The sequence below is a fragment of the Nicotiana tabacum genome, chromosome 16 (genome assembly GCF_000715075.1).
Source record: "Nicotiana tabacum cultivar K326 chromosome 16, ASM71507v2, whole genome shotgun sequence".
Classification (NCBI taxonomy): domain Eukaryota; kingdom Viridiplantae; phylum Streptophyta; class Magnoliopsida; order Solanales; family Solanaceae; genus Nicotiana; species Nicotiana tabacum.
Genome location: NC_134095.1, coordinates 142,986,685 through 143,130,863, shown reverse-complemented (window position 1 = coordinate 143,130,863; position 144,179 = coordinate 142,986,685). Strand labels below are relative to the sequence as shown.

The window sequence follows — 144,179 nt, the reverse complement described above, 5'->3', positions numbered from 1 at the left end:
TATGAACTTTGAAACTTCAAATTTTCACATCTGATGTCGAAACACGTCAAAACTAGTCTGAATGATCTCAAATTTTGCAGACAAGTCCAAAATGACATAACGAAGCTACAACAACTCTTGGAATTCCATTCCGAGCCTCAGATCAAAATCTTACCTATCAACCGGAATTCGCCAAAATACTAACTTTGCCGATTCAAGCTTAATTCTACACCAGTCATCACAAAAATATTCCGGACACACTCCTAAGTCCCAAATCACCTAATAAATCTATCCGAACCATAAAATTCGCATTTCGAGCGCTCTAACACATAAGTCAATATCCGGTTGACTTTTCCAACTTAAGCTTCCTTAAAATAGACTAAGTGTCTCAAACCTTACCAAAATCATTCAGGAATGACTTCAAATTTTGCACACAAGTCACATTCGACATTACGGACTTGCCCCAACTTTCGGAATCGCATTCCGACTCCGATATCAAAATTTTCACTTCCGGTCGAATTTTCTCAAAAACCTTCAAATTTCTATATTTAGCCAAACGGCTCCAAAATGACCTACGGACCTCCGAATTCACTTCCGATCGCGCTCCCAAATCCAGAATCACCATACGGAGCAACTCCCAGTCTCGGAATTCCAAACGGACATCAATAACACTGAAATGCATTTTAAGCCAAACTGATGCAATTTCTTCTAAAATGCTATCTTCCACAATAGGCGCCAAAACGCTCCCGGGTTATCCAAAACCCGATCCGAGCATACGCCCAAGTACGAAATCATCATACGAACCTGCTGGAACCTTTGGATCCCAATTCCGAGGTCTTTTACTCAAAATTCCAATCCTAGTTCATTTCTTCAATTTTAAGCTTTCAAAATGAGAATTTCCATTTAGATTTGACTCCAAACTTCCTGAATTTTAATTCTGACCATACACTCAAGTCAATATACCTGAGATGAAGCTACTCATGGCCTCAAACTACTGAATGACGCGTCGGAGCTCAAAACGACCGATCGGGTCGTTACAACCCACTAGATGGACCAGAGCATCCTGGAGGGTAGCAATAAACCCCTCTGGGACCTGAGCTGGGCCCACCGAAACTACCGGGGCCGGAACCTCATCATCAAAGTCAACTTGAGGCTCCGCCGCTGGTGCTGCTGCTCTGGGATGAGCTCTGCCCCTACCTCGGCCTTTAGCACGGCCTCGACCTCACCCTCTACCTCTCGTGGGAGCTACTGCTGGGGGATCGGGTTGTTGGTCAGTGGATGAGGAAACGCGTGTTCTCACCATCTGCGAAATAACAGAGTAGATTCAATTAGCATTTAGAAACCAAACCGCACGATAGGAAAGAATAAATGTGAAGTTTTTCCTAACTTTGTAGCCTCTGGGGATAAATACAGACGTCTCCGTACCGATCCCTCAGACTCTACTACGCTTGTCTGTGAACTGTGAGACCCATGTAACCTAGAGCTCGGATACCAACTTGTCACGACCCGGCTTTCCCACCCTCGGGGGTCGTGATGGCGCCTACTAATGTGAGTTAGGCAAGCCGACTGTTTGAACTAATTACCTTTTTACCCATTTTTATTTTCTTTAACAATTATAAAGCAAATACATGTGGACAGCGAAAATTACAATAAGCGGAAGAAATGCAGTAAACTATCTGAAATATGTATCTAATACAACTGTTTGAGCCTTTACCACCCAAAACTGGTATCACAGTTTCACAGATAGTCTAAGAATACGACATACAAAGTCTGAAAGATAAAAGACACACTATTTCTGAACTAAAGAAATGGAACAGAAGTAAAGGGATAGAGGGAGACGCCAGGGCCTGCGGATGCCTGCAAGACTACCTTAGATCTCCGCTTGGACTGAAAGCAGCCTCCCAATCTGCGGTCCAAAAGTTGATGCTCCGGAATCTCCACATACTGCAGAGTGTAGTATCAGCACAACTAAAAAATTTTAAAAATTCATTTCTCGGGCTTGGGACCTCAGAATTCGATTCTGGGCATACGCCCAAGTCCCATATTTTCCTACGGACTCTCCAGGACCGTCAAATCACGGGTCTGAGTCCGTTTACCCAAAATGTTGACCGAAGTCAACATAAATCCATTTTAAAGTCAAAATTCATCATTTTTCACAGATTTTCACATAATGGCTTTCTAACTACACGTCCAGACTGCGCACACAAATCGAAGTGATGCCGAAGGAGGGTTTTAAGGCCTCGAAACATAGAATTTACTTTTAAAACAAGTGATGGCCTTTTGGGTCATCACAGATATATATTCCTCATGCTAGACGGTATATAATAGTTGATGAATTGACATTTATATTGACATGTAAGCTTAAAGATGTACTTTACTCATGTTATTTGATAATAAAATATCTTATATTTTATTGAAAATTTGGGAAAAATCACAGTTTTTGATATATACTCATATTTTGGTGATTTCGGTGAAAGATTTGAGTTTTACTGTTACACCTAAAAAGCATATTTATTTTTCCGTTACTGTGAACTAGCTGAGCATAATATTGTGAGCACGTGATTTTTTTCCTATATGAATTACTCCCATAAATTGAAAACAAAATAACTTCTTTTATTATTTGCAATTATTGTGGATTTCGTGGCATTTTCTGATAATTGTCTGCATTTGTATGTGCATGTTTATTTTATTTAATTCATGAAAATACAAAAATACTCTGCATTTGCATTTAGGATCTAATTTTGCATTAATTAAGTGATTTAGTGCTTTATAAAAGATGGAAAAAATAACAAAATAGTTTATTTTGCACTTTTAATTTTAATTGCGAATTTTGGTGGTTTTTCTTTAATTTGGTATTTAATTAGCCATGGTATTTATTATTTATAGTTAGCTAATTTAATTTGATAGAATAATTTTATTAGGAATTAATTTAGGCTTTATTTTAATTTTAATTTAAAAGAAATTAGAAGAAAATTGAAAAAAATGAAAATGAAAAGGAAAAGAGAATAAAAACAAGCTCAGTTCTGGGCCAAGCTTATACCAGCCCAAGTTGTTCCCCATTAACTCGTTCAAGCTAAGGCCCAATTACGTATCAACCCGGTCCGGTCACCCCTTCATCCAAAACGACGTCGTTTTGTTACCATTTGATCTCGGCCGTCGAGGTTAGTTGATCTGACGGTTCAGAAGTGGGGAGGTCTTAATATATATATGTCCAAACGCTACCCTACCCCCCCCACTCATCTCGCCTCTTTCAACTCCCACCTCACAGACCCCTCCAAAACCCTACCTGCCGCCCCTATTCTCCACCATCATAAACCTGGCGGCGCCACCACCAAACCAGTCTAAACTAACACCTGAAACCCTCATACCCCCCTCTTCCCCAATCTCTATTCTGTTTCCTTCGAATCACCCTAGATTCCGTCGAATCTTGATTCGAAGGGATGAACCCTAAAACCCCAAATCGCTTTACCCTCCATTCTACGGCATGCATCAGCCTACGCTTCCGATTTTCACGTTTCGAAGTTTGATTCAACGCAAATCGATGTTGTTCATTTGTTCTTGACAAAGAACAAGTGATTAGCATCAATTTCGTTAAATTGAAGGTTCCAGTGTTGGCTTCGAGTTTTACTTGGTGAGTCTTCTTTCGTTTTCTGTCCGTTATTGTTCATTTCATCTCTCGTTCTTCTTCTTTCCTTCTACGTCTGTTTGAGTGACCTATCCTCCGTCTGAAATTGATCAAAGAGTTTCGAACCTAGTCTTTCCCTTTAGATTAATTTCGGGTTCATTTTTGTTCCGTTCGATTTTCAGTTTTATTTTTAAATTCTCAATTGTGGTTCTCTGTTTTTTTTATGATATTTTCTTATAATTAGCTTAGGTTAGATTTTTTTAATTTGGTAATTTAGTTCCGGTTTAGTATTTTAGTTTTTCAAAAAAATAAAGAAAAATCAATCGCTAAGTTTAGATTTTGATTTTTGAAGTCATTCAAGTGTTTCCCTTTTCTACTTCTCATCGATTTAGTTGAGTGAATTTTTCTTATTTCGTTTGGGCCTTGGGTACGATTCTGACCTATTCATTTTGGGATTCAAACCATTGGGCCAATTTAACCCGTGTTCTTCCTAGCATATAGAGGGTAATAAACAATAGTGGGAAGGGTAGTATAGGTAATTGGGGTGGGGAATCTTTGTGTAACTGAATGGGAAGCTTCTAGGAAGCTGGGGTCTGAGACTATTCTGAAATTCTGAATTTTACATTAGGGGTAGGTGAGCTAAAACAAAATTGAAAAAGTGGCAAAATGCAAAATCTGATTTTTTGTAAGCTACCCTACTTCCTTGCCTATAAAGGCATGGTTTTCTTGCCTTTCAAGGCAGACCCAAGAGAGAACTTCAGAGATAAAATTTCAGAAACTTAAAACGGCTATTTCCCAAGAAGAAATTCAGAAAATAGCTTGCAATTTTGGAGGTTCTCTAGGCAACTAATGGAAATTTTGTTAGGATTTTGGTTATTCTGAATAGTCCAGTTAAAATCACTGAAGATGTGATAGTTTTTTTTCTGATTCTGGGCTGAAAATGAGTTGAGTTCTGGGTACTTTTAAAGTTGGTTTGGACCTGTTGTTGAGAAATACTGTTTCATTGCCGATCCGAGCTGATTTCACTGTTCCATTGGCTCTACTGGTGCTGATTTTTGCTGCTCTTTGCTGATTCTTCACTTCTTTGTTTCTTTCACTTCCAGGTATCATTCTGCACTTTGATTAATCTGTGAAGTATGAATGCGCAATGGAACATGAACATATAATGGAAGATTCATGTTTTTGGACTTTTGACCCCCTGTTATTTCATTTCATTCAATCGTTGTATTAGTTTAATGCTATGAGAATCTTATTAGTTTTGTATGTAGTGTAAGATGTATCGTTGATTTCCTGTTGGATTATGCTGAATTTCCTGGCTGTTGGATTCCGTAATAGTGGCATGTCAAGTTTTTGTTTGATTGCTTGTATTGAGGTTCTGATTCATGGCTTAAAACCTAGCATACTTGTTTATAATTTGGCATGAGAATTTGAACAGGATAAAAGGCTGAGTAATACTGCCTTGTATTGGAAATGATTTTCTTAGGTGTGTGATTTGATCTTATAGCCCCTTTAAAGCTTATTAGTTCACATGATATTTGTTAGGTATTGTGCACAGTCAATAGGTTCGAACGGTCCCTTCAAGAGTTTTTAAAGTGTTTGAATAAAGGATGTTCTGAATTTTATGCATTATATTAATAATTGCCATGTAATTTTTAAAATTTGGATTCTATGGAGCTTTGTTTAAGACTCAAAGTCCCTGAAGCTTAAGATGGTTTGGCTTCGCAGAGATTCGATCTCTAGCCAGTATGTGCGAGCATCCTTCCCTTTATTAAATTTGGGCTCAATAGGAAGATGGCCCGCTTTTGCAATAGTTGCATTTGTCCTGAACAAGTTCCTCCTATTGATGGCTATTATTGGCCCAAACAAGTGTCAAATAATTGGTCCAGTTCTCATTACTGCAAATCCATTACGCATCGTTTCAGATTCAATTTTCCGTCGTAGGACGATTTGAAACTTCCTTGCGCTCTTAATCAGTTAGTCAATTTTTGAGTTAGTTGAGGCGTGCCGTATTAAGTAAAATATAGTTATGCCCCTCGAAAAACTAAGTTAGAAATGCTCTCAATAGAATAGATGGAGGTGCTCCATGCCTAACAAAAAGTGACAATTTCATGGCCCTTGTTTTAATTAATTTTGTTTTTATCCTTAGAATTCGAGGCGCGCCATTTAGCAAACTTCCATGGTCCTCGCAAAGTTGCAAGTTCGTAATTGCTTTAGGCACGTTAGTTTAACAAATTATCTTCCTAAACTCGGGTGTGCATTTCATGTGACCCAAATCAAATCTTAAAATGTTCAATAAAATATGTTTAGGATTGCGGGTGCATTTCATGTGGCGCGATCCAAAGACGTGTTTTAAACGACGTTCAATCTTCTTAAAAATTGAATAAAATCGGTTAAAGACTAAAATTTGCACATATGTTCATAATTGTTTAAAATCAGATAATTAAGCAGAATATAACAGTTGAGCGACCGTGCTAGAACCACGGAATTCGGGAATGCCTAACACCCTCTCCCGGGTTAACAGAATTCCTTACTCGGATTTCTGGTTCGCGGACTGTTAAATAGAGTCAAGCTTTTCCTCGATTCGGGATTGGAACCAGTGACTTGGGACACCATAAATCTCCCAATTGGCGACTCTGAATCTTTTAATAATAAATCCTATTTCGATTGTCACTTAAATTGGAAAAACTCTCTTATACCCTTACGGGGTATAGGAAAAAGGAGGTGGGACAACTCTGGCGACTCTGCTGGGGATCGAACCCAGAATATCTTGTTCAGGGTTCAAGAATTCGAGCTTAGAATAATTTTTATAGTTTTCTTTATCTATTATCTGATTTTGTTACATGATTTGGGCCTAATGTGCTAATTGATTGCTATTACCGCTTTGATATTCCGTGAACTGTATATAAACTACTATAAAATCCTTCTTCTCTCTGAGTCTTCTAAATCATGGAGAAGTGTGCACTTCGTGTGACTTCTCTTCTATTAGAGTCATATCCCAAATTTAGAACGAGGTTCAAACAAGTTGCAAAGCCGGTGAAGCTTCTATATTCCCGGTACGCTGCCCACCTCGGCTCGAGCTATCCGCTCGGGTAAGCTAGGTCTAGAACAATAAACCCAGGTTTTGGACCTAGAATAACTCAGCCTCATGCCGAATTCCTAAATAGGAACGTTTGTTTGCATAATGTGCATTTGACTTTGGAGACTCAACACAGGGGTTGGGTCTGTCTAGGACAGGTGCACCCGAAATAAAAAGACAATCCTGATGCATCTTACTTGCTACTTGTGCATTTATTTGCTTCGGATTTGCATGCTGATCGGCTTTTGAATAAAAGTAGAGAATTTGGAAATGGAAATAGCAGTGTGAGGTAATTACCTATGGTGAAAACCAATGTCCCTAAAGTACACTGAAACTCTGCCGAAATTTTGAAAAAAGAGGGGAATTTTGTGGATTTTAAAGAAAAATATAAAAAATATCTTTGTGTTTTTGGGAAAAGAAAAAAGAAGTTGGGTTTATTTTGTTTTATTTTCCCGAACTACGCCAGTTTGATTCTCACAGGGTGTGAGATACGTAGGCAACCCCATCGGGTCCAACTTCCTTTTTGCAAAAATAACACAAAAGAACAAAAATTTTACTTTAATTTGAAAATAATTAGGGTGATGTCATTCTTGTCATAAATAGCCGAATGTCCCTAAAAGGGCGTCGGAAAACTGTTTTTGCAAGAACAACCATTTCTAGTCACTTTTAAAGGTTTTGGCTGGTTAGCCGACACAGCCTTAAAATCTTCGTTTTCGAAGTACTGAAAGGCCGTATTGGCAAAGCCGGATATTTGTGTGAAAATTTTGGAAAATAGATGGTCATTTTTCTTGAGTCGAAACGAGTCATAGTTTCCTTTTAAAATCACCTTAATAAATGTGCAGGATGAGCACAATTCAAAATGAACCTTTCTCAGTCCGTGAAGAGATCCCTTTGGAGCTACATATATGGTGGCATGATTTGGGGGAAGATAGTAGAAAGGCTGTGACAAAAGCATTGGGTGGTCTTATCGGGCTCTTGAAGGTTAAGCCAAGAAAAGACGTGATTGAGGCCTTGATACCATTCTGGGACCCAGAAAAGACTTGATACCATTCTGGGACCCAGCGCATAATGTATTTCACTTTGCTGATTTCGAGTTAACTCCTACACTGGAAGAGATAGCAGGGTATGCCGTTTTTGAAGGGAGTCTTAGAAGTCAATACCCGGTAGCGCCGAGAACAGTAACCCCTCATAAATATTTGGACTTGTTAAGCATCAGTCGTGACATCCGAGACGGAAATTTGGCCAAAGGATTTTGTACCTTCTACTTTCTGTATCGACGTTACGGGAATCCTCGTGGCTTCAAAACGCCAGATACCGGTCTTACTCACGCGGGAAACCAAGACAAGTGGAATCTCGGAGAGGATTAGCTTTCATAGAGGCGTTCCTGGGTATTTTGGTTTGCCCTAGAAAAGAGGGAACATAGAGTTGGGACTTGTAGGGATATCCGACTTTATGATGAAAAAGGAAAATGGAACTATAGTGTCGCTGATCTTGGTGGAAATTTACCGAGCTCTGACCCATTGTCGAGAAGGAGGGAAGTTCTTTGAAGGGTGTAATGTGTTGTTACAACTATGGATGGAGGAACACCTTTGCTGCTGTCCCAGATACTTGAATTGTGGTATGACTGGCCTTGAATGCATCGAAAAACATGAAAAGCGAGTAGAGGGTTATGAGTTCCCGGATGGTACAGAAGCATGGCACGCTCATTTGAGATCTCTGACTACAAATAAGATCAAATAGATGATCGGGTGACTCTCGATCAGTGAAGTAATCAATATGTCGGCTGAGGCGTGTTTTTTGCTGTTGATGGGTCTTCGGAGTATCTAGCCTTACACTCTGCATAGAGTCCTACGTCAGTTAGGCCGATACCAGACCATCCCACACGATGAAGATTTGAGTCAGCAGGTCATTGAGTTAGAGCCAAAAGCTGCCTTCCCAGAAGAAAAAGTGCATCAGATTTGGCATCAGTGCAGATTCTTAGGGCCTAATACTCAAGTACGAGATCTATCCAGAGGTGCGGTGGAGCCCAGTTACATTACTTGGTATGGTAAAAGATCTCTAGTTCAACATGAGCCCGAAATGCCCGCAAAGAGACCCCATGTCCAACAGTTCACCGACGGAGCACAGGTGCAATGGGACTGGTTGGCCAAAGAAAACGAGTACAGGGCTACCATAAGCAAATTGGAAAAACAAGTTAGGGACCTTCAGTTTGAAAATAGCTTGCAAGTCGCGGCGGACGAAGGAGAAAATAAAAAGCTAGCCATATAAAATGAGGCCCTTCGAGCCCAGATTCAGAAAATGAAAATAGCGGTAGAAAATCCAGCCTAAAGTGCCAAAGATGAGAAACTCATAGCTAACTTGAGGCAGAAAGTGAGTGACTATAGTTTTGATTTGAACAAGGCAGAAAGTGAACTAGCCAAGGCTCAAAAATAGTTGGCTAAAAATGTAGATAAACGAGCACGCCTGGTTAAGCAGTTGAAAGAAAAGTACGACGATGAGTTCACGGGATTAAAGAAAAGGGTCGTCGCCATGGAAAATAAAATGATCAAACAGGCGAAAGACTTTAAGGTTGAAAAAGAACATTGTTATACATCATTGGCACAATTAGAAATAGATTTGCAACAACTGCAGGAGCAGAATCATGTGGCCGAGCAAACTTTGGAAGCCAGGGCCCCGCAGATCGGGCGGTTGCTACAAGAAAAAGGTGTCATAAGAGAGAGAATTAGAAACATCGCCGATTACATCATTATGAAGTGCCAAGTCTATGAGGATATGACTCGCACTACCTTCTTCACGATAGTGAGGACATTCGTTAACCAAATAATGAGTGACTTGGACCAACTTCAAAGGGATCTTGCATATAGGCCTGCGGCAAGACCGAATGATGTCCCGCGGGCACCAGGAGCATTGATGTATTCATGATTTTTCATTTGAGTCTATATTTCCTTTTTCGTTAGAGTCTGTCAGTTGTGTTGAGTCTGTATTTTCTTTCTGCTAGAGTCTACATTTTCTTCTGTCGGAGTGTGATAGTTTATTTTTTGAGTCTGTATTTCATCTTTTCATCTGCGTCTGTTAGTTTCTATTGGAGTCTGTTAGTGTTGAGTCTTTGTAATCAAAGCATTTGCTTTTTATGAAATTGAAAATCCCAAAAATTGTTTTATTATTTACTTTCGTACTTATCTCCCAGAACTATGCACAGTCTGATTCATGTGGGGTAATGATACGTAGGCAATCTCCATAGGATTCGACCATAACCAAAAGAGAAAACAAAAAGGGAAGAAGAAAAAAAAAGAGAAAATAATAGAAAGAAGCAATGGCAAAACAAGAGGGAAATGAGAGGATAAAAACAAAGAAAAGCAAAGGCCAGAATGGAAAAAAAGAAGAAAGAGAAGGAAGTTGCAAATGGAAAAGCCGAGATGACGCAAGCAGCCGATCAAATGGATAATAGAAACGGTTAACTGCTTAGGTGCATTCATTCCCCAAAATGTGCGGTTACCAATCTGTTTAAATCCTAATCACTAAGAAGGTTGTTGTTGATGTATTGAGTTCAGGCAGGTGGTTAGTTGATTGGCATTCTGGCAACTCACTCATACAACACCCGATCAAAAGACAAGCTGAACATGGCCAACCAAGAATTGGAGACAAGTATTGTTAACCCGTCAAAAGAGGTGGAAGAACTGGATGTTAATGCGATGAAGGAAGAGATGTATAAGTTAAAACAGCAAATGGCTGAAATGTACCAAGCTTGGGCAAAGGGGCATCCACCACCGGTTTATCCCGCCAACCCTGCTTATATCCCACCATCAGCCCAACCTCAGGAGCCTCCCACTGTGAACTCATCTCTAGCATTTCCCCTCTACCAACAATGCTATGGCACCACTTCCCATACTTCTCAAGATCCACCACCCAAACAAGTCCCATACCCTCCTCCACCAATCACTCCTATTTTTGTGGCACCTCCACCCGCTGCATTACATCGATCTTCCAGTGAACCTCTATTCCAGACTTACGACAACCAGTATTATCCCCCTGAACCCCACCTTCAAAGTCCTGAAACCATGTTCTTACACCCCTCATCTTGATCTCCCGGCAGAGACCGAGAAGCCACCCAAAAATCCCGAGCATGAAGAGATGATCAGAAAGGTCAAAAGCTTAGAACAATTGTTCAGAGATATGAGGGGGTTGGGAGGTCAAGTAAGTGTGGCATATAAAGATTTATGTCTGTTTCCAGATGTTCAGTTACTAGCAGGGTTCAAAATGCCCAAGTTTTATCTGTACGACGGGCATTGTGACCCAGTAGCACACTTAAGAGGATTTTGTAGCAAGATGATAGGAGCAAGCGGAAGAGATGAATTGTTGATGGCATATTTCAGCCAAAGTTTGAGTGGATCGACATTAGAATGGTATACCAGACAAGATCACAGTAGGTGGTACACATGGGATGATTTGGCCCAAGCCTTCACCTGCCATTTTCAGTACAATCTTGAAATTATCCCAGACCGTCTGTCATTAACAAAGATTGAGAAAAAGCTCGGTGAGAGTTTCAGAGAGTATGGATTCCGTTAGAGGGAATAAGCAGCGAGGATTGACCCTCCGATGAAAGAAAGTGAGATGGTTGATTATTTCTTGCAGGCTTTGGAACCCACTTATTTTGGTCACTTGGTGTCAGCAGTGGGTATATCCTTTAATGAGGTTGTAAAAATGGGAGGCATGATTGAGGAGGGACTCAAGTCCAACAAGATCATGAGTTATTCAGCAATCAAAGCGACCACCCAGGCCATTCAAAACAGTACTGGAGGTGTACTCGGGAAGAAGAAAAAAGAGGATGGTGCGACAATCGAGTCGGGAGCTTGGGTCGGGTCCAGGGGCCCTTCACGTTACTACAACCAGCCTCGACCATATTATCAAACTTACCCCCACATTCCATATAGCCCACCACAACACTACTACCCACGGACCGATCCCCATTTTTTCGTCCATCACGCACAAACCTATACCCAACCCCCTGCTCACGCACAATGGCGTGCGCCAGCTCCACAAAATCCATACCCAGCTCCCCAAAATACCTATCCACCCCAAAAATCCTACAGAAATCCCCCTAGAACAGGTTTTCAACCCAATCAAGCCTTTAAGAATGAGAGGTTGCAGAAATAGAAGACTTTCACTCCTTTGGGAGAATCATATACTTGCCTATTCCACAGATTGAGACAGTTGGGTATGTTGAATCCGATCGAGGCTAAACTGCCAAATCCCCCTCCCAGAAATCTTGACCGCTCGGTGAGTTGTGAGTATTGTTCAGGAACCCCGGGTCATGACACAGAGAAATGCTGGAAATTGAAAACAGCTACTTAAGAGCTTATTGATACTAATCGAATTGAGGTCCAAGCCCCGGAGGCACCCAAAATCAACCAGAACCCGTTGCTGGCCCAACATGAGACAAATATGATTGAGATAGTGCATAAGATAAGGGAGCCTAAGAATCCTTCACAAACCATCATGATGATTCGAGCTAGTGAAGCCAAGCCATTTTAAAAGTCAACAAGTGAGAAGTCTGTGATCAAGTTGAACGGGGCAAATAATGAACCATCTGTGGAGGTCAAGAAGGGGTCCTCAAGTGATGTTATAGGAAAACATGAAAGAGCAAAAGTGGTTGTGCCAGGAGTGACAAACAAGCCTGTGGTAATTGTGAAGGGCGCTCGCACAGATCCTGTCATTATCAAACCGGTAACTCAATTACCCATAGTCAACAGCAAGGTAGTCCCATGGAATTATGAACGAGTGGGAGTGACTTACAAGGGGAAAGAGGTTAAAGAAGAAGTGTGTGAAACTCATGGTTTGACTCGATCGGAGAGATGTTTTGCCCCCGAAGAGTTGAGAAAAGCTAAGACCTCCAAAGATAACCCAGTGTTGGTGAAGAAAGCTGTGACCGAGGAAGAAGCAGAGGAATTTCTGAGAAAGATGAAAGTGCAGGACTATTCTATTGTGGAGCATTTAAGGAAGACGCCGGCTCAGATCTCGCTCTTATCATTATTGATCCATTCAGATGAGCACCGCCGGGCTTAGATGAAGATCTTGAACGAAGCCCACGTTCCTGACAAAATATCAATAAACCACTTGGAAAAGATAGCTAACAAGATATTTGAGGTAAACAGAGTCACTTTTTCTGATGATGAGTTTCCCGTGGAGGGTACTGAGCACAATAGAGCCCTCTATCTGACGGTGAAATGTGATTTCGTGGTTACTTGGATGCTGGTTGACAATGGTTCCAGTGCAAATATTTGTCCTCTTTTCACTCTGAACAAGTTAAAGGTTGATGATGAAAGAATTCACAAGAACAGTATCTGCATTCGGAGATTCGACGGCGGAGGGAAAGATTCAGTCGGGGACATAGTGCTCGAGCTTACAATAGGGCCAGATGAATTTACTATGGAATTCCAGGTGCTCGATGTGGTTATTTCTTACAATCTGTTGTTAGGTTGACCCTGGATTCATGCTACCAAAGCGGTCCCGTCCACTCTGCATCAAATGGTTAAGTTTGAATGGGATACACATGAAATTGTTGTGCATGGCGAAGATAATTTGTGTGTTCCCAGTGATGCCATTGTTCTGTTCATAGAGTTTGAAGACGGCAAGGGGCCATGGGTTTATCAGGTTTTTGACACAGTACCGGTAGAGAAAATTCCTGAAGGGAAGTGCGTGCCGACTCCAAGGGTAGCTGCTGCATCAGTCATGGTAGCCGTTGAAATGTTGAAAAATAGTTTTGTACCGGGCAAGGGTTTGGGTGCATCTCTGAAAGGTATCGTACAGCCGGTTTCTCTTCCTAAAAACTTGGATACATTTGGTCTGGGGTTCAAGCCCACAGTCGCAGACGTGAGAAGAGCCAGAAAAATTAAACAGAGAGTATGGGCCCTTCCAAAGCCAGTCCCGCATGTTTCCAAATCATTTGTCAGGCCTAGTACCAGAAAGCGCCCAGTGATGACGGTTCCCAGTTCGGTGGTTGATATGGATGGAGATTTGATGGAAAAGTTCGAGAGGATATTTGACGAAGTGAACACGGTGGAAGCTGGAGAGGGTTCTAGCAAGGCGGATGTGCAATTTGTTGGGCCCAGTGCAAAGATTAACAATTGGGAAGCTACTCCTCTCCCCACCAGGAAGGAGTTTTGGTAGTTTTCTTTGATTTTCTTTCAGTTTATCTGGATTATCCCAGGGTTGTAGTTTATATTCTATGTTATGTCCGTTTGGATGTATAAGCCTTGTTATCTCTAATTTCAATGAAATGCAATTTCCCTTTTTCTCCCTTCCTGATAGTTTTATTTTGCTTTTCTTCCTTGTACAGTTCTTTTTATGCTGGCTTCAATGATATGACATGCATACGGAATCTCCGGCCCAGTCTTAAAAGCCAATCTAATTCTGAAATAGTAATTCAAGAAATAGAGTGTAATGTTGAATCGGAATATGATGAGGATGAAGCCTTTGAAGAGATTAGTAAAGAATTAAGCCATTTTGAAGAAAAACCCAAGACTAACCTGAGTGATACAAAAGCAATCAATTTAGGGGACCAAGATAATGTCCGGGAAACTAAAATAAGTGTCCATCTTGAACCACAACTCAGAGAGGAGATAATTAAAATACTGTTCGAGTATAAAGATGTTTTTGCATGGTCCTATGATGACATGCCATGTCTAAGCACTGGCTTGGTGGTTCACAAATTGCCCACTGATCCGGCATTTCCCCCTGTCAAGAAGAAGTTGAGGAAATTTAAAACTGATATGAGTGTGAAAATTAAGGAAGAGGTCACCAAATAGTTTGAGGCCAAAGTCATTCGGGTCACCCGGTATCCCACTTGGTTAGCCAATGTTGTTCATGTGCCGAAGAAGGATGGTAAGACCAGGGTATGTGTTGATTATCGAGATCTCAACAAGGCAAGTCCCAAGGATAACTTCCCATTGCCGAACATCCATCTATTGATCGATAATTTTGCCAAACATGGAATTGGTTTTTTGTGGATTGTTATGCGGGTTACCACCAGATCTTAATGGATGAGGAGGATGCAGAAAAGACAACATTCATCACGCCATGGGGAACGTACTGCTATCGGGTCATGCCATTTGGTTTGAAAAATGTTGGGGCAACCTACATGAGGGAAATGACGACCATATTCCACGACATGATACACAGGGAGATCGAGGTTTATGTGGATGATGTGATTGAAAAGTCTAGAAAGCAGTCTAACCATGTCAGAGATCTGAGAAAGTTCTTCCAAAGGCTTCGCAGGTACAATCTCAAGCTCAATCCTACAAAATGCGTGTTCAGTGTTCCGTCTGGAAAGTTGTTGGGATTCATAGTCAGCTGCCGAGGCATTGAATTAGACCCGTCAAAAATCAAAGCTATCCAGGAATTGCCACCCCCAAAGAATAAGACTGAGGTGATGAGTCTATTGGGGAGATTGAATTACATCAGCCGGTTTATCGCTCATCTTATGACAACTTGTGAGCCTATCTTCAGATTGTTAAGGAAAGATGCTGCAGTCAAGTGGACAGATGAATGTCAGGAAGCCTTTGATAAGATAAAGGGGTACTTGTCAAACCCACCTGTGTTGGTCCCACCAGAACCAGGGAGACCTTTGATTCTGTATTTGACGGTCTTGGACAATTCATTTGGATGTGTGTTGGGATAGCATGACATTACTAGAAGGAAGGAGCAGGCCATATATTATCTCAACAACAAGTTCACATCTTACCAGGTTAAGTACACTCATCTTGAGAGGACGTGTTGCGCCCTAACCTGGGTAGCCCAAAAGTTGAAACATTATTTGTCATCTTATACCACTTATATCATCTCTCGCTTGGATCTGTTGAAGTATATTTTCCAGAAGCCTATGCCTACGGGAAGACTCGCAAAGTGGCAGATTTTGCTCACAGAATTTGACATTGTCTACGTGACTCGGACTGCAATGAAAGCACAAGCATTGGCTGACCATTTGGATGAGAATCCTTTAGATGAAGAATTTGAACCTTTGAAGACGTATTTCCCTGATGAAGAGGTAATGCACATTGATGAGTTGAAACAGGTTGAAAAGCCAGGATGGAAACTTTTCTTTGATGGGGCTGCTAACATGAAAGGCGTTGGGATAGGAGCGGTACTTGTTTCTGAAACAGGGCATCATTACCCTATTACGGCTCAGCTTCGGTTCTACTGTACTAACAATATGGCTAAGTACGAGGCATGCATTCTGGGTTTGAGGATGGTTGTGGATATGGGTGTCCTAGAAGTTTTGATCTTGGGTGACTCAGACCTTCTGGTGCACCAGATCCAGGGAGAATGGGAATCACGGAATTTAAAACTCATACCGTACCGGCAATGTTTGCATGATCTTTGTCAACGGTTTCAATCAATAGAGTTCAAGTATATTCTGAGGATCCACAATGAGGTCGCCGATGCTTTGGCTACTCTAGCGTCAATGTTACATCATTCGAATAAGGCTTATGTTGACCCGCTGCATATTCAAGTCCGCGATCAGCATGCTTATTGTAATGTGGTGGAGGAAGAACTCGATGGTGAACCGTGGTTCTACGATATCAAGGAATACATCAGAATGGGAGTGTATCCGGTACAAGCCACAGGTAATCAAAAGAGAACAATTAGGCGATTGGCAAGCGGTTTTTTCTTAAGCGGAGGGGTTCTGCACAAAAGGACTCCCGACCTTGGACTGCTGAGATGCATAGATTCTAGGCAGGCCATAGCTATTATGACCGAAGTGCATTCTGGAGTTTGTGGACCGCACATGAGTGGGTACATGCTGGCAAAGAAGATTCTCCGAGCAGGTTATTATTGGCTCACTATGGAGCGAGATTGTATCAGTTTCGTGCGTAAATGTCATCAGTGCCAAGTGCATGGAGGTTTGATTCATTCTCCACCATCTGGATTACACACGATGACTGCACCGTGGCCTTTTGTTGCTTGGGGCATAGGTGTCATTGGACCAATTGAGCCATCAGCATCGAATGGGCACAGGTTCATTCTAGTGGCCATAGATTATTTCACCAAGTGGGTAGAGGATAAAACATTCAAGTCTGTAACCAAGAAGGCGGTGGTTGATTTTGTGCACTCAAATATCATTTGCCGATTTGGGATACCAAAGGTGATCATTACAGACAATGGGGCTAATCTCAATAGTCATCAGATGAAAGAGGTATGTCAGCAGTTCAAGATTACACATCACAATTCCACCCCGTACCACCCTAAGGCAAACAGAGCAGTTGAGGCGGCCAACAAGAAATAAGAAGATACTTCAAAAAATGGTGGAGGGTTCTAGGCAATGGCATGAAAAGCTGTCGTTTGCGTTGCTGGGTTATCGCACTACTATCCGAACTTCAGTAGGGGCGACTCCCTATTTGTTGGTGTATGGCACCGAAGTAGTAATACCCGCAGAGATGGAAATTCCATCCCTTCGAATTGTCGCGGAGGCTGAAATTGATGATGATGAGTGGGTCGAAACCTGTTTGGAGCAATTAAGTTTGATCAATGAGAAGAGACTAGCGGCAGTATGTCATGGCCAGTTGTATCAACAGAGAATGGCAAGAGTATACAATAAGAAGGTGCATCCACGAAAGTTTGAAGTGGGTCAGTTAGTATTGAAACGCGTTCTTCCTCATCAAGTTGAAGCAAAAGGAAAGTTCGGCCAAAATTGGCAAGGGCCGTTCGTTGTAACTAAAGTGTTGTCCAATAGTGCATTGTATTTGACAGATGTAGAACGCAAATGTGTAGAAATGTCTATCAATTCTGATGCAGTCAAGAGATACTATGTATGACTTCTTTGTTTGATTGTACTTGTTTGTATTTGGCATGTTTTGAATGTTGAAATGATGAAGGCATTTTGTTCTGCTATATAAACACTTTATCTCTTGTCACCCCTTTTGAGCCTTATTTATTTTCTTCCATACCCCTCTTTCGGAATCAGTAGCGAATATCAGAAACACAAGCGTGAAAGATAAAAAGGGAAGAAAAGAAAAGAGGAAGAAAAGGAAAGAGAAGTAAAAGAATGGAAAAAAAAAAAGAGAAAAGGAAAAAAAAGAAAGAAAAAAAAGAAGAAAAACAACAAAAGAGGAAAAGAAAGCAAAAGAGAAAGAAAAGAAAGAGAAAAGAGAAAATCACAACAACAAAGTAATTTCTATGACATGAACTACGTTCGACTTGATTCCTTTTAAGGATACGTAGGCAGCCTCACAGTTCGGTCCCATCAAAGTAAAAATCCGAAAGTCCCCAAACAAGAAAATGGGGCAGAAGTTGTGGGTGTTATCAGAAATTTGATTCCGAAAGTTGTAATTTTGAACCCATTCGAATTGTTTTGACCTTTTTTATACCCTTTCATTCTAAACCCATTGAAAAGCTGCATTACGGTCCAAAGAAAGACCTTCTGATCAGTCTTCGAGAAATGCCAAGTCAAGCATGTAGAGGTGATTCATATCAGGGGCAACACTTTGGTCCAACTAGGGAAAAGAAATAAAAATGAGAGTCTTATTGGTGAAAACCCTCACGGGCACCATAAGGCGACGGGAGCTTAGAGAAATCAAAAATGAGAGAGTTTTATTGGTGAAAACCCTCACGGGCACCGTAAGGCAAAAGTGAGTAGAGAGATGAACGAATGGGAGAGGTCTGCTGGTGATAACCTTTCAAGGCACCGCAGGATGAACAAGGTCAGGATTTGGGTGAAGAAATCATGTTATGGAAATTTCGGAGCTACAAAGTATGGCTAATGAAAGTAGATTGGTTGGACAGATTGGGCCGATTAATCCGAAATGCATGTCATGATCATTGGTACCAGCTGCTCCACTCAGATAAGTGTCTTTTCTTTTTCATCTTCAGATAGTCTTCCAGTTTTGGATTTTCTTATCCTTAACTCTGAAAGTCATTGCATTTCGTTTCTTTTGGGTTTATTTCTCTAAGATGTTCCCAATGTCAGTTCTGTTTAATAAAATAAGAATGAATTTCAAAGCTCACTACCAGCTTCAAGATTGCAAAGCATAGTGCGGCCAGAGCATACCAAAGATAGCATGATGTAAAGTAGGATGAAGTGCCAGCAAGAGTTCCATCGGCAAAATGACTTGGTAATTTCGTGGGAGATGCAGAGGTTCCGTTAAAGGGGTCAGAGGTGTGAAACAACGGTTCAGGTATAGAACACTCGGGTCATTCAGGGTCATAGGGTTTTGAAAGTTAGTCGGAAAGTCAAGCGGTTCAGGGCCAGTTCGGGGAAGCCAGTCAAAACAAAACAATGCAGCGGAAGACCTTCAGCAAAGAATGCCATCAACTAACCACTACATTTTAAACTGACGAATTTTTCTCTGATTAAACAGGGGCAGGAAATTTCGTTTGTTTCGGAGAAACCCTCCGTGGAGAAAGGCAGCCACCAAACAGGTTTGATTTTTTATTTTCAGGACCCTCTTGGATAATAAGATTTAGCAGAAGTCACACATGTAGAAGATATAACTTAGATTTAAAATTTTCATTTAGTTAAGAGTTGTCAGGACCCCCCCCTGAATAATGGGACCTAGCTTTCAAATTCTCAGGAATACTTGGTAATATGATTTAGTTTTACACTCACATCTGTGCCCAGCCACCAAACTGGGCAGGAAATACATTTTAAGTCAACAGTCAGGAGCCCACCTGGAGAACAAGGGAGTAAAATTCAAATTTTAGCTTTCAAGTTCTTATTGATAGTTGGTAATGTGATTCGTTTTACACTTACATATGTTCCCAGATACCCAAATTGGGGCAGAAAAATTTCCTCTGTTTTGTCATTTTGTTGAAGTCAGGAGCCCGCCTGGAGAGCAGGGAATACATTTCAAGTTAGAAGTCAGGAGCCCGCCTGGAGAGCAGGGAATACATTTCAAGTCAGCAATCAGGAGCCCGCCTGGAGAGCAGGGAATACATTTCAAGTTCAGCAATCAGGAGCCCACCTGGAGAGCAGGGAATACATTCAAGTTCAGCAATCAAGTGTCCACTTGGAGAAAGGAAAAACATCTCAAAGTGTAGTTGGCAGTCAGGCATCCACCTGGAGAAATGGAAAACATCTCAGATTACAATTCAAGGCGGCAACAAAGGGATTCCACCGGGAGAATACAAGTCGACAAGGCAACAAGAACCACAAGATTAAGTTTGAATATATAGATAGCATTTTGTAATGCATAGATTATAACATAGTCTAGCTTATTTTTATTTTATCATGGTGTAATAAGGGGATTCAGTAAGTAGTAGTAGCAGCAACAGCAACAGTGAAATCACAGCTTCATGGCAGTCCCAGCTACCAAACATTCCTGAACTACACTGACCTGATTCCTTTATAGCCGAGGATATGTAGTCAACCCCGGAAGTAGGGTGCAGTCAAATCTTTCAAAAATGCTTCCCACAGAGTATTCAAACGGGCAAAAATTGCTCATATCCTCTCATGTTATCTTTGCACGAAAACTCTTCGTGTTTCCAGGAAAAGAGGGGCAGCTGTGAGCACATGATTTTTGCCCTATATGAATTACTCCCATAAATTCAAAACAAAATAACTTCTTTCATTATTTGCAATTCTTGTGGATTTCGTGGCATTTTCTGATAAATGTCTGCATTTGTATGTGCATGTTATTTTATTTAATTCATGAAAATACAAAAATACTCTGCATTTGCATTTAGGATCTAATTTTGCATTAATTAAGTGATTTAGTGCTTTATAAAAAATGGAAAAAATCACAAAATAGTTTATTTTGCACTTTTAATTTTAATTGCGAATTTTGGTGGTTTTTCTTTAATTTGGTATTTAATTAGCCGTGGTAATTATTATTTATAGTTAGCTAATTTAATTTGATAGAATAATTTTATTAGGAATTAATTTAGGCTTTATTTTAATTTTAATTTAAAAGAAATTAGAAGAAAATTGAAAAAAAATGAAAATGAAAAGGAAAAGGGAATAAAAACAAACTCAGTTCTGGGCCAAGCTTATACCAGCCCAAGTAGTTCCCCATTAACTCGTCCAAGCTAAGGCCCAATTATGTCTCAACCCGGTCCGGTCAACCCTTCATCCGAAACGACGTCATTTTGTTACCCTTTGATCTCAACCGTCGAGGTTAGTTGATCTGATGGTTCAGAAGTGGGGAGGTCTTAATATATATATGTCCAAACGCTACCCTACCCCCCCCCCCCCCTCATCTCTCCTCTTTCAACTCCCACCTCAGAGACCCCTCCAAAACCCTACCCGCCGCCCCTATTCTCCACCATCATAAACCTGGCGGCGCCACCACCAAACCAGTCCAAACTAACACCCTGAAACCCTCACACCCCCTTCTTCCCCAATCTATATTCTGTTTCCTTCGAATCACCCTAGATTCCGTCGAATCTTGATTCGAAGGGATGAACCCTAAAATCCCAAATCGCTTTACCCTCGATTCTGCGGCATGCATCAGCCTATGCTTCCGATTTTCATGTTTCGAAGTTTGATTCAATGCAAATCGAAGCATCAATTTCGTTAAATTGAAGGTTCCAGTGTTGGCTTCGAGTTTTACTTGGTGAGTCTTCTTTCGTTTTCTGTCCGTTATTGGTCATTTCATCTCTCGTTCTTCTTCTTTCCTTCTACGTCTGTTTGAGTGACCTATCCTCCGTCTGAAATTGATCAAAGAGTTTCGAACCTAGTCTTTCCCTTTAGATTAATTTGGGGTTCGTTTTTGTTCCGTTCGATTTGCAGTTTTCTTTTTAAATTCTCAATTGTGGTTCTTTGTTTTTTTTATGATATTTTCTGATAATTAGCTTAGGTTAGATTTTTTTAATTTGGTAATTTAGTTCCGGTTTAGTATTTTAGTTTTAAAAAAAAATCAATCGCTTAGTTTAGATTTTGATTTTTGAAGTCATTCAAGTGTTTCCCTTTTCTACTTCTCATCGATTTAGTTGAGTGAATTTTTCTGATTTTGTTTGGGCCTTGGGTTCGATTCTGACCTATTCATTTTGGGATTCAAACCATTGGGTCAATTTAACCCGGGTTCTTCCTGGCATAAAGAGGGTAATAAACAGTAGTGGGGCGGGTAGTATAGGTAATTGGGGTGGGGAATCTTTGTGTAACTGAATGGGAAGCTTCTAGGAAGCTGGGGTCTGGGACTATTCTGAAATTCTGAATTTTACATTAGGGGTAGGTGAGCTAAAACAAAATTGAAAAAGGGGAGATGCAAAATCTGATTTTTTTGTAAGCTACCCTACTTCCTTGCCTATAAAGGCATGGTTTTCTTGCCTTTCAAGGCAGACCCAAGAGAGAAATTTAGAGATAAAATTTCAGAAACTTAAAACGGTTGTTTCCCAAGAAGAAATTCAGAAAATAGCTTGTAATTTTGGAGGTTCTCTAGGCAACTAATGGAAATTTTGTTAGGATTTTGGTTATTCTGAATAGTTCAGTTAAAATCACTGAAGATGTGATAGTTTTTTTCTGGTTCTGGGCTGAAAATGAGTTGAGTTCTGGGTACTTTTAAAGCTGGTTTGGACCTGTTGTTTAGAAATACTGTTTCATTGCCGATCCGAGCTGATTTCACTATTCCATTGGCTCTACTGGTGCTGATTTTTGTTGCTCTTTGCTGATTCTTCACTTCTTTGTTTCTTTTTTTCACTTCCAGGTATCATTCTGCACTTTGATTAATCTGTGAAGTATGAATGCGCAATGGAACATGGACATATAATGGAAGATTCATGTTATTGGACTTTTGAACCCCTGTTATTTCATTTCATCCAATCGTTGTATTAGTTTAATGCTATGAGAATCTTATTAGTTTTCTATGTATTGTAAGATGTATAGTTGAATTCCTGTTGGATTATGCTGAAGTTCCTGGCTGTTGGATTTCATAATAGTGGCATGTCAAGTTTTTGTTTGATTGCTTGTATTGAGGTTCTGATTCATGACTTAAAACCCAGCATACTTGTTTATAATTTGGCATGGGAATTTGAACAGGATAAAAGGCTGAGTAATATTGCCTTGTATTGGAAATGATTTTCTTAGGCGTGTGATTTGATCTTATAGCCCCTTTAAAGCTTATTAGTTCACATGATATTTGTTAGGTATTGTGCACAGTCAATAGGTTTGAACGGTCCCTTCAAGAGTTTTTAAAGTGTTTGAATAAAGGATGTTCTGAATTTTATGCATTATATTAATAATTGTCATGTAATTTTTAAAATTTGGATTCTATGAAGCTTTGTTAAAGGCTCAAAGTCCCTGAAGCTTAAGATGGTTTGGCTTCGTAGAGATTCGATCTCTGGCCAGTACGTGCGAGCATCCCTTCCTTTATTAAATTTGGGCTCAATAGGAAGATGGCCCGCTTTTGCTATAGTTGCATTTGTCCTGAACAAGTTCCTCCTATTGATGGCCATTATTGGCCCAAACAAGTGTCAAATAATTGGTCCAGTTTTCATTACTGCAAATCAATTACGCATCGTTTCAGATTCAATTTTCTGTCGTAGGACGATTTGAAACTTCCTTGTGCTCTTAATCATTTAGCCAATTTTTAAGTTAGTTGAGGCGTGCCGTATTAAGTAAAATATAGTTATGCCCCTCGAAAAACTAAGTTAGAAATGCTCTCAATAGAATAGATGGAGGTGCGCCATGCCTAACAAAAAATGACAATTGCATGGCCCTTGTTTTAATTAACTTTGTTTTTATCCTTAGAATTTGAGGCGCGCCATTTAGCAAACTTCCATGGCCCTCGCAAAGTTGCAAGTTCGTAATTGCTTTAGGCACGTTAGTTTAACAAATTACCTTCCTAAACTCCGGTGTGCATTTCATGTGACCCAAATCAAATCTTAAAACGTTGAATCAAATATGTTTAGGATTGCGGGTGCATTTCATGTGGCGCGATCCAAAGACGTGTTTTAAATGACGTTCAATCTTCTTTAAAATTGAATAAAATCGGTTAAAGACTAAAATTTGCACATAGGTTCATAATTGTTTAAAATCAGATAATTAAGCTGAATATAACAATCGAGCGACCGTGCTAGAACCACGAAACTCGGGAATGCCTAACACCTTCTCCCGGGTTAACAGAATTCCTTACTCGGATTTCTGGTTCGCGGACTGTTAAACAGAGTCAAGCTTTTCCTCGATTCGGGATTGGAACCGGTGACTTGGGACACCATAAATCTCCCAAGTGGAGACTCTGAATCTTTTAATAATAAATCCCATTTTGATTGTCACTTAAATTGGAAAAACTCTCTAATACCCTTACGGGGTGTAGGAAAAAAGAGGTGTGACAAATATATTTTGAGTTATTACTTATACTACTTTCATTATATTGTTACGAGTTGTTCCTGGCTATTGGTGTTGGACTCTAACCATTTTTTCGAGCTCATCACTGCTTTAAACCTAAAGTTAGGTTTCTTACTTATTGAGTACATGAGATCGGTCGTACTCATACTAATCTTCTGCACCTTGTGTGCAAATATTGGAGTTGACGTTGATGTACATGGTGGAAGATGACATTAAAGATGTACATGTGTTCCAGTTATAGCTGCCTCTTGTTCTTGATAGCTTTAGATTTATAAATTTGTTTATGTATAGCTCGAACAGATGATGTACTTATTTAATACCAACTTTGTATGATCTAAGTCTTAGAAGCTCATGATTTGTATCACCAATCTTTAGAATTTTTGTATCAACGTTCAGTTATTTCATCATTTATTTTCTCAATAAATCTCATTTGAATTGGATTGTTGTTAATTAGCTTACCTAGTGGTTGGGTTAGGTGTTGTTACACCCCATGTTTTCATACGTGAGAGTACGTCGTAATTCAATTGATGTAAGCACAGAAATGAGATTATATTTGAAAGCACATAAAGTAAGTTAATCATGTTACCTTGGAGGTTACAAATATTTATGATCATGAATAAGAAGTACCAAGAGGGTTGGAAGTCTTAGAAGCTAAACGAATCGAAGAAAATAAGTGTCGTCAAAAGTCGACAAGTTGGGAATATTATAACACGTACATTTGGGGTGAGAATAGAGTGCTTAACATGATAAGAAGGTTATGTTATGAGTTACTATATTCATATCAAAGTCGTGTGTTGAGTTTGAATTCAAGCGAGTTGTGAAACAAAAGTCGACGAAAGGTCATCACAAGTTACACTCATAAATGTGCTGAAAATTCGGTCAACCATAGTAGAGCTTTTCTTTCAATATAATAAGATTTACGGGATGATCCACGTATCAAATTGAAGGTATACAAATCTATTTTCCAATGCATTAAACCGTGTATTGATACAACATCGGAGTAGAGAAATATTCACATTTTTTGCGAGAATGCAAAAGTAGCTCACTTGGGACCCACAAATCGGTGGAAAAGTCCAGCTCGTATCTAAGTCAATTATATCTCGTTTTAACTCATTTTTCTCGACCGAAATAGTTCCTAAACCCTCCTAGATGTTCTCCAAGCAGTCTTTATAAATCTAGAATGAAAACCAAAGATAAAAACATGAATCCAACGCTAGAAATCTCGTGGTGCTTGCTAGATCGTAGTTCTTCATCTTGTTGTTGTTTTGGAGGATTCTTCAAAGTGAAATAACCTCAAATTTTGTGTTTTTCTTGTTGATTTAGGTAAGAATCAATCCCTCCTTCATATATATTAGAGTTTCAATGCGTAATATAAGTGTTTACACACCAACTTGAACACAAAAGTTGATTTAAGATGAGAATACAACTCATACAGTGTTGTGGTGTATTTGAGAATTGTTGTGAGCTATACCAGCTGAGGATTTCAAGTTGTATCTAATGCCTTAGTGTAAGTAAATCATGTTCTTAAGAGGTTGTGCTTAAGGTTAATCATGTGTTAGTTGTGTTGGTTGAGTTGTTTGAGTGAAAATCTGCAAGATAGTAATTGACATGGCATAAGGAGTCGTTATCTTTTTTTATGGGATGTGTTGAGGCTATATATAAAGCTTGTTGTGGCTGGAAATTATTATAAATAGTTTGATTATGTTATTATTACTTTTGTTAAGCTTATCTATGTGCTAATTAAGTTGATTGAAGAAGATAACATGAAAAATAGGAGGTTGACGATAAAGGTTAAGGTGCTAGACGTGTGAACTATTTTTAAAGATTATTCTTATGATGTTTTGGGCTAAAAATGATATGGTAAGTATAAGTATGATGTTATATATATTGTAGACAGATTCATAGAATAGGAATTGGATTCAAAACATATTTTATTAATCATAAATCGAGTTTGCCGCTCAAAATGGTTGTTGAAGTAATCACAGAGAGTATTGTGAATTTTTGGTTTTTCGGATGTTTGGTGAATTTTAGTAACTTATGGGATGTAGTACAAAACAGGGGAGATGTTGTCATTTTCTTATAGAGTATTGGTTTCGAAATATGAGAGTTATAACGCATATATGATGACAACGAGGACAGTTTACTCATTATAGACGTAAGAAGATCATATTGAGCTTGGTTGACCATTGGAGAGAAAATTGCAAAGTTATGATAAGGCTGTCCCTTCTTTTCTTTTGGCATGATCCATATGATACAAATGAAACGAGAAAACATGCAACTTTCACAAATGGCTATATTCTTAGAAGTATTAGGGGTGCCTGTGTTCTTGATTCCCCATGTGTCCTATTATTATATCATCTATTCATAGGTCTAAGAAAAAACGTAAGTTAAAGTTTATTTCGTGACATAAATCGAAGGCATATTGATCTTTTACATTCCGATAGATCTTATTGACTTACTTCATTATGCATTGCATTCATTTATACATGTACATTAACCCATGACCATATATATGTATATTGAACCATAACCATATGAAGTTATACACGCGTATATTATATACATATAGGGTATGGGGAAAAGTTATGGCATTATATACGCACCACCACCTGATCAGCTGGCATACATTGATGATTTCGCCCACAGAGGCCGAGATGATATTATGGGATGTCCTCAGAGGCTTGATTATTTTATGTACGCATATACCTATGCATGATATGACATTTATATGCATATAACTTATACTATAAATGTTCCATGATTCATTGAGCTATTCAGACTTACAGGTTGAGTCATTTACTCTATGTTTCTTTTATGTCTTTTATATACTATTTTTCATGCCTTACATGCTTGATACATTATTCGTAATGACATCCCTTTTGCCTGGGGACACTGCGTTTCATGCCCACAGGTCCCGATAGATAGGTTAACGATCCTCTTAGTAGGCTATCAGCTCAGCAGAAGGTGTTGGTGCACTCCACTTGCTCCGGAGTTACATATTCAGTCAATATGCTTTGGACATGTATTGATTGGTATGGCAGGGTCCTGTCCTGGCCTTTATGTCGTTTATGTAATCTTAGAGGCTTGTAGATAGATGTCATATGTATGGATGATTGTATGGCCTTGTCTGCTTGTATTTTGAGTGTACAAATTATCATGTCTGTCTTATAGGCGTGTATGTCACGTGTATAAGTTTATATACCATGTTGGTTTGTCCTAAGTTGAGTATTCCCATATGTTTTATTAGGGATATCTCATGACAGCCTTTTCGGCTCATTCACCCATGATAGTATAATAAGAAATATATATTACGTTGGTACTCGGTTGAGTAACCGGGTACCTGTCATGGCCCATCGGTTTGGATCATGATAGGTGCCATCACGACTAGTTGAATTTTTGGGTCGTGACAAGTTGGTATCAGAGCTCTAGGTTTATAGGTTCTACGAGTCATGAAAAATATCTAGTAGAGTTATCGACCTTTATCATTTGAGATTGTTTCCTTAGACATTATTTGATGTATTTGAGTTGCTTTGGCTAGCTTCGAGTCGTTCGAAGGTTGATACACGTGAGGATGGCATCTCTAGAGTATTGTTTGGCTTGCTCGATATTAGATTTGGATTGTTTGAGGTAAGTAACACTTCTAAACTTGGTACTAAGGGTATAAATCCCTAGAATACGTGTTATATGGTAGGCGTTGGGGTGACGCACTTTCTAGGTGACATGCGTGTAGGCGTGCACCATGGTGATTATGACTCGGTTGATTCTGTGGTAGTATGTAGTTTTCTAGTCTTGTTTCTATCCGTGTAATTCCAATGTGTTAGAGTAATTAAGATGTGATCCATATTAAAAATCATGTTTAGGCTATGTGCTTATTCTGTTGGGATATACTGAGGTCATTTCTGTTGTTGAGTCATTTGCTTAAGTTGCAATTATATACTTAGTCATATTTATTCATTTGCATATCATCTGTCAATCTCTGTTATCATTTACTGTTATATCATGTTATCATTGTTTAGGTTGAGTGCTATGAGATTTTTGAGCCCATGAGACTAGAGATATTGATGACTGAGTTAGGGCCTGAGAGCCCGATTGTGAATGATATTGGGGATGTGGATGCATGCCGCAGCATGCCTTATTGGCTTATTTATTATTATAGGATCAGGCTACACGCTGCAGTAGGCCTTATTGTCTTATTTATTATTATGGGATCGGACTGCACGCCACAGTAGGCCACGTTGGATTTATATTAGCGTTTGGGCAGGATCTCCCCCTCCAGAGTCTGACATACCAGCAGTGAGCACAGGCACAATGATATATATACACGTGCTTTGGTGAGGGGCTTATGAGCCAGGCACCCATACAGTGCTGAGTGATTGTGTGTGTGTTATAAAGTGGGCAAATGAGATATAGAGTTTGAGTATTTTGAGGGTAAGAGTACCTAGGAGTATCACGGTGAAGACATTTATTTGACATGCTTACTTGGCATGTAGGCACGGAGATGCATTTTCCTCATTTATACGGTATTGTGACATTCATGGTTTCACATGTAGGCATTGGGATGTATATTCCTCATGCTAGACGGTATATGATAATTGATGACTTGACATGCATATTGACATGAAAGCTTAGAGATGTATTTTACTCATGATATCCGATAATGAAATATCTTATCTGTTATTGAATGTTTTGGGAAAAATATGTGTGTGTGTGTGTGTGTATATATATATATATATATATATATATATATATATATATATATATATATATATATATATATATATATTGGTGATTTCGGTGAAAGATTTGGGTTCTACTGTTATACCTGAAAAGCATGTCTATTTTTTCGTAATTGTGAACGATCTGAGCATAATATCTTTTGAGTTTTCACATGAACTGCTTTTATTATATTGTTACGAATTGTTTTTGGCTATTGGTGTTGGACTATGACCATTTTTTCGAGCTCGTAATTGCTTTCAACCTAAGTTTAGGTTTGTTACTTATTGAGTATATGGGGTTGATTGTACTCATACTAATCTTCTTCACCTTGCGTGCAAATATAGGAGTTGACGTTGTTGTGCATGGTAGGAGATGGCATTGAAGATGTACCTGTGTTCCAGTTATAGCTACCTCTTATTCTTGGTAGCTTTAGATTTATAAATTTGTTTATGTATAACTCGAACAGATGATTACATAAGCTTTGTAAACTCTAATTTTTAGAAGCTCATGATTTGCACTACCAATCCTTGGGATTTTTGTATAAAAGTTCACTTGTTTTATCATTTATTTTCTCAGTAAATTCATTTTAATTGGATTATTATTAGTTGGCTTACCTAGCGGGTTGGGTTAGGTGCCATCACGACTAGTTAGATTTTTGGGTCGTGACAAATGTGATCTTTCTAGTAAAAGATGTAACGACCCGACCGGTCGTTTCGATAGTTATAGCCCTGTTCCCTCTGTTTCCTGCTTCTTTTGGGTTCTTCAACTATATTATGATATACCGGGTTAGTTGGTTCAGGCCCGGAATGGTTTCGGAGTGAATTGAGACACACAGTCTCTTAATTTAAAGCTTAAGTTGGAAAAGTTGACTGGATGTTGACTTATGTGTAAATAGCCTCAGATTTGAATTTTGATGGTTCTGTTAGCTCCGTTAGGTGATTTTGGACTTAAGTACGCATTCGGAATTTGATTTGGAGGTCTGTAGTAGAATTAGGTTTGAATTGGCGAAAGTTAGAATTTTGACGATTTTGGCCGGTAGTTGAAATTTTGATATCGAGATCGGATTGGATTTTAGGAAGTTGGAGTGGGTTCATGGTGTTATTTATGACTTGTGTGCCAAATTTGAGGTCAATCAGACATGGTTTGGTAGGTTTCGGCGTCGTTTGTGGAATTCGGAAGTTTAGAAGTCCTTTAGGGCTTGAATCCGGGTGTGATTTAGTGTTTTGATGTTGTTTTGAGTGATTCAAAGGTTTGAATAAGTTTGAATGGGGATATATGACTTTTTGGCATGTTTGGTTGAGGTCCCGAGGGCCTTGTGTGAGTTTTGGGTGGTTAACGGATCATTTTTGGCCTTAGTGAGATAGTTGATCTGCTGTTGTATTTTGTTTCTGGTTTCCTCTTACGCGTTCGCGATAGGGGCCTCACATTTGCGAAGAGTGTTTCTGAGATGGTGAATTTTTGTTCTACACATTCACGAAGGAAAGGACGCAAAAGCGAAGGGTAGGGTAGTGTGTGCATCGCGAACGCGTGAGTGATGTCACGTTCGTGAAGAGGAGTAAGGCAGTTAGGGACCCTAGGTCCTTGGTCTACGCATTAGCGAGGTTAGGGACGTGTTCGCGAAGGTTGGAGTTGGTGAAGCATCACGTTTGCGAAGCAGTTGGCGCACTCGTGAAGAGTAAAGCGGAGAGGCAGTCTGAGTTGGTCTAAGCGAATGCGAGAGGACGGTCGCGTTCGCGAAGAAGTAAATCTGGCCAGACAGTGTAAAATTAAAAATCGAGGGTTTGAGCCCATTTTTCTTATTTTGAGCTAGAGATCACAGATTTGGGTGATTCTTGAAGTGATTTTTGCAGAGTTGATTGGAGTAAGTGTTTGTCACTTGGTTTTGGTTAAATCCCATGATTATATCTTTGATTTTATCATCTAATTTGTGATTTGGGGTGGAAAATTGGGGAAGAAGATGAAGTGTTCTTGAGTTAGATTTTTGGGGTTTTGAATGGAATTTTGTTATCGGATTGAAGTAAATTTGGTATGGTTAAACTCGTGAGTGAATGGGCTTTTGTGTTTTGTGACTTTTGTCGGATTTCGAGACGCAGGCCCGGGGGCCGGGTTTGAGTCGATTTCAGATTTTGGCTCTAATTTGGTAGTTTTCTTGTGGAATTGATCCCTTTAGCCTATATTGATTGTATTGTATTACTTGTGGCAAGATTTGGGATGTTTGGAGGACGATTTGAGAGGCAAAGGCATTGCGGAGTAGGATTTTGCTCGGTTTGAGGTAAGTAACGCTTTTAAACTTGGTTCTGAGGGTTCGAAACCCGAAATTATGTGTTATGTGATTGGTATTGAGGAGATGCACATGTCAAGTGGCAAGCGGGCGAGCATGTTGTCACGACCCCAACTACCCGATCATGATGGCGCCTATCATAATACTAGGCAATCCAACCCAATCAAGTATCCACAGGCAATTTCTTTTAAATAAAAACATTTTTCTAATATTTAATTAAGTCTCAATTTTTCATAAGAAATATCTAAATCACTGAAATGTGCGAAAAACAGTAAAACATTAAACCAACACAGCCCAACAATCTGGTGTCACGAGTCTAGAACCTCTAAATACAACAAGTCTGACTGTCTATTACATAACAAGTCTAAAAATGCGGAAAACAAAGATAGGAAGGAGGAAAGCAGGGCTGCGGACGTCGTGCAACTACCTTGCAATCTTTGGTAAGCTCTGATAATGCTGAGGACCCTCACTCTGCCGCTCGGGCACCTGGATCTGCACACAAGGTGCAGGGAGCAACGTGAGTATGCCAACTCAGTAAGTAACTAAAGTAAATAAGGTCTGAGAGTAGTGACGAGCAGTTAAAGTCATATATAAGAGTACACAACAGAGTATCAAATCAAACTCAACGGTTTAAAAGCCAAATTCTCCGTAAAACTTCAGCTTCAGTTTAAATACTTTGAAATCATTTACTTAGCAGTCTTCAATAGAGGCTTATTATAAAAAGGAAGAGTGAAATCATCAAAATGTCATACATGGGCCCCTCGGGCAAGGTATCACTCATATATATAGCCTCTCGGTCACTCATGACTTAGCTCTCGCCACACAATACTCACACTGAACACTCTGGCTCAATAATATCTCATAATAGTAATAATCATAGTAACCGCTGTGGCGTGCAGCCTGATCCATAGTTTATAGTCGACTACACTCACTGGGGGTGTACAGACTCCGGAGGGGCTCCTACAACCCAAGCATCATATCGCTGCGGCGTGCAGCCCAATCCAATACATATATTGTTGCGCGCGTGCAACTCGATCCAATATATATATCGCTGCGGCGTGCAGCCCAATCCATATAAGTATCGCTGCAGCTTGCAGCCCGATCCATAATATATATATATATATATATATATATATATATATATATATATATATATATATAATCCTCACCATTAGGTCCTCAACCTCTCTTAGTCATTAACCTCACAGCCACTCGGGCATAACAGTGGAGATCAGGGAAACTGAGCCCAAACAGTTTTCACATTTTAAGAAGTAAAGTGATAAAAATTAGTTTTAAACAATAAACAGGTAAAACATGACTAAGGATATGCTTTCAAACAAATAGAGTGAGGAAAATAGTAAAAATGTGCCTAAGGGTCTCAACAGGTCGACACAAGGCCCCAAACATGGCATCCAACCCATAATATAGTATAAATCTCTAAAATACGTGATATCATAAGATTTCAAATCAAATACGTGGCTTAATAGTCGCTACGGGACGTACCAAGTCACAATCCATACTGGTGCACGCCCACACGCTCGTCACCTAGCATGTGCGCCACCTTATTTCTCAAAACAATACGAAATACCGGGGTTTTATACCCTCAGTTCCAGATTTACAATGGTTACTTACCTCAAGCCAGATGAAAAACTACTCTGCAACGCCTTTTCCTCTTGCCTCGGCCTCAACTCGTGCCAAATCTACCCAAAATCAGAATTATGACATTAGAATATGCTAAAGGAACGAAGCTTATGCGATAATAATCAAATTATACCAAAAAATCCCGAAATTGGTCCAACCCGACCCCCGGGACCACATCTCAAAATTCGATAAAAATCACATCAACAGAATCCTTATCCTCCCACGAGTTCATACATACCAAGACTACCAAAATCCGACCACAAATGGTCACTCAAATCCCTAGATTAAAGTTTCAAGTTTCCAAGCCCTAACTCCCCAATTTAGGCTTTAAATCCCCCATATTTCATGTTTAATTAGGTAGAAATCACAATAGGATCGGCTATTAAATCCATAATTCTTACTTCCAAGAAGTTCTCTTTGATTCCCTCTTCAATCTCTCTCAAAAAGCTCCAAAACCGAGTCAAAAATGGTGAACTTAGGCCAAAAATCGCGAAAATGGCCTTTTAAACATTCTGCCCAGTGATTTAAAATCCTTCTTCGCGAACATGGTCAAAGCCTCGCGTTCGCGAAGCACAAAAACACTGTTGACCAAAAATCCTCTTAGGCGAACGCGACCATCCCTGGCGAACGCGATGCCTCAGCCACTCGAACCTTCGCAAACGCGATATCCCCATCGCAAATGCGATGAACAATGACCCAGCCCTTCACGAACGCGGGACCCTCATCGCGAACGCGAAGGCCAATGCTCCTGCCTCACACCCCAACCTTTCGCAAACACGAGGATCCACTCGCGAACGCGAGGCACAATTGTCTACAACACTAACAACAGATTTTGTACAGTCTTTTCCAACTTGAAATGATCCGTTCAACCACCCGAAACTCACCCGAGGCCCTCGGGACCTCAACCAAGCCTGCCAACATATCCCATAACTTCCAAAATTCACATCGGATTCAAGCCAAAAATTCCAAAAACATCCAAATTCCGATTTCAATCAAAAAGACTATTAAACCACATACGAATGACCTGAAATTTTGCACACACATCTCAAATGACACAACGGACCTACTGCAACTCCCGAAATTCCATTTCGACCCCTATATCAAAATCTCACCTATCAGCCGGAAAACGTAAAAATTCAAATTTCGCCAATTCAAGACTAAATCTACTCCGGACCTCCAAAACACATTCCGTTCACGCTACTAAGTCCCAAATCATCTCCCGAAGCTATCAGAACCATCGGAATTCACATCTGAGCCCTTATTCATATAAGTCAACATCCGGTTGACTTTTCCAACTTAAGCTTACTCAAAAGAGACTAAGTGTCTCCAGCCTTACCAAAACCTCTCCGAACCCAAACCAATCAACCCGATAACATATAATACAGCTGAACAAAACAATAAGAAGTAGAAATAGGGAAAACGGAGCGGTAATTCATGAAACGACCGGCCGAGTCGTTACATCATCCCCTACTTAAACAAACGTTCGTCCTCGTATGAGTCAAGAAACATACCTGAAGCCTCAAATAGGTGAGGATATCTGCTTTGCATCTCCCGTTCGGTCTCCCAGGTAGCCTCCTCCATGGGCCGACCCCTCCACTTCACTTGCACTGAAGCTATATCCTTTGACCTCAACTTTCGAACCTGACACTCCAAAATAGTCACTGGCTGCACATCATAAGTCAAATCATCATCTAACTGAACCGTGCTAAAATCCAAAACATGAGATGGATCGCCAATATACTTTTGGAGCATAGAAACATGAAATACCGGATGTACACTCGACAGGCTGGGTGGCAAAGCAAGATCATAAGCCACCTCTCCAATCCTCTGAAGCACCTTAAAAGGCCCAATGAACCGAGGACTCAATTTACCCTTCTTCCCAAATCTCACAACACCCTTCATGGGTGTAACCTTCAGTTGAACCTTCTCCCCAAACATGTAGGACACATCTCGAACCTTCCTGTCAGCATAGCTCTTTTGTCTCGACTGTGTTGTACGAAGCCTCTCCTAAATTACCTTTACCTTGTCCAAAGCGTCCTACACCAAGTCTGTACCCAACAGCCTAGCATCACCTGGCTCAAACCAACCAACTAGAGATTTGCACCGCCTCGCATACAAAACCTCATAAGGAGCCATCTGAATACTCGACTGGTAGTTGTTGTTATAAACAAACTCTGCGAGCGGTAGACACTGATCCCATGACCCTCCAAAATCAATGACACAAGCGTGCAACATGTCCTCCAAGATCTGAATAGTGTGCTCGGACTATCTGTCCGTCTGAGGGTGAAAAGTTGTGCTTAACTCAACCTAAGTACCCAACTCTCATTGTACCGACCTCCAAAACTGAGAAGTAAACTGAGTGCCCCTATCTGAAATAATGGAAACTGGGACACCATGCAAACGAACAATCTCCCAGATATAGATCTTTGCCAACCGCTCTGAAAAATAGGTAGTACACACAGGAATGAAGTGCACGGACATAGTCAGCCGATCTACAATCACCCAAATAGCATCGAACTTTTTCAAAGTCAGTGGGAGCCCAACTACAATCCATGGTGACCCGTTCCCACTTCCACTCTAGAATATCCATCCGCTGAAGTAATCTACCCGGTCTCTGATGCTTATATTTCACCTGCTGACAATTGAGACACTTAGCTACAAATCTCACAATGTCTTTCTTCATTCTCCTCCACCAATAATGTTGTCTCAGATCCTGATACATCTTTGCGGCACCCGAATGAATGGAATACTGCGAGCTATGGGCCTCCTCTAGAATCAACTTCTGAAGCCCATCCATGTTGGGTACACATAACCGGCCCTGCATCCTCAATACCCCGTCATTACCAATAGTCACATCTCTGGCATCATCATGTTGAACTCTGTCCTTTAGGACAAGTAAATGAGGATCATCATACTGGCGCTCCCTAATGCAATCAAATAAGGAAGACCGAGAAATCACACAAGCCAATACCTGACTGGGCTCCAAAATATCCAACCTCACGAATCGATTGGCCAAGGCCTGAACATCAACTACAAGAGGTCTCTCTCCAATTGGAATATATGCCAAACTCCCCATACTCACCGTCTTCCTATTCAAGGCATCGACCACCGCATTGGCCTTTCCCTGATGGTACAATATAGTAATATCATAATCCTAAAGCAACTCCAACCATCTCCGCTGCCTCAAATTAAGATCCTTTTATTTGAACAAGTGTTGGAGGCTACGATGATCAGTAAACACCTCACAAGACACACCATACAAGTAATGCCTCCAAATCTTCAATGCGTGAACTATGGCAGCCAACTCTAAATCATGAACAGGGTAGTTCTTCTCATGGGGCTTCAACTGGCGAGAAGCATAAGCGATACCTCTACCCTCCTGCATCAATATACACCCAATAACAACCCTCGAAGCATCATAATACACGGTATAAGAACCTGAAGTTGATGGAACACTAACACTGGAGTTGTGGTCAAGGCAGTCTTGAGCTTCTGAAAGCTCTCCTCGCACTCATCCGACCACCTGAATAAAGCACCCTTCTGAGTCAACCTAGTCAAGGGCGATGCAATAGATGAAAATCCCTAAACAAGCCGGCGGTAATAGCCTACCAAACCAACAAAAGCTCCAATTCTCTATAGTTGAGGACAGTCTGGGCCAACTCTGGACCGCCTCTATCTTCTTTGGATCAACCTGAATACCCTCACTGGACACCACGTGCCCCAAGAATGCCACTGAATTGAGCCAAAACTCACACTTGGAGAACTTTGCATAAAGTTTCTCCTCCCTCAATCTCTGCAACACAACTCTCAAATGCTCTGCGTGCTCCTCCTAACTACGCGAATACACCAGAATATCATCAATGAAAACTATGACAAATGAGTCGAGATAAGGCCGAAACATGTTGTTCATCAAATGCATGAATGCTTTTGGGGCATTGGTCAGCCCAAAAGACATCACCAAGAACTCATAATGACCATATTGGGTCCTGAAAGTTGTCTTAAGAATATCTAAGCCCCTGATCTTCAACTGGTGATAACCTGAATGGAGATCAATCTTGGAGAACACTCTTGCTTCCTAACGTTGGTCAAACAAATCATCAATGCGAGGTAGGGGATACTTTTTCTTAATTGTAACCTTGTTCAACTGCCCGTAATCAATGCACATCCTCATCGTACCATCCTTCTTCTTCACAAATAGGACAGGCGCAGCCCAAGGCGACACGCTAGGCCGAATAAAACCCTTATCAAGGAGTTCCTGAAGCTGCTCCTTCAACTCTTTCAACTCCGCTAGTGCCATACGATACGGTGGAATAGAGATGGGCTGAGTACCCGGCACCAAATCAATACCAAAATCAATATCCCTGTCCGGTGGCATACCTGACAGGTCTGCGGGAAAAACATCGGTAAAATACCTCACTATAGGAACAGAATCAATGTTGGGAGTCTCTGCACCGACATCCCTCACAAAGGCTAAGTAGGACAGACAACCCTTCCGAACCATACTTTGCGCCTTCAAGAATGAAATTACCCTACTAGGAACATAATCGGTCAAACATCTCCACTCAATCCGTGGCACACCCGGCATATCCAAAGTCACTGTCTTAGCATAACAGTCCAAAATAGCACGACACGGAGATAGCCAATTCATGCCTAATATAATATCGAAATCCACCATATATAACAACAAAAAATCCACTCGGGTCTCCAGACCCCCAATAGTTACCACACATAATCGGTACACACGGTCTACAACAATAGTATCGCCCATTGAAGTAGATACACGAACAGATGAAACAAGAGACTCACGAGGTATCCAAATAACGAGTAAAGTATGATGACACATAAGAATAAGTGGAACCGGGATCAAATAATACAGAGGCATCTCTGTGGTAGATTGAGACAATACCTATAATCACAACATTCAAAGCAACAACATCTGGTCTAACTGGGAGTGCATAGAAACGAGCCTGACCACCACCTGATCGACCTCCCCCTCTGGGGCGACCAATAGCTGACTGACCCCCATCCCTAGCTACCTGAGTGGGTGGTGAAGTAACTGGAGCTGAAGTCGAGGGCTGACCCCTCTGCTGAGATGGACCCTCAATAAGACGAGGACATTGCTTCCTCATATGCCCAAACTCTCCACACTCATAACAAATCTCTGGTGCTGGAGATGGGTACTGAAGGGAACCCCTAGCATCGGAATGACCAGTAGAAGGACCTGGCATGGAAGAACCCTAAACTGATGGAGCAGGGGACGAACTCTGGGCTGGACGGGCACTGAGTGATGAATGGCCCTGATGAGAACTATGAGAACTATGACCCGATGATGCCCCACGATAACCTGGGCGAGCTGAATGAGTCTACCTGAATGGACGGCATCTAACATACTGAAACTGACCTCTCGCATGAGCACTACCAAAGCTACCAGATCCCCAAGGCCTCTTGGCATCCCTGTTCTCTCGCTCCTGGCGACGCACTGACTCAATCTCGCAGGCGGTGTCACCAACCTCCTCAAAAGTAGCACCTGACACCCTCTCCCTAGTCATGAGAATCCGAAGTTGATATGTGAGTCCATCAACGAACCTCCTGATCCTCTCTCGATCTATGGGAACCAACTAGACCGCATGACGAGCTAACTCAAAAAACCGCATCTCATACTATGTCACATTCATTTTTCCCTGATGTAACTGCTCGAACTGCATGCGCAACTCCTCTCGGTTAGACTGTGGCACATACTTCTCCAGAAATAGAATGGAGAACTACTGCCAGGTAAGGGGCGCTACACCAACAGGCCTACGCCTCTCATAAGCCTCCCACCAAGTGAAGGCAGCTCCAGAAAACTGAAAAGTAGTGAAAGCGACCCCGCTAGTCTCTAAAATACCCGTTGTACGAAGAATCCTCTGACACTTATCCAAGAAACCCCGGGTATCCTTGCCCTATGCACCACTGAAAGTCGGAGGCTAGAGTCTACCAAACCTCTCCAATCGACGCTGCTCGTCGTCAAGCATAATTGGTACCACATACTCCTGATCTGGAGCAACCGGCTGGGCTGGAGGTGCCCCCGGTGTTTGGAGTCCCTGCACAACCTACTTAGGTGTGCGAGCAACGGGGGTTTGAGTGCCTCCCCCGGCCTGAGAAGTAGCTGCAGCCGTAGTAACTGAGACCGCCTGAGCCAAACCAGTGCATACTGATAGAATTTGAGCCAGGGCCTCCTGAAGACCCAGAATCACAATGGGCATAGCTGGTGCCTGAGTTGGAGCGTCCACAACTGGGACCTGATTATGAACTGGGCCGGCTGGGGGATCTGCAGATGCTGCCTAGCTGCGATGCATGCTACACCTCTACCCCTACACGGCCTTGACTGCATCCTCGGCCTCTAGTGGCCCCAACTGGTGGTACTGGTGGTCATCCATCCTGACTGGTAGCACATGTCCTCACCATCTATGAGAAAATAGAATAACAAAAGTTTAGTACTAGAATTCAACAGATTCGCACGACAGGAATTTCAAGAATGTGAAGTTTTCCTAAAGGTTCTGCAGCCTCCCGAGGATAAATACAAACGTCTCTGTACCGATCTGCGAGACTCTACTAAACCGGCTCATGAATCACGAGACCTATTTAACCTAGGCTCTGATACCAACTTGTCACGACCCCAAATAACCGGTCGTGATGGCGCCTATCACAATACTAGGCAAGCCAACCCAATCAAGTATCCACAGGCAATTTCTTTTAAATAAAAATGGTTTCTAATATTTAATAAAGTCTCAATTTTTCATAAGAAATATCTAAATCACTGAAATGTGTGGAAAACAATAAAACATCAAACCAACATAGCCCAACAATCTGGTGTCATGAGTCTAGAGCCTTTAAATATAGCAAGTCCGACTGTCTATTACATAACAAGTCTAACTATGCGGAAAACAAGGATAGGAAGGAGGAAAACAGGGCTGCAGATGCCGTGCAGCTACCTTGCAATCTCCGATAAGCTCCGATAATGCTGGGGACCCTCACTCTGCCGCTCGGGCACCTTGATCTACACACAAGGTGCATGGAGTAACATGAGTACGACAACTCAATAAGTAACTAAAGTAAATAAGGTCTAAGAGCAGTGACGCGCAGTTAAAGTCATATATAAGAGTACACAACAGAGTATCAAATCAAACTCAACGGTTTAAAAGCCGAATTTTCCGTAAAAATTCAGTTTCAGTTTAAATACTTTGAAATCATTTACTTAGCAGTCTTCAATAGAGGCTTATTATAAAAAGGAAGAGTGAAATCAGCAAAATGTCATAAATGAGCCCCTCGGGCAAGGTATCACTCATATATATAGCCTCTCGGGCAAGCCTATCGGTCACTCGTGACTCAGCTCTCATCACACAGTACTCGCACTCAACACTCTAGATCGATAATATCTCATAACAATCATAATTATAATAATCGTTGCGGCATGCAGCTCGATCCATAGTTTATAGTTGACTACGCTCATTGGGGTGTACAGACTCCGGAGGGGCTCCTACAGTCCAACCGTCAAATCATTGTGGCGCGCAGCCCGACCCAATATATATATATCGATGCGGCGTGCAGCTCAATCCATATAAGTATCGCTGCGACATGCAGCCCGATCCATAATATATATATAATCATCACTATTAGGTCCTCAACCTCTCTCAGTCATTAACTTCACCGCCACTCGGGCATAACAGTGGAAATTAGGGAAACTCAACCCAAACAGTTTTCACATTTTAAGAAGTAGAGTGATAAAAACTAGTTTTAAACAATAAACAAGTAAAACATGACTGAGGATATGCTTTCAAACAAATAGAGTGAGGAAAACAGTAAAAATGCCCCTAAGGGTCTCAACAAGTCGGCACAAGGCCCCAAACATGGCATACAGCCCATAATATAGTATAAATCTCTAAAATACGTGATATTATAATATTCAAATCAAATACGCAGCTTAATAGTCGCTACAGACGGACCAAGTCACAATCCCTACCGGTGCATGCCCACACTCTCGTCACCTCATTTGTCAAAACAATACGAAATACCAAGGTTTTATACCTTTAATTCCAGATTTACAATGGTTACTTACCTCAAGCTGGATGAAATACTACTCCGCAACGCCTTTGCCTCTTTCCTCGACCTCAACTCGCGCCGAATCTACCCAAAAACATAATCATAACATTAGAATATGCTAAGGGAACGAAGCCCATGCGAAAATAATCAAATTATACCAAAAAATCTCGAAATTGGTCCAACCCGACCCCTGGGCCCACATCTCAAAATTTGATAAAAGTCACATCAACGGAATTCTTATCCTCCCACGAGTTCATACATACCAAGACTACCAAAATTCGACCACAAATGGCCCATCAAATCCCTAGATTAAGGTCTCAAGTTTCTAAGCCCTAACTCCCCAATTTATGCTTCAAATCCCCTAAATTTCATGTTTAATTAGGTAGAAATCACAATAGGATCGAGTCTTAAGTCCATAATTCTTACCTCCAAGAAGTTCTCTTTGATTCCCTCTTCAATCTCTCTCAAAAAGCTCCAAAACCGAGTCAAAAATGGTGAAAATGACTGTTAAACATTCTGCCCAGTGATTTAAAATCCTTCTTCACGAACGCGGTCAAAGCCTCGCATTTGCGAAGCACAAAAACATCGTTGACCAAAAATCCTCTTATGCGAATGCGACCACCCCTCGCAAACGCGATGCCTCAGCCACTCGAACCTTCGCGAACGAGATGAACAATGACCCAGTCCTTCGCGAACGCAGGACCCTCATCCCGAACGCGAAGGCCAATGCTCCTGGCTCACACCCCAAACCTTCGCGAATGCGAGGGTCCACTCGCGAACGCGAAGCACAATTGTCTGCAACACTAACAACAGATTTTCTGCAGTCTTTTCCAACTTGAAATGATCCGTTCAACCACCCGAAACTCACCCGAGGCTCTCGAGACCTCAACCAAACTTGCCAAAATATCCCATAACTTCATTCAAACTTGTTCCAGCCTTCGGGATGCCCAAAACAACATCAAAACACCAAAATCACATCTGATTCAAGCCAAAAATTTCAAAAACTTCCAAATTCCGCTTTCGATCATAAAGACTATCAAACCAAGTCCGAATGACTTTAAATTTTGCACACACATCCCAAATGATACAATGGACCTACTGTAACTCCCGGAATTTCATTCTGACCCCTATATCAAATTCTCACCTATCAGCTGGAAAACGCCAGAATTCCAATTTCGCCAATTCAAGCCTAAATCTACTTCGGACCTCCAAAACACATTCCGATCATGCTCCTAAGTCCTAAATAATCTCTCAAATCTATCCAAACCATCGGAATTCATATCCGAGCCCTTATTCACATATGTCAACATCCTGTTGACTTTTTCAACTTAAGCTTACTCAAAAGAGACTAAGTGTTTCAAACCTTATCAAAACATCTCCGAACCCGAACCAATCAACCCGATAACATATAATATAGCTGAACAAAATAATAAGAAGCAAAAATGGGAAAAATGGAGCGGTAATTCATGAAACGGCCGGCTGGGTCGTTACACGCGCACCGTGAGAATTGTGACCTGGGTGATTCCATGTCACCGTTTAGTGACTCCATCCTGTAGATATCCATATTTTCATCATGCGATAAAGTAATTGAGCTGTAAATCATGCTAGATATCATGTTTATGCTTTATGCCGGTATTGTGGGACCCTTAGTAGTCGTTTCTTGTTGTCATCTCACTATTTTCATTAATATTCTATACTCAGTCATGTTCATGCATTTTTATATTATATCTCGTCTCATTTATTTATTGATTCATCATATCATTGTTCCGGGTTTGTTTTTCATGATATTGTGAGCCCGTGAATGAGACTGGAGAGATTGATGAGTGAGTGAGGCCGAGATCCTGGTGATAAGTGACAATTATGGGATCGAGCTACATGCTGCAGCAGTTATATTGATGGTTATGATAGCACTTGGGCTGTAGGAGCCCCTCCGGAGTCTTTAACACACCACAGTGAGTGCGGATGATATTATTGAGGGATGGATTTCCCTGGACATAGATTTGTCCGAAGTACTTGATACTTGGAGATGGATCTTCCCCACAGGGTTGGATTTCCCTTTTTCCTCAGTACTAGGTGAATTATAGTCAGTGGTTGTATATGTTCCGTGATGGATCTTCCCTAGGTCGGATAGCCATATACAGTACTGAGTGGTTGAGCACTTGAGAGTGGGAGCACATGGTGCATTTCATAGACTCTGTGCATTGGCATGTAGAGATAGCTGAGTTGTATACCTTACACTGTTTAGATATGTATTTACTGTGTTTCCTTGAGCTGTCTATTTAACTTGAAAGCATGCCTACGTTTCTGCACATTTATTTCTATTATATCTGTTGCGGTTGAGTTCGTCACTACCTTTTAGTCCAAAGTTTGGATTTGTTACTTACTGAGTTGGTGTACTCACGTTACTCCCTGCACCTCGTGTGCAGATCCAGGCGACTCTGTTCATGGCGGCAGTTGCTGATTGAGGCCTTAGAATGTGGAGACTATCAAGGTAGTTGCACAACGTTCATAGGCCTTGACTCTCCTTTTTTATCATTTGATGTATTTTTCAGTTGTTTTCTTTAGACATCGTAGTGGATTGTATTCCAAGGAGACGCTCATGTACTCAGTAACACCCCGGTTTTGGGCTGGATTGTATCGTACTTTGAGATTTGTTATGTTTTTCAAAAAGGTTTCTTTTATGTTAACTGCTTCCGTCATTATTTCAAGGTTATTTTACTGTGTTGGGTTGTTGAGTTGAGGCTGGCCTAGTTCTATGATAGGCTCCATCACGAAGGTTGGTTTTGGGTCGTGACAAGTGATTATATAATACACTCACAAGTGTGGCCTAGTGATCAATGAAATAGGTTGAGAATTATGAGAAGTCGTGTTCAAACTTAGCTGGCGCAAAAACACTAGATGATTTCTTTATTGATATCTGTGTTGGTAGGAGGTAATAGATAAGCCTTGAAATAATTGAGGTGTCCGCGAGCTAACCTAAACACTGGTGGAAAAACACTTGTAGTATAATGAAAGACAAAAATAAAAGGATCGGAAAAACAAATAAGTAAACTATATAGTCTGTGCAAAAGTTACTGGGTATCTTCGCTTGCGATCTAGATCTGCCATTGTATCTATAAATATTTGACTATGAATTTAGCTATTATTATCTATTAAGTTGATGTAGCTATAAAAACGTATAAATTTTAAATCCTAGCTAGATCCGCCTCTTTAGATAAGCTTTAAATGTATAAAACGTGTACATGTATAGACAAACAAGATATATAGATCTAGAAGATTATGACAACTATTCTCATTACGTAGTTTTGATTTCAACAAAACAATAGTAGTAGTATTGTAATAAACCTTTTCTTCCTACTCAAATAGCAGTAACACATAAATAGTTCTGATCAATATTAACTACTATTTCAAAAGATCTTCGTTTGGTTATAGGATTAGCTAAGGCAATGAAGGAAATCGTAGAATACCCTGCTCACACTTATTACAAAGGAATATATAGATCTAGAAGATTATAACAACCATTCTCATTGCTTAGTTTTTGATTTCAACAAAACAATAGTCAATAGTATGAGATGGAGTAGAGTACTATTGCAGCTCCCATACCCATAAACTATTTCTTCCTACTCAAATAGTAGTAAATGCATAAATAGTTCTAACATATATGAACTTTTTCAAAAGACTTCTTTTGCTTATAGAATTAGCTAAGGCAATGAAGGAAATTGTAAGATATCCTGCTCACACTCACTACAAAGAAATATATCTGGAATAGCTTCTTGGTTTGGGATATTAACACAACGTGTGTGTTGCCAAACTTCACAAATATCACAACAAACCATTCTTTCACCATCTTCATCTTTAGCCCCACAAAGGCAATCCACAACAATATTATCCTTAATTCCTTCAGATATTCCTATATTATTATGATCAATATTTGACATAATCCCTCCTAAAACAATCTTGTTTCCAGGTTTCATCACATTAAAAACCAATTCTGTACCAATAATAGGACTCAAATTGTTAATTGATCTTATGGCAAAGTTCCTTAATCCCCAATATATATTCCCAAATGTTCTTACCACTTCAATCTTTAGCTCATCAAATGTGACATCTTTTCTTAATATGAAGCACTCAAATGGGGTCATTACTTTTTCTTCAACCCCAAATCCATTCTTGGTTACCAACATAATTGCACAATAAATCTTGGATTTGTCAACTTCAATTCTTGAATCCGCCTCCCCTTTATATTCCTTGAGGAAGTATTTCGTGTCCAATATTATTCGAGAAGCTGTTGGGATTGTAGCAAAGATGCTTGTGTAGTTTGACATTCCCTTGAGCTCTTTTAGGATATTCTTGTACAAGAAATATATGTCCTTCATAAGTTGAACCCATGTGATTTTGTATTGTTGATTCCCTTTTGAGTCATTAACCGAAAAACCTTGATCATGTTTAGGGAATGCTTTAGATATATCCTCTAAACAATATTCCAAAACTTTGGTTACTGGATTTAAGCATCGACGAACTAAATACTTCCCAACAATATGATTTCCCAATGACTTGAGCACGAAATCTAGTAATCCAGTGTCACCAATGTATGCACGAGCAGCATCACGAACCTCTTGCCTAGAAATCCACCGCGAATCAGCTCTTTTTAGGGCTTCCACAACAACCCTAATAGCCATCTCAACGCGTTTAGGTGACCATCTACAAGTGTTGTCTACCAATAGGCCCGGGTAACACGAGCTAAGGTTACTTTCTTTTGGAATTCGCGATTTGAGCTCCAGCATGAAATGGAAGGCGTCACAAAGTGTGACTAATGAATGGCCTGATAACATTTGGTACCTTGATAACACTGTTAATATTTCATAATTATTTATGTGATGTGCCAATAAGGCTAATGGCATGTTTTGTATGCCATTGATTGCACTTTGGTATGTTTCTTGAATTACTCCAAAACTTCCACGGCCAAATCTATAGCCCCAATGTCCAAACCACGGCTCACCATAGGCCACTGTATTGAGTAGCCTTAGATCCATGCCTTTCTTCTGTGAGATATCTCTTAAGCTCACTTTCCTTCAAAATAAATAAAATATTAGAAAATTAATTTTTGCATTTAATCTCAAATATTAGTCGTTTTATTAATTTGAATTTGTTTTAAAAGTTTGATGTTTTAGAAAGGTAAGAACTCATTTAGTATTAATGTTTGTTGATTTCTCTTTAGTGTATTAATTTAGTGAAACGTTTGAAAAAAGATAAAGAGTAATTTAGACAAAGATTTGTATGATTAAGACAGAGGAGTGTGCAAAAACCTTAAAAGACAAATAATATGAACCAGAAAGTATTGGAATATTATGTAAAGGTTAAACCTCTTGCATTTCTTGTATTATAATCTTTGAAAGTAAAATCTCTAAGGGAAAAGATGTTACTTACCCCACCTCCATATTCTCTTATGGGTAAACTGACTGGAGTTTAATTTGATGGGATATTTGGAAGGAAGAATTTAATTTATATATATTTAGACACAAGCTTTTATTTAGTCGTTGAGAATTGGCTCTATCTAAAAATAATTTAGACTTTTATCTGACACCACTCATAAGAAAAAAATAATTAAAATTGTATGTCCCGTCAAACAGGTTCGCATAAAATGAAACGGACGACAAACCTTGCACGAAGTCCAATGCAAAGGCGATCCCAGAAGTCCATGATAGAGTGGCCAGGCAAGTCAGAACCAGTTTCCAATCCATTGATACATAGCAAATGCCCAAAACCATTAGAGTGAAACACACCATGCATTATATGACCCTCTAATTCAATCAAATTCGACGACGACTTACTTCTAATTTCTCCATCTGTATAATTAGTGTTTTGGTTATTATTGCCTCCTTGATGATCATACCTCAAACAAGCTGCTATTGTATCCTTTGAAGGCAACAGGAAATGATATTTCTTGTTGCATATCAGATGGTTTCCCCAGCCTGTGCTACATTTTAATTACTATAACCATGAGAATTTAAAAACAGCCTACCTAAAATAAAAACACAATATTACATAGATTTTCTTCATTGATGCTAGCAACTCTTTCTTCCCATATTTATTTGACATAATGAGGAACAATTCTAACTTTTTTTGGTGCGAAAGAATTACTTTTACACTAATAATTGGGATTAGCAACCTGAAAATACCGCAGGTTATTTGCTAGAACGACTAGTTCAAATATAATGGTAATGTAAATTTCTTTACACTCATTGCATATATAAATTTTATTATAGTTTTCTTGAATTTAACATTATAATTATTGAAGAAGTGGAGATTCAACATACTACAAAGGTTGATTTCAAAAGGAGAACCGTGCTGAATAATGCAAAATTTCTTTACACTGTGTATATAAGTTTTATTGTTTTCTTACTACAAAGGCCAATTTCAAAAGGAGAATCGTGCCAAATAAATTGAAATTCGCAAGCTGTTAAAGTATTCTCATTTATCTTGGCACAAAGCCGACACAAAAAAATTTTTAAAAAAAATTATAAAATAAATTAGTGATTCAATTATTTGATTTTCCGACGTGTGTATCGGGACTGATCACGACCATTTTCCACCAGACACTCACCTAACATGAAATTACATGTTTTACGAAGTATTTCTTCTTATGTACTGTCACTAGCATCACATCATTTGCAGTACTGCAATAAGATGAAGTGAGATCTAGAGAGAGCTAAGATTAATTATTTGTGTCAATTATCATGGAAACTTTGTCAAAATATATTTAACTTAGCTACAGAGACAATATAATTAAACTTGTTATAATAGGTAGCCTGCTTGCATTAGTTTATTACTATATTTTCGCAAAAACCAAAACCTATCATTACGTACGAAGATACACGAGACGTTAAAAGGGTTACATAAATTGTTAAGTTGAACCAAGTCATGATCAAAATTTCCTTAACCAGAAAAGTGAAACCATATTGATACATCTGCAATTTATCCAAAATTGAATAAAAATAATTTTCAACAGAGAAGCTTATACATACCTATATATTTACAGTGTTTGCAATGATGACTGAGGGATAATTCAACTGGTTCTTCAACAACAAACAGGAATATATGCATCGGCGGATGACGATGAACTTCCAGCTGAAATGACCAGCTAGCCATGGCATGATCACCATTTTCTTCTGGCTGTGCAAATTCCAAAAGAAGCTTAACATTTTGTTCAAAGTTACACCCTATGAACTCTGTAGGAAACCCTTGTTCACCAAAAGTCTTGAACTTAAAAACCCTTTGATCATTTCTCTTCCTTTTCTTTGATCCACTCAGATCTAAATTCGACATCTTAATCTTCTCCTTCATGTAGAAACAAAGAGGAATCAAAATAACATGAATTTCAAGAAAATTTAAAGGGTGTTACTTATTACCACTTACCAACCTCTATAGCTAGCTAGGTTAAAAAAAGAAAGAAAAATAATAAAAAGGATCACACACACTTTGCCAAAAGGACTAAATTTATAAAGGATTTTAATTACAAGCTTGTTGATAAGCATGAAATGTTTGTAGAAATTGGAATTGTTGCAAATCTATCGCAGAAAGCAAGAGTTACATGCATGCAATTAAAAAATAAAGCCATGCTTTTGGCCATGACAAATCTTAACCATTTAAATTGCTTGTTGTCCCGGCAAATTCTAAGGTCAGTTGAGGCACGCTGAAAGTTACGTTATTAAGGGGGTGTACTATATTTAGTATGAAAATTAACACAATATTACTGGCCAACTACTTAGCTAAGTCCTTTAATTTTAAGTAAGAGTTTTGAGTATAAACTCTTAATCAAGACATATAATCACTATCAAACTAAACATTTATGGTTCATGTAAAGCAGACCCTGAGGTATATGTTGGAGGTGTTATTCGCAATAGTAAAGGTGAATGAATCGTTGGATTATAAAATTTATAAATAAAAAAAAGTCCAGTAAAATACTCTTACTGACACTACTAAAAAGATAAGGATTAGCAACAGACAAAATATGTAGTTAAACTCGCTAATTCTATTTATCACTGATTAACAACAACTTTTCAAGAAATTGTGTTAGTTACAAGCGCTTTAGCGACGGAGTTTATAACTAATTTCAGTTTGTTGGTAGTATGTGTATTTTGACGAACCACCTCGGTTATACTTAAAAGAATGGGATAATGTACCCAAGACTCTCCTTATGTAATACTTCAATTTAATATCTATAATGTATTTTTTATGTAATATGAATAGTGTTCCAAAAAGATATATATATAATAATCCTTCTATGTGCATGAGTTTAATTTGGCGTGAGAGAGTCAAACACCTTATTTACATTGTGAATTCAGACATAACTTATTCAAGTTTCCAATAGAAACTCGGCATCCTTCCCTCCAAGAACTTCCCACCTTACTCTTGGGAAGAGTCGAACTTACAACCTCTTAGTTGGAAGTGGAGGTTGCTTACCATAAGAGCAACCCCTCTTGTCTTAGACATAACTTGTTCAATAAAAGATAAAATTTATAACCTCAGAACTTCCAAGAAAAGTACTATAGATAATAAAAATTACTGTACATAAGTATATAAGAAATCATACGAGAAGATAAATTGTTGGGAGAAATTCAAAAATAGTCAGATTTACAAAGTGATCATTCAAAAATAGCCACAGTTTCAAAAATAATCGAAATTTAGCCACTTTTCATGTGAAGATAAATCAGAACGAAAACACTGTTCAAAATCTGGAAAAATACTCCAGTATACTGGAATCCTAGTATAATATACCAGTCCAGCATAATATACTGGAGATTGTCCAGTATATTATACTCAAACTTTCCGCGTGTTGGAATTCCAGCATAATATGCTGGAAGTTCATACACAGGTGCACCAATCTCCAGTATATTATGCTGGAACTTTCCGTGTTGCAGCAAAATAGTAGCTATTTTTCAATGACTTTGCAAATGCTGGCTATTTTTGAATGACCAGTCCGAAAACTAGCTAGCCCGTGCTATTTTTACTAAATTGTTTTCCTCTCTAAATAGTTTTGAGATAAAATGTACTGAGCATATCCTTAGAATATTTGGAAGAAAAAAAAACGGAAGTTTTACATATTATAGTCACCCTCAAAATAATAGCTAGAAAATATTTATTTTGTTGTATATTATTATCACTACAAGAAAAATGCTCAATAGCGAAGGGAAAACTGGTCCTTAAAAGTAAGGAATTGGTCGCAAATGCTCAATAGCGACCAACCAATCTGGTCCTTATAGCTTCCGCCGCTAAAGGTCATTAAGGATGAGATAGTGTGATGGTCGCTAAACAAGTTTCGTGACCAATTTAAAACTGACAGTTAAATAGGTTTTAAGGACCATGTTTCTGGTACTTATTTGCATATTTTAGGGACTAAATTTCTGGTCCTTAAAATGTTTTCACAACTAGTTTAAATGTGGTCGTTAAAACGTTTCACGGCAGTTAGAAGCTGGCCGGTATATCTATTCAGAGAAGGAGCTGGTCCCTAAAGAAACAAGTCACAAGTCCCTAAATCACATTTAGTTTGCAACTAGAAAATCGAGAATATTATAATATATAGATAATGTTGCTTTCATAAAATAATACCAAAAATGATCAACATCAGTTAATTAGTTGCACCGTACATCAATGATGTAAGCTAGTCACAACATTGTGTTCATAAACATTTAGCAAAAAACTACATATACTAATAATATTTTCGATTGTAATGTAAAATTTTCTTAAAATTCCCAGCAAAATGATGGTTAATCTGTATGTCGTCAAAAATCGGCTTCTAGTAAGCTTCAATATCCAAAACCTGTTGAAGAAATAAGAAATTTCAGTTAGAAAAAATATATACAAGAGACGTATAGATACTCAAGTTTTCGGAAAAAGTCTAGTCTCAACAATGATTAGGATACAACCGACTTGCTTCCCCCCCCCAGACAACAAAATTTAGTGAAAGAAATGATAAATAGATGACTTTGCAAATTTTAACCACATAAGAGGTAAAACAGTGTCACTGAACTGAGCTGCAGAAAGTTACTCCACAGAGATCAATCATTAATCAGCCATAGTAAACATCTAACACGCATATCCATTCAAACAATGAACATTTAAGACACTTTGTAACTCATCTTAATATTTTAAATAACAAGGGATCAATAGACAGCTAAAACTCAAGCAATAGATCACGAGTCTAAAGTACATTGGGGATTATTTTGGTTGTGCTATACCTAGAAGGAGACAGCTGCTCCAATTTCTTGTCTTTATATATTTGTCCAGGACTATTGATTAGGCCACCAGTTTGAAAGTTTGATACTCTTTTTCAGTTCCAGAATCTTTTATAACTAGGCATAACTAAAATAATGCATCACAGCAGTCAACTCATCGCATGATATTTTTGCTGAAAAGTCATTGCGGTTTGCAGATTAGCAATTATGCTAGCATTCTTTTCATAGGACTTTTCATAATGATTGCTGCCACGAGTGTTCTTGAGATGCAATTGGGAGGTGTTAGTATTGATAACTGGTGGAGAAACGAGCAGTTCTGGGTCAATGGTGGTGCCTCATCTCACCTATTTGCTCTTGTCGATGAAGATGATGAGCTCAAGAGAGATGAGGAGGGTGCTGTTGAGGAGGTTGATGAGGATAAAGAGAAGGAGAAAGGAAAGAAAAAGAAGATTAAAGAGGTTTCTCACGTGTGCAGCTCATCAACAAGCAGAAATCAATCTGGTTGCGTAAACCAAGTCTTCATTTACAAGTGTAGTAAATGAAACCAATATGTTGGCACGTAGTTGCCTGGCTAGGCCATTGTGTTAAGAATATATTACACAACAGTTACAATTTTGTTATGTGATCACCCGGCTGCTCAAACAAATCCCACCTACTCTTTCTAATTCTCTCTCTCTATATATATGGCACGAATGTGTATGAAAGAGCAAAACCAGGAAGCGTGGAATTCATGTTAGAGAGATCGGTTGAGATGTGTTTGTTTCAAGCACGTCATTTCAGAACCCCCCCCCCACACACACACACACACAACTTAGTAATTTTTTGAGATTACTGAAAGCAAAACCAGTAGTATAGGCACTTAGTAGATAAAGCACTGAACAGAACGCAGGGAGCTAAAGCTAAAAAGCCTTATTTACTATTTACCGGAAGCGAGATCTGGTTGCGTAAACCAGAGGAGATCACCAAGGATGAGTATACCTCTTTCTACAAGAGTTTGACTCTAATGACTTGCCACTCAACATTTCCCATGAGATGTTGCAACAGAACAAGATTCTCAAGGTGATTAGGAAAAACCTGGTGAAGAAACCAGCTCTAGGGTTGCTGAAAATGGTGGCTGACCAGACGAAGAAATCAAAGACAAGTGTAGAGGAAAACGCAGATCAAATTGACACCGATGAAATTCGTAATTAACAGAAGAATAAATTCCGCAAATGATATACAATTACATACACTTAAATCAATAAAATAAATTGAGGTTTCATGTAAGTTGTTACTCACCTAGTATCATCAAGGATCCGAATAGTCATTCCCCTGAGCTGGAGGCTGGAAATTGGTTTGTTACGCTAATACTAATTCTTTTATTTTTCTCAGTTCTCTCATCTCATTTTCGAAGTTAGACAGACGATCCTTCAAAGACTGGTTTTCATTTTCAGTTGAATGTAGCTTAGCCAATAATTCAGTTTTTGAGGTAGTTCCACCTTTCAAATCTTTCGCCTTTAATCCACCCCCCAAAGCCAAATACATGACTACGACTTTGAGGTCCAAAGCATTTTTCTACAATCTCTATGTTAGGAAGTGACGGTTCAGACTGCACCAATTCCTTGATTTGAGCCTACAAAGTATATAGAAAATTTTTTGTCAGATTCCATAATAACTAAAAGTAAAGAACATGTTCAATTAACCAAATGCACATGTTTCTCGATTGTTTCAGCATCGACAAGTGTGTTATTCTTCTTGCGAGTCTCAAAGAAAATAGTTGCCAAATCTGGTGGTTAGTCATCTTTTCCGTCCTTTACATAAAAGTAAATATGTCAAATAATGTCTCGTCAATATTAAGCAAAAATATATTTGATGATAATATCTTTTGATAAATAATCTCTCTAATTGGCTTGCTACCAATATGATGAAGCATCTTCAACTTAGTTATATTTGCTGCATTCCTGTTACTTCTCGCCTATATTTGAGTGACAACATTAAATTCATATGCTATAAATAAATTATCAATTAAAAGATCACTGTATAAAATAAAATTACATAATTAGGTATTATGTCAAACCTGAAAACTTTCTGTAGAAAAATGTTCCTTTACCAACCACTCCCATTGTTTCTTGTCTACCCCCTTGGGCACATTCTTAAGAACCTCTTGGATTGGCTTACCCTTCACATATTTTGTATGCAATTGTCCTCTCCGTTTGTTCCATAACTCTTTCATCCATCCCAAAATATGATCACGATGTATATCCATGTCATCACTCTCAAATTTATCCTGCAATACATCAAACATAGATTGATATCCAATATCATCACAGAAACTCCATGTGATAGAAGAAAACATAGTTCTACAATAAGGCTTGAATTAATAAATACCTTACATTTATTTCAATTTTGTGAATTTAGAACATAGAACATGCAGCAACAGTAACGTTTGATGAACAATCAAAGTGTAATTACATACATAATACATGTGATTTGAATACTTATTTATGAATTTGAGGTTAATAACCAAATTTGACAGTTTGATGCAAATTTATGAAACAAGTATTCAATCTGATGTCTACTATTAGGAACTGCATTTTAACTACTTAATCATGGCCTGCTAAGGTCTTTTAAGGCAGTATGGTAGAATTTGCTAACATATTAAAAGTTTTTATATTCAACACCTTAGTTTATATTCTCTAGCTATTTCATGAATGAAACAGCTGCATGTATATTCATTCTAAAGTTAAACTTGCTCATTGGTAAAGATAAAGTGTTTTTTCGCAAATGCTGATACCCCTTTCAGAATATAGAACAATTAAAGAGAACAGCTAAGCTATCATTTCAATGAAGTTAACACCAACTTTTTATCTACTATTACGGCAACTAAGCTATCATTTCAATGAAGTTAACACCAACTTTTTATCTACTATTACGGCAACTAGCAATTCAAAAAGGATTATATACAGTTGATATACTAATTCTCTTTAGAAAGGGAATTCTTAGATGGGCATTTGCTCCAAAGTCCAACCAGTAGCTCATTTGCTCCATTCTTGGTGGGCAGGATACCTTGGTATCCTGTGCTTGTGAACTAGATAGGATAATCAGTGCTTTTTGGAATTATCCAAGGAGAATGGTGTGATCAATACCTCATTACTTAGGTACTACTTCAAAATACAAGTAGAGGAGAGCAAAGCAAGGTGTAACTACTAGTCTACTACAACAAATCAATTTGGTTATTGTTCTGCAGTAACCAGTGTCAGTCACTAAGTCTAGTACCTTACAACCTATGTTGGGCGGACTCTCCAAATAGCTACCGCATCCGTGTGGATCCTTCAAAAATTTCACTCTTTTTGGATGATCCGACATGCACCCACCAACACTTTTGGAGAATTCGAGCAACATAGCTTACAACAGAAAACATTACTAGAAATTGGAAGGGTGAAGGGTAAGGAAGATAGAGCAACAAATGTTAGGCATTTGGTTTTTGCCTTATGGTACCACCAACTGTCATACCAAAAAACAATGAGTCAGAAAAACAAGTACCAAAGGATAACTTGATCTTGAACACGGACTACATAGCAATAAGCAACAACTCTTTTTAGAGTGTAAAAGTACCTAGAATCCGATAAGAAAATCAAATGACTTGAATAATCACGAGTTGAATTAACACACAATTTATTTTTCTTTCTATGTTAGCTACAGCACAAGCTAGCTGGTTACTACCCCATTCAACCAGTGAAGTTTTGCACTGCTCTCTTTGATGAAACACTAAAGGTTCTCTCTTAATCACTTTCAAAATGTAGGCTGAAATCTCAACATTGAGGCCATAATCACTTTTCATAAAATCAGTGTCAATCAGGAACTCAATAACCCAAAGGCTAACAGAGTAACGCCAAATCCAATAGTCTTGAATATTACATCCATTGCTGAACCTTGATGTTCATCGTGCAAAGGTAAAAAAGCAAAAATTCGTGGCTAAACCTTTAATGGCCATCCATGGCCAAATTAAGAGTCAATCAGAACTTACTCATAAATCACAAAGAGGTAATAAGAAAAGGAGAAATAGAGATAGAAACTAACCTAGAAGATGGGCCCGTCACAAATCTGCCGTACACCGCCTGTTGCCTTGCCGTTCGCCGCTTGCTGCCGTCCACCGTCAGTCGCGCGGATGTTGCAAAAAACAACTAAAGAAACAAAAATTGTAGAACCCTTTTTCCAATTTCTGATTCAATTGGGAAAAACAAGACGAAGAAGAAAGAAGAAACATAACTGATTAAAGAAAAAGAAATTGAACTCACTATTGATTAGGCGGATAATCTAAGAAAGATGAATTTTCGCACCAACCTAACTTTTGAGTTCTCTGCAACTTCTGAACTTTGATGAAGATTAGCAGCGAGCCTCTTAGGAATTTTGATGGCCTACTTTTTAGTTTTGTCTCTTAGAAGTTTAGGGATTTTGTGAAACTATTTTGGAGGCATTAAGCGTGAAAGTGAATTTGGAGGGATTACCGTGAAATTTTGGAGCATTTTGCCTTCTTTTTTTTCATTACTTTTTTCGTTAGTTTCGCGCGCTATCCCGCCGAAATCAATTATTATAGACCAGATATTAACTTTTGTATAGACTAGAATAAGTATGGTCGTGTATTTAAAAAATAAATTTGTCTTTTAAAGACCAAATAAATTCTCATCGATGTAAGTACACTTTTAGGGATCATATTTAAAATTGGTCGCTAAATGATAGTCCCTAATAAGGCTTTTTCTTGTTGTGTATTATATATTATCAGTTGTATATTTCTTTGTATATTTAGCTAGCAGCTATAATTATTGTTAAAATAGCACGGACTAACGAGTTTTCGGACTGGTTATTCAAAAATAGCCAGCGTTTGCAAAGTCAGTAAAAAATAGTTACTATTTTTGCTGCAACAGGGATCTCCAATATAATATAGTGGAGATCGGTGCACCTATGTATGAATTTCCAGCATATTATGTTGGAACTCCAACACGCGGAAAGTTCCAGCATAATATACTGGAGATTGAAGCACCTATGTATGAACTTCTAACATGTTATATTGGACCGGTATATTATGCTGGAACTCCATTATATTATGCTGAAGTTCAAGTATACTTATGCTGAAACTCCATTATAATATGCTGGAGTTCCAGTATACTTATGCTGGAACTCCATTGTGATATGTTGGAGATCCAGTATACTTATGCTGGAACTCCAGTATATTATGCTGGAGTATTTTCCAGATTTGAAGCAGTGTTTTCGTTCAGATTTATCTTAACATGAACAGTGCTAAATTTCTATTACTTTTGAAACTGTGGCTATTTTTGAATGACCACTTGTAAATCTGGCTATTTTGAATTTCTCCCTATTGTTAAAATAGGCTGATCTGCAAAATGTGTTAAAAGCCCAGAAAAGAGAGTAATAACATTGGAGGCCCAATTGGATGATAGGCCCAACTTTCAGTTAATGTTTGGCCCAGCAACAATTTTTCCTCAGTCGTCTTTCTTTTTCTGCCAAGTTTAGCAACGCTCTCCGTCTCCGGCGAACTTTTGCTTCTCTCCGCCGAAAATCAAGCTGTGAGTTCCCTTTTTGTCATCTGTGGTAATCCCTTTTTCTAATGCTCTTTAGTTGTAAATATTCTTAATAGAAAATGAAAAGAAAAGAAAAGGAGAATGCCATAAAAAGTGCATTTTTTTATAATTATATTTTTAGTTTTCAGCATTCTTTTTAGTGGTAATACAATAATCTGTGAACTGGGTTTTGTCCTTTTGGTGTTTACTGTTAGTTACTGCATAAGGAGTATCAACTTCAATTTCTGATTTTTCCAATTTAATATGCATTTTAGCTTTCCATGTTAATTAGTGTCCTGGGATATTCTTAATTGAAAAAAAGAAATAAAAAAGGAGGATAAGTCCATAAAGGTGTAATCTTTATCATTATTTTGCTGGTTTTCAGCATGCTTTTTTAATAGTAAAACACGAATTCAAAATTTACCTGCACCCGGTGTTTACACCAAACCATACTAATTTACTATGGTTAATCATATATTAAGGTGAGATGCATTTTAACTAACTACTATATTTTGGTGATAAGCGTGAAGGGAGCCTTGGAGCAACTAGGTCACGGAGTTTGAGCCTTGGAAGCAGCTACTAATGCTTGCATTAAGGGAAGCTGTCTACATCACACTCTCTTGGAGCGGCCCTTCCCGAACCGTGCGTGAATGCATGATGCCTTGTGCACCGGGTTGCCTTTTATTTTGGTGATAAGTGTGTATGTGAAGACATCTATTATATATTCATCGGGTTTGGGTTTGGGGTTATCATGGTTAGTGTATACTATCACTACATAATGAAAGATTCAAGTTTGATTTATACCTTTTTTATGATTTTTAGAAGTTAATTTTGCATTCTTGTTTACTTCTTATATTGGTTACTCTCAAATCTTCTTAGTATGAAAAAGAAAAATGGGAATTTGGTTATCTAAAGGTGTAATGTTAATCATTTTTATTGCAAACGTTCAGCATGCTTTTTAGTTGTAGAACACGAATTTTGAATTGTGGTTGCCAAGCTCAGGGTCTACTTTCACTGCATAAAGAATTAGCAACTCCAATTTGTATGCTTCGTTATTATATTTGCAAGTTAATATGTGATTTTATTTGGTTCCGATGTTAATCTACTGATATCTTCTTAATATATAAATAGAAAAAGAGAATAATGCCATAAAAGTGCAATATTTGTCATCATATTGCGAGTTTTAGCCACTTGTATTGAAATGGTATATTTCAAGTCATATAGGAAATCGTAGCATCTGAAATCCATGAACTCAAGATATCCCCTCCTGAGTTAAGGTGAGCATGTCAGGAAAATTGGTATATTGATTTTGAACCAAAAGAAAAAGAACTTGGTAATTAATCTCTAACATTCTGATTCTTTTAATTATTCGGCAAGATTCAGCATGAAGTGAAGAACTAGGAATGCTACTTGGAGAAAATGATCGCTCTCAGGAAGTTGAACCTCGGGATAGCAGCTTGCCCCTTTTCTTTGCTCCGGTTGATTGCTGTCAATGGTCATTATGTAGTTTTCAAACACACAATTCAGTCTGGTTGGAGTAGTGAGTTTGTCAATCGGTTAGGTGGCTTCAGTCGAGGAAACATAGAGATTCAGAGTGGAGTCGGCTGCACTGCGTTTGCTCAGACTGCTCCATTTTCTACCATTGCTGGGACAATCTTAGTCCAGGCTCAAGACCTCGGTAAAATGTCTGAGGAGTTAGAAAATGTGATTGATGAAGATAAACTTGATGATGCGTGGGTTTTGTATGAGCGGCACATACAAATGGCCGGGTTTCCTAGAAAATCAATTGTTAATAAACTTGTAGCAGCTTTTGCCGAAAGCTCAGATCTTCGATGGCTGGAGAAGGCTTATGCTTTGGTTGAACAGGCATTTGAGGAGAACAAGCATGACTTACTTGGAAGGAATGCTCTTATCTATCTCTCTTTAGTCCTTGCCAAATGCAGATTACCTATTCCCGCATCTACTCTTGTAAGGAAGCTTGTGGAAACAGAACAGTATCCACCTGTGAGTGCTTGGTCTGCAATCCTGGCTTATATGTCACAAACCTCTAATGGAGCGTACCTTGCTGTTGAATTGATTCTTGAAATAGGTTACTTGTTTCAAGATGGAAGAGTCGATCCCCGTAAAAAGAGCAACGAACCTCTACTTTCCATGAAGCCAAATACCACTTGTTTTAACATTGCTTTGGCTGGATGTCTTCTGTTTGGAACTACTAGAAAAGCAGAGCAGCTCCTTGACATGATGCCTCGAATCAACTTGAAAGCTGATCCTACCTTACTGATCATAATGGCTCATATTTATGAGAAGAATGGACGAAGGGAGGAGCTCAAGAAGCTTAAGAGAGACATGGAAGAGGTCCCTAATGTGACTGACATGCAGTTCCGTCAGTTCTATAATTGTTTGCTTTCGTGCTACTTAAAATTTGGAGATCTTGAATCTGCATCCCACATGGTTTTAGAAATGCTTCGCAAGGCAGAGAAAGCTAAAAATTCTCTTGGTGTAGCTAATTTGCTGCTCGAAGCTTCTAGAAGTGGCAATTCATCACTTGCAAATGTTCCCCTCGATGATGCATTTTATCGAAATCCGAATGGATCAGAAAACTTAGTATCATACGAAGATCTCTGTAGAGACAGAAAGTTTTTAAAGCTGCAGATTATTGCTAAAGACTTACTTGATGTCTTGGTAATTAAGTTGCAGAAGCAAATTGAATTTATTACCAGTGAACGTGGTATTCTCCAGCCTACTGAGAAATTATACGTTAAATTGGTAAAGGCTTTCTTAGAAGCTGGGAGAACAAAAGATCTTGCAGAATTTCTAATAAAGGCAGAGAAAGAAGATTCTCCAGTTTCAGTTGATGATTCTGCCTTGGTTCATGTGATAAACTCTTGTATTTCACTCGGATGGTTAGATCTGGCACATGACCTACTGGATGAAATGCGCTTGGCTGGCGTTAGAACTGGTTCTTCTGTTTATTCGTCTCTTCTGAAAGCATACTGTAAAGAGAACCGAGCTGGGGAAATTGCTTCTCTTCTTAGAGATGCTCGTAAAGCTGGGGTTCAGGTAGATGCAAGCTGTTACAAAGTATTGATCCAGTCCAAGGCGCTTCAGAAGGACACTCAAGGCGCCCTTGACCTGTTCAAAGAGATGAAGGAGACTAGGATACCAAGAACGGGTCATCAAGAATTTGAGAAATTGGTCAAAGGGTCTGCAGAAGGAGGTGAAGCTAGTTTAATGATGACGCTTTTGCATGAAATCAAGGAAGGACAAAAAGTAGATTACGGAGTTCATGATTGGAATAACGTAATTCACTTTTTCTGCAAAAAGAGGTTGTTGCAAGATGCTGAAAAGGCTTTTAAGAAGATGAGGAGTTTGGGACATGCTCCAAATGCACAGACTTTTCATTCTCTGGTCACAGGTTATGCTGCCATTGGTGGAAAGTACGTGGAGGTGACGGAACTATGGGGTGAAATGAAGTCTCTTGCTTTTTCTAGTGGAATGAAGTTTGATCAGGAACTGTTAGATGCTGTGCTTTATACATTTGTTAGAGGTGGTTTCTTTGTTCGAGCAAATGAAGTTGTGGAGATGATGGATAAAGGTAATATGTTTATTGACAAGTACAAGTACCGTACCCTCTTCTTAAAGTATCATAAAACACTCTACAAGGGAAAGGCTCCAAAATTCCAGTTAGAAACCCAGATGAAAAAGAGAGAGGCAGCATTGAACTTTAAGAGATGGGCTGGGTTATGCTGAAGATTCATTGTCTGTTGCCTCAAGGATATGACCCTTAATATTAGAACTTATTGCTCCGATAATTCCTAAATGGGATGTCAGCGAAATGAATGAAGCTACATGTTGATCCATATGTTCTCTACCCGTCATCACTTGATGCTAGTAGATCAAGCCATCTCTGTGGTTTTCTTTGTCATTATCAATTTCTGATCATTAGGTCCTTGTTATCATAAAATGGCTTGCATGCTTTTGAGGAAATCGTCTTAATGATGGTTGATTTTGAAGATCAGTCCATTGCTTATAACAGTGTGCCCATCATGATTTAGTCAATGATTGAAGATCATCTGTTTCTTTTGTGCTCTGGAGTGATTTCCACCCGAGGTTCAGAGTGAAGCATTTATTTTGCTTTACGATAAGAAATCCATCTGTTTAATTGTAAGGATGCATTAATTTTCTATCAAATGGCTTATGCCCGAGGTGCCTACATTATTAACATCCAAAAGAGGGGTTTAGTTTCTGCTAAACCAATGTCTCAAATAGCACTGCCATTTCCCTTCTGCTACTCATCATGATTCATTTAAGGGAACCTTCAAATACACAAATTTGCTGAACTGAAGTATTTGGGACAGATGATTCGGCAAGCTCCAATAGTGACAGGTAAAAGAGAATTCTCTCGAATTTTAATACTGTTGGAAACTCTATTTCTCTGTAGTGCTTTGCATAACAACTTTCTCATTTCTGTTGCTTTCTGTTTTTCTTTTTCCAATGAAGTGATCTGCACTTGCCATTTCATGAATTTTATGTGTTTGTTCAGTTCCCATAGCCACTTACAGTCTTAGCTATCATCTATCCATAAGTTTAGTATCTTTATCTTACATTAAAAGCATTAGTCAACCTTATCAAAAAATTAATAGCATTTGTTTACTAGAATAATTCAAGCCCTCCAGATTTAGACGTTAACATGTGTTCCCATCCGAAAGTATACCGGAGAAACTAGAGACCTTTATTCCAGAGGCCTGTTATTTATATGTCATATTGAAGCTTAAATGATACTCCCTCCGTTTCAATTTATGTGAATCCATTTGACTGGGCACGGTGTTTAAGAAAAGAGAGAAGACTTTTGAACTTGTGTAAAATGAGGCACATATATTTTGTGCGGCTATAAATCATTGCATAAAGTTAAATTGTTTCCAAATAGTGAAAGGACTAAAAAGGAAATAGGTTCAAATACATTGAAACGGAGGGAGTATACTATATGGTTTATACACATTTAGTCGTCTGTCTTTAGTTTCCGGCTGTGCTTTCAGGCTCGTGTGATTTTTAAGATAAGTCTTATGTCATTTCTATTTTGTTGTATTGGTTGTTGTGAAAAGCTTGATTTAGAACAATGTTGCTTCCCTATTTTAACCGATAACAATTATTGATATCAAAATAATGACACCTAATAGTTTACATTTCAGTAGCTAAAGGATTTTTTTTTTTTTTATAAGGAGTAGCTAAAGGATTCTGACTCGAACTTTAGTTGCATTTGACTTGGTGGGGCTACATATTTTGCCTAAATCCATTAGTTGCTAAGCTAATCCTTGCTGTAAATTAGGGGTGTCAAATGAGCGGGTTGAGCCGATTTTGGGTGGCTCAAAATGGGCTGAGTCAATAAATGAGCTTATCAAAACTTACTTGGGCTAGGATGGGCTGGGTCAAGATGGGCTAAAATTTGGGTCATAGCTCAACCCGCCCAACTCTACCAAACTTTAATTAATGTATTCTTTTCTTATGAATTATAATTATTAAATAAGACTTTTTTTCTTTTGTTATGGTTATATAGGTCAAATGGCCTCGTGGCCACTTAAACTTGTATCAGTTTGTAAACCCGATACATGGACTTACACTTTTCCCATTTCAACACTCCAACTTAACGGAATGGATACTAATAAATACATCCAGCAGAGTGTGTATATCAATTGCGCTGACATGTACAACACGTCATATGCTATATTATTTATTACTTGACATGTATTATTTGTGGGTCCCATTTTTAAATACTAAATCAGCAAAAAAAGAAGTTACAAATGCAAAAAGAAAAAATGAAAAACACCTCACACTTATCCCAGTAACCTGTACCCAATAATCCCTCTTCTCTGTTCACCCACCTCCCTTCCTTTCCTTACTCTTTCTTTTTTCTCATGTCTCTTTTTCTTCATTGTTCTCACCATAACAAAAAATTAATTAATTTTGGAATTTCACAAAAAAAAATCAATAGAAATTCATAATTTTGAAATAGTGGAGGTCGCCCAATACCATTGCAAATATCTGCCCTTTTTTGCTGCTATTTTAGCGAAGATTAAATCGATGATAGAACAACGACAAAGTTCAGACTATCTTCCGACCACCGGTGGTTGAGGGAGGTTAGGACGGAAAAGGTGGGTGGAGACTAGCAAATGAAAGAAAATATTATTGAAGGGGAAGAGGAAGGGAAAAAGAAATGGAGAAAGGGGAGGGGGTGGGAAATTAGTATAGAAAATTAAAAAAATTACAGAAAAGGGGTGGGAGTTTGCTGGGGGAGACGAGAGAGGTGGGAGGGCAGGGGATAAGAGAAGGGGAGAGGGAAAGGTCTTTTTTCCTTTTCCTTTTTTCTTTCTTTCTTATTTATATTTTATTCTAATTGTAATATTTTTTTAATATAAAAAACACTGTCCACGCACCTTGGCAGCGTGATTTGCACACAATTTAGCCATGTCAGTTGCACCACTTTTACATATACATGGTCAACGGTCAACGGTGTTTATTAGTACCAATTTTGTCAAGTTGGAGTGTTCAAATGGGAAAAGTGTAAGTTCATGCTATACAAGTTTAAGTGGCCATGAGGCCATTTGGCCTTATATATAACATATCAAACAAAAAAAAGTTATTTCTAAGATAATTTGGGCTAAAAGTTAGCCCAACTTTAAATGGGTTGAGATGCATTAGGTCAAGATGGGTTGAGTTTTATAAATGGGTGAATCAATAACCAGTCCAACCTTGGGCGGATTGGGTGAGTCATTTGGGCCTGGGCCAAATTTGACAGCCTTCAATCTTATAATAATTCAGGTATTGTATTCTTGAGATTAGCTATTTCTTCCTCTTCCCCTTCCACTATTCATTTTTCCATGAAATGATTCCTCTTGCATGGGGGAGTGTATATCAAAAATTAAAAGAACATTATTTGATTCTAAGCGTGAAATTTGATAATAATTTTGCTACAGAAGATTGAGAGGAACTATCTGAATATCAACGGAAGAAAAGTCCTATCTCAGATTTGTATAGGACGGTGTAAAATTAATTAGTTTATTACTATGGATTTTGACATTTTTTTGCCCTTGAAAATGGCATAAGAGAAACATTTGTTCTATTGTTAATTCATTCTTTTTTAGGTTGAACAATTTTCTTGTGGTTTTCTTTATATTGCCCGGACTCTCCGAAAATATCTTTGGGTGCTTGTCGGATCTTCTAAAAGTAGTATATTTTTGGAGGACGCGGCATTATTTTGGAGAGTCCGCGGAACAATAAGGTTTTCTAATGTTAGTCTAGATCAAACTAATCAAATCGGGTCAAAATCTGACTATTTTTCAAAAACTCAACTCCTCAGAAATCCAATACAGCTTCTACTTTCAGCTACAGCGTACTGATTCTGGTAAGTTTTGATTGAAAACTGAGACTTATATTTTTAAGTTTACAACTCTTTACAAATCCAATCAAGTTTCTAATTTGAGCTACAGTATACTGATTTTGGTGACTTTTGATTGAATATAGATATTTCGAGAATGGATGCAACACTGAACGATCAGAAAACTTTGAGACTTATTCTCTAAGAAATAAACTTTCTACAGAATCTGGTGACTTTTTATTGGACCACTGAAAGGCTTATACTTTTAATATGTAAACTTCTTGCTGTTACTTGTCCCTTCCTAGTTCACTTGTGTATGTCTTGTTTATCTTTCTATTGCTTTAGGTTTAATTTCATTGGGGGATTATGGTGCTGAGTCGCTTCTTTACCATTCCTCTAAGTCAAAGATGAAAGATCATTGGAAGAAAGAGCTGCCTTGGCTAGAGACGACCCGCTGAATCATGAGGGCCTCCTGCAATGTATCTAGTAGATCTTCCGCTGGCATTGAGCATTCTTCGCCTTGTTCTTTGGTGTGTTTCTAAGCTTTAACCTCTAGCAGAATTGTTAATGATCCTATCAATTATATGTAAGATTTACTTCTACTTATGGTTTTGTGCAGGTAAAACGGTTCGAAATGTGATGACATAGAGAAGTTATTGTGAATTGATATGGTTAATTCATCAAAGTGTAATTTGATATCTCCTAATTATTGTGCAATATTTTGTGCTCTATTGTTTGCAGCTAATAATTAGAGGGATTCTGTATTTTAGTTAACTTTTCCTCTAGTACGTGTTATGTTCTAAGGATTAGTTGGCTATAATTTATTGTTGTATTTTGAGTTCGGTATGAACTATGAAGGTGTTTAGATTGTTGTGTTTTATTGCCTTTGAAGACTTTGATAATTTAATGTAACTATTTTGTGTGTGTGTGTGAATTCATTAATATAGTTGAATGGAGAGTGCGAAAGGAAAATGATGCTTCAACTTTTAACTATATTTATATTTCTTTGATTTTTTTTCTTTTTCCGTAAAAATAGCACGGGTTAGTTAGTTTTCGGACTTGTCATTCAAAAATAGCCAGCGTTTGCAAAGTCATTGAAAAATAGCACTATTTTGCTGCAACGTGGAAAGTTCCAGCATAATATACTGGAGATTGGCGCACCTGTGTATGAATTTCTAGCATATTATGTTGGAACTCCAACACGCGGAAAGTTTCAGTATATTATACTGGAGTATTTTTCCGGATTTTGAACAGTGTTTTCGTTCAGATTTGTCTTTACATGAAAAGTTGCTAAATTTTGATTACTCTTGAAACTGTGGCTATTTTTGAATGACCACTTGTAAATCTGGCTATTTTTAAATTTCTCCCTCTTTTTCATGATGGTGGTATCCGGGTCAGCTTGCATGCACCTCAATTATTACATTGGGTACTTTACCTCCCACCGGAATAGGTATTGGGCAATTCTACTCACCAAGACTTGGTCATATAAGAAGAAATCACCTCATATTTTTTTTTTTTTACATACAAATATCAAAACTTATAAAATCCGGTTCTTGCAACCTGTTATGGTTGTAGGCAAACGCACAAGTATCAAGCTTTTTTAGTGTTTTGGAATAAGGGAGGAGAAAATTGGAATTTATCCCTTCAATCTTATAACGTGTGACAGTACTTTCGGGACATCCCACTAAAAAATCTCAATCAAAAGTGTGAAAATATGAAAATTATAGTTTGGCAAGGAAAACTTCTATGCTATAAAAGTATTTTCTTCTTTAAAGAGAAAATGTGTTGCAACTTGCAACATCTAACAAAACTATCCAAGAAAAGTCAAAATTTCTAATAGTCATATGCCAAAAAGAGGTGGATAAAGAAAAAGCTAAGTAGCTTAATGGTCAATGAATTACGTGAAAATCATGGAAAATTCTCAAAGTCTTTATTTATTCTGTTTTTTGTCCTCATTTTACAACAACAACAACAACAACCCAGTCTAATCCCATAAGTGGGATCTGGGGAGGGTAATATGTATGCAGACCTTACCCCTACCCGAGGGGCAGAGAGGAGAAGCAAACATCAAAGACTGGAATTTGTAAGTCTTTATTTTATGGTATGACTCAAACATCAAAGAAGAAGCAAACAACTCCCATATCATTCACATTTCCTAGTTCTGATCCCATTGAAAAGGACACATTTTGCATAATTTATTTTAAGAGTCAATTGCCCATTGGCCTGGTTGAAAATTTCTGAGTTGACAAATTACAAGTCCAATTTGGCATCTTGTTATAGTGTTTTGGCACAGATAGTTGAGCAAAAGAAGTCTTACAATGTGGTAATAGGAAGCCTTAAAATACCAAAAAATGACCAATAGCAGCAGAAATGTGCAATATTTTGTTCATGTAATTCTTGTTATTCTTCACTGTTTCAATACAGGTTTTTGCACAGAAGTAGATAGGATTACTAGCACTCAATCTCTGAGAGATCCTGGAATTTTATCATCGCCAGATGGCGTCTTCAAGTTGGGATTTTTCAGTCCTCTAAACAGCACTAATAGGTATGTTGGAATATGGTACAATTTTTCTGAAACAATTGTCATTTGGGTGGCTAATAGGGACAAACCGTTAAGTGATTCTTCTGGGGTTGTGAAGATATCTGGTGATGGAAACGTCGTAGTTATGAACGAAGCGGAAGAGATTCTTTGGTCATCAAACACTTCAACAACCTCTCAGGTAAACTCAATTGCCTTTCTCCAAGATTCTGGTAACTTTGTTCTGGTAGATCGTCTGAACAATGCGACCACAATATGGCGAAGTTTTGAACATCCTTCTGATTCACTTGTCCCTGAAATGAGAATAAGTGAAAACATAAGGACAGGGAAAAGGATAGAAGTAAATTCTTGGACAAGCCCTTGGGATCCTACTTTTGGAAACTTTTCTTTAGGGATGAAATCTGAAATCATTCCTCAGGTATATATTTGGAATGGTAACCGTCCCTACTGGCGAAGTGGTCAATGGAATGGCCAGATTTTCATTGGAGTTCAGGATATGTATTCTGTGTCCGTTGATGGATTTAGTGTAGTGAACGATCGCGAAGGTACTGTATATCTTACTGGACCTGTTGGTTTTAATTTGTTAATGAAGTTCATCTTGGATTGGAAAGGAGACTTAGTTCAATCATTTTGGGACGAGAATGAGACAAATTGGAAGATAATATGGTCAGCTCCCAATAATGATTGTGAAGTTTACGGAACATGTGGTCCATTTGCGAGCTGCAACGATTTGGATTCTCCGATTTGTTCTTGTCTGAAAGGTTTCGAGCCAAAGCATAGGGAAGAATGGGAAAAGGGGAATTGGACTAGCGGTTGTGTTAGGAGGATAGCTTTGCAATGTGAAGTGAAGAATAACTCGGGAAATTCGAGTAAAGAAGATGGATTTCTAAAGATGGAGTTAATGAAATTGCCCGATTTTGCAGAAAGGTCATCTACTAGAGAAGACCAATGTAGAAGCCAATGCTTGCGTAATTGTTCCTGCATTGCATATGCATATGACTCAGGTATCGGCTGTATGTCGTGGAGTAACAACTTGATTGACATTCAGCAGTTCCAAAGCTGGGGGAAAGATCTCTATATTCGTGTGGCACATTCAGAGCTTGGTATGTATTCTGGTGCTCAATGAAAGACTCAATATCCTCTCAGCCCATTTTAGTTAGGGAGAATGACACAAATAGGATACTTTTGTGTCACTGTTGATTTTTTTTACCCCGGTGACAAAATTTTTGGAAAAATAGCCCGGTGCCAGAATCTATGGCAAGGATTTGTGGTAAAATACCGACGATCACCAGAAGTACGTCAGGATTTTGCCACAAATCCTTACAGGTCACCAGAATTTTTCAGCATTGCGACTGAATTACTGGTGCTTTCAAATTCTAGTGATCGCCAGAACCACTTCCCAAAATTCTGACCAGTGTGCTTCAAAATTCTGGCCGGAGACTTTTCTTAATGGGGTCAAATTTAAACGGGGTCCTCATAAGGTCCATCCAGCCAGCAGCATAATCCTTTTCCAACCATTGTAGCTTAATCTGTCATTTGAGATATCATTGACTTAATTGACAACAACAACAACAACAACCCAGTAAAATCCCACTAGTGGGGTCTGGGGAGGGTGGTGTGTACATAGACCTTACCCCTACCCTAAGGGAGTAGAGAGGCAGTTTCCGAAAGACCCTCGGCTCAAAAAGATGAAAAGAGACAATATCAATATCACCAATAGAAACCATAAGAAATATAACATCATGAAAATGAGAAAGTAGATGCAATGCAAAAGCTTTAGACAGTACATAGACCTGGCACTATGGAAAACGAAAGAGTAGTAAGACGCAACATTGCCACTAACTGACTTCGACAAAAATCCTACCAGACTAGCCTCACAAAGGTACGAAGTAAGGAAAGACTCAACTACCTCCTAAACTACAACCCTAATACTCGACCTCCACAGCTTCCTATCAAGGGCCATGTCCTCGTAAATCTGAAGCCTCGCCATGTCCTGCCTGATTACCTCTCCCCAATACTTCTTAGGCCGTCCTCTACCTCTTCTCGTGCCCTCCAAACCCAGCCGCTCACACCTCCTTATCGGGGCATTTGGGCTTCTCCTTTGTACGTGTCCGAGTCAATTAATTCAATTGACTTAATTGAAGTCCATGTATATACTTTTAAGTTTTTGACTTCAATAAACAACTGATACTGGTTCACCTTTTATGTTTGCTCTACATTGCAGATCATCATAAAGACATAAAGAAAATTGTAATTCCAGTAATCGTTGGTACTCTTACACTCTGTGTTTGTCTGTTCCTTTTCTGTACAAGGATGGTCAGACGTAGAGGTAAAACAGACTAAAAAGTTTGTATTATACATTTAGAAACATTTTGTTAGCTATAGTTAACTTGTATCCCTTCTGATATTAGGAGTGAAGAGCAAGGAGGTAGTTTTACTTGGTAACAGAATGGAAGAATTACCAGTCTTCAACTCCGAAACGCTTGCAAATGCGACAGCCCGATTTTGTGATGATAATAAGCTTGGTCAGGGTGGTTTTGGTCCAGTTTACAGGGTACGATTTTCATCTCTCTCGATCACTTTACAAATTTCAGTAGCTGAAATTGGTACTTCCTTTCAGGGAAAATTGGAAGATGGGAGAGAAATAGCTGTCAAGAGGCTTTCAAAATCCTCCGGACAAGGGCTAGAAGAGTTCATGAATGAAGTGTTGGTGATCTCTAAAGTCCAACACAGAAACCTTGTTAGACTCTTGGGATGTTGTGTGGATAAAGAGGAGAAGATGCTGATTTATGAATATATGCCAAAGAAAAGCTTGGATGTGTTTCTCTTCGGTTAGTGCTTACTCTTCAAATCTTTTTACTTCTCGTGCGCGGTTCTTAAATGAAGGAGAGCCTTGGCATAACTGGTAAAGTTGTTGTCATGTGACCAGGAAGTCACGGGTCCAAGCCGTGAAAACAGCCTCTTGCAGAAATGCAGGGTAAGGCTACGTACAATAGACCTTTGTGGTTCGGCCCTTCCCCCTACCCCGCACATAGCGGGAGCTTAATGCACCGCCTTTCGTACGCATTTCTTAATCTTCTTCCCTGCATTCTGTATTTATATTTGAGAAACATTTAGATGAAGTATACCAAGGCGTTTTGGATTGGACGAAACGTTCCATTATCATCCAAGGAGTTGGCCGAGGACTCCTTTATCTTCACAGAGATTCAAGATTGAAAATAATCCATAGAGATCTAAAGCCAAGTAACATTTTGCTCGATAACAACTTCAATCCAAAGATTTCAGATTTTGGCATGGCTAGGATTTTCGGATCTGACCAAGATCAAGCAAACACAAGAAGAGTAGTTGGTACTTAGTAAGTGGACATTGAGCTATATATACCATAACTTTGCAAGTTTTCTCCCACAAAATGACCATATTCTACATTTTGAAAGATTTATCTAGTTAATGTAACATTTCTATACGAACTGGCTGACATTTTTACAGTGGATACATGGCCCCAGAATATGCAATGGAAGGAAGATTCTCTGAGAAATCGGATGTTTTTAGCTTTGGAGTTTTAGTGTTAGAGATCATAAGTGGCCGAAAATGTACAAGTTCTTGGAGTGAGACATCCTTTTTGAGCCTTTTGGGATATGTAAGACTCCTCTTATGTGCTAATATTAAAAAAAAAACTACTACATGTCATTGCTATTTGTGCTTCTTTAAATTTGCTGGTTTTTTTAAACTGTTTTCAGGCATGGAAGTTGTGGAAAGAAGAAGATTTATCAACTTTTATCGATCCGATTGTATTGAATCCAAGATTGGAAATGGAGATCAGAAAATGCATACAGATTGGTTTACTGTGTGTTCAAGAATTTACTGAAGACAGGCCAAGTATTTCATCTGTTCTTGCCATGCTTACCAGTGAAAATACAAGTCTGCCAACACCATTACAGCCTGCTTTTACTGAAAGACAAGTTAGTTTCTTCACAACGTGTAACAAGAATATAGAAATTGAGTGTAGTGTGAACCAGATAAGTATCACAACCCTTGCTGGTAGATAACATGAATATGTGAAATTACTTGCCTTGGCGTAACTGATAAAGTTACTGCCATGTGACCAGGAGGTCACGGGTTCGAGTCGTGAAAACAGCCTCTTGCAGAAATGCAAGGTAAGGCTGCGTACAATAGATCATTGTGGTTCGGCCCTTTTTTAGCGAGGTAACTCTCACGTAGTGGTTGCTTAGTGCACCGAGCTGCCATTTTTTACTTTTGTAATCCATCTATCTCAATTCATGTGACACTCCTTTTATTTTAAGCATGTTTGACACGATTCATTTTTGTACAAATTTCACAAGTTTCAATTATTCAAATTCATCGAACTGCTCAAAGTTTAAATTTTGCTATGACATTTCCTCTATTGAACCAACTCTTCCACCATTAATATATTCTTATCTTAACACAACATAATACTAAAGTCGAAATAACATGTAAAATATTTGTGTTCAGTCAAATATCACAATTAGAAATGGAACAATAATGGGAGTAACCATACGGGTAATATGGATTATTTGCAAATGGAATTAGGGAAATTATAGTACAAACATCGTATTGTAAGGTTGGTAGAAATACTATGTCCTATTAAAATAGTATATCGAGAGAGTAGCAACAAATATTATCCGTATCATAGTAGATCAAATTATACAACAAATGCAAATCATATACCGTACCGTATTTTGTACTTGAGGATGTCTTAGGAGTTAGAAAATGTGATTGATGAAGATAAACTTGATGGTGCATGGGTTTTGTATGAGCGGCACATACAAATGGCTGGGTTTCCTAGAAATCAATTGTTAATAAACTTGTAGCAGCTTTTGCCGAAAGCATCCACCTGTGAGTGCTTGGTCTGCAATCCTGGCTTATATGTCACAAACCTCTGATGGAGCATACCTTGCTGTTGAATTGGTTCTTGAAATAGGTTACTTGTTCCAAGATGGAAGAGTTGATCCCCGTAAAAAGGTTGCTTTAGCTGGATCCTGGATGTCTTCTGTTTGGAACTACTAGAAAAGCAGAGCAGCTCCTTGACATGATCCTACCTTACTAATCATAATGGCTCATATTTATGAGAAGAATGGACGAAGGGAGGAGCTCAAGAAGCTTAAGAGAGACATGGAAGAGGCCCCTAATGTGACTGAGATGCAGTTCCGTCAGTTCTATAATTGTTTGCTTTCGTGCTACTTAAAATTTGGAGATCTTGAATCTGCATCCCACATGGCTTTAGAAATGCTTCGCAAGGCAGAGAAAGCTAAAAATTCTCTTGGTGTAGCTAATTTGCTGCTTGAAGCTTCTAGAAGTGGCAATGCATCACTTGCAAATGTTCCCCTTGATGATGCATTTGATCGAAATCTGGATGGATCAGAAAACTTAGTATCGTACGAAGATCTCTGTAGAGACAGAAAGTTTTTAAAGCTGCAGATTATTGCTATTGATGTCTTGGTAATTAAGTTGCAGAAGCAAATGGAATTTATTACCAGCGGACGTGGTATTCTCCAGCCTACTGAGAAATTATACGTTGAATTGGTAAAGGCTTTCCTAGAAGCTGGGAGAACAAAAGATCTTGCGGAATTTCTAATTAAGGCAGAGAAAGAAGATTCTCCAGTTTCAGTTGATGATTCTTCCTTGGTTCATGTGATAAACTCTTGTACTTTCACTAGGATGTTTAGATCTGGTTCTTCTGTTTATTCATCTCTTTTGAAAGCATACTGTAAAGAGAACCGAGCTGGGGAAGTTGCATCTCTGCTTAGAGATGCTTGTAAATCTGGGGTTCGGGTAGATGCAAGCTGTTACGAAGTGTTGATCCAGTCGAGGGCGCTTCAGAAGGACCAAGAGATGAAAGAGTCTAAGATACCAAGAAAGGGTCATCAAGAATTTGAAAATTGGGTCAAAGGGTCTGCAAAAGGCGGTGAACGGGTGAAGCTAGGTTAGTGATGATGCTTTTGTTGAAGCTAGGGAATTGCCTTTTTAAACTTTTAGCAGAAACTTAGGGAGCTTTCTAGTCTTTGCTTACCAAGACTAATGGAGTTACATGCGTATTTATAGGTAGGCTAGGAATTCTTAGGCAAATATTTCAATCCTAGGAATTTCTTCATAAATTATAATTATCCTAGGGACTCATAATATATGATAATTTCTTTCCATCAAAGAAACTACCATATGTGCATAACTATAGAATATTATCTGATATATTATTTCTTTTGGGGGACAAGGTAAATAATTTATTACCTTATATGTGGACCACACTAGAAGTCTCTAGAAGAGACAGTAATTTCTAACATTCTCTCACTTGGCACACATATTAAAATCAGATAATCATTTATGAGAGATAAACATATAATATGGCCATAAATTTTATCGCTCAATTAAAAGTTATGCAACAATCACTTTAACTAGAATATATTATTACACGAATCATGGCGGTCATGCTTTTAAACAAACACTTCCTTCCATGTATTACAATGCACTATATATTCTAACAAAGTGTCTCACAACTTTATGAATGAACTTAATATAAGTCATTCAGAGTCCAACTTTATTGATCCAATGATCACAAATAATACATGAAAATCCAAAAGTGTGCACTGTCATGTATATCAAAATAGTCATAATGTCTAGACAAACTGTTAGAGAGCAAAGCAAGACTAAGTTGAGCTACTAAGCCCCATATGGGTTACATGATCCTTGAAAATATTAGCCGGCAGACCTTTAGTCATAGGATCAGCAATCATCAAAGTAGTACTAACATGCTCAAAATTCACATCTTGCTTCTTCACATAATCTCTAACCATCAAATACTTTATGTCGATGTGCTTGCTTCGTTTGCCACTTTTATTATTCTTAGAAAAGAAAACTGCAGCTGAATTGTCACAAAAAATTCTCAATGGCCTTGAAATAGAATCGACAATCCTAAGGCCGGAGATAAAGTTTTTCAACCATAACGCCTGTGATGTAGCTTCATAGCATGCTATAAATTCAGCCTCCATTGTGGATGCTGCAATAATGGTCTGCTTGACACTTCTCCAAGATACAACACCTCCAGCAAGAAGGAAAATGTATGCTGAAGTAGATTTACTAGTGTCCTTGCATCCACCCAGATCAGAGTCTGAATATCCAATCACCTCCAATGAGTCAGAGCATTTGTATGTGAGCTTAAAATCCTTGGTCCTTGCAAATATCTCAAGATCCTTTTACCAGCTTTCCAATGGTCAAGACCAAGGTTACTTTGATATTTGCCAAGCATTCCTACCGCAAAAGCAATATCAGGTCTAGTACAGACCTGTGCATACGTAATGCTCCCAACAAGTGAAGCATAGGGAATGTCTTTCATTTGCACCTTTTTCCAATGCATTTTGTGAACATTGATTCAATGAGAATTTGTCACCTTTAATTATGGGTGCTATTATATGTGAACAGTTTTTCATCTTGAATATTTCCAGAACTCTTTCAATGTAGGCCTTTTGAGACAGTCCAAGTAATCTTTGGGATCTGTCTCTGTGAATCTCTATGCCAATTGTGAGTACCTAATTTTTGTTAATATTTAATTTTTTATCACTTCTTCTATATAAATATTTTAGGGGTTTTAACCTACAATTTTTAGCTTTGTTACACTTTTTATTATAGGGTAAAAATACAAAATTTAAAAGGTGAATTATTACTATTAATATTATTTTATTTTTATTTTTATTTTAAAATAATAAAAAAAATCCGAAAAACTATTATTTTTTTTTAATTTTCAAGAGTGATTTAAAAAATAAGAAAAAGGGAAGTATTGAATAAAAAAAATAAAAGTAAAAGTAGGCGGAATTCTCTTTTAAAAAGTAAAAGAATGTAGAAAATTTAAAAAATAAAAGTAACGTTTTGTGAAAATTTTAAAAAAATAAAAATTATAAGAAAGTTGGAATTAAAAACAAATATAAAGGTATCTGAAAATTAAAAAAAATTAAAGTAAAAGAAAGTAGCATTTTTAAAAGAAAAGCAAAAGAAAGTGGATTGTTTTTTTTAAGAAAAGTTAAATAAGTCGAATTCTCTTTTAAAAAGTAAAAAAGGTGGGATTTTAAATAAGATAAAAGTAATTAAAGTTAGAATTTAAAAAATAAAAGTAAAGGAAGGTGGGATTTCTTTTTATAAAAAAAATAAAAGCAATTTGTAAGTGGGATTTCTTTTAATTAAAAAATAATAAAATAATAAAATATTTTAAAAACAAATCTGAAAAATCTCGAAAATTTTGCTATAAATAGAAGAGAAAATTTGAGAAGAAAGAAAAAAAAGAAGAGAGGGGTAGGAGAAAAATTTAGGTTGAAGGTTTTCATTAAATATTTCTTTCAACATTTCGGGCCTTGAATCTTGGGTTTGAAGAAGAGTTGATAGAGATTTTGTTGTTGCTGCTGTATTGACTCTACAACTTTCAGATTTTATTCATTTGAATTCACTCTCTTGTAGGTATGTAATTCAAGCTCTTGAGTTAAAAAATGTCGGAACATCTTTATTGAAGCAGAAGTAAATTGATTTGGTTCTTTTGATAAAGTTTCTTTCGTATTGGATCTGTTCGCATGAATGATGTTTCTTTGATTGAGTGAATTGAGATTTGCAAATGTTAACGTTATTTTAGTATATTCATGACTCTGTCTCATTTTTGTTTTTTTTTCTTTATTTTATTTTTTTTACTTTTTTTTTATTTTTCTTGGCTCATGACTTGTAACTAGCAGGTATTGTTTTGTTTATATTTAGATTTCGAGATCATGTAGCACCATGTTCATATTTTGATATTTAAAGAAGTATGTGAAGTTGAACAATTTGTTAACGTGAAGATGTAAAAAAAAATAGATTGCGTTAGTGGAATGATCTAATCTTCAATTTATATTATTGGCTGCATATTTTCTTAAATTAACCATGTGAAGATTCAACTTCTTCTTCTTCAAAATGGTACTGTAGAAGTTATAGTGGTGATACTACAACTTTCTCTTTAGCATAGTGTTTAATAAATTAATTATTTTACGTGTTCTTTGTTATAATCAAGTTTAAAATGCATTTTTGTATGTCCATGTTTGTTTTGTTCCTTCTGGTTCATCCGAATAGTTCTCAACATGATTTCTTTTTCTTTTTGTGCTCATATAGTCATTTAAGATTCATTATTTTGCTATAAAATTTTGTTAGTTTCTTTCTAGAATTTGAAATCGAAAGTCGGTTTTTTGAAGATGATATGGAGATGAACCCAAAGCTGGCACTTGTCTTTTGTTATTTTCACATAAATGTCAACTCCACCTTTCTGAATTGTAGTATGCTATAACAAAAGGCTCCAGTGATATACATGTAGCTAACCCATTTCTTTAGGTCTTTTGTACTTATCAATTATACCACTCCATCCACAATAAAACCTCAAAACGCATGGCCCTCATTTAATTAATTTTAAATTCATAGAATTCGAGGCATGCTATTTAGCGTATTTTCTACGGCCCTCACAAAGTTGAAAAATGTGTAGTTGCTTTAGGCGCGTAATTTAAAATTACCTTCCTAAACTCGTGTGTGCATTTCATGTGACCCAAATCCAAATCCCAACAATGTTAAATAAAATGTGTCATGGACTGCGGGTGCATTTATGTGACGTGGTTCAAGACATATTTTAAATGACGTTGCAATCTTCCTAAAAATGAATAAGAGCGGTTAATAAGTTAAAATTTAACCATAGGCTAAAACATGTATTAAAATCAGATAATATGCCAATTATAACAGTTGAGCGACCGTGCTAGAACCACGAAATCGGGGAATGCTTAACACCTTCTCCCAGGTTAACAGAATTCCTTACTTGGATTTTTGTGTTCGCGGACTGTAAAACAAAGTCAATCTTTTCCTCGATTCGGGATTTGAACCGGTGACTTGGGACACCATAAATTATCCCAAGTGGCGACTCTGAATTTTTAATAATAAATAAATCTCATTTCGATTATCACTTTAAGTTGGAAAAAACTCCCTTATACCCTTTCCGGGGTGTAGGAAAAAACAGCTCTGGCGACTCTGCTGGGGAAAAGAACCCAGAATCTCTGGTTCAGGGTTCAGAATTCGAGCTTAGAATAATTGTTATTATGTGGCTTTATTTATTATCTGATTTTATTACATGTTTGGACCTAATGTGTTAAATGTTGCTTTTACCGCTTTGATATTATCTGAATTGTATATAAACTGCTACGAAACTCTTCTCTTCTCATCTTCGGGGATGTGCTCGCTGGTCGAGACTCCCTATTCTGTTAGTGTCATATCTTGAAATAAGAAAGAGGCTCGGATAAGTTACTAAGCCGGATGGCCTTTTGGTTCCCGGTACGTAGCCCCCTCCTCGGCTCGAGTTGTCCGCTCGGGTACACAAGTCTAGAACAAATACCCAGGTTTTGAACCTAGAATAACTCAGCCTCATGTCGGATCCCTAGTTGGAACGTTTGTTTGCATCATGTGCATTTGACTTTAGAGACTCAACACAGGGGTTGGGTCTGTCTAGGACAGGTGTACCTGAAATGAAAAGACCATCTTGATGCATCCTATGTGCTACATGTTGCATTTATTCAAGGGTAAAACGGTCATTTGGCGGACCAATGATAGTTGAGGGCAAATGAAAAAAAAGAAGAAAAAGAGAGGGTGAAGTGTGAGGATGAAGCGAGTAGGGCCCAATTATATTTTTGTTACATTTTATTAAGAAAAAAAGAGCATGGAAACTTCAAAAAGATTTTGCACTTTTTATCATTTTTTCAAAAATCAAAAAAAAAGGGGAAAAAGAAAATAAAAAAAAAGAAGAGTTTACATGTTTCATCATTTTTCAAAAAAAAAAAAAGAAAGAAAAGAAGAAACAAATATTTTCTCTAAATTAGTTGTTATTTTTATTTCTTGCCCGTATCCAATTTGCCCGAACTACGCATACTTGATTCTCGTCTTTCGGGGCGTGATACGTAGGCAACCCACATAGGGTCCGGTCTTCCTAGTAAATCTTAGGTTCTTGGCTTTGCAGGGTCATAGCCAAATTTTGCACTTCTAGCCACCTTTTGGTCAAATAAGTCATTTTGCAAAAATAGCGTCAATCATGTCTTGCATGTGTCTTAGGGAATATTATTGTCTCACATAGTGCTAGTTTAAGTTTTCTCATACAGGTGTGGATCTACTTACTGGATTTTGAGCATGACAGATATCTCAGGATCATTGCATTCAAGAGCTGCTCGAGGAGCCATTTTATGTTTTTGAGTCAATTGTTTTTGTTTTGTTTTCCAGTCTTGTATAGTAGTATTTAGTCTTTTAGGTGATGTTAGAGTTTGTAATAGTCAGGTTAAGTTTGCCGAGTCTTTTGTTATTGTATTTCTTATTTTGCATGTGGAAATGTGTTACAAGTCGAAAATCCAGGAAAAAAAAGAGAAGAAATTTTGCATTTCTGTTATAAGAAATAAAAAAAATCTCCTTTGAGATTGTTTTTCCTTTAGGCAATTAATATTTAGGACTTAAAATAAATTGTTTTTATATTTCCTCTACTATATTAGGACCAAAATTCATAAAAAAGAGAATTTTCTTTTAGTACTTCTTTAAGGTATTAATTCCAAAATCCAAAAAGATTTTCTTTTGAGGTGTTTCTTGGGGAAATTAGTGAAAAATAAAAATAAATTCTTTTTATTTTCATTAGAACTTTAGGATATTGTACATAGAAAAAAAAACATACTTTATCCTTTGTTTATCATTAGAAATTCTTCTTTAGGCAATCAAAATTGAAATCCAAAAAATATTTTATTTTATCTTTTTCATTGCTTGTTTCGAAACCTTGCATTAGAATATCAAATAAAAATTCTAAATATTTTTCTGTGGTTCACTCTTTAGATTTTCTTCCTAAAGAAAAGGAATCAAAAAATATCTTTCTCTTCTAGAGTTTTTCCTTAATAGAGTATTTGTTTCAAAGAAAAGAAAAAAAATCCGTTAAGCTTGAGTTTAAAATAGGTTATAGAACATTAAGTTTAGAAAATTCAAAAAAAAAAGATTTGCTTCATTTATTTCTCTTTTCTCAGCAGAGTAGTCATCAAAGTAAAAAGAAAAGAAAAAGAAAAAGAAAAAGAAACAGAGAACGTCAGTTTGTTTCCTTTATTCCCGATCTTCCCGAACTACGCAAAGATCTGATTCATGCGGCGTCATGATACGTAGGCAACCTACATAGGGTTCGATCGAATCATTTTTTATTTATTAAAAGAAAAAAAGAAGAAAAAAAAAGAGAAAAAAACAAAAAAAAAGAGGTGAAATTATGGGATGTGAGAAATGAGAAGGAAGAAAAAGAGCGATAATTAGAAAGAAAAAAAAAGGGAAAGAAAATGAGCGAGCTAAGAAGTGCGAGGAAAGAAAAGTAAAGAGAAGATTCAAATGGACAAATTGGGATGATGCCAAGTGACCTTATGACCCTCGAAGTCATTCTAGAACCGTTAATTATGGCTAGGTGCATGGCACACAATGTGATATTTTTGCTGTTAAATACCCTAACGCTAACGTGATGACATCATTTTGTTATATTCATAGCAGAAGGGTGGTTGGTTTGTGGTTTTTAAAGTGGTAATTCTTCTCTACAACACAAAGTCAAAAGGCAATGGCAGACAATAACAGAACTGAGTTGGTTGATACCGGTTCCCAAAAGCAGTTGGTTGAACAGGACAATGGGTTGGTTGAAGAGGTAAAGATGTTAAGACAACACATGGCGGACATGTATCAGGCTTGGATGACTGGTAAGGCACCACCCCTGCCACCACCTAGCTTCATAAATACTACCCTTACCCAAACACCGGTCACAGTGCTAGATGATCCCCCATACTCTCCAGATACACCCGCTTATCATGGCTTTCCCAACCACCCTAATAGCTCAATCACTCATCTTCCAATTACTTTTCCCAAAAATTGCCCTCCGACCTTATCCACCATCCCCAACAATGAACACCCACTCAAAGCTCATGATGCCCAATATTACCCCTCAGAGGTTGCCCACAAGGTTCCCAACTCATACAAGCAGGATCTGCGGGATGGGCCTCATATTGTAAATGAAGAGTTCACAGGAAGAAAAGGGCGATACGGGATGCCCAGGAGGTTGAAAGGCATAGAACGTAGAACAATCCCTAAAGAACAAGCAAGGAATGAGAGACCAGTGTAGCATGTCTTACAAAGAATTGTCTATGTCCCCCGACGTTCGTCTGCCTGCGGGGTTTAAAGTGCCCAAGTTTAACTTGTATGATTGGTGTGGGGATCCGGTAGCCCATTTGAGGGATTATTGTAGTGAAATGAGAAGTGTTGACGAGAAAGATAATTTGTTGATGGCGTACTTCAGTGAGAGCCTGACTGGGGAAACTTTGGAATGGCATAATCGTCAAGATGTTGGTAAGTGGCCTACATTGGGTGACATGACTCAAGATTTTGTTCGATACTTTCAATACAGATCAGGTGTTACCCCAGACCGCTCCTCCCTATCTAAAATGGAAAAGAAACCGGAGGAAAGCTTTAGGGAGTTTGGGCTCAGGTGGATGGAGCAAGCGGTTCGAGTCAATATCCCGATTGGTAAAGAAGAAATGGTTAAGCTTTTCCTACAAGCCCAGGGGCCCACCTACTTCAGTCATTTGATCCCGGCCATGGGGAAGCCTTTCAATGATGTGTTAAAAATAGGGGAGCTAGTAGAAGAGGGAATCAAGTCATGCAAAATCATGAGTTGTTCGAAAACCATTCAGAACATCCCAATAAGCTTGGGTAGAAGAAAGAGAAACAGAAAAGATGATCCAATGGGCTTTCCCGATCAACACTTCCAGCCTCGACATCATCCCCGTGGATATCCTTATGCACCAGATGATCCTCCCTAGTGCCACTTCTCTCCACAGAACTCCCAAAGTCATACATCACTCTCCCAGTACCCAGCTCCACAAAATGCCTATCTACCTCCACGAGCCTATCGAAAACCCCCTGGATCAGGTTTCCGGCCCAATCAAGCATTTAAGAATGAGAGGTTGCTGAAAAAAGAAAAGGCTTTCACCCCATTGGGAGTGTCATATGCCAGTTTGTTCCAAAAGTTGAAGCAATTGGACATGTTGAAGCTGATTCATATAAAAATGCCAAACCCTCTATCAAAGAAGTTTGATTTTTCTCAAAGGTGCGCATATTGCTCAGATGCCTCGGGGCATGACATAGAGAAGTGTTGGAATCTGAAGAAAGCAATTCAGAAGCTTATTGATGCAGGTGTCATTGTCGTGCAAAATCCAGATGCAGCAGACACTAGCCAAAGTCCATCGCCTGCTCGCAATGAGACGCATATGGTGAGTATGATTTGTTTTGAAAAGGAATATGAAGATTCTTCTGAGATCCTCGAAGGCCCACGTGCTGCAAAGTTTTCAATGTTATCAGAGGTTGATCTTAAGAACGAACCAGCAAAGGGAAACCTAAAGCAATTTGTTAAGAACAATGTGATGGAAGTTCGTGAAGGTCCTAGTAATGTTGATGTAGAATTCAGTGGATAAGATGCCGAGCTTGGCAATTGGAGAGGCGCTCCTGTCTTGGTTAGACAGGGAGGAGTTTTGGTGGTTTATTTTGTTGTCATTTCTGTTGTCCGGGTTATTTCAGAGTTGTAATCCAGATATTGTCTTGTGACTCAAACCCTTCCATCCTCTTATTTTGCCTAGTTTATTTAGTCTAGTAGCCTGCTTAGTGTTTTCTAGGTTTGTTCTAGGTTTGTAACACCTGTCTAGTTTGTCTGTTTTGTTGTCCAAATCCTTTCACCATCTGTCTAATTCAAGTTTCTATTTTTTGTTATTTTTAGTCATTTTTGTTTAGTTCTCTTTTCCTTTTATAGTCTTTTTCATGTTGACTCTAGTGACGTGACATGCACGCGTAATTCTCAGCCTGGTTTTAAAAGTCAGTTTAATCATGAAGCAATGAAACAATGTTGAAGATGTAAGGACATTTGAGGGAAATAAGTAAAGGCATTTTGAGATCACTTCAAGCCCGAATTGTGTGAAACTGGGGCAGATAGAACATAAAGAACCCCTATTAAAATAGATCCCACCGCATCAATTTGAAGATAAAAGCAAGTTTGCACCAAATTTATAGGGGGCCATTCGTGGTAATGAGAGTGAGAGTGTTGTCCAATGGTGCTTTGTATATAACAAATGTAGAAGGCGAATGTATGGGTACGGTCATCAAGTCTGGCGCAACCAAAAGATGTTACAAATGTTTTCCTTGGTTTGTTTAATTGTGTTGTTTGTACTTGGCATGTTTTGAAGGTTGGAATGACGAAGACATTTTGTTCTGCTATCTAAACACTTTATCCCTCGTTACCCCTTTTGAGCCTTATTTATTTTCTTTCATACCCCTCTATTGGAATCAGTAGCGAATATCAGAAACACAAGCATGAACGATAAGAAAAGGAAGAAAGAAAAAGAGAAAAAAAAGGAAAGAGAAAGAAAGAAAGAAAAAGAGAAAAAAAAGAAGAAAAAAAATAATAAAAAGAAAAAGAGAAAAGCAAAAGAGAAAAAATATAGAAGAAAGAGAAAAGAAAAAAAAACACAACAAACAAAGTAATTTCTATGACATGAACTACGTTCGATCTGATTCCTTTTAAGGAGACGTAGGCAGCCTCACGGTTCTGTCCCATCAAAATAAAAATCCAAAAGTCCCCAAGCAAAGAAACTGGGGCAGAAGTTGTGTTTGCTGTAAGAAATCTGATTCCAAAAGTTGTAATTTTAAACCCATGTCGAAACTGTTTTGAGCCTTTGATACCCTTTCTTTCTAACCATATCCAAAAGCCCACATTACGGTCCAAAGAAAGACCTTACGACCAGTCTTCGAGAGATGCCAAGTCGAGCAAATAGAGGTGATTCATATCAAGGTAACACTCTGGTCCAAGCAGGAAAAGTAATGAAAATGAGAGAGTCTTATCGGTGAAAACCCTCATAGGCACCGTAAGGCGACGAGAGTTGAGAGAAATACAAATGAGAGAGTCTTATTGGTGAAAACCTTCACGGGCACCTTGAGGCGACGAAAGTTGAGAGAAAAAAATCAAATGAGAGAGGCTTGATGGTGAAAACCCTTTGGGCACTACAAGTCGAATAAGGATTGTAAATCAGATTGGATAATTGGAGAATTGAAGCCCAGTTTCACGGCTTAGAGGGTACAACAATAGTTGAACATCAGACTTGCTTGACAGAATAGGCCACAAGTGCATGTCATGGTCGTTAGAGTTGGTATCCAATCTGATAGGTTTCTCCTTTGTAGTTTTCTTGTTAGGAATCATCTCTTTCCCTTGTCCTTTACTCTGTTTCTTTTGTCGTGTTTTCTGAGTCTGTTTGGTCAAAACAAGTGAAACGACTTCAAAATTTTCCACCAGCTTTCCAAGTGCACAAAATGAGATCTGGCTAGCACATCAAAGCGTCATAAGTCAGGAAAGAACAACAAGAGCACTGAGTTGGTAACAATCAACATGCGTTGGGATCCATGTGAAATACAAGGGACAAAAAAGGTGGTAAACCAGTGACAAGCAAGATCTTCCATGCATAAATCAAAGCTATCATGGCAAGTGATGGAGCAATAGACCTCAAGACCAAGGCCAGTGATTTAAATCAGGAAAGAACAACGTGCGCATTGAAGTTGGTAATAATCAATATACTATGGGGATCATGTGAAACACAAAGGTTTGGTAGATGTCGGTTCATGAGCAATGCAACAGATAGAAGGTATTGGGTCTGAACGGATCAGAGGTATTTTCTGTGATAAGGGTGACAGAGAAAGTGGCCAGTCAATAAATAGGCAAGGTCTTTCAAGTTGAAACCAAAGTTATCATAGGAAGTGAAGGAGCAATCGCCCTCAAAGTCAATGCCACAAACCAATCACCATATTTATAAACTCACAAGTTCTCTTTGTTTGAAACAGGGACAAAAATTGTGTCCAAATCAAAGCTTGGAAGTTTGATTTTTTTCAAGTGTCATGCCAAAATTTTGTCAGCCCAAAGGCGGTTTGATAATGGGAAAGGAAAATTTGTTCGACCTGTAGGAACCCTCCATGAGGAAAAGCATGGTTCAGAGGCAAGGAATTTTGTTCGTTCTACAGATATCCTCCAGAAAGAAAGCATGGCTCAGGTAAGTTCATTCTCGGCTTTTCAGGACCCTCCTGGACAATGTGATTTAGTTCTAAGACCTTCATAGAAAATAATATTTAGCATAAGTTTTACCTTTAGGAAATAGAATTTAGCTTTGAAATTGTCACTTTTAAGGTGAGATTTATTTTGAAATTTTCAGGACCCTCCTGGAAAATGGGACTTAGTTTAAAATTCAAAATACACGACTGAGTAGCAAGATCTGGCATAAATGTACCCCAAAAGAATATTAGTTGGTTTCAAAATTTCCATTCTGGAGATAGAATTTAGTTAGGAGTTGTCAGGACCCTTCTGGAAAATAGGACCTAGTTTGAAATTTAAAACAGTCATGAGTAGTAAAATCTAGCATAAATGTATCCCAAGGAATAAGATGGTTTGAAAGTTCGCATGTTTAAGATATGATTCAATTAGGAGTTTTCAGGACCCTCCTAGATAATGGGACCTAGCTTTGAGATCTCCATTAGATAACAAGGTTTAGCATAAGTTCTTGTTGTAGGGTAATATAATTTAGCCGTAGAATTGTCACTCTTAAGATAAGACTTGATTTAAGAGTTGTCAGGGCCCGCCTGGATAATGGGACGTAGTTTAAAACTGGTTTGGATAACAAGATTTAGCATAAGACATACCCTTCAGTAGATATAATTTAGCTCTAAAATTGTCGTTTAATTAAGAATTGCCAGGACCCTCCTGGATAATGGGGAGTAGTTTAAGACCTCCTTAGATAACAAGATATAGCTTAGATTTAAAATCGTCGTTTAGTTAAGAGTTGTCAGGACCCCCCCTGGATAATGGGACCTAGCTTTCAAATTCTTAGTAATATTTGGTGATGTGATTCAGTTTAAACTCACAGATGCGCCCAACTACCAAACTGGAGCAAAAAATTTTCTTTTGTTTTGTCTATTTTTGTTAAAGTCAGGTGCCCATCTGAAGAATAGGGAGAACAACACGGATATCAAAGATAAGAGTGTGACCAAGTACTAGCAATCGGGCGTCCACCTAGAGAACAAGGAACAACAGTTAAAGTATTAGCAATCAGGCATCCACCTGGAGAACAAGGAACAACAGTTCGAGTTTCGGCAATCAGGAGCCCACCTGGAGAACAAGGGAAAACAAATCAGGTTTCAAGGAAGATTGGCACAAGTATTGGTAATCAAGCACCCACCTGGAGGAATGGGGGAGAACAAGTCAAAGAAAAGAAGTTTCAAGAAGAAGATGGACCAAGTTTCAGAAATCAGGCATCCACCTAGAGAACAAGGAAAGACGGTTGAAATTTCAGCAGTCAGGAGCCCACCTGGAGAACAAGGGAATACATTCGAGTTTTAGTAGTCAGGATCCCACCTGGAGAGCAAGGGAATACATTTCGAGTTCAGCAATCAGGAACCTTCCTAGAGAACAAGAGAATACATTTCAAGTTTCAGCAGTCAGGAACCCACCTGGAGAACAAGGGAATACATTCGAGTTTTAGCAGTCAGGAGCCCACCTGGAGAGCAAGGGAATACAATTCCATTTTTGGCAATCAGGCGCCCACCTGGAGAGCAAGAGAATACAATTCAAGTTTTGGCAATCAGGCGCCCACCTGGAGAGCAAGGGAATACAATTCAAGTTTTGGCAATCAGGCGCCCATCTGGAGAGCAAGGGAATACAGTTCAAGTATTGGTAATCAGGAACCCACCTGAAGAACGAAGGGAAGCAGCAAGTCAAGTGTTGGTAATCAGGAGCCCACCTGAAGAACGAAGGGAAGCAGTTCAAGTTTCGAGGAAAAGCAGTGCAAGTATTGACAATCAGGAGCCCACCTAGAGAACGAAGGGAAGCAACAAGGTTCAAAGGAGTTCAGCAATCAGGAAACCACCTGAAAAACGAAGGGAAGCAGTTCAAGTTTCGAGGAACAGCAACGCAAGTGTTGGTAATCAGGAGCCCACCTGGAGAACGAAGGGAAGCAGCAAGGTTCAAAGGAAGACAACAATCAGGAGCCCACTTGAAGAACAAAGGGAAAACATCTCAGAATGCAATTCAAGTCAGCAACAAAAGAATCTCACTTAGAGAGTACAAGTCAGCAGGGCAGCAGAAACTGCAAGTTCAAGATATAGATAGGATTCTTGTAATTCGTATATCATAGTTTAGTCTGGCTTCTTTTATTTTGTCACGGTGTAATAAAGAGTTCAATAAGCAGCAATAGCAGCAAAATCACAGCTCTTCGGTAGTACCAGCTACCAAAACTTCTTGAACTACATGCAACTTGATTCCCCTATAACCCGGGATATGTAGGCTGTCCAAAACCAAGACTCGGTTGCACCCTTTCTATTTTCTCTTATCCTTATTTCTTCCCTTTTAAATAAAAATATGTTCAAAAATTAGTCACATGGCTCACCTTATCTTTGCTTGAAAACTCTTCATGTTTCCAAACAAAGAGGGGCAGCTGTGAGCACCTAATTTTTGATAATATTTAATTTTTTATCACTTCTTCTATGTAAATATTTTAGGGGTTTTAACCTATAATTTTTAGCTTTGTTACACTTTTTATTATAGGGTAAAAATACAAAATTTAAAAGGTGAATTATTACTATTAATATTATTTTATTTTTATTTTTATTTTAAAATAATAAAAAAATTCTGAAAAAATATTAATTTTTTTTAATTTTCAGGAGTTATTTAAAAAATAAGAAAAAGGAAAGTATTGAATAAAAAAAGTAAAAGTAGGTGGAATTCTCTTTTAAAAAGTAAAAGAAAGTAGAAAATTAAAAAAATAAAAGTAAAAGAAAGTTGGAATTAAAAAATAAATTTAAAGGTATCTGAAAATTAAAAAAATTTAAAGTAAAAGAAAGTAACATTTTTAATAGAAAAGCAAAAGAAAGTGGATTGTTTTTAAGAAAAGTTAAATAAGTGGAATTCTCTTTTAAAAAGTAAAAAAAGTGGGATTTTAAATAAGATAAAAGTAATTAAAGTTAGAATTTAAAAAATAAAAGTAAAGAAAGGTGGGATTTTTTTTATAAAAAAAATAAAAGCAATTTGTAAGTGAGATTTCTTTTAATTAAAAAATAATAAAATATTTTTTAAAAAAAAATCTGAAAAATCTCGAAAATTTTGCTATAAATAGAAGAGAAAATTTGAGGAAAAAAAAAGAAGAAGGGAGGGGGAGGAGAGAAATTTAGGTTGAAAATTTTCATTAAATTTTTCTTTCAACATTTCGGGCCTTGAATCTTGGGTTTGAAGAAGAGTTGATAGAGATTTTGTTGTTGCTGCTGTATTGACTCTACAACTTTCAGATTTTATTCATTTGAATTCACTCTCTTGTAGGTATGTAATTCAAGCTCTTGAGTTAAAAAATGTCGGAGCATCTTTATTGAAGCAGAAGTAAATTGATTTGGTTCTTTTGATAAAGTTTCTTTCGTATTGGATCTGTTCGCATGAATGATGTTTCTTTGATTGAGTGAATTGAGATTTGCAAATGTTAACGTTATTTTAGTATATTCATGACTCTGTCTCATTTTTGTTTTTTTTTCTTTATTTTATTTTTTTTTTACTTTTTATTTTTTATTTTTCTTGGCTCATGACTTGTAACTAGCAGGTATTGTTTTTTTTATATTTAGATTTCAAGATCATGTAGCACCATGTTCATATTTTGAAATTTAAAAAAGTATGTGAAGTTGAACAATTTGTCAACGTTAAGATGTAAAAAAAAATAGATTGCGTTAGTAGAATGATCTAATCTTCAATTTATATTATTGGCTGCATATTTTCTTAAATTAACCATGTGAAGATTCAACTTCTTCTTCTTCAAAATGGTACTGTAGAAGTTATAGTGGTGATACTACAACTTTCTCTTTAGCATAGTGTTAAATAAATTAATTACTTTACGTGTTCTTTGTTATAATCAAGTTTAAAATGCATTTTTGTATGTCCATGTTTGTTTTGTTCCTTCTGGTTCATCCGAATAGTTCTCAGCATGATTTCTTTTTCTTTTTGTGCTCATATGGTCATTTAAGATTCATTATTTTGCTATAAAATTTTGTTAGTTTCTTTCTAGAATTTGAAATCGAAAGTCGGTCTTTTGAAGATGATATGGAGATGAACCCAAAGCTGGCACCTGTCTTTTGTTATTTTCACATAAATGCCAACTCTACCTTTCTGAATTGTAGTATGCTATAACAAAAGGCTCCAGTGATATACATGTAGCTAACCCATTTCTTTAGGTCTTTTGTACTTATCAATTATACCACTCCATCCACAATAAAACCTCAAAACGCATGACCCTCATTTAATTAATTTTAAATTCATAGAATTCGAGGCATACTATTTAGCGTATTTTCTATGGCCCTCGCAAAGTTGAAAAATGTGTGGTTGCTTTAGGCGCGTAATTCAAAATTACCTTCCTAAACTCGGGTGTGCATTTCATGTGACCCAAATCCAAATCCCAACAACGTTAAATAAAATGTGTCATGGACCGCGGGTGCATTTATGTGACGTGGTTTAAGACATATTTTAAATGACGTTGCAATCTTCCTAAAAATGAATAAGAGCGGTTAATAAGTTAAAATTTAACCATAGGCTAAAACATGTATTAAAATCAGATAATGGGCCAATTATAACAGTTGAGCGACCGTGCTAGAACCACGGAACCGGGGAATGCCTAACACCTTCTCCCGGGTTAACAAAATTCCTTACCCGAATTTTTGTGTTCGTGGACTGTAAAACAGAGTCAATCTTTTCCTCGATTCGGGATTTGAACCGGTGACTTGGTGTCATTATCCCAAGTGGCGACTCTGAATATTTAATATTAAATGAATCCCGTTTCAATTGTCACTTTAAGTTCGAAAAAACTCTCTTATACCCTTTCCGAGGTGTAGGAAAAAAGGAGGTATGACACCAATGACATAAGAGGCTTCACCCATATCTTTCATCTCAAAATTCTGGATAAGGAACTGTTTAGTCTCGTGCCACAATCCCAAGTCACTACTTGCAAGCAAAATATCATTCACATATAGGACTAGAAAAATATATTTGCTCACACTTATCTTAAGGTATATAAACTGATCAATGATGTTCTCCGTAAATCCAAATGAAAAAACAACATTATGAAATTTAATATACCATTGGCGGGAAGCCTTCTTTAGCCCATAAATGGATTTATTCAACTAGCAAACAAGGTGACTTTTGTCCTTATCACAAAATCCTTCAGGCTGGCGCATGTATACCTCCTCTTTAAGATCTCCATTCAGGAAAGCTGTTTTCACATCCATTTGCTGTAACTCTAAATCAAAATGAGCTACTAATGCCATGATTATTCTCAATGAATCCTTCTTTGATACTGGAGAGAAGGTTTCATGGTAAGCAATGCCTTCCCTTTGAGTAAAATCCTTGGCTACAAGTCTGGCTTTATATCGTTCGATATTACCCGATGAGTCTCTTTTAGTTTTAAAGACCCACTTGGAACCTATGGTAAAGGATTCTTTTGGTAATTCGATGAGATTCCAGACTTTATTTTTAGCCATAGATTCTAACCCTTCTTTTATGGCATCATACCAAAGTGTGGAGTTTTCTCCACTCATGGCTTGTGAAAACGAGCATGGATCATCTTTTAGTCCAATATCATATCAGACTCTTGGAGATATACAACATAGTCGATAGAAATAGCTGATTTTCGAATTCTTGAGGATTTTCTCACTCCCACTGGTTCAGACAATTCTTCAGTGGGTTCAGGTAAAGCGGGTTGATCTTCATGTGGCTCCTCAAGTGGTAGTGGCTCTTGAACTTGTTGTTGTTCAGATAATTTATGAGAATTTTTCTGAGCAACATTCAAGTTCCCAATATATAAAGGTACCACAGGTGGTTCCCTTATTTCTTCCAATTCCACCCTTTGAGTCAAACCACTCCCACTCTCTTCATGCTCCTCACAAAATTTAGCATTTCTAGCTTCAACAATTTTAGGAGAACGAGAAGGACAATAAAACCTAAATCCCTTAGAGTTAACCGCATAACCTATAAAATAACCGCTTATTGTTCTTTCATCCAACTTCTTTAGTTGTGGGTTATAAACCCTCACTTCAGTTGGACATCCCCAAATGTGTAAATGGTTTAAACTAGGTTTTCATCCTTTCCATAACTCAAAAGGTGTCTTTGGGACAGCCTTGGATGGAACCCTATTTAAAATATACACAGAGGTTTTTAAGGCTTCACTCCATAAGGATAAAGGTAAACTTGATCTGCTAATCATGCTTCTTACCATATCCATTAATGTTCGGTTCCTTCTCTCTATCACACCATTTTGTTGTGATGTTCCTGGCATAGTATATTGAGCAATTATACCTTCACTTTCAAGGAACTCAGTAAATGGACCCTTAACTTGTCCCTTATCTGTATACCTACCATAATATTCTCTACCCATATCAGATCTTACAATTTTGATCTGAGCACCAGTTTGTTTCTTTACTTCTGTTTTGTAAACTTTAAAAGCATCAAATGCTTTTGATTTGTTAAACAGAAAATAGAGATACATATATCTTGAATAGTCATCAATAAACGAGATAAAATATCTCTCACCAATCAAGCAAGGGGTAGGAAAAGGTCCACATATGTTTGTATGTATCATCTCAAGTAATTGAGAACTCCTTTTGGCACCTTTAGTTGATTTGTTGGTTTGCTTACCCTTTATGCAGTCCACACAAGTCCCAAAGTCAGAAAAATCAAGAGCTTTTAGAACTCCATCATTAACCAACCTTTTGACTCTATCAATAGAGATGTGTCCCAATCTCTTGTGCCAAAGACTAGATGAGTTCTCATTGATAATACATCACTTAGTGCCAATTTCTTTATCATGCAAAGTTAAAACATTGCATTCAAATGTGGGGTCTAGCTCAAGTTTATATAAATTTCCATTCAAATTTCCAAAACCAATAACTTTATTATCTTTCAAAAGTTTCATAGAAGGATGATGAAAATTCAAATCATATCTACTAATCGATAGTCTTGAAAGAGAAATTAAATTTCTAGAATATTTTGGAACATTAAAAGTATTTTCTAAATCTAAGTAAAAACCATCCTTTAAAATGAGCCTATAATTCCCCACGTGAACGCGTCCTATTTCCAGAATAGACGTATTGTTCACTTCCTATCGGCTTCCTCTGAGTTAGAAAGCCCTGCATGATTTTGGCAATGTGAATTGTAGCACCAGAATTAATCCACCATGTATTATCAGAAACTTTAGTAAAATTAAATTCATAACATACAAAGGTAAAATTACCTTTCTTCTCAAGCCATTTCTTGTATCTCAAGCACCTTTGAGAAGTGTTCCCAATTGTCAAAGGTGCTTTTCTTCTTCATGGGAATACTTCTGCCCTTCTTTGCATTTCTCTTACCATGAGTCACCATATTAACACTTTCAGATGTCTCATGCTTCAACCTCTCTTCTTCTTGAACACACATGGTAAAAAGTTCATTGATTAACCATTTATCCTTATGTGTGTTGTAAGAAATATTGAACGAACCATATTCCCAGGAAGTGAGTTGAGAATGAAATGCACAAGAAATGGTTCAAACATATCAACCTCAAAGGACTTGAGTTTAGCAGCAATGTCTCTCTTCTCCATAATGTGCTCACGCACTATACGACTTCCGTCGAAAGTCATACTTGAGAGCCTCTTCATAAGGGTGCTGGCCAATGCCTTGTCAGAGCTTACGAATTGTTCATCAATTGCCTTCATATAAGCTTTGACCTTATCGCTATTAGGGATAGAACCCCTAATGCTTTGGCTTATGTGGGCTTTTATGAGCATTAAACTTAAGTGATTAGATCGCTCCCACTACTCATAATTAGCCTTAGTAGCTGGCATACTTGATTCCATGGGAATAGGTAGTTCATCCACACGGAGTGCCAAGTCCAGATTCGAGCACCCTAAAGTGAGAAAGACTTTCTCCTTCCATTCAGCATAATTGTCACCAGAAAGCATTGGAATTCGAGCATTCTCATTAAAAATAGCGGTAGGAAAAGCGGTAAAGACTGCAAAACAAGGATAAACATACATAAGCTATGAAGTACAATCCATCAAGGTGAATCGCGTAAAATACCGATTCTTCGTAAATTCTAGACCTTCCTGTGGGCAGAGGTTACAACCCATGCATAGAATTTACTTTACTTTATTAGACTAGTAAACCAAAACACATAGAAATTAATCTGTACCTGTGGACATAAGATAATTTCCAACTCAAAAGTTTACTATCTCATTCCAATTAATCTCACCAAAATGGTTACCTCCCTATAGGGCCGGGTTTACCATTTTAATAAGATAATCGGATAAAATAGATGTCATTATAATATTAATTTTAATCACAAAACTTTATGTGATTAAACAACTTAGTTTCTTTTATATCAACTACTCAAGATGTTGTGGCTACTCCTAAATACATAAAACAAAAGAAAATTTCAAAATTGACATCTTACAATGATAAGCCTTTATAATTGACTTTCACTAGAATATTGATTTGTTTCAAAGTGGAGATACAAAGTATAGGCAGGATGCCTATATATCCTCAAATAATTCTTATAATTAAACTAAATATTATAAGAAACTTCCAAAGATTTCAACGAACACATATGTTATATTACATAACTGAAGACCAAAGTGTTTGTCAAAGTCTCACTAGGCAATTCCTCCAGATTATTAGTACTTTGAATTGGCCAGTGCTTCAAGAACACTTCAAAATTCTTTGTTTTAAAAGGCAACAACTAAATACTTGTACCAGAAAATAAAGTTTAACTTTGAAAAGATAATATACGAATGTAAGCACGTGATTTTTGACCCTTCCCGAGAATTTTTACATTCTTAGCTTAAATATTTAATTTAGGACTAATATAGCCATTTTGACTATTTTTACTTTATTTTTCTCGCAAAAGAAAAAAATTACAAAAAATATATATATAAATTTTAGTTTATGTATCTCTCATAAACTTGAAAAAATACAAAAATTGTACTTTATTTTGGTACTTTATATAAATTCGAAAATTACAAAAAAATATAATTCTATTTAATGTTTTGTAATCGTTTTAATTTTGGAAAAATACAAAAAAATATTACTTCATATTTTATCTTTATTAAAAAACGAAAATTACAGAAAAATAGTTTTATTAATATTTTATAGTCATTTTAATTTGGAAAAAATACAAAAAAATATTACCTCATATTTTATCTTAATATTTAAAAAAAACGAAAATTACACAAAATAGTTTTATTAATATTTTGTAGCTATTTTAAATCTTGAAAAATATTTAAAAAAAAGGATATAGTTTTGTTTAAATACTAGTCTTATTTTTGGTAGTTATTTTGTTTACATAGGACTAGTTAAGCAACGTTTTCCTACTTCTCGGGTCCGGGCAAATGAATAATATTCGGTTTCAAACTACCCGGTTTTAGGCCTAATTTTCGGACCTAGCCCATGATAAACCGTGTCCAGGACACATGAGGAACCCCACCACGCGTGGGGGACATAAACCTTGAACCCCACCACGCGTGGGGCTCATTTTTCTTGGCAAAACATTACAAAACACGGACAAACAAGCCAAAAAGGGGGACTTCCGTTTTTTTGAGAGATAGCTACTGTAGACCTTCTTCTTAAAAAGAAGAAGGAGAAAACCTACTGAAAGGACCACTGTTCCTCCGTCTTCCTTAAAAAACCAAAAAAAAACCTACTGGAAAGGCCCTTCGACCACCGGACCACCCTCCTCCTCCCAAACACCACCCCGATGCCATAACCGAAAACCCTCACGTCCCGCGACCAACCAGTCACCACCTTCCGGCACCCCCACGCACCATCTCCGTCGACCCACTGCCAACCTGCAACCACCCATCAGCAAACGACCACTCCGTCCCGGCCAGCTGACCCTCTCCGTCTCCCCTGCATCGTCAACAAACACCCAAACCCCACGTCCCAAGGAGCAGTCGACAAAAAAACCAGTCCACCAAAACCTCCGACCACCCTAAACCATCGTCAAACAACCATCACCCCGTCGAGCAGCAGCCGTTGCTGCTGCTGCTGCTGTGTCACCTTCCCCAGCGCCACGACCAACAGCAACAACCAGTTTCCCTGTCGTTTCCTCACGCCCAACAGTGGATCAAACGACCACTGAACACCGTCCAAACACTACTGCTTCAGCTACACTGTCCAAACGCGACCACCACTGCTTCAACTGATGTTATCGTTGTTCTTTCACTGTTGTCGTGCAGTCCGTTGAGGTCGTCTTTGTTCGTCGAGGTCCGGCGCGTCGAGTCCGTCCGTTGAAGTCAATGTTGAGGTTCGGTCCATGGCTCTATGCGTTTCTGTTTATTCAGGTTAGTAAGCCTCGATGTATTAGATAAAGAAATTTTACGTTCAATGTTCGAAGTTGCAATATATCAATTGATATGATAATTTTCTACTTATGTGTTCATCGTATGCATTTTTGCTCATTTTGCGTTATGTGATTCCTGTTTATTTGATGTCATGTAATTAAGTTGGGTTAATTGTTCTACGACGCAAGTTTGATGTTAATTTGTTCGTGGCCCTTTGCTTAGTTCATTCGGATAAAATTGGCATTAGTACTCGTTGTTACTACTCCCGAAACACTCGTTCGCTAAACTCATTTTATTAATTTTTTGACAAGTTATGAGATTTTAGTTGTAAAGAAGTCGTAAGGTTAGTATTGTTAAAGGCGTAGAAATGACATCCTTTAAAAATAAATAAATAATAATAATAAAAAATAATAATAATAATAATAATAAAATAAATAAAATGAGACGAGCCTCGCCGAAAAAAAAAAATACAAGCTGCGGGGCCCTCTAAATGTATATATTAAATACTTAGATTCCGGGACGGGCCGTTAGCAAATTTCACGGCCTTACCCAAAATAATAATGCGCTAGTTGCTCTAGGCGCGCCTTTAATAATTTAATTTTCCTAAACTTGGGTGCACATTTATGTGACCCAAATCTAAATCTCGACGGACTCGAAATGTGTCTCTAATCACGGTTATATTGATTACGGCGTGGCCCGAGATGCATTTCCCTGACGTTGCAAATCCCTTTAAAAAAATAAGAATGAGATGAGCCTCGCCGAATAAAAAACACAAATTGCGGGGCCCTCAGCAAATACTTATTACTTAGAATTCGGGAGGGTCGTTTAGCGAATTTCACGGCCTCCGCAAAATAATAACGCGATAGTCTCTTTAGGCGCGCGTTTAATAATTTACTTTCTTAAACTCGGGTGTGCATTTCATGCGACCCAAATCCAAATCTCAAAACATCAAATAAAATGCGTTCCGGATTGTGGGTGCATTTCATGTGACGCAGTCCAAAGACGTGTTTTAAGCGATGTTCACATTCTTGTAAAAACAATAATAATAAAGCGGTTAAAAGTTTGAATTTGCACATAAGTTCATACTTGTATAAAATCAGATAATCAAGCCGAATATAACAATTGAGCGACCGTGTTAGAACCACGGAACTCGGGAATGCCTAACACCTTCTCCCGGGTTAACAGAATTCCTTATCCGGATTTCTGGTATGCAGACCATAATATAGAGTCATTCTTTTCCTCGATTCAGGATTAAAATTGGTGACTTGGGACGCCCTGAATCTCCCAAGTGGCGACTCTGAAATAAATAAGCAAATCCCGTTTCGATTGTCCTTTAATTGGGAAAAACTCCCCTGCGCCCCCTCGGGCGCGGAAAAAGGAGGTGTGACAGCTCTGGCGACTCTGCTGGGGAATTGGCCCAGAACCACTGGTTCAGGGTTAAGAATTCGAGCTTAAAATAATTGTTATTATTTGGCTTTATCTATTATCTGATTTTTACATGTTTGAGCCTAATGTGTTAAATGCTGCTTTTACTGCTTTGATATTATTTGAACTGTATATAAACTGTGCCGAAACCCATATCCTTTCTGAGTCTTCTGAATCATGAAGAAGGGTGTACTTCGTACGACTTCTTTTCTGTATAGTGTCAAATCCCAATTTAGAACGAGGTTCGGACAAGTTGCTAAGCCGGTGAAGCTTCTGTATTCCCGGTACGCTGCCCCCCTCGGCTCGAGCTGTCCGCTCGGGTAAGCCAGGTCTAGAACAAATACCCAGGTTATGAACTTAGTATGACAAAACCGCTGCTGGAAATTAAACCCAGAACCACTGGTTCAGGGCTCAAGGATTCAAGCTTAGAATAATTGTTATATTTGGCTTTATTATCCGATATATATTGCATGTTTTGACATAACATACTAAATGTTGTCTTTTACCGCTTTGATATTATCTGAATTGTATATAAACTGTGCCGAAACCCTTCTCTTCTTACCTCCGGGGATGTGCTTACTGGTTGAGACTCCCTATTCTGTTAGTGTCATACCCTAAATAAAAGAGGCTCGGAAAGTTTCTAAGCCGGCTGGCCTTTTGGTTCCCGGAAAGGAGCTCCTTCCTCAGCTCGAGTTGTCCGCTCGGGTACACTGTCTAGAACACCGACCCAGGTTTTTGAACCTAGTATAACAAAGCCACATGCCGGATCCCTAGTAGGAACGTTTATTTGCATCATGTGCATTTGACTTAGGGGACTCAACATAGGGGTTGGGTCCGTCTAGGACAAGCAACCTGAAAATAATAGACAATCTTTCGGCATCCTATGTGCTACATGTTGTATTTAGTCAAGGGCGTATGGGTCATTTGGTCATTTCCAGCATGATGTTATTTTAATCAAAGCATGGGGAACATTTGTGGAATCCAAGAAGCCTTGGAATTCCCTATGTCCCCCACGCTTGCTTTTTGGGAAAGCACATGGGGAACATTTGTGGAATCCAAGAAGTCTTGGAATTCCCATATGTCCCCCACGCTTCATATGTTGGGAAAAGCGCATGGGGAGCATTTGCGGAATCCAAGAAGTCTTGGAAATCATTATGTCTCCCATGCCACATTTTTGAAAGAAATAACAAATATAAAAAATAAAATTACAAATAAAACAAAGCATGAAAGTTCAAAAAGATTTTGTATGTTTTCATTATTTTCCACAGATTAAAAAAAAAAAAATCGTGAAAAAGAGGAGAAAAATGACACTGTAGAGATATAACTACTTATTTTTAGAGAAAAATCAATGTCCGAGTAGTATCGAAACTCTGCCGAAATTTTGAGAAAATGAAAATGAATGTCTTATTAGTTTGTTATATTAAAAGCAAAGGAAAAATAGAGAAAAAATCATCATTGTTCTGTCTTGTTTTTAAAAATATAGAAAAGAAAATAGTTTGTTTAGCCGTAAAAATGAAAATAAAAAAAAAGGTTTTGTTTTTAAATGGGTTTTTATTTATTTATCTGTTTATGAAAATGTCAAAATAAAAATAAAAATAATAAAATAAAAAGAGTTGGGCGTTGAAAGTAGTTTTATTATTTGTTGCAAATATATATATATAAAAAAAAAATCCATATAAATCCAAAAGTTTTTCTTTATTTCCAAAATATGTATATATATATCTTTATCTGTTGTAAGAACATTTGTCTTACCAAAAGTTTTTAGAATCCCAATTTTCAAAACAAATAATCCAAAAATATTTTCCATTATTGACTTCTTTAGAAAGTCTTTCTAGTTGTTTCTTTAAAAAATAAAATAGAAAAAATAAAAAATATATAATATAAAAAAAAAATCCGAAAATATTTTGATTCTTCTTTTAAAAATTGAAAAGAAAATTCAAAATTCAAAAAAAAAACATTTTAGAAGCATTTCTTATATTAAAGGTAAAATTTCGAAAATATTTTCTTCTTTTCTTTAGAATAAAAAAAAAACGAAAATTCAAAAAATATTAGTCTTTCTTTTAAAAAGAAAATAAAAAAAAATGCTTCCTTTCTTCTTTTAAAGTAGTTCTTATGACCGAACTACGCGGGTTTGATTCTCACCGGATGTGAGATACGTAGGCAACCCTCATCGGGTCCAACCCCACCTTCTCAAAAAAGAAGGAATGTTTTATGTTTTTCGTTAATTTGTTTGTTTGTTATGAATGAAAAATAATAGTCTATTTGATTGTTGTGGGAAAAATAATAAAAACAAAAAATATAGAAAATGGAAAAGGGTCCTCTCAAAAATAGTTTATTCGCCCGAACTACGCGGGTTTGATTCTCACCGGATGTGAGATACGTAGACAACCCTCATCGGGTCCAACCCCACCTTTTGCTAAAAAGCCAAAAAAACAAATAATAATAATAATAACAAAAAATATATGTCAAATTTTAATTTTGTCAGGTGACGCTGTTTTATGAAGACATAGCCGAATGTTCCCGAAAGGGACGCCGGAAGGCTGACTTTGTATAAATAGCCACCTTTGGGTCATATTTAGGATTTTTGGTCCAGTTGACCCACACAGCCTTATAAATCTTCGTCCCCGAGGCGCTGAAGGGCCGTGTTTACAACGCCAAGTCTTTTATTGTAATTTGAAAAGAAAAAAAAATCAAAGAGTCAGCGGTCATGTGAATACCGTCTTTTGTCATAATAAGCCGAGCCAGCTTCGGCCGCGTCTTAAACCGTTCTTGCCGAAATAGCCTTAGAGTATCTTTCAGTTGTCGAAAGGTTATTTTCGTAAAAGAATGGACAAGTTTGTAAAGTGTCAAAATAATCCTCCCCGGCCTCAAAATTCATGTGAAATTTGGAAGGGGCTACATTTGCAAAAATAACCGTTTGGTTGCATTTGTCGAACAGAGAAAGGGAGCTAGCCTTTTGTTTTTTGAGTTTGTAAAGCTTTTGATTAGAATATGTGGGTTGTTTGATTTTCGAGTTTGTAGGTCATCTTCAAACCTTTGAAACCCAGTTTGTTCTAATATGAAAAAATGTTTAGTATTGTTTATCTTTTAGTGTTCTGAACTACGCAAGGTCTGATTCATGCGGGGTCATGATACGTAGGCAATCTCCATAAGATTCGACCACACACACAAAAAAAAAAAAGAGAAAAAAAGAAAAAGAAAAACAAAGGTAAAAAATAAATAAATAAATAAATAAATAAATAAATATATATATATATTGATAATAATAAGGACCGACTGAGTCCATTCTAACATATTTGGTTTTGAATTGTGAAGAAAGTTGAGGTGGTTGGTTTGTGCCTCAAAGAAAATGACAACTAACGTCGAAGCTGTTACAAGTGCTCCAGAGACTCAGAGTGGGAAGGTTCCTCGTCATGAGTCACAATTTGCGACACAACAAGAGCAGTACCACTCTCCTGAGTACCACTCGTACTCGTTTGATCTTGCTGCAAAAACTGAGAAGCCTGCCCGAAAGATGGTACATGAAGAAATGACTCGAAGAGTGAAAAGCTTAGAACAATGGTTGGAAAACATGCAAGGGTTGGCAGGCCAAAAGAGTGTTGCCTTCAAAGATCTATGTATATTCCCCGATGTCCACTTGCCGCCTGGTTTCAAGACTCCAAAATTTGAAAAGTACAATGGACATGGAGATCCCATAGCCCACCTGAAAAGGTATTGCAATCAACTGAGAGGGGCAGGAAGAAATGAAAAATTGTTGATGGCTTATTTTGTGGAAAGCCTTACGGGAGTAGCCTCCGAATGGTTTATGGATCAAGACACGTCTCGCTGGTATGTCTGGGATGACATGGCACAGGCCTTTGTCAGACAGTTCCAATACAACATCGACATTCCCCCAGACCGCATTTCCCTTTCAAACCTGGAGAAGAAACCAAGTGAAAGTTTCAGGGAATATGCCATAAAATGGAGAGAGCAAGCAGCTCGAGTTAAGCCACCCATGGATGACCACGAGCTAATTACTGTCTTCCTTCAAGCGCAAGAGCCAGATTACTTTCAAAACATGGTGTCCGCAGTTGGCAAAACCTTCTCGGAAGCAATCAAAATTGGAAAAATGGTAGAGAATGGTCTTAAGACAGGCAAAATTATAAGTCAAGCTGTTCTTAAGGCCGCAACTCAGGCTGTCCGGGTTGAGTCAGATAATCTTAGCGGCACAAATGAGGAGATTGAAGAAATCATGATGACATCAGGGTCTAGAAGAGGTCCCAGGAGAACATCTCGAGGGTATGAGCAGCCTCCTCAAATTTTCTATGGCTCCCCTGAGCAGTATTATCCACCTCAGGACGCTCAATACTCTGTCGCTCCACCTCAGTATGTTGTCCAGCCACCAAAACACCCCAGGAGGCGAGCACGAGTATCACAAAATCTCCAGAAGTCTCCACAAAATTTTCAGGTGCCCAATAACCCACAGCCAAGCCAGTGGTATAAAGGGGAACAAAGGTTGAAAGATAATTTTACACCAATAGGAGAGTCCTATGAAAGCTTATTTGAGAAATTAAAGAATCATGACATGATTGCACATATTCCTCCAAATCGTGTGGACCTACGTGCAAGAAGCTTTGACCCTTCTAAAAGGTGTGAATACCATTCCAATGTCCAGGGGCACAATGTTGAAAGCTGTCGGGATTTGAAAAGAGAAATAGAAAGAATGATCCAAGAAGGGCGGATTGTGATCAATAACAGTGACATGGAGCACTCGAACCCCCTCGAGAACTTGCCGACGGAGGTTGATGAGGTTGAAACTAGTAACGGTCTCAACAATACTGATGCGAAGCTCAGTGGCTAAGATGCCAGTTTTTGCTAAAGTGGGAGGACGCTTCGTTTCCTTGGTCAGCAAGAGAGAAGCTTGTGGTGGCTTATTTTGTGGTCATTTCTATTGTTCGGATTATTAAGGTTGTAATTGGAATTTTGTCCTGTGTCAAACCTTCTTATCTTTCCATTTTGTCATAACAGTTTGTTTAAATTTTGTCCAATTTGTGTTAGGATTTTATTCTGGTTGTTTTGTTTGTTTTATTATTCAAACCATTTCGCCGGTAGTCTAATACAAAGTCGGTCTTTTGTTAGTTCCAGTCGTCTTTTGTTTAGTCCTTTTATCATTTCGTTCAATGCCGATTCTAGGGACATGACATGCGCACACACTTTGGGCCTAGTCTTTAAAGTTAATCATAAAACCCTGGAAAGGCGATCAGATCATTTAAAGAAAATAAGGACGGTTTGAGATTATTCAGAGCTCGAGTCATGTGGAACTGGGGCAAGTTAAACACAAAGAAAACCGTTAAAGAAAGATTCGCCTAAATTGGCATGAGGGTCGTTCATAATAATGAGAATGAGAGTGTCGCCCAACGGTGCTTTAGAAGTGACAAATGAACAAACAGATGTTGAATATAATTGTCAAGACCAGCACCATCAGAAGAGACTACAAATTTAAATTGTGTTGTTTGCACTAGGCATGTTTTGAAGACTGGAATGACGAAGGCATTTTGTTCTGCTACCCAAACACTTTATCCTTCGTTAACCCCTTTTGAGCCTTATTTATTTTCCTTTCATACCCCTCGTTCGGAATTAGTAGCAACGAATAGAATACGCAAGCGCGGCAGGTAAACTAAAGAAAAAAAAGAAAGAAAAGAAAACAACAAAACGAAAGAAAAGAAAAGAAAATTGATAACAAAGAAAAAAAGGAATCAAATGAAAAAGAGGAATTGGGAACTACGTTTGACCTGATTCCTCAAAGAGGATACGTAGGCGCTTCACGGCTCGGTCATAGTTTTGAAAAATGAAAAAAATCAATTAAAATATCCCCAAGCAAGAAACTAGGGCAAAAGTTGCGTTTGTTGTAAATAAATCTAATTCCGAAGGTTGTAATTAATAACCCAAAATTAATGCATTTTTGAGCCTTTCTTTCTAGCCTATCCAAAACCCACATTACGGTCCAAAGAAAGACCTTCTGACCAGTCTTCAAAAGATGCCAAGTCAGACAAATGAGAGTCTTACCGGCGAACATAACATTCTGTTCCACAACAGAAAGGACTCTAATCTCCAACAGAAAGAGTCATACCGGCGACACTCCAAATCCCCAGCTGGAAAGTGATACAAATGAGAGAGTCTTATCGGTGAAAACCTTCACAGGCACCATAAGGCGATGAAAGCTGAGAGAAAACCAAAATGAGAGAGACTTGATAGTGAAAACCCTTCGGGCACTACAAGTCGAATAAGATTGAGAATCAGAGGGGGAATCGCCAATGGAAGATCTTAAAAGATGATTGACGGCAGAGGATAGGCCACATACGCATGTCATGGCCATTAGAGTCGGTATCTGCGTTTGATAGGTTTTTATTTATAGTTTCTTTTGTAAAAGAGTCATCGTTTCCTTTGTCTTTTATTTTGTTTCTGTTATCTTTCTCCTTTCATAAAAAATTTTCCCCAATAGAGTCTGTCCGGTCAGAACAAGTATGAAATGACTTCAAAATATGCCATCAGCTTTCCAAGATGAGATCTGACCAGTATATCCGAATGGTATAGTCAGCAAGGAACAAGCGCGAGGTCAGTGTCAAAAAGATATCCCCAGCAAAGGGAATTGACAAAAGGATTGACGAGCATCAAGAGGGATATCCTTGCCAAAACCAAGGTTATAAACCTCAAAGACAAGGCCCGTGAACAGAGCAAGGAGAGCAGTGAGCATGATTTGGCGAAATCCATACTAGACTAAAAGGTCGGGAAAATGCCAGTTTCCGAGCTATGCCACAAAAGAAGATGGATATCCCCAGCAGGAAGGGATTATCCCCAGCACATAATATCATCCCCAACAAGTTGTGGAACACAGAGCAAGGAGGTAGAAAGGGAACACCATCCCAGCAGGAGTATCACAACCAACCACCATGTTTTAAACTAACAATTTTGTTTGATTTGAAACAGGTAAGGGAAATGACATTGAGGCAGAAACGCATGCCACAAGGGATATTATCAAACTGGGGCAGAAAATTTTCCTTCCATTTAGAAAATTTTCTGGAAGTCAGGTACCCCCAGCTGATAACATTTTACCCCCAACAGGTAAGTAAATAATTCCTCAACAGTGTTATCCCTAGCAGTTGCGAGGGGTCCAACACAAGGTTGGAAAGTCGGTATCCTCAGCGGTTAGACTTCAAAGGAGGAAGCTAATAATAATAATAATAATAATAATAATAATAATAAATAAAAGAATAATAATAAAAAATGGGGAAGGTAGAAAATGAAAATTCATCCCAATCCCCAGCAAGTATTCGAGGTAAGACATTTTCAAGTCTTAAAGATATTTTGGGTTCATCCGCCCTCAAATAGGATATGTCGGGTTCATCCGCCCTCAAATAGGATCTGTCGGGTTCATCCGCCCTCAAATAGGATATGTCGGGTTCATCCGCCCTCAAATAGGATCTGTCGGGTTCATCCGCCCTCAAATAGGATATGTCGGGTTCATCCGCCCTCAAATAGGATATGTCGGGTTCATCCGCCCTCAAATAGGATATGTTGGTTTCAGTCTTTTATTTCAAGTGTTGAAATTGGGAGCCCGCCCAGATAACAGAGGCATAAATTCAGTCTTTTTATTTCAAGTGTTGAAATTGGGAGCCCGCCCAGATAATAGAGGCATACATTCCACGTCTTTACCCATAGGAGATGCATTTCCTCCTAAGTTTTAGTTTTACCCATAGGAGATGCATTTCCTCCTAGGTTTGTTTCAGTTTCACCCATAGGAGATGCATTTCCTCCTAAGTTCAGTTTTACCATAGGAGACGCACTTCCTAAGTTCAGTTCTACCAATAGGAGACGCACTTCCTAAGTTTCAGTTTCACCAATAGGAGACGCACTTCCTAAAGTTCAGTTTCACCATAGGAGACGCACTTCCTAAAGCAAGTTTCACCAATAGGAGACGCACTTCCTAAGCAAGTTTCATCAATAGGAGACGCACTTCCTAAGTCAGTTTCACCATAGGAGACGCACTTCCTAAAGTTCAGTTTCACCATAGGAGACGCACTTCCTAAAGCAAGTTTCACCAATAGGAGACGCACTTCCTAAGCGAGTTTCACCATAGGAGACGCACTTCCTAAGTTCATTTCACCCATAGGAGACGCACTTCCTAAGTTCAGTTCTACCAATAGGAGACGCACTTCCTAAGTTTATTGTACCCATAGGAGACGCACTTCCTAAGTTTATTGTACCCACAGGAAACGCACTTCCTCAAAGTTAAGTTTTACCCATAGGAGATGCATTTCCTCCTAAGTTGTTTTTGAAGAAAAAAAACAAGACCTAGTCTGATGAACCTTCTCTTAGGATCCAAATCTTAGTCTGACGAATTTTTCTCCTAAGATAGAGACCTAGTCTGACGAACCTTCTCCTAGGATCAAAATCTTAGTCTGATGAATTTTTCTCCTAAGATAGAGACCTAGTCTGACGAACCTTCTCCTAGGATCAAAATCTTAGTCTGATGAATCTTTCTCCTAAGATAACCAAAAAACAAAAAGTGACCTAGTCTGATGAACCTTCTCCTAGGATCAAAATCTTAGTCTGATGAATCTTTCTCCTAAGATACCAAAAAGAAAAGACCTAGTCTGATGAACCTTCTCCTAGGATCCAAATCTTAGTCTGACGAATTTTTCTCCTAAGATAGAGACCTAGTCTGACGAACCTTCTCCTAGGATCAAAATCTTAGTCTGATGAATCTTTCTCCTAAGATGCCAAAAAAAATGAAAGACCTAGTCTGACGAACCTTCTCCTAGGATCAAAATCTTAGTCTGATGAATTTTTCTCCTAAGATAGAGACCTAGTCTGACGAACCTTCTCCTAGGATCAAAATCTTAGTCTGATGAATCTTTCTCCTAAGATAACCAAAAAACAAAAAGTGACCTAGTCTGATGAACCTTCTCCTAGGATCAAAATCTTAGTCTGATGAATCTTTCTCCTAAGATACCAAAAAGAAAAGACCTAGTCTGATGAACCTTCTCCTAGGATCCAAATCTTAGTCTGACGAATTTTTCTCCTAATATAGAGACCTAGTCTGACGAACCTTCTCCTAGGATCAAAATCTTAGTCTGATGAATCTTTCTCCTAAGATGCCAAAAAAAATGAATGACCTAGTCTGATGAACCTTCTCCTAGGATCAAAATCTTAGTCTGATGAATTTTTCTCCTAAGATAGAGACCTAGTCTGACGAACCTTCTCCTAGGATCAAAATCTTAGTCTGACAAATCTTTCTCCTAAGATGCTAAAAAAAACATTTTGAAAAGAGTCATTTTCCTAAAACCAGGCGCCCACCTGTATAACAAGGGAATACATCCTAATCTAGTGTTTAGTTCACTCTCAGCACTGCATCAGTAGTATCAGTGGGCTACGATTTTGCTAACGACTCACAAACCTCCCCAGTGCAAACGGGGTTAGGAAATTTTGTTTGTTTTGTTTGTTTTGATTGTCAGGGACCCGCCTGTAGAACGGAGTTTGTGGTATGTCAAAGATCGAAGAAGTCAGGAGTCCGCTTGTCAAAGATCAAGCAGTGACCCACTGGAAAGCAGAAGGCTACAACAAAAATCCCAGCATTCAACCAAGTTATAAATAGCAGAAGCTCGCCTCAAGAATGCGAGTCAACATCTGAGATGGTCGACAAAAGCTGGACACAACATAAAAGAGAAAAAAAAAGAAAAAGAAGAAAAACAAAAAAGGAGAAAAATACGAAAGTGGAGAACAAATGTGGTCTGTTCAAGAACTAGCGCCTACAACTAGCAAGTATCAAGATTCAAATCCAAAGTCTGTATGAAGCACCATTCAAAACTCAAGACCAAGTTTCAGAAGACTTAAGAGATATGAATCCTTGTAACTAGTAGCTGATAAGCTTAGTTAGTCTTTTTCAGTTTTCATTTTTGTTGTAATGACAGGACCGCGGACCGGAACCTCGACGGAACGGCACCTCGATCGGCTCTCCACCTCGGTACAACTTCACTATCTCTCTCATTTCCGAACTACACGTGGCCTGATTCCTGTATAACCAAGGATATGTAGGCAGCTCAGATACCAGGGCTCGGTCACATTCCCTCCCTTTCCTTAGTGTAGTCCGTCCAAGTAATGGTCGGGTCAAAAACACGTCTAGTCGTTCTTTGTCGAAAAACTCTTCGTGTTTCCAGTCAAAGAGGGGCAGCTGTAAGCACGTGATTTTTGACCCTTCCCGGGAATTTTTACATTCTTAGCTTAAATATTTAATTTAGGACTAATATAGCCATTTTGAATATTTTTACTTTATTTTTCTCGCAAAAGAAAAAAATTACAAAAAATATATATATAAATTTTAGTTTATGTATCTCTCATAAACTTGAAAAAATACAAAAATTGTACTTTATTTTGGTACTTTATATAAATTCGAAAATTACAAAAAAATATAATTCTATTAATGTTTTGTAATCGTTTTAATTTTGGAAAAATACAAAAAAATATTACTTCATATTTTATCTTTATTAAAAAACGAAAATTACAGAAAAATAGTTTTATTAATACTTTATAGTCATTTTAATTTGGAAAAAATACAAAAAAATATTACCTTATATTTTATCTTAATATTTAAAAAAAACGAAAATTACACAAAATAGTTTTATTAATATTTTGTAGCTATTTTAAATCTTGAAAAATATTTAAAAAAAAAGGATATAGTTTTGTTTAAATACTAGTCTTATTTTTGGTAGTTATTTTGTTTACATAGGACTAGTTAAGCAACGTTTTCCTATTTCTCGGGTCCGGGCAAAAGAATAATATTCGGGTTCAAACTACCCTGTTTTAGGGCTAATTTTCGGACCTAGCCCATGATAAACCGTGTCCAGGACACATGGGGAACCCCACCACGCGTGGGGGACATAAACCTTGAACCCCACCACGCGTGGGGCTCATTTTTCTTGGCAAAATATTACAAAACACGGACAAACAAGCCAAAAAGGGGGACTTCCATTTTTTTTTGAGAGATAGCTACTGTAGACCTTCTTCTTAAAAAGAAGAAGGAGAAAACCTACTAAAAGGACCACTGTTCCTCCGTCTTCCTTAAAAAACCAAAATAAAACCTACTGGAAAGGCCCTTCGACCACCGGACCACCCTCCTCCTCCCAAACACCACCCCGAAGCCATAACCGAAAACCCTCACATCCCGCGACCAACCAGTCACCACCTTCCGGCACCCCCACGCACCATCTCCGTCGACCCACTGCCAACCTGCAACCACCGATCACCAAACGACCACTCCGTCCCGGCCAGCTGACCCTCTCCGTCTCGCCTGCATCGTCAACAAACACCCAAACCCCACGTCCCAAGGAGCAGTCGACAAAAAAACCAGTCGACCAAAACCTCCGACCACCCTAAACCATCGTCAAACAACCATCACCCCGTCGAGCAGCAGCCGTTGTTGCTGCTGCTGTGTCACCTTCCCCAGCGCCACGACCAACAGCAACAACCAGTTTCCCTGTCGTTTCCTCACGCCCAGCAGTGGATCAAACGACCACTGAACACCGTCCAAACACCACTGCTTCAGCTACACTGTCCAAACGCGACCACCACTGCTTCAGCTGATGTTATCGTTGTTCTTTCACTGTTGTCGTGCAGTCCGTTGAGGTCGTCTTTGTTCGTCGAGGTCCGGCGCGTCGAGTCCGTCCGTTGAAGTCGATGTTGAGGTTCGGTCCATGGCTCTATGCTTTTCTGTTTATTCAGGTTAGTAAGCCTCGATGTATTAGATAAAGAAATTTTACGTTCAATGTTCGAAGTTGCAATATATCAATTGATATGATAATTTTCTGCTTATGTGTTCATCGTATGCATTTTTGCTCAGTTTGCGTTATGTGATTCCTGTTTATTTGATGTCATGTAATTAAGTTGGGTTAATTGTTCTACGACGCAAGTTTGATGTTAATTTGTTCGTGGCCCTTTGCTTAGTTCATTCGGATAAAATTGGCATTAGTACTCGTTGTTACTACTCCCGAAACACTCGTTCGCTAAACTCATTTTATTAATTTTTTGACAAGTTATGAGATTTTAGTTGTAAAGAAGTCGTAAGGTTAGTATTGTTAAAGGCGTAGAAATGGCATCCTTTAAAAATAAATAAATAAATAATAATAAAAAAAATAAATAATAATAATAAAATAAATAAAATGAGACGAGCCTCGCCGAAAAAAAAATACAAGCTGCGGGGCCCTCTAAATGTATATATTAAATACTTAGATTCCGGGACGGGCCGTTAGCAAATTTCACGGCCTTACCCAAAATAATAATGCGCTAGTTGCTCTAGGCGCGCCTTTAATAATTTAATTTTCCTAAACTCGGGTGCACATTTATGTGACCCAAATCTAAATCTCGACGGACTCGAAATGTGTCTCTAATCACGGTTATATTGATTATGGCGTGGCCCGAGATGCATTTCCCTGACGTTGCAAATCCCTTTAAAAAAATAAGAATGAGATGAGCCTCGCCGAATAAAAAACACAAATTGCGGGGCCCTCAGTAAATACTTATTACTTAGAATTCGGGAGGGTCGTTTAGCGAATTTCACGGCCTCCGCAAAATAATAACGCGATAGTCTCTTTAGGCGCGTGTTTAATAATTTACTTTCTTAAACTCGGGTGTACATTTCATGCGACCCAAATCCAAATCTCAAAACATCAAATAAAATGCGTTCCGGATTGTGGGTGCATTTCATGTGACGCAGTCCAAAGACGTGTTTTAAGCGATGTTCACATTCTTGTAAAAACAATAATAATAAAGCGGTTAAAAGTTTGAATTTGCACATAAGTTCATACTTGTATAAAATCAGATAATCAAGCCGAATATAACAATTGAGCGACCGTGTTAGAACCACGGAACTCGGGAATGCCTAACACCTTCTCCCGGGTTAACAGAATTCCTTATCCGGATTTCTGGTATGCAGACCATAATATAGAGTCATTCTTTTCCTCGATTCGGGATTAAAATTGGTGACTTGGGACGCCCTGAATCTCCCAAGTGGCGACTCTGAAATAAATAAGCAAATCCCGTTTCGATTGTCCTTTAATTGGGAAAAACTCCCCTGCGCCCCCTCGGGCGCGGAAAAAGAAGGTGTGACAACGAACCCTTCCAAATTCATTACGAAACATTGAAACACATAATGAGTAGATACAAGGCAGACCATATTTGCACTATGTCTTAGTAATATAAGACAAAAATGTGATAATTAAAAGCAAATAAATCGTGATCAACACTTTGTCAATGCATATGCTATGAGGGAGTATTTAAACAATCAACAACTAGACAAGCTTAAAGAATCTGAAATTTCTAATGTCTCAAACTTGTTGCCTCTTTACTCTTCAAAGCAATTATTTTAATCTAGTCTAATCATTCTACATCAATGTTTTAAAGAACAAGACTACATAATAGCTATTATGAATTAAAGCAAGCTCTCCTTTTATACTAAGGATAAAATCATAAGCTCTACAAATTACACGAGAGTCCAACTTATTCACTCATGTGGATTAAAACAGTTCGAGCAGTTGAGACACAATTTAAAAGTTAGAACCAATTCCATCTAACAGAATATAACTCCATTGTCGACAAATCAAAGACGGGCTGTGTTATATATATAGAACTAAACACACAGATTTGAGCAAAACGATATTTGCATAGTTATGAACACAATCTCGACACCGAACAACACGACCAAAGGTAGGCTCTGATACCACATGTTGAAACATAAACACATACACAGAGCCAACACCGCGGAAATAAATAAGGAACGTACCTTCGGCCATTGTTGTACAAGCGTTGTAAGGAATCGCCTTTTTAAACTTTTAGTAGAAAACTTAGAGAGCTTTCTATCGTAGGATGCCAGACTGATGGAGTCACAGGCAGAGGCGAATCCAGGATTTAAATTTTATGGGTTCAATTTTTAATATTTTTAATATTGAACCCATTATATATTTAAAGTTATGGGTTCAAATCTATTATTTTTACAATTTTAATGAATTTTTACAGATAAATTTCTACTCCACGTTGAAAGTTATGGGTTCAATTGAACCCGTAACTCTCACACTGCATCCGCCTCTGGTCACAGACATATTTATAGGTAGGCTAGGGACTCTTAGGCAAATACTTTAGCTCTAAGGACTTCTCCATAAATTATAATTATCCTAGGGACTCAATATATATAGTAATTTCTTTCCATCAAAGAAACTACCATATATGCATAACTACAAAATATTATGTGATATATTATTTCCTTTGGGGGACAATGTAAATAATTTATTACCTTATATGTGGGTCATACTAGAAGTCTCTAGAAGAGAGCGTAATTTCTAACAGCTTTTGCATGAGATCAAGGAAGGACAAAAAGTAGATTATGGAGTTCATGATTGGAATAATATAATTCACTTTTTTTGCAAAAAGCGGTTGTTGCAAGATGCTGAAAAGGCTTTTAAGAAGATGAGGAGTTTGGGACATGCTCCAAATGCACAGACTTTTCATTCTCTGGTCACAGGTTATGCTGCCATTGGTGGAAAGTACGTGGAGGTTACGGAACTATGGGGCGAAATGAAGTCTCTTGCTTTTTCTAGTGGAATGAAGTTTGATCCGGAACTGTTAGATGCTGTGTTTTATACATTTGTTAGAGGTGGTTTCTTTGTTCGAGCGAATGAAGTTGTGGAGATGATGGAGAAATGTAATATGTTTATTGACAAGTACAAGTAACGTACCCTCTTCATAAAGTACCACAAAACACTCTACAAGGGAAAGGCTCCGAAATTCCAGTCAGAAACCCAAATGAAAAATAGAGAGGTAGCATTGAACTTTAAGAGGTGGGCTGGGTTATGCTGAAGAGTCAATTGTCTATAGCCTCAAGGATATGACCCTGCAATATTGGAACTTATTGCTCCGATAATTCCTAATGGGATGTCAATGAACTGAATGGAGCTCCATATGCCTAGTTTTGACGTAATGACCTTTCTTTATGTTGAGTTAATTAACATGGCGGTTTCATGGATTTGATGTAGGAGCAGAGTGGAATCTGGATTTTAATACTGTTGGAAACTCTTTCTCTGTAGTGCTTTCAACTTTCTCATTTCTGTTGCTTCCTGTTTTTCTTTTTCCAATGAAGTGATCTGCACTTGCCATTTCATGAATTTTATGTGTGTTTGTTCAGTTCCCATAGCCACTTACAATCTTAGCTATCATCTATCCATAAGTTTAGTATCTTTATCTAACATTAAAAGCATTAGTCAACCTGATCAAAAAGTTAATAGCATTAGTTTACAAGAATAATCCACGCCTCCAGATTTCCCATATGAATGTATGCTGGAGAAACTAGAGGCCTCTATTCCATAGGCCTGTTATTTATATGTCATATTGAAGCTTAAAGGATATGTTGATTATATGGTTTATACGTACACATTTAGTTGTCTGTCTTTTAGTTTCAGGCTGTGCTTCCAGGCTCGTCTGATTTTTAAGATGAAGTCTCATTTCATTTGTGTTTTGTTTTATCGGTTGTTGTGAAAAGCTTGATTTAGAGCAATGTTGCTTCCCTATTTTAACTGATAACAATTATTGATATCAAAACAATGATTAGTATTTTACATTTCAGTAGTTAAAGGATTTTGACTCGAACTTTAGTTACGTTTGACTTGGTGAGGCTACATATTTTGCCTAAATCCGTCAGTTGCTAAGTGTCACGGGGGCGTTTTTGATCAGTCAAAACTCACACCCGCGCGGCAGTCAAGTTGTACACTTGACTCAACCTTCCCCAAACACTTAGCCAATTTTCAATAAGTTTGGCTTAAACAAAATTTTGGCAGCAATTCAATAAGAACACACGCATATACGGGAAAATCCCAACCTTTACATTAATATGGAAAATATACAAAGGACCCTCACTTTGCTATGAACACAGTCCGCTCACAGCCCACTTTTGACGAAGAACACAAGTCGTTCTTGGCCAACACTAAGATCTGCCCAAGCCAAACTTTAGCCCCTTTTTGAAACAACTGAAACCCTCACGTTTCACTCTTGTTTCCCACTTAGAATTTCACACGAAATTCCCCACACACTCTGCCTAAGTCACAAAGGCCCTATTTATAGAATATAGGCAGCCCTTAGACTTGACAGCACATGACACTTGTCGTCTACAACTTTTGCTACTTGTCGGGCTAAGACGAATCTGTTCCTAACATGTAGTTGACATCCCCAACTACTTACACTACTAGAAATCCGGAAAAAAATGACCAAAAATTAGCGACCAAATTTGGTCTGTCAAGAAAAGCGACCAAAGTTGGTCACATGGATCGCATCGATCCATGGATCGCATCGATCCATGTCACAGCATCACATGGATCGCATCGATCCATGTCACAGCCACATGGATCACAGCCATCAGTGTCACAGCCAGTCGGGTCACAGCCACTCGGGTCACAATAGTCAGTATCACAACCACTTGCGATCCGTGCAGCTATGTCGCAGTCACAGGGATCACATCTATCGTCATCAGCGACTCCACCTATTGGAGGCCTTCGCTTGCGGGATAGTAGCTCTGACCCCCTACTCCTTCCACACATGCCTCTGATACACATGTTTCGGACGATGATGCTGATGGTGCTACTGCTTCTGACGAGGAGGTGCATTATGATCAGTATGGCAAGATCATCATAGTCACTGAGGGTGATGAGTAAGAGTTATTTGTTATTTTTATGTTTATTTTTTTGTACAGGTTTTATTAAGATATTAATTTGTTTTATTTATTAAATTGTAGGTTCCTCCCGAGTAATATTACTATGAGGATAATCACCAAAGCAACCAGAAAGCTTTATGATGCCCCTTATGCATCTTGGAGTGAATTCCCATTCTCACTGAAGGAGGCAATTTTCAATGAATTTAAGGTATAAATGTTCTTTTAAGCAGTATAATTATTTATATTTATGATATTTCCATATAATATTTAACTTTTGAAATACAGAGCAAGTGTGTATGGGAACACCAGTATAGCGCGGACGTGGCTGCAAATTTTAATCTCAAAGCTCGCAAGCGGTTGTCGCATTCTTTCTCCATAGCTAGACAGCTGAACCAGAAGCCTGGCTGGTTGCTTTAAGAGTTTTGGGATGATTTGCAAAGGCAATGGCTTACTGCAGAGTTCTTACAGAAGAGCAAAAAGGGAAAGAAAGCTCGCGCATCTAAGAAGGGAGGATCATTGCACACTAGAGGTGCGGTCACCTAGGGGACAATAAAAAGAAGAATGGTACGTAATTACTTAATTTATTTTAATTTTCAAAGTATATCTATTCTATTTATTAATTAAAATTTATGAGTTTTCAGGAAAAGAAGTTGGGCCGTCCAATAAACCAAGATGAGCAATTCAGGGAGACTCATATTGTGAAGAAGAAGAAAGAGACGGATCAAGAAAGGTGGATCGAGGGACGTGCCTCGACTGTACATGTAAGTTTTCACTTTTCATTAAGTATTTTCATTTACTTTTATGTAAATTTTGAAATACTAATTCAATTTACTTTTTCTTATAGGATCGCTTTAGAGTTGAAGCTGAGGAATTCATACGCAGTCAGCCACCTAATGAGTCGGGCACGCCATTCCAACTTTTGGCCGAGGATGTTAAAAGACTATGGACACGGGCTGCAGGCGGTCCAAAATGGGGGAAGGTATACGACCTTCCTACTAAGACATTCCATCGCTATAGGTGTGGAATGCAAGGAATAGGGAATTTCTCGCAAGCCGAGCAACTTGATGGGGAGAGCCTCTCCGCTATGCGGGAGACTGTGACAAAGCTCACATCCGAGCTAGAAGCGTCCAAGGAAAGAGAAAAGCTTAGAGATGATCAGTATATTGGCGTGGTCGCTCAGTGCCAGAGCATGCAAGAGTAGATCAAAAATCTCCTAGCTGGATCTTTTTCGATTCCCCGGTCTCGGCCATCATCGCCAGAGGCTGCCCGTCCCCGTGCTCGTTCGTCCCGTCCTCCAAGTGGTCGTTCCTCCCGTCCTCCCCGTGATCATTCTTCCCGTCATCGACAAGTAGACCCTTCTCAATACCGTGATGATGATGAAACTTCATCAGACGGTGATAATAATGATGTACCAAACAATGAATGAATTTTAGACAATTTGAACTAGAAAAATACAATTTGTTTTCCATTGGGTTGTAATAAGAGTTAACTTAGTTTGGTAGTCTATTGAAATTTACACTTTCTTGGTTTTAATGTAGCTTTTAATGTTGTTTTTGTGTTGTTGTTGTTGTTGTTGTTGGGTTGTTGTTTGGTATTGTTATTGGAATTGTTGTTTGAATTGTTGTTGTTGTTGCTTGTTAGGGTTTTGGTATGACTGGCAGGTGGTGTAGCTGCCAAAACAGGCAGTTTCTGCCAAAATAATACACAGAAAAGCGACCAAAGTTGGTCTCTATTTGGTCGCTTTTCATGTTAAAAAAATAATTTTCTGGAGAATAGCGACCAACGTTGGTCACTATTTACTCAGATTTCTACAAAAAGCGACCAAACTTGGTCGCTATTTCATTAAAAAAATAAAATTTCTGGTGATATAGCGACCAAAGTTGGTCGCTAATATTTAAAAAATAAATTAAATTCATGTATTTAGGGACCAAAGTTGGTCGCTAGTTTAATAAAATAAATAAATAATTGAATAAAAAAGCGACCAACATTGGTCTCTAGTTTCCAGATTTTAAAATATAATATTTGGATTAGAGACCAAAGTTGGTCGCTTTTTAATGATTAATAATAAATAAATAAAAAACTTATTTTATATTTAGAGACCAACTTTGGTCGCCAAATTTATATTATTAAATTAATAAAGCGACCAAAGTTGGTCTCTATAGTCAATATCCGGAAAAATTGGTCCATTTAGTTTAGAGACCAAAGTTGGTCGCTAATTAGCGACCAACTTTGGTCCCTAAATAAAAGGGACCATCAATATAGCTACCAGGCCCTTTTGGTCGCTTTTTAGCCCAATAGCGACCAACTCTGGTCGCTTTTTGCGGTCGTTTTTCCCAGATTTCTAGTAGTGTTAGGACACAATATACACGAAATGGGGTCATGATACAAGCATCATCAGATCATGGGACAAAGGGGGTTATGACAAGGTAACCGCCAACTACTTTCCATGTGCATTGGATGTGCCATCTTCACTTGGCCAGCTGATTCACGCCCAAGGATGGCATTGCGCCCAGCCTTGGCTCATCTTGACATTGCTCCGCGCCAATGCTTTACCCGCAATCCGCTGCCTATGATTTTGCCGCACATGCCCGATGCCGCTGCCGCCCGCACACTGTCTTGGCCCAATTTCTGCCTTGCCCATGTCAACCTTCATTTCCCTCGTGCCATTGCTTGTATTTTCCTTCACATAGCTTTGCCTTAGCTATTGAAAGCCTTTTCCATCATCCCACATTTCCGTCTTGTCTTAGCTTAGCCCGCACTTAGCTGCCACAACCCAAAGTGCCGTGCCACTGACTTTGGCGCGCATGCCGTGCCATGCCGCCCTAACATTGCCCATGCAGCTTTGTCAAGCCTTTGCCAAGCGCGCCTTGCCTGTCCCAAGGCCTTGACCAATACTTGCCTACAATAGCCCTCAATGACAATGTCTTGTCCGTCACCCGCATGATCGTTTTGCCCGCACATAGGCCAAATGACAAGGCCATCACGCCCAAATCCTTGCCACAGCCGTGCCACGCCCGATGACAAAAAGTCAGGCCCTAACAAACCACCCGCACCCTTTGAAATCGACGTCCTCATCGAGCCAACTCAATGAAGCAGCCCCAAGGGGTTGTTGACATACACCGCCCCGGGTTCTCCATTCCCATCTGCCACAATGGCATTTGCCTCCGCCACTTGTTCCTGTTTCTCTGCAGCCAGCATAACATTCACCCTAGCCTGCATTGGACAGTCCTTCTTCAAGTGCAGTCCACCCCAAGTGAAGCAGCCTTTGAACTTGCCGCTCCTTTCTTTGCCTTTGTGATTTTCTTGTCTCACATTCTTGGCAAAGCCCTCATCTTTGGCAGCTTGGCCCTTCCCTCTTTTCTTCCATTCCCTAGCTTTCCCGTCAGCCTTTGAATGCGAAGTTCCAGCAGGGTCATCACCTATGTTCAGGTCAGCCAACGCATCTGCCGCAGCAATGGCAGTAGAGAGGCATTGAACATTCTGCCTTCTCAACTCCAATTGCGCCCAACCCTTCAATCCACTCATGAAGTAATGCAGCTTGTCTTCTTCTGCCATATTACTTACATTGAGCATCAAGGACGAAAATTCCTTGACATACTCCCTCACCGTGCCACTTTGTTTCAAGCGAAGCAGTCCATCTCGTGCCAACCACGACGAATTAGTTAGAAGGAATTGGGATTTTAATTCCTTCTTCAACATCTCCCAAGTTCCAATCTTGGGCAGTCCAGCACTTTCCGTTTCTGCCATTCGTGTGCGCCACCACACCTTTGCATCACCAGTCAAATACATTGGTGTGATTGTCACCTTGTCGTCATCCGTCACACGTGTAGCATGGAAATACTACTCCATATCCCACAAGAAATTTTCCAGTTCTTTGGCACTTCTTGCACCCCCGTATGCCTTTGGCTCCGGAATCCTCAATTTTGTGTGTTCATCACTTCTAGGGACAACAGTTTGCAATTCCCTTCGAAGTTGAACCACATCCTCGCGCAGTTCTTCCTTCTCTTGGCGTACCAAGGCCATTCTGCCAGTGTTGTCTCATGTCTCGCTGCATAATCTGCCTCTAACCGTGCCATTCTCGCAAGAACAAAAGAATCGCCATTTACTTCGAGAGCCTGCCCAACGAGTGCTTCCAACTGTTCTATCTTTTGACGCAGTTCCGCATTTGTGCCACCAGCCATGTTCTCAAATAGCCCCACGAATTCTGCCACCGATCGTCTTGCCACTGCCATGAACTAGCCTGGCTCTGATACCAGTTGTCACGGGGGACATTTTTGTTCAGTCAAAACTCACACCAGCGCGGCAGTCAAGTTGTACACTTGACTCAGCCTTCTCCAAACACTTAGCCAATTTTCAGCAAGTTTGGCTTAAACGAAATTTTGGCAGCAATTCAATAAGAACACACACATATACGGGAAAATCTCAACCTTTGCATTAATATGGAAAATATACAAAGGACCCTCACTTTGCTATGAACACAGTCCGCTCACAGTCCACTTTTGACGAAGAACACAAGTCTTTCTTGGCCACCACTAAGATCTGCCCAAGCCAAACCTTAGCCCCTTTTTGAAACAACTAAAACCCTCACGTTTCACTCTTGTTTCCCACTTAGAATTTCACACGAAATTCCCCACACACTCTGCCTAAGTCACAAAGGCCCTATTTATAGAATATAGGCAGCCCTTAGACTTGACAGCACATGACACTTGTCGTCTACAACTTTTGCCACTTGTCGGGCTAAGACGAATCTGTTCCTAACATGTAGTTGACATCCCCAACTACTTAGGACACAATATACACGAAATGGGGTCATGATACAAGCATAATCAGATCATGGGACAAAAGGGGTTATGACAAGGTAACCGCCAACTACTTTCCATGTACATTGCATGTGCCATCTTCACTTGGCCAGCTGATTCACGCCCAAGGATGGCATTGCGCCCAGCCTTGGCTCATCTTGACATTGCTCCGCGCCAATGCTTTACCCGCAATCCGCTGCCTATGATTTTGCCGCACATGCCCAATGCCGCTGCCGCCCGCACACTGTCTTGGCCCAATTTCTGCCTTGCCCATGTCAACCTTCATTTCCCTCGTGCCATTGCTTGTATTTTCCTTCACATAGCTTTGCCTTAGCTATTGAAAGCCTTTTCCATCATCCCACATTTCCGTCTTGTCTTAGCTTAGCCCGCACTTAGCTGCCACAACCCAAAGTGCCGTGCCACTGACTTTGGCGCGCATGCCGTGCCATGCCGCCCTAACATTGCCCATGCAGCTTTGTCAAGCCTTTGCCAAGCGCGCCTTGCCTGTCCCAAGGCCTTGACCAATACTTGCCTACAACAGCCCTCAATGACAATGTCTTGTCCGTCACCCGCATGATCGTTTTGCCCGCACATAGGCCAAATGACAAGGCCATCACGCCCAAATCCTTGCCACAGCCGTGCCACGCCCGATGACAAAGAGTCAGGCCCTAACACTAAGCTTCCTTGCTGTAAACGACTGTCGGTTTTATGATAATTCAGGTATTATATTCTTGAGATTAGCTATTTCTTCCTCTTCTCCCTTTTTTCATTTTTCGTCTCTTTGATGAAATGATTCCTCCTGCATGGGAGAGTGTATATCAAAAGCTAAAATAGCATTAGGAATATTTGATTCTCAGCGTGAAATTTGATAATAATTTTGCTATAGAAGATTGAGAGGAACTATCTGGATATCAACAGATGAAAAATCGTATCTCAGATTTAGAGTATGGGAGGTGTAAAATCAATTAGTTCATTTCTATAGATTTTGCAGAAACAATGTCTTGCAGAAATGCAGGGTAAAGCTGCATATAATGAACCCTAGTGGTCTGCTCCATCCCCGAACCCCGCGCATAGCGGGAGTTTAGTGCACCTACCTGTCCCTTTTTTTTATTACTATAGATTTTGACATTTTTTTGCCCTTGAAAATGGCATAAGAGAAACATTTTCTCCATTGTTAATTCATTCCTTTTTTGGTTGAATAGTTTTCTTGTGGTTTTTTCTCTAATATTAGTCTACATCAAACTAATCAAATCAGGTCACGATCTGACAAAACATGTGTAGTTCATATTTTTCAACAAACTCAACTCCTCAGAAATCCAACACAGCTTCTACTTTGAGCTACAACATACTGATTCTGGTGAGTTTTGATTGAAATCTGAGATTTATATTTTTAACAGATAAGCTTTCTACGTTATCTGGTTATTATTGATTGAAAGACTGAAAGGCTTATAGTTTTAAGTTTACAACTCGTTACAAATCCAACACAGCTTCTAATTTAAGCTAGTACAGTATTCTGATTTTGGTGACTTTTGATTGAATATAGATATTTCGAGAATGTATGTAAGACTGAAGGATCTGAAAACTTTGAGGCTTATTCTTTTAAGAAGTAAACTTTCTACAGGATATGGTGATTTTTTATTGGAACACTGAAAGGCTTATACTTTTAATATGTAAACTTCTTGTTGATACTTGATGGTGGGCTATAACCTCGTGTTTTAGTCGTTTATTTCACTCTAATTCATTACACTTTAATTGTGTTTGAGCTTTAATTGTTAGTGTTTTGCACTTATTGTGTGTTTTATGCCTTGTAGGAGCGATTCTCAGGTATGTAGATGTTGTGGAACTAATTCGAGCTATTTGGAGCTTTGAAGTCTGAGGAAAAGCCCAAGGGATTAAGTCGGGATCATGTTCGGGAGTCGAGGATTAATTCTGGATGTCAAAATTCAAGGAAGAATCAACTGCTGAAGAAATGCACTAGTGCGGGGCACGTACTGTATGACGCATTAGTGTAATTTTATGTGAGAAATTTCCAAAGTTCACAAAATGGGCATCCAACTTATAGTTTCCCACCAAATGGTATTTGGGAAACATGGACATGAAGCAACAGAAAATGGGCATCCAATGCATAAATGTGATGCTAACTCCATGAAAGTCCATAACAAATCCTGTTGGAACAATATTGTTATACTCTCATATTTGCTGTTCTCCTGATTCAGTGAATGGAGGCATACAAATACGAATTTTCAATTCGAGACATTCTCTTAGGGTGCACCTCTGATATTAGGCTATATAGATGGTATTTACACCTTAATATTACCATGCTTTATCGTTGTTTTATAGGCAAATTAATAACAAAATGCTCTAAATAGTGTTCTTTTGCTTTGCAGGAATTAATCTAAGTGAGGAAGCACTACGGAGAATTTTGGAGTCAATAATGTGAAGAAAACGCCCAATCAAGAAGTACCCGAGCACAAAGAAGCAAAAATGGACTAAGTGAATTCCACCGCGACCGCGGTGGAACCATGGCAGATCAAGACTCGAGGCAGAATGTTCAGTGTTCACCGCGGTCGAGCCGCGATCGCGGTGAACTGTTCACGCGCCAGAAATTTGGGGACCAAAGTGTAACTCGGGAAAAACTTTTCCCAAACCCTTATAAACTTTAGAAGCTCGCCCAAGATATTTTTAAGCTTGTTTTTAGACTACTTTGAAGGCAAGAACAAGTATGAGAAGATCAACCAAACATTAGAGTTTTTCTATCTCCTTTTATTTTTCTTGCAATTACCCATTATGAATAATTTAGTAGTTTTATCTTGTTTTGTCATGAGTAGCTAATTTCCTAGTCTAGAGTTTTGATAGAACCTATTGAAGGATGAACTTCTTGTTATGTTAATATAGTTTGCCCAGTTTAATCTCTATTTGTTCAGCTATGTTCTTGTTGTAGTTAATTGACAGGATCCTCAATTAGCTGTGCCTATTTAGTGTGCATAACTCGGGAGAGAGTGCATATTTAGGTAATTGTTGAACAACACCACTCCCAAAGTATATGAGGGATCAATAACCGAGGGTTTAAAGGTGGGATTAGGGATAACGAAGCCTTGGGTGCAATCTAAGTGAGTTGTAATAAATAAAGCTAGCTAGCGTAACTCGGGAGAGTGCGTCTAGTAAATTGTCGTGATTACTCGGGAGAGATTTACGGTAATAAGAGTGCTCATGATTGACAGAGACTATTTGGTGAATCTATGTGAAACATAACTGGAAGGAATTCCATCAATAAGGGAAATCATAACCTTAGAACCTTCTCTTAATTGTTTACACTTAATCATAGTTAGTTTTCAGTTGCTTATTTACTTTCATTCGTAGTTAGGTAAAATACCCTCAATTGTTATTTACAACGTTTGGGAAGGTGATTCCGTGGAATTTAGTAAGTCTAACGAGAGTAATTGATAGGTTAATTCCTTGTGTGTTCGATTCCGGACTTGTAACTGGATTATATTTGCAACGACCGCTTAGTCCTTTTTATAAGGCATAGTTGGGCGTGATCAACCTCTAATGGTAACGGAGTAATTTTTGTATGCAATAGGTTGTTACGTATTGAAAGGACAACATCGCCAATAAGAAAGTGATCAATATCGAACCAAATCAACATCGATCGTCAATTAGAAGGAAGCAAGTCGCTAATCCATGAAAAGAGGAAGCCCAGATGACTTCAACTTTACCATTGTGTGTTATATCTTCGAAACAAATCGAAACTCTGTCACTGGTCCAGGTGCTTTGATGTAGAAATCTGTCCCTCTCATGTTTTGTTTTTATTTCCGCTACTAATACGACACTGCTGAAATTTATTGAACACCCAACGATTTGGAATAGTTTCTCTATGCAGTTGAAGCAGTTTTTACTCTTACGATTATGAGAAGCAAAATCCTGTTTCTCATCATCGTTTTTGAATTAAACAGAGTAGAATTACTAAGAAATCAAAAGAAACTCCCACTGCTTAGTTTCCTAAGTCATCTCTATCATCTTTTCCTAAGTCAAAACAATTCTGGCTATAATAAACTAAAAAAATGTCAAAACCTTTTTCCATCTAAAATTAGGATTATTATGTTTATAAAAAGAGTTCCAATACCACTTACTAAAATAATCATTACTTAAAATATTGTTATTTGACCAAGAGAGAAGTTCTAATACTCTGCTTAATTTTTCATGATGAAGTGTCACAAACGTTGTGGGAAAACTCGTAAGGGGCTGGAAAATAATGATGGAACTATTACTGGACATCTAGGGTTTTCTCCTAAAGATATTCCTAGGAAATCTAGGACAAAAACAACCGTAAAAAATATTATGAAAAAGGACCAAAAGTTTAATCGATCAACTACTCGAATTTGCAACATGAAGAATGCTACTGCAAAGAGAAAAGAGAAATCGAATGGTGTGCAAAAAGACAAACATTTGTTACTGTAAACCAATTTCAGAATAAGTGATTCCAAGACCTATTCCTGATCTTGATGCATTGATGTGGGATGAAGATATGTTTATCAGTTTTTTGAGACAACATTCCAGACTTGAATATATATATCATGTATAGACAGAGGCGGCTTTACCATATACATATTAGTTTGCATGTGCATACCTTGTATAATTAGAGTTGGATTAATTACTATATATGTACACTTAATGTTGAGTTTGATTTATTGAGTTTGTATGCCTATTGTTTTATTTTAAATTTTAAATTCGTCTGTGACTGAATGCTATCCTTGAATTTATTGAAAGCATGAAGCTACTTTGGAGACATTTCATCAGACTAGATAAAAGTATCATCCCACATGCCAGCGTATCTTGCAATGGAGCTAAGACATCTTAAATGTGTTGGGTTGATACATAATTCACCTTGAATTTATACCGAATTTACAGTTACATACTTAAACTTTGTGAGTGAACAAATCTATTCTTGTACTTTTTCAAAGTACTTTAAAAAAGATACAAACGAAAAAGTGTGATCCTGGAAACCAACATGCTTGAGGTTAAGATAAACAAAGGTTCTAAACATTTCATATATCACAGTTCAACATCCCAGTAGTCGGAGCCAGCCAGGCCATTTTCTGTGGGATTTCCTTCTCTTAATCCTACTCATGTTAGTACATTATACAGATTCCACATCACCGTCCTCATGGGCAAGCATTATATATGTAGTAAAAAATACCTAACTCATACTCCCCCCGTTCCAACTTATGTGAACGTGTTTGACTGAACACTAAATTTAAAAAAAAATAAAAACTTTTGAAATTTGTGGTCCTAAACAAGTCAAAAAAGGGGCCGAGAGTATTTGTGTGGTTATAAAAGCTTCTCATTAAGGATAGAATTGGAAGTTTAAGCTAAATTATTTCCAAATTTAAAAAGGGGTCATTCTTTTTGGAACGGACCAAAAAGGAAATATGTTCATATAAACTGAAACGGAAGAAGTATTATAAGTTAAAGTTAAACTACCTCGCGTCTTTTCTCCATTATAAAGATAAAATTCCTACATTATAAAGATGCCACATCACCGCCCTCATGGCCCAAATTCTAGACTTTCTAATTGATATGTTACCCAAAAAATGTATAGCTTTGTAGCAACATCTGTTGATACATATATGTGTACGATGGTAGAAATTAGAATTACTATATAAAAAAAAAAGATGATAAACTAATATTTCAAATTAGTTGTTGCATCACTAAAGTTTGACTAAAAATTCAAAAGTACTCTTTGAGCACTAAATGAGCTAAAAAAGAATTTTAAAAAGGAAAGTTATGTCAGAGTTAGAGAGACTCGTATAAAATACATATGAAGGTCGAGAAACAAGTCGAACGTGGTTGGCTTTCCATTAACAACTGAAGTAGCCACAAGGTTTCCAGTGACCCCGAGAACACACCAATTTAGGCTGGGCATATGTCGGGTATAATCAATAGCGCGATATCGAGTTATTGGGTTAATAATTCGATAACGGTTTAATATTTTTTTACTATTGGGTTATCAGTTCGGGTCTCAGTTTGCACAATTTCTTAACGGGTTAACCGATAACCCAATAAGAATTAGTACTATTTCAGTTATGTTTGGACAACTGTTAAATTACTAGTACTCTTGTTACTCTTGCTACAATTAGACTCTGAAAAAAGACATTGATCTCTTGATTATGGTTTGGCAAAAACCAAAAAATTATTATTTATGTTCCTTTGAACTGCTATTTTTAGCGAATTGGAGATGGAATGCTTGTGGAGTTGTAATATCAATTTTTGAGATTGCACAGGTCTTGAATTTGTCAAAATGAAGCATGCTTCAAATATTAGTTGTGGCCAGAACGCAGAAATGGGTAGTATACTATATGTGAATTGTTCTCTTTTTTGCTCAACTCCAGTGATTTTTTTTTTTTTTTGCTTAACTCTAAATTGAGTTATCTTATCGGATAAACCGATAACCGAACCGATAAAGGTCAATAACCGATTAACCGATAACCGACAATCGATATCTTATCGGTTCGGTTATTGGTTTATCATAATTGTAAACCGATAACCGATATACTAAACTGACAATATTCACAATCGAACCGAACCGACCGATACCCACCCCTATGTTGAATTTGGCAAAGTCCCACATCGGTGGGTTAGCCATTTGGTTGGGAAATTTTCCCTACAAAAGAAGGCTTAATGTTTAGGATTTAAAGACACCTCTCATTTGCCTTCTCATCTGTTTAAGACATTTATATCTTCTCTCTTTAGTATTATTTCACTTGTATTTTTGGAGTGTAATAAAATATTGGTTGTGTCCGAGGAGTAGGCAAAATTAGCCGAACCTCGTAAATTCTGGTGTTCCTTTTATTGTTGCTTTATTGTCTTATTTATTATTTGGTGGCTGTCATAATTTTTGGTATAGTAGTTGTGACTTATTCACACTATATACATTTGGCTTCCGCAACAATTGGTATCAGAGCCAAGGTACTGTCTTAGTATGCTCTGTGGTTGCAGCATAGTCTGATCTTCCACATCAGAAAAGATTTATCTTGGTAACTGTATCAAGATTCTGTCTTAGTATGCTCTGTGGTTGCAGCTTAGTCTGATCTTCCACACCAGAAAGGAAATAATCTTGATTTGTGTCGTTAGCTATTAAATAATATTTGTGTCAAAGATGGGAGACAATAAACAAGAAGAATCTACATCAAGTGTCAACAATACGTCATCATTGGCATCTTCGCTTATGACAAGAATTGTGTCAAATGCGAAATTTGCGGTAGAAATATTTGACGGGTCCGGACATTTTGGGATGTGGCAAGGCGAGGTCTTAGATGTCATTTTTCAACAAGGGCTAGATCTTGCTATTGAAGAAAAGAGACCAGATGCTATTGGAGAAGAAGATTGGAGAATTATCAATCGTGTTGCTTGTGGTACCATTCGATCCTACCTTGCTAGAGAGCAGAAATATCCATACACAAAGGAAACTTCTGCAAGTAGATTATGGAAAGCACTGGAGGATAAATTTTTGAAGAAAAACAGACAAAATAAATTGTACATGAAGAAGAGACTGTTTCACTTCACCTATGTTCCTGGTACCACGATGAATGAACATATCACCAGTTTCAATAAGTTGGTCACAGATTTGCAAAATATGGATACAACTTATGATGATGGTGACTTGGCCTTGATGTTGTTGGCGTCACTTCCTGATGAGTACGAGCACCTTGAAACTACTCTACTCCATGGAAATGACGAAGTTTCTCTCAGAGAAGTTTGTTCGGCATTGTACAGCTATGAACAAAGAAAGCGAGAAAAACAGAAGGGCGGAGAAGGAGAAGCACTATTTGTGAGGGGTCGTCCTCAAAGTCAAATGAGGACAAAGAAGGGAAGATCCATGTCAAGATCCAGACCCAGCAAAGATGAATGTGCCTTTTGTCGAGAAAAAGGGCACTGGAAGAAAGACTGTCCGAAGTTGAAGAATAAGGCCAAACATAACAATGGAAAGGCCATTATGGATTCAAATGTAGCTGATTGTGATGATTCAGACTTTTCATTAGTTACAACAGAGTCATCAACATCATCAGACATATGGTTGATGGACTCGGCTTGTAGCTATCATATGTGTCCCAACAGGGACTGGTTCGTGGAATTTCAAGAAGGAGAATATGGAGTCGTCCACACAGCGGATAACAGCCCTCTTACCTCATATGGCATTGGTTCAATACGATTAAAGAACCATGATGGAATGATCAGAACATTAACAGATGTTCGATATGTACCGGATTTGAAGAAGAATCTCATCTTTGTGGGAGCCCTAGAATCAAAATGGTTCAAAATCATTGCAGAAAATCGAGTGATGAGAGTATGCTCCGGTGCACTAGTGGTAATGAAGGCTAATCGGAAGAATAATAATATGTACCGCTATCGTGACAGTACAGTTATTGAGACAGCGACAGTGACATCCAGTGACGACAAAGAGGCAGAAGCAACCAAGCTATGGCACATGCGCTTGGGACATACTAGGGGAAAATCCTTGAAAACTCTATCAGATCAAGGATTGTTAAAAGGAGTCAAGGCTTGCAACTTGGAGTTTTGTGAGCATTGTGTTAAAGGGAAACAGACAAGGGTTAAATTTGGTACAGCGATCCATAATACTAAAGGCATTTTGGATTATGTACACTCTGATGTTTGGGGTCCTTCCAAAACACCTTCATTGGGTGGGAAGCACTATTTTGTATCCTTTGTTGATGATTTTTCCCGAAGAGTGTGGGTGTATACAATGAAAAACAAAGATGAAGTGCTGAGAATTTTTCTCAAATGGAAGACGATGGTGGAGAATCAAACAGGCAGGAGGATCAAGTGTATTCGCACAGACAATGGAGGTGAATACAAAAATGATCATTTCAATAAGGTCTGTGAAAATGATGGCATCGTCCGACACTTCACTGTTAGACATACACCACAACAGAATGGAGTGGCAGAACGTATGAACCGGACCTTGCTGGAGAAGGTACGGTGTATGTTGTCCAATGCTGGCTTGGGCAAAGAATTTTGGGCTGAGGCAATTACATATGCATGACACCTCATTAATCGTCTACCATCTGCTGCTATTGATGGCAAGACACCATTTGAAAAATGGTATGGAAAACCTGCTGTAGATTATAACTCTTTGCACGTGTTTGGCTCAACTGCATATTATCATGTGACGGAGTCAAAATTAGATCCAAGGGCAAAGAAGGATATTTTTATGGGAATTACTTCTTGAGTCAAAGGATATCGCTTATGGTGTCCTATGACAAAGAAAGTAATATTCAGCAGGGATGTTACCTTTGATGAATCTATGGTAAATAAGGTAAAAGAAGATACCAAACAAAATAAAGGTGCTTCTAAGCAGGTGGAGTTTGAGGGAAAATTTATTTTTCCTACACAAGAAGCAGAGGATGAAACAAATGAAGATTACCCTCTGGAAGGAGAGCCAGTAGAGGAGATTCCAACTCAGGAACCTCAACAACAACTTGAATCAATAGCAACCAGCAGGCCAAAAAGAACAATAACGAAACCTGTTCGTCTCATAGAGACGGTTGCTTGTGCAACCTCAATTGTAGCTGATGATGTTCCTACCACTTATAAAGACGTTGTCCAAAGTTCAGAAGAAGATAAGTGGAGGATTGCCATGAATGATGAAATACAGTCCCTTCATCAGAATCATACATGGAGATTGGCCAATCTCCCGAAGGGAAAAAAAGCAATTGGGTGCAAATGGGTATTTGCAAAGAAGGAAGGATTTCCTAACCAAGTAGATGTTCGCTACAAAGCAAGATTGGTGGCCAAAGGATATGCTCAAAAGGAGGGAATTGATTACAATGAAGTGTTTTCTCCAGTTGTAAAACATTCCTCCATTAGAATTATGTTGGCTTTGGTAGCACAATTGGATTTGGAACTAGTTCAGATGGATGTAAAAACTGCGTTTTTACATGGAAACTTGGAGGAGGAAATCTACATGACTCAGCCAGAAGGATTCAAAGTTGCTGGAAAAGAAAATATGGTGTGCAAACTTGAAAAATCATTGTACGGATTGAAACAATCTTCTAGACAATGGTACAAGCGATTTGACGAGTTTATGTTGCGGCAAGGGTACAAGAGAAGCAAATACGATCATTGTGTGTATTTGCGCAAGCTTAAAGATGGTTCCTTGTATATCTTCTCCTATACGTTGATGATATGTTGATAGCTTCCAAGAATTCGGAAGAAATTGATAAGTTGAAGATTCAACTGAAGAAAGAGTTCGAGATGAAGGATCTAGGTGAGGCAAAGAAAATTCTTGGCATGGAGATAATAAGAGATAGACGTTCAAAGAAACTCTGTTTATCTCAAAAGGAATATTTGAAGAGAGTACTTCAACGTTTTGGCATAGATGACAAGACTAAGCCAGTTAGTACTCCACTTGCTTCCCATTTTAAGCTGAGTACTACTATGTCGCCAAAGGATGAAGTTGAACGAGAGTATATATCAAAGGTACCATACGCAAATGCTGTTGGTAGCTTGATGTATGCAATGGTCTGTACGAGACCTGGCATTTCACAAGCTGTTGGAGTTATTAGCAGATATATGCACAATCCAGGGAAGGAACATTGGCAAGCTGTGAAGTGGATTCTACGGTATATTCATAATACTGTAGATGTCGGGTTAGTTTTTGAGCATGAAGATAATCAGTCTGTAATTGGATATTGTGACTCAGATTTTGCGGGTGATCTGGACAAACGAAGATCAACTACTGGTTATGTGTTTACTTTTGCAAAGGCACCAGTTAGTTGGAAGTCTACTTTGCAGTCAACAATTGCTTTGTCTACAACAGAGGCAGAGTACATGGCTATTACAGAGGCTGTGAAGGAGGCAATTTGGCTTCAAGGATTGCTAAAAGAGCTTGGTGTTGAACAAAAAGGTATCACAATTTTTTGTGATAGTCAAAGTGCTATTCAATTAGCGAAGAACCAAGTTTATCATGCAAGGACGAAGCACATTGATGTTCGGTATCATTTTGTACGAGAAATCATAGAAGAAGGTGGAGTCACGATGAAGAAAATTCATACTACAGAGAATCCTGCTGATATGCTGACAAAAGTGGTGACTGCGGTCAAGTTTCAACATTGTTTGGATTTGATCAACATTGTTGAACACTGAAGATTGAAGATGAAGACACAACCAAAATTTGTTATTGAGAGAATATTGAAGATGTGAAATTTTGCCAAGGTGGAGATTTGTTGAATTTGGCAAAGTCCCACATCGGTGGGTTAGCCATTTGGTTGGGAAATTTTCCCTATAAAAGAAGGCTTAATGTTTAGGATTTAAAGACACCTCTCATTTGTCTTCTCATCTGTTTAAGGCATTTGTATCTTCTCTCTTTAGTATTATTTCACTTGTATTTTTGGAGTGTAATAAAATATTGGTTGTGTCCGAGGAGTAGGCAAAATTAGCCGAACCTCGTAAATTCTGGTGTTCCTTTTATTGTTGCTTTATTGTCTTATTTATTATTTGGTGGCTGTCATAATTTTTGGTATAGTAATTGTGACTTATTCACACTATATACATTTGGCTTCCGCAACCCCCTACACCAATTTCTTCCATCAATTTGTCCATTTGTATGCTTTCACATAAATAAAAAAATACCAGTGGAATCTCAGCAATCAAATGGATGATAAACAAGAGCAGACTGATCTGAAAGAGCAAAGATCAACTTCAACACATCCTCAAGTCTAGTTTGAATTTCAAAATTGAAAGATCACCAAGATATAAATTAGTCTAAAAACATACATCTCGCGGCGTAAAATGATATATTGCTGTCTAAAAATCTATATTTCTAATTAGCCAAAAGAATTAACTCCAACCAAAACCAACACATGCATGGATTTCGCTGCACAAATTGGAAGAGGAGAAAGTGGTAATCTATAGCTTACTTTAAGCTTAATTGACTGTACTATCCAATTGATGACTTTTAGCATGAAGTGTATCACATATGAAAATTATCCTGGCACTTCATCATCATACTGACCAAATAAAATAAATTTTCATGCGTCGGGCTACTCATGCTTATCTTTTAGAATACAAAAAGGCAGGTAAAAGACTTAAAGGTAAGAGTATTTACTCGGAGTAGATGCAGTTAGCAAATTTCCGCAAACTTCAAAGTCTCATGATGGCAAACTGATGGAAACATTGAACTACAATGTGCTTTAACTATCAGACTTCGGAAAGAAGAACCAGATTTTTGTCTTATTCAACCAAGAGGTTGTGAGTTCGAGTCTCCCCAAGAGCAAGGTGGGAAGTTCTTGGAGGGAAGGATGCCGGGGGTCTATTTGGAAACAGCCTCTCTATCCCAGGGTAGGGGTAAGGTCTGCGTACGCACTACCCTCCCCAGACCCCACTAAATAGGATTATACTGGGTTGTTGTTGTTGTAATCAATGGGCAGCAAAGATTATATGTTCCAACAGACTAAATATGTTTGTCATTGCACGTCGGCATCCCTTGTGCCTTTGTGTATATATAGTCTGTAGCTTAGCACAGAAGAGAGTAAAACCATAAATTAGGATCTACCTAAATTCCATTGCTTTTCATTTATGTTTTCCTACCACATCTCATGATCATCAGTTATTACAAAATTAAATATAGTTAAATAAGATATTAAATTATCAACAGATTTGATCATGATATTTTGCAAAATACGTATAGCAAAGTATATATCACCTATGGGCAGAATGTTGAATGCCTCAAACATAATCCGGGTCTTAATACGTAATAAAAAATTGTTAAGTTTCTTCATACTTTCACGCTCTATTAGAAGAGATTAACCTGTAGGTTATATTATTCCTCAAAGAAAAAGAAGAACGGAAATATACACAACAAATATCTTTAAAGGAACTTAAGCTCTCAAAACAGTAAAAGTAGAATGTGATAAACATGGGCATGTTCATGACTTTAGATATCTCGACACTTTGCTAAGTTCCTTCACTCTCTTCTTGATGTCTTGCACTTAGTCCTTTTCTTTGACGAATTTTTTTAGTAATAACAGATCAAGTACCAAGTTAGTGCTATGGCATTGTACAAAAGCGATACGAATCCTTCAAACGTCTAAGGATTCCAAAAATTCCAGGAAAGCATCAGTATGGGTAGGAAAGTCTGCAGTAAGAAATAACATAAACAAACAGATTTGCCTTTTAATCCCCAGAGGAAGTTGGGGAAGGGTGTTGTGGCAAAGATTTTTTTACCCCAAATTGACATCTCATATCAACTGTAATGTGGATCCTCAAAATTGATAAATAAAGCTCCTATATATATTCGAATACAACAATCTCCATATCACACAGTTGGATCAGTAGATAATAAAATTGAGCAAAGGGTAGGAATAATTTTATGGCATGTAACAAAAATGATCAACTTTTATACAATATAAACAACACCCACGTGAGATAATGTAAAAACAAAAAATAAGCAAGCATATAAAACTTACCCTTCTTAAGGAGGAGGCAGAAAACTCCAAGCGCTCTATGTAAAGTAGTAATGAAAAAGAATAGATATGTTGTGGATAGAACAAATCCAGAAGTTGAGATTTTATAGTAAGAATAGGAGAAAAAAAAAGAGATATGCAAGAAAACTGAGGAGGAAGTCACAAACAAAAATAGAGCAAGCAGTGGGAAGCATGGGCGGATCCACATAGGCTCTTCAGCACTCATTAACTTTACCACAGGATATGTATAGTTATATACAAAATTTGAGGCGTTTGATATAGAAAACCAGGAAGCAGTCAAGAAACAAAAGAGTTGATGGGTGCTTTGGTCAAGTAAGGGTAGTGGTAGGGAGTTCGACTCTAACTCATAATATGCTCAGTTTTACTGTCTTTCTTTTACCACCAATTAGGTCTACTTTATTTATTTTCTTTTCATACTACTTTTTCCTTGAATTTTATTTTACCTTCCCTTTTTATTATTTTTACTTTTCTATTTTACCTAATAGTTCTCTAAAACAAATAAGGAAAGAAACTCCAATGTTCGAGCCCTTCTAAAAACAAATAGTTCCTCTAGAGTGGCAAAATCCATCAAAAAAAATTCTCACCGGGTTACACGCGTCTATAATATTAATGCAGAGTTTTTGTATTAATATTTTTGACCGTTATGTTCAAATAGTTGTGCACTTATACTATGTGATTGGTAGTAACTACACGTCAAAAAATGTTAAGCACCCACAAAAATTCTGGATCCCCTATTGAGAAGATGAAGACGACTCCCCAAATAATAGCGCAGGCGAATTTTTTTTGCTAAGCATGCGTCAAAGTGGGAAGCAAAAGGGGCAGCACGTGTGTCATGTTGTAAGGGCAGTTTTCAACCACTGCTATATTGAGTATAAGGGGCAAAACTGAAATAAATGAAATTTTATGGTTTTTCTGTAAACTCACATCGACCAGAAGCTCCTCTCGATTCTCCTTTCTTAGTTTGCAAAGCGTTACATATCTCAGACAACATATGTTTTGAGAGATCTTTCATCCTAAAAAGACAACCAAACATGCAACATAGTAGGTACTAAGAGGCCACTTTGTACAAGAGAAAGGAAATATATTAGTAGACACGTGAATCTATGCTCCCGCCCTAAATTATGTATAGTAATGCTATATTTTTAAAAAAAATATTTAAATATATGTGTGTGAACCCATGCTCAAAGTATTATATGATGTGATAGTTATTGGGTGTGTCTCTGTTGGCCCAAGTGAAGGTTAGTTTTGAAGACTAACAAAGGAACTCAGGCATGAACCAGGTCCATCCTAGTGGAGCACAGATACAGATAGACTTAAGCATGTGGCATGCACGTGAATGAGATAAACCTAACTTGACAGAATTTATATCTCCTGATCCTGATCGAAAAGGTTGCAGAAATGATAAGGAGAAGGACTCCTTAGTCAAAGAGAACACGGTTTAATAAAAGGCAGGAGTTAGAGGTTGAGATCAACTAGAACTCTTCCACCAAGGAAGAGTAGCATCAGAATTCTAGTCAATCTCTATTTTACTAACTCTATAAATATCAGTGTTATTCTCTTTTACAGGTGACGCACATAAGAAGAAGTTAAACGTGAATTGAGAGCAAAATAGCAAGGCAATTTTGCAAGCAGTTCATGTGTGATCCAAGTGTGCAAACCTGAAGCTACATGAACTAGATAGAAGAACCAGTTCCAAGTGTCCGTCTTTTATTCTAGTTCAATTGTAGTGGTGGTTTCATATTATACCTTTCAGCTTTATCTAGAGGCAATTGTAATAGGTACTTAGAGTTTTCACGTTAGAGTTAACTTAAAGTTGTCGCAACAGTCAGAGACTATGTGTTACAACAGGATTAGAGTTAGTCCTAGGTTTACAAAAGAGTTTTTGTAAATGCAGTTTTTGGCTCACTGATTTTAGTGGAGAATTTGGAAAAAACCTACTGGAAAGTAGGTCATGTTTTATTTCACCTTTTGAGCTAGGTGTTTTCCACGTAAAAATCTCTGTGATCTTTAAATTCTGTACTTATTATTCCGCAACAGTCGTAGTTGGAACACATAAAAGAACCAAGTCCTTCTATAATCTATGCACGCGAAAAATTGGACATCACACAAATCACCCCCCCTCTTGTGTGATATTGACGTATAAAACATCAATTGGTATCAGAGCGGATTATCATTGAAGAGGCTAATACCTTAGGAACAGATCAAGATGAGTGCACCACCTAAAAACTGAGAAGGGCAATCCACTCCTAGGCCTCCACTCTTTAATGGCCAGTACTGCTCTTGGTGAAAAAAACATGATGAGAGATCACATCATCGGAGAAGACTATGAGCTATGAGACATTGTCACGGATGGTCCCTGGCTACCACAAAAAAAATGCTGAAGGAGTAGATGTGCCAAAAATAAGAGCTAACTGCACTGCTGAGGATTTAAGGAAATGGGAGAAAAATGCTAAGGCCAGGAAATGGCTTGTGTGTGGACTTGGTCCAGACGAGTACAATAGAATTCAAAGTTGTACCACTGCTAAGGAAATCTAGGATAATTTGCAAGTTGCACATGAAGGAACACCTCAAGTGAAGATGTCCAGAGGAACACTGTTGTATTATCAATATGAGAACATCACCATGAAGGAAGGTGAAACCATCCAAGAGATGTATACAAGGTTCACAACACTAACAAACGAACTTAAGTCTCTTGGAAGGATTATTCTTGAAGAGGACAAAGTTGAGAAAATTCTGACAAGGGTTCTTCCAGTTAGTTGGGAAAGCAAAATCACTGCCATTCAGGAATCAAAGAACATTGTCACTCTTAGGTTGGACGAGCTAATTGGAAATCTCACTGACTATGAACTTAGAAGGCAAACCATTAAGATGGATGCACCCAAAAAGGAAAAGAGCCTGGCACTCAGAATCTCTGAAGGTGCTGATCTAGAAGAAGACGAAATAGCTATGATCACAAAGGACTTCAAGAAGTATCTAATGAGAGGAAAGGGTCCCTCAAGAGGTGCAAACAATAACAAACCAAGGGTTCCTGAAAAACAAACCAATAAGGGCTGCTACAAGTGTAGGAAGACTGATCACCATATTAAAAACTATCCTCAGTGGGAAGTTGAATGGAGGAAGGAAAGAGCTGAACGAAGAAACGGGAAGAAGGAACATGTTCATCCTAAGAAGAACAAAGTATCAACAAAAGCTATGGTTGCTGCCTAGGGAGAAAGCTTAGATGATGATTCAGAGAATGAAGATGAAGATGAACAAACATTTATGGTCATTGGAGAATTTGATGAGGAATCTGAGGTAAGTGTAATTCATCTCAAAGACAAGATTAAATTTTTGTCTAAAGAAAGTATATCTGAGTTACTTTTAGATTTCATTGATGAATCTTAGGTCTTAAACAATGAAAAGGAATAGTTGTCTAAGGAATGTGTGATTTTGAAAGCTACATGTAAAAACCTGGAAATTAGGGCTAGTGAAAGTGATAGTAAAAATGCCGAGTTAAAGAACCAGATTCTTGAACTTGACACCATTGTCCTAGAGATTAGATTTGAAAATCTAAAACTGAAATTAGGAACAGGTAAAAAGAAAGCTGATCACACACAACTCACTTTGGAAGAAAACCTAGGAAAAATGAAAGATGAGTTGTACAAAAGAGATGAGCAGATAAGAGTCCTAAAAGAGGATCTAAGCAAGGTTAATCATGAGCTAGACAAAACCTGTAAATGGAATAAGTCCTCTGATGCACTTTCATGGCTACAAGAACACCATAGTAGCAATAAGAGAGGACTTGGCTACGGGACCCCTGCACCTAAATGGGATCCCAAAAGCAAGAATATCACACTTCATGAAAACAAAATCTACACACACTGTGGTAAGACTGATCACTACAAATGTGAATGTACTACAAAAGAAAAGGCTAGTCTAAAAAATAAAACATTTCTTCAAGGAAACAATAGGCTGCCAAAACGGGCGAAAAAGAATCTAATTCATCCTTTTGCCTATAGAAAGGGACCCAAACTAGTTTAGGTTCCTAAGACTAATCCCTGATTTCCTTTTGCAGGTCCAAGTGAAGGGGAGCAACCCAATATGGTACATGGATAGTGGCTGCTCAAAGCACATGACAGGAAACAAGAACCAGTTCCTTTCACTTGAGGACCTCAAAGGAGGAAATGTCTCCTTTGGAAATGGAAAGAAAGGTGAGATCACTGGGGTTGGAAAGATAGGTAAGACAGATTCTCACTCAATTGAGAATGTCTACTTGATAGATGGCTTGAAATATAGTCTAATCAGTGTATCACAACAGTGTGACAGAGGTAACTTGGTAGCACTCACCTCTATAAAATGTTTTGTGATTAATCTTACCATTGACAAGATTGTTTTGCAGGGAAAAAGAGTTAATAATATTTACATTGTAGATTTGTCCATACTCTCTGAAAATGAACTCACTTGCTTAAATATGTTGGATAATGATTCCCTCCTTTGGCACAAGAGACTTGGATATGCCAGTCTGAGTCAACTCAACAAATTATTCTCCAAGGACCTGGTGATAGGACTACCTAACATCAAGTTTAAGGAAGACAAGTTTGTGAGGCTTGTGTAAGGGGAAAGCAGGTAAGATCCTCTTTTAAATGCAAGAAAGTGGTAAGCACCACCAGATCGATGGAACTAGTTCATATGGATCTCTGTGGTCCAATGAGAACATTGAGCAGAGGTGGTAAGAGATATGTTATGGTGCTTGTTGATTGTCATGACCCTAAAACCGACCCGGTCGTGAAGGCGCCTATCGTGAAACTAGGCCAGCCGACACAATTCTCGAATTAACCATTAATCAATAAAAATCATTTTTAAGACTTTAATTAATCAAATATCTTATAATGTAAGTCTAAATGAACACTAAAGAATAAATGCACAAGCCCGACATCGGGGTGTCACAAGTTACGAGTATCTACTAAGGTCTGAATACAACAAAGAGTCTAAAAATGTACTAAGTACAGTCTAAGGAAGACATGAGGGAGAAAGTATTGCTGCGAACGTTGGCAGCGAACTCGTTAACTCCGATGACTCTGCCACTGAGAAATCAACACCCGCTACTAGGTTTAGAAACACCTAAATCTGCACACAAGATGCAGGGAGTAATGTGAGTATGCCAACTCAGTAAGTAATAAAAGTAAATGAAAGCTGAGCAGTAAGAAAACACGTAAACCACGTCATAACACTACAACAAATGTAGATCATTTCCAAAGCAGTACACAAATCATTTACCTCGTAAATCAAACTCAGTTTCAGTAAAAATCTTTTTAAAACAACTTTCAATGTTTTCAAACGAGTGATTAAACAGTGAGTATAAATAATAGAAAATGTAAACAACCCCTCGGGAAAAACAAGTACCATAAACTGCCCCTCGGGCATAATATGAACAGAACTAGCCCCTCGGGCTACCTCACAATCACTCGTAATCAGCCCCTCGAGCATAACATGAATCAATAACCGCCCATCGGGCAAACATGGATCAAGAATAGACCCTTGGGCAACAACATGAAATAACAACAGCCTCTCGGGCTACATCATATCACTCACACTGGGTACCCGTGCTCACTGGGGGTGTACAGACTCCGGGAGGGGCTCCTTACGGACCAAGCGCAATAATAAGCCATCTCGTAGTATAATCAAAAAGGCTCTCGGCCTCATATCAAGGCCTTCGTGGCATAACAAATCAGGACTTCGGCCTCATAATCATAAATCAGTACCACACTATTGCGGCATGCAACCCGATCCCATAATATCCTCACAACACTAGCCCTCGGCTTCACTCAGTCAAAAATCTCTCATGCCACTCGGGCAATAGTAAAACATGATGCTCATCCCAAAATATCATTTAAAATATCAAAATGGAGTAAATATGGCTGAGTTATGAAAACAGTAGAATATGGCATGACTGAGTACAAATATGAAGTCAAAATAGTGAGGAATAATAACAAAAATCCCCTTAAAGGTCCAAAACAGTTGGCACGAGACCCAAATATGGCATTCATCCCAAAATATGTTAATACTTTCCAAAACACAATGATATCAAACAGTTTTCAATCAAATATGTGACTTAACAGTCATACGGGACAGACTAAGTCACAATCGCCAAAGGTGCATAACTCTACGCTCGTCATCTAGCATATGCGTTACCTCAAGTAGCACAACTATGTGAAATCCAGGATTTCATACCCTCAGGACAAACATTTACAATCATTACTTACCTCAATCCAGTCCAAACTCTAGCCCGCGATGCCTTTCCCTCTCAACTCGGCCTCAGAATGCTCCAATCTAACCGAAAATAGATTCATACTATCAAAATATGCTTAGGGAACAAAGCCACTCAAAATAACCAATTTACATAAAAAAAATCCCGAAATTGGTCAAATCCAACCCCCGGGCCGCCATCTCGGAATCCGATAAAATTAACATCAATGGAATCCTCATCCTCTTACGAGTTCATGCATATCAAGAATACCAAAATCCAACCACAAATGATCCCTCAAATCCCTAGATTAAGGTCTCCAATTTCCAAGCCCTAAACCCCCAATTTTTGCTACTGATTTTCCATAGATTTCAAGCTTCCAATGTTAAAATTCATCCTAGAAACAAGTTTAGGGTCCAAAAATTTTACCTTCACGAAATCCTCTTGAATTCTCTCTTCAATTTGCTCTCCAAAACGTTCTCCCGAATGAAATATGGTGAAAAACCACACAAAATCGCAAAGAACCAAGTATATAGATTATGCCCCAGCTAAACCGCTTCTGCGGTACAAAATCTCGCACCTACGGACCCGTACCTGCAGTCCCAGGTGTGCTTCTGCGCAAATCACTTAAGCGCCCTAGACCGCACCTGCGATCAAACTCTCGCACCTGCGCTATCGCTGGTGCGCTCAATCCGCATCTGCGGTTCCAGTGCCCCTTGCCCATTTCCACATATGCGACCCTAGTTGCACTTCTACGGGCCCGCACCTACGGTCCCCAAGCTGCAGGTGCGGTTATGACAGACTTCAACAGCTTCAGCTGCAACTCCTCAACTCCAACTTTCCGTCAACCATCCGAAATCACCCCGAGGCCCTCGAGACCCCAACCAAGAGCACGAATAAGTCATATACCACTATCCACACGTATACAAATCTCCGAAACACCTAAAACAACAACGAATCCACCAAATGACATCGAATTCAAGCCTAAGGTTCCAAAAACTTCCGAATTCCGTTTTTGATCAAAAAGTCTATCAAACCTCGTCTGAAAGACCTAAAATTTCGCACACACGTCACATTTGACACAACAAACCTACTGCAACTTCCGTAATTCCATTGCAACCCCTATATCAAAATCTCACTTATCAACCGGAAAAACTCCAAAATTCCAATTTCGCCAATTCAAGCCTAAATCCACTCCGGACCTCCAAAACACATTCCAATCACGCTCCTAAGTCCCAAATCACCTAACAGAGCTAACAAATCATAAAAATCCAAAATCCGAGATCGAATGCTAAAAAGTCAAAACTTGGTCAAACCTTTCAAATTTTAAGCTTCAAACTGAGAACTGTTTTTCCAAATCCGTTCTGATTACCCTGAAAACCAAAACCGACGATTTACATAAGTCATAGTACATCACATGGGGCTAGTCATAACCAATAACTGGCGAGTAAAATGCAAAATATCAAAACGACTGGCCGGGTCGTTACATCATTCCCCACTTAAACATACGTTCGTCCTAGAACGTGCCCAGAGTTGTTCTGAAAACCATCAAATCGTTGTGTAACCTCACCATGCACATACCTGGGGCTGATCCCACTTCACCCTATCTTATATAGGTCTGATAACACAATGTAACTGAAATTTTGCAATCCAACCTAGCCCATAAACCTTAGAACCACATTTCCACTTCTGAAATCATCTACAAGATTAGAATCTCACATTTATACTTTGAATAATCCCGAACAAGCTATAACAAACCACACCTGCAACCTCATATGCAATAACATGATATACCACATAGCTCAAACTCTCGTAGCGATAACGTCTGATCACAGCGGTTGCTCAGAACAACCGAATATCGATAATAAACCTCTTATTAAATAAAGCCTCATTCCAACACTTCCGCATACTGCCAATGATAAATGAAACACGTAGAAAGTCATAACCATCCCTCAGATCAACCATTCATGAAGCTCCCTCTCCTTTGACAAGGAACATAGCAAATTTCTGAGTCGAACCTCGATATTATCCTCCCAACATGCTGAAACCAAATCCGTTTGTATTCATTCTAGATCCCAATGATCTCATCTAATCCAACACAACTATTCTGGTGACATGACACATCAATACCATTTAAATCCACAACTCGTGAAATTCGCGCACCGATAAGCAACAACCCGAGCGTACGCAAGTCATGAGAAAAAAACAAAAAATGACTCAAATGAGAGAGCCGTACCGCAAGCTCACCAGTACCACCACACACAAATGCTGAGAACCCGCCACACATCGTAGGAACAGAACATACGAATCTAACCCGAAGGATTATACCTCCAAATAATTTCGCTGCAATGCGCGACCCTATCCAAACACTGGTCCACATGAAACACCTCAAGTCACTATGCTTAAAATCGACAACCACGCGCAATTTGATGTCTAGAACCAAAGCAAATCATCATAACCACAGCGAATCAATTGACATAACATTACACAAACCCAAAAGGACACAACCGATACGCCATCTGCTGAGCAATACCCAATACTCTTTCCGCTCGAATTTTCACTAAGAGACCCTAATAAAACTACACCACATGTGCCTATAACCAACAAATCCTAACGTCTTGTAACACAGAAAGGTAACTCATAGATCTCCCCAGATCACTAATAAGCTCAATAACAATTGAATCAACACATTCCTCAACAATACAATTCGAAGTCTACCAAGCCGATTCGATGTAGAACACACATCCATATTGGCCTACCAATGAACCCCTTGTCAAGGAGTTCCTGAAGCTGCTCCTTCAACTCCTTTAACTCCGCCGGTGCCATACGATATGGTTCCCGGCACTAAATCAATACCGAAATCAACAACCCTATCCGGCGACATTCCTAGTAGCAGGAAGCACATCCGAAAAATCCCTCACCACCAGAACTGAATCAATGGTAGGAGTCTCTGCACTTACATCTATCACGAAGGCCAAATAAGAAAGACAACCCTTCCTAGCCATCCGCTAGGTCTTTAAAAATAAAACCACCCTACTGGGAACATAATCCATCAAACCTCGCCACTTAATCTGTGGCATTCCTAGCATAGCCAATGTCGTCGTCCTAGTGCAACAGCCTAGAATAACACGACACGGAGACAACCAGTCCATACCTAATATCACACCAAAATCTAGCATACTAAGCATCAAGGATCCACTCGGGTTTCCAACCCTCCAATAGTTACCACACAAAACCGATATACGTGGTCCACAACCACGACCTAACCTGTTTATGAGAACTCTCAGTCTCCAAATTCATACAGCACGCAAATCACCATATCCGCACCCAACTTCACCGTCCAAATACACAACACACCTCTAATACCTAATCATCCCATGAGAGGTACTCCTATAATTCTTCTGTGCCACCATGCAAACTCAAATATCAGTAGTCGATCCAACCAGAGAGTGTCGCAATACTAATGAAGTACCCTCAACTCAAACACATCACCTTTGCTAAAATGTATACCCTCATCAAGCCACATCAATTAGTGATCTCATTTATCTAGTCATCTGAACTGTCCATGCTACCTAAGAATTTGTGATCTTCCTTTCAAAACTGAACTGTAACCTTACACATGCATATCTCAATCCTACACAACACACCACATATACCATACCATCCTAGGATAAACATTAGAACTTCATATCCCTTCCGAGCCACAAGCAACTACGTTCTTACTAGCCAAGAACTTTCCATTGATCCCATCTAGAAGAAAATCACTACACATCCCATGCTACTCACGCTCGTAGAAAATGTATATCTCTAATTGTGGTAGAAACCATCAAGAACTCTCTGAATTCCATCTGCACAAAACTAAACCGTCAGGGCTGAATCCTTCTAACTCAACCAAGTTACGCAGGTCACTAAAACCCAAAAGCATTTCTGCGAAACACCTGTAGAAACTCATTACCTCATAAGCACCCAAAGAACTAATTATATCCTTTCCCATGCCGATCCGACCTACTACCAAGCTATCCCATCTATCCAAGTTCCTTCTGATTTACCTTCAACTTGACACTTTTTCTCACTATAACATCACAATCCTCGACCCGTACTCGCCACACGAGACCCAAGCATAGAACCACACTGTCTAAGGCTCATAAGCCGCTGAATACTCTCTTAAGTATTCCCAAAAGCACCACATTCAAAATATTTACCCTGAAAAGACTTCCTGAGAATCCAAGGCCATTACCTTCACCTTCCTGATACTGATATATAGAATCCCATAATTGATATAGAAATACCACAAGTCTTGACACCCTCCAATGCAAACCTCAGTTTCTAGCCAAATATACAACTTGAAAATCCTCAATTATTACATGTAAAATCTCAAACCCATTAGAACTATTCTCGAGAGTCATCTACTCTACTATAACCGCAATTAGACCGATCTAACAGACCGGACGACCTGTGCTCCAATAGCACTCCAATACCGCAGAATGTAACCTCACCTTAATGCAACCAAGCAACTTCATGTTCTATGCATCGTACATCCTTTACCAATAACAACTCAAGTCATTCTGTGATTCTCATACACTCATAAAGAATAATATAACCTTTATTGAAATTTCCTTTACTCGAGCCAACCTCAGTCTCAACCTCCGTAAGCCATAACTGATTCACTAGTACGCTTCAAACTAGAACCAATATGGCACATAACCGTGCAATCAACTAATCAATAGCAGACTTCCCCACTTGGCTCAAAGTCATAGATCAAAACACACAATAACTCATAATGCCCATACTCTATCACTGCCATAATACCATAGTGAGACTCGACTAAACCCCTTCATAAGCTCGTGCAACAGAAACCACCCAGCGCTTCTAATCATCTACAAAAATCTCGCATTCACTCTTGTAATAGTCAAGACAACTCTCATACGCGATCCAAACTCAAACTGCAACACGTATAATTCACTAATAAAAGAGGACTCCCGACCAACAATATAAGGATCACGCAGACCTCAGAACATTCCGCAGAATATAATCTGCTTGCTTAGCCTCAAAATGGTATCTCTCTACACTCTTCCATAACCATAACTATTATGCAATAACTTAACCTTCCTAAGTCTGAATTCATATCACGACATGAAATTTACTTCATTCCACAACTAGTCAACATGAAAAGATCCTTCAACACACCCGTAACTCGGGCTACACATCAAACCAAGATGGAAATTAAGCACCAAATAGTTAATTCTACCCTCAAGCAACCTCTTCTTGCCACATTCGAACAATCTAAACACATCTCACAATCAAATCATACTCATCACGTAGCCATCCAACCACAATTCCCACCAATAAGGACACAAACAGACATATAAGTCCCAAATGCACGTGCTCACACAATCAAAGTCTCAGTACTCAAGCCACATACAAAACTCGGCCTCAAGTCCTCTAGACCGATCCATCATCAACATGCCAAGATCACATCTCACACCTCATCCAGAGAATCGCAAGTCGTCGATGCACAAGTGATACCAAGCGCTCATGTGCGCATGGAAACACGGGGAAGGAATTTCAAGAGTTACATTTAAGGCTGAATCAATGACGCACGATAAGAATTCAAGAATGTGAGATTTCCTAAAGGTTCTGCAGCCCCTCGGAGATAAGTACAAACATCTCCGTACCGATCCTCAAGACTCTACTAAACCCGTTCATGACTCGTGAGACCTATGTAACCTAAGCTCTGATACCAACTTGTCACGACCCTAAAACTGACCCAGTCGTGATGGCCCCTATTGTGAAACTAGGCCAGCCGACAAAATTCCTGAAATAACCATTAATCAATAAAAGTCATTTTAAGCCTTTAATTAATCAAATATCTCATAATGTAAGCCAAAATGAACAGTGCGGAATAAATACACAAGCCCGACAACGGGGTGTCACAAGTCACGAGCATCTACTAAGGTCTGAATACAGCAAAGAGTCTAAAAATGTACTAAATACAGTCTAAGGAAGACAAGAGGGCGAAACCAATACTGCGAACGTCGGGTGGCTACCTCATTAACTCCGATGATTCTGCTACTAAGCAATCAACACCAGCTACCGGGTTGAGAAATGCCTAAATCTGCACACAAGGTGTAGGGAGTAATGTGAGTATGCCAACTCAGTAAGTAATAAAAGTAAATAAAAGCTGAGTAGCAAGAAAACACGTAAACCATGTCATAACACTACAACAAATGTAGATCATTTTCAAAGCAGTACACAAATCATTTACCACGTAAATCAAGCTCAATTTCAATAAAAATCATTTTAAAATAACTTTCAATGTTTTCAAACGAGTGATAAAATAGTGAGTATAAATGATATACAATGTAAGCAGCCCCTCGGGCAAAATAGGTACCATAAACCGCCCCTCGGGCATAATATGAACAGAACTAGCCCCTCGGGCTACCTCACAATCACTCGTAATCAGCCCCTCGGGAATAACATGAATCAAAAACAGCCCCTTGGACAGACATGGATCAAGAACAGCCCATCGAGCAACAACATGAAACAACAACAGCCCCTCGGGCTATATCATATCACTCATACTGGGTACCCGCGCTCACTGGGGGTGTACAGACTCCGGGAGGGGCCCCTTACGGCCTAAGCGCAATAACAAGCCATCTCGTGGCATAATCAACCAGGCTCTCAGCCTCATGGAAAGCTACCTCGTGGCGTAACACATCAGGACCTCGGCCTCATAATCATAAATCAATACCACACTGCTGCACGCAGCCCGACCCCATAATATTCTCACAACACAGGCCATCAGCCTTACTCAGTCAGAAGTCTCTCATGCCACTCGGGCAATAGTAAAACATGATGCTTAGCTTAAAATATCAAAATAGAATAAATACATATGACTTATGAAAATAGTAGAATACGGCATGACTGAGTACAAATATGAAGTCAAAATATTGAGGAATAGTAGTAAAAATTCTCTAAAGGTCCAAAATAGTTGGCACGAGGCCCAAATATGGCATTCAACCCAAAACATGATAATACTTTCCAAAACACAATCAAATACGCAACTTAACAGTCATATGAGACGGACTAAGTCAAAATCCCCAAGGGTGCACGACCCCATGCTCGTCATCTAGAGTATGCGTCACCTCAAGTAGCACAACAATGTGAAATCCGGGATTTCATACCCTCAGGACAAACATTTACAATCATTACTTATCTCAATCCGGTCCAAACTCTAGCCCGCGATGCCTTTGCCTTTCGACTCGGCCTCCGAATGCTCCAATCTAACCAAAAATAGATTCATACCATTAAAATATGCTAAGGGAACAGAGCCCACTCGAAAATAACCAATTTACGTAAAAAAAATTCCAAAATTGGTCAAACTTGACCCCCGGGCCTACATCTCGAAATCTGACAAAATTAACATAAATGGAATCCTCATCCTCTTACGGGTTCATACATATCAGGTATACCAAAAGCCGACCACAAATGACACCTCAAATCCCAGATTAAGGTCTCCAATTTCATAGCCCTAAACCCCTCAATTTTTGCTACTGATTTTCCATAGATTTCAAGCTTACAATGTTAAAATTCATCATAGAAACAAGTTTAGGGTCCAAAAATTTTACATCCATGAAATCCTCTT

The 144,179-nt window shown here is 38.5% G+C and overlaps 7 protein-coding genes and 1 long non-coding RNA gene across 34 annotated transcripts; 4 read left to right on the top strand and 4 right to left on the bottom strand.

The window, feature by feature from the left end:
* Window positions 1-44,200: 44,200 nt before the first annotated feature.
* Window positions 44,201-48,098, bottom strand: LOC107776047 (PHD finger protein MALE STERILITY 1-like). The gene is made up of 3 exons (XM_016595859.2): window positions 47,698-48,098; window positions 46,332-46,644; window positions 44,201-45,742 (listed from the first exon to the last, which is right to left on the bottom strand). The coding sequence occupies exons 1-3, from the start codon at window positions 48,014-48,016 to the stop codon at window positions 44,374-44,376; spliced, it is 2,001 nt and encodes a 666-aa protein (XP_016451345.2). The 5' UTR covers window positions 48,017-48,098; the 3' UTR covers window positions 44,201-44,373.
* A 2,152-nt stretch (window positions 48,099-50,250) lies between these two features.
* Window positions 50,251-55,473, bottom strand: LOC107776191 (uncharacterized). 5 transcript variants are annotated; one of them, XR_012700330.1, is made up of 6 exons: window positions 55,231-55,473; window positions 54,967-55,108; window positions 54,163-54,390; window positions 52,964-53,173; window positions 52,186-52,519; window positions 50,251-50,492 (listed from the first exon to the last, which is right to left on the bottom strand). XR_012700330.1 is itself a non-coding variant. In XM_075233416.1 (6 exons), the coding sequence occupies exons 3-5, from the start codon at window positions 54,286-54,288 to the stop codon at window positions 52,364-52,366; spliced, it is 492 nt and encodes a 163-aa protein (XP_075089517.1). In that variant the 5' UTR covers window positions 54,289-54,390; window positions 54,967-55,070; window positions 55,185-55,446; the 3' UTR covers window positions 50,251-50,492; window positions 52,186-52,363. The 5 variants fall into 5 exon arrangements, 1 of the variants encoding a protein (XP_075089517.1); XM_075233416.1 differs by having other exon boundaries at window positions 54,967-55,070; window positions 55,185-55,446; XR_012700329.1 differs by lacking the exon at window positions 54,163-54,390.
* Window positions 55,474-56,333: 860 nt separating this feature from the next.
* On the top strand, window positions 56,334-60,478 carry LOC107776069 (pentatricopeptide repeat-containing protein At1g03100, mitochondrial-like). Of its 20 annotated transcripts, none has more exons than XM_075233414.1 (4): window positions 56,334-56,471; window positions 56,989-57,107; window positions 57,690-57,742; window positions 57,849-60,478. In XM_075233414.1, the coding sequence occupies exon 4, from the start codon at window positions 57,885-57,887 to the stop codon at window positions 60,213-60,215; it is 2,331 nt and encodes a 776-aa protein (XP_075089515.1). In that variant the 5' UTR covers window positions 56,334-56,471; window positions 56,989-57,107; window positions 57,690-57,742; window positions 57,849-57,884; the 3' UTR covers window positions 60,216-60,478. The 20 variants fall into 20 exon arrangements, with proteins under 20 accessions (XP_075089515.1, XP_075089506.1, XP_075089508.1 ...); XM_075233407.1 differs by having other exon boundaries at window positions 56,382-56,496; XM_075233408.1 differs by having other exon boundaries at window positions 56,382-56,496; window positions 57,843-60,478.
* Window positions 60,479-60,857: 379 nt separating this feature from the next.
* Window positions 60,858-64,829, top strand: LOC142170778 (uncharacterized). Of its 2 annotated transcripts, XR_012700326.1 has the most exons (3): window positions 62,773-63,864; window positions 63,984-64,367; window positions 64,457-64,829. It is a non-coding gene; the product is annotated as an uncharacterized LOC142170778 (long non-coding RNA). The 2 variants fall into 2 exon arrangements; XR_012700325.1 differs by having other exon boundaries at window positions 60,858-64,367.
* Window positions 64,830-65,224: 395 nt separating this feature from the next.
* Window positions 65,225-70,724, top strand: LOC107776057 (G-type lectin S-receptor-like serine/threonine-protein kinase At1g11330). Of its 3 annotated transcripts, XM_075233395.1 has the most exons (8): window positions 65,225-65,920; window positions 66,262-67,479; window positions 68,601-68,705; window positions 68,788-68,930; window positions 68,997-69,207; window positions 69,494-69,731; window positions 69,863-70,013; window positions 70,114-70,723. In XM_075233395.1, the coding sequence occupies exons 2-8, from the start codon at window positions 66,504-66,506 to the stop codon at window positions 70,420-70,422; spliced, it is 2,133 nt and encodes a 710-aa protein (XP_075089496.1). In that variant the 5' UTR covers window positions 65,225-65,920; window positions 66,262-66,503; the 3' UTR covers window positions 70,423-70,723. The 3 variants fall into 3 exon arrangements, with proteins under 3 accessions (XP_075089496.1, XP_016451360.1, XP_016451354.1); XM_016595868.2 differs by lacking the exon at window positions 65,225-65,920 and having other exon boundaries at window positions 65,960-67,479; window positions 70,114-70,724; XM_016595874.2 differs by lacking the exons at window positions 65,225-65,920; window positions 70,114-70,723 and having other exon boundaries at window positions 65,955-67,479; window positions 69,880-70,008.
* Window positions 70,725-71,467: 743 nt separating this feature from the next.
* LOC107776040 (pentatricopeptide repeat-containing protein At1g03100, mitochondrial-like) lies at window positions 71,468-72,343 on the top strand. Its single transcript, XM_075232356.1, has one exon. It carries the CDS (start codon window positions 71,468-71,470, stop codon window positions 72,341-72,343), a length of 876 nt encoding a protein of 291 aa, XP_075088457.1.
* A 713-nt stretch (window positions 72,344-73,056) lies between these two features.
* On the bottom strand, window positions 73,057-73,763 carry LOC142170444 (secreted RxLR effector protein 161-like). Its single transcript, XM_075232355.1, has 2 exons — window positions 73,607-73,763; window positions 73,057-73,517 (listed from the first exon to the last, which is right to left on the bottom strand). Exons 1-2 carry the CDS (start codon window positions 73,761-73,763, stop codon window positions 73,057-73,059), a joined length of 618 nt encoding a protein of 205 aa, XP_075088456.1.
* Window positions 73,764-90,976: 17,213 nt separating this feature from the next.
* Window positions 90,977-109,107, bottom strand: LOC107800388 (uncharacterized). Its single transcript, XM_075232354.1, has 3 exons — window positions 109,098-109,107; window positions 91,369-91,533; window positions 90,977-91,296 (listed from the first exon to the last, which is right to left on the bottom strand). The coding sequence occupies exons 1-3, from the start codon at window positions 109,105-109,107 to the stop codon at window positions 90,977-90,979; spliced, it is 495 nt and encodes a 164-aa protein (XP_075088455.1).
* Between the last annotated feature and the right edge of the window lie 35,072 nt (window positions 109,108-144,179).

What these genes read in the sequence shown, in the direction of transcription:
- LOC107776057 (XM_016595868.2), top strand. Translation starts at nt 66,189, where the DNA reads ATGACCAATAGCAGCAGAAATGTGCAATATTTTGTTCATGTAATTCTT. An exon ending in TGTGGCACATTCAGAGCTTG is followed by an intron (nt 67,480 to 68,600) that starts GTATGTATTCTG and finishes TCTACATTGCAG; the next exon opens with ATCATCATAAAGACATAAAG. An exon ending in TTTTGAGCCTTTTGGGATAT is followed by an intron (nt 70,014 to 70,113) that starts GTAAGACTCCTC and finishes AACTGTTTTCAG; the next exon opens with GCATGGAAGTTGTGGAAAGA.
- LOC107776069 (XM_075233414.1), top strand. Translation starts at nt 57,885, where the DNA reads ATGATCGCTCTCAGGAAGTTGAACCTCGGGATAGCAGCTTGCCCCTTT.
- LOC142170444 (XM_075232355.1), bottom strand. Translation starts at nt 73,763, where the DNA reads ATGCATTGGAAAAAGGTGCAAATGAAAGACATTCCCTATGCTTCACTT. An exon ending in TCTTGACCATTGGAAAGCTG is followed by an intron (nt 73,518 to 73,606) that starts GTAAAAGGATCT and finishes TTGGATATTCAG; the next exon opens with ACTCTGATCTGGGTGGATGC.
- LOC107776191 (XM_075233416.1), bottom strand. Translation starts at nt 54,288, where the DNA reads ATGTTGCTCGAATTCTCCAAAAGTGTTGGTGGGTGCATGTCGGATCAT. An exon ending in CGCCCAACATAGGTTGTAAG is followed by an intron (nt 53,174 to 54,162) that starts GTACTAGACTTA and finishes GATGTATTGCAG; the next exon opens with GATAAATTTGAGAGTGATGA. An exon ending in TTTCTACAGAAAGTTTTCAG is followed by an intron (nt 52,520 to 52,963) that starts GTTTGACATAAT and finishes TATACTTTGTAG; the next exon opens with GCTCAAATCAAGGAATTGGT.
- LOC107776040 (XM_075232356.1), top strand. Translation starts at nt 71,468, where the DNA reads ATGGCTCATATTTATGAGAAGAATGGACGAAGGGAGGAGCTCAAGAAG.
- LOC107776047 (XM_016595859.2), bottom strand. Translation starts at nt 48,016, where the DNA reads ATGAAGGAGAAGATTAAGATGTCGAATTTAGATCTGAGTGGATCAAAG. An exon ending in CAAACACTGTAAATATATAG is followed by an intron (nt 46,645 to 47,697) that starts GTATGTATAAGC and finishes AATGTAGCACAG; the next exon opens with GCTGGGGAAACCATCTGATA. An exon ending in TGCATTGGACTTCGTGCAAG is followed by an intron (nt 45,743 to 46,331) that starts GTTTGTCGTCCG and finishes TTTATTTTGAAG; the next exon opens with GAAAGTGAGCTTAAGAGATA.
- LOC107800388 (XM_075232354.1), bottom strand. An exon ending in ACCTATTCCCATGGAATCAA is followed by an intron (nt 91,297 to 91,368) that starts GTATGCCAGCTA and finishes TGCTCATAAAAG; the next exon opens with CCCACATAAGCCAAAGCATT.